Genomic DNA, 144,179 nt, shown 5'->3' on the forward strand with positions numbered 1-144,179 from the left:
GCCTGAGCACTCTCCGGCTTCTTCCCGCTAAAGGCTAGCACACTGCCACCTGAGCTATAGCGCCCCTTCTGGCCGTTTTCCATATATGTGGTGCTGCGGAATCGAACTGAGAGCTTCATGTGTAGGAGGCAAGCACTCTTGGCACTAGGCCATATTCCCAGCCCCACCAAGCTGTTTTTATACTACAGCTTGAAGTTGGGTATTGTAATTCCTCCAGCACTGTTCTTTCTGCTTAGGATTGCTTTTGCTATTCTAGGTCTTTTATTGTTCCATATGAATTTCTGGATTGCTTCCTCTATTTCATTAAAAAACGGTGTTGGGATATTAATGGGTATTGCATTGAATTTGTAGATAGCCTTTGGCAATATTGCCATTTTGATTATATTAATCCTCCCAATCCAGGATTATGGGAGGTTTTTCCATTTCCTTAGTTCTGACTAAATTTCCTTTTTTCACGCTTTTAAAGTTCTCATCAAAGAGGTCTTTCACTTCTTTGGTTAAGGTTATTCCTAGGTATTTTATGATTTGGGGGGCTATTTCAAAAGGAGTTGCTTTTCTGATTTCAGCCTCGGTCTTCGGGTCGTTAGAATTTGAGAAAGGCCGTTGTTTTTTGAGGATTTATTTTATATCCTGCAACTTTGCCAAAGTTTTGGATCAGCTCTAGTAGCTTGGGGGTACAGTCTATGGGTTTCTTTAGGTATAGGATCATGTCATCTGCGAAGAGAGAAAGTTTAACTTCATCTTTTCCTATTTGGATCCAGTTTATATTTTCTTCTTGCCTAATTTCTCTGGCTAGGAATTCTAATACTATGTTGAAGAGCAAGGGAGAGAGTGGACATCCCTGCCTTGTTCCTGATTTTAAAGGGAATGGCTTTAGTTTTTCACCATTATGCTTGCTGTTGGTTTGTCATAAACTGCCTTGATTATGTTCAGGAATGTTCCCTGGAATCCCAGTTTTTCCAGGGCTTTTAGCATAAATGGGTGCTGGATTTTATCGAAGGCTTTTTCCGCATCCAGAGATAAAACCATGTTTTTTTTTTTTTACCTTGCTCTGGTTAATGTGGTGGATTACACTAATTGACTTGCGTATATTCAACCAACTTTGCATCCCTGGGATGAATCCAGTTTGAACATGGTGTATGATTTTTTTGATGACCTGTTGAAGTCGATTGGCCAGAATTTTATTGAGGATTTTTGCGTCTATGTTCATCAGGGAAATCGGTCTATAGTCCTCTTTCCGTGATGAGTCTCTGCCTGGTTTTGGGATGAGGGTTATACTGGCTTCATAGAAGGTGTCTGGTAGTGAACGTTCTCTTTCAATTTCATTGAAGAGTTTGAGAAATATTGGTGTGCATTCTGTTTTGAAGGCCTTGTATAATTCTGCAGTGAATCTGTCTGGACCTAGGCTTTTCTTGGATGGGAGATCATTTATTGCCATTTCATTTCAATACTGGATATAGTTCTGTTTAGATGGTTTAAATCTTCATGGTTTAGTTTGGGGATATGAATTTTTTCTAGGAAATCATCCATTTCTTCCAAGTTCTCGAATTTGTTGCCATAAAGGTTTGCAAAATAGTCCCTTATTATTTTTTGAATTTCGGTTATTTCTGTGGTGATGTTACCTGTTTCATCTCTTATCTTGTTTATTTGAGTGTGCTGCCTTCTTTTTTGGTCAGGTTTGACAGGGGTCTATCTTGTTGATTTTTTCAAAGAACCAACTCCTTGTTTTGTTGATTCTTTCTATGGTTTTTTTCGTCTCTAACTGATTTAATTCTGATTTGATTTTAAATATTTGCTTCCATCTATTGACTTGGGGTTTGGCTTGTTGTTCTCTTTCAAGGAAATCAAGGTGCTTCCTTTAATTATTGAGTTGCTGTTTCTCCAGTTTGTTGGTGTATGCACTCAAAGATATGAATTTTCCTCTGAGTACTGCCTTTGCTGTGTCCCAAAGGAGCTGGTACTTTGTGTCGTCATCTTGGTTGAATTCCATAAACATTTGAATTTCCGTTTTAATTTCTTCAATGACCCAGTGTGTTGTTTCGTCTCCTTGAATTGTAGGATCTGTGGTGGCTGTTTGAGTTGAGCTCTAATTTTATTCCATTGTGGTCTGAGAGAATGCATGGAATGGTTTTGATACTTCTGAATTTGTACAGATTTTCTTTGCGCCCTAAGATGTGATCTATTTTGGAGAATGTTCCATGTGCTGCGGAGAAGAATGTGTGTTCTGTCCTTGCTGGGTGGTATATTCTGTAGATGCCGGTTAAGTGTAGTTGGTCTATGCAATTATTTATTTCTGTGATTTCTTTGTTCAATTTTTGGTGTGTTGATCTGTCCAGAGGTGATAGTGGAGTGTTAAAGTCCCCAACTATCAATGTGTTTGCGTCTATGAGTGTTTTTAGGGTAAGTAGTGTTTGTTTGATGAAGTTTTGTGCTCATACATTTGTTGTGTAGATATTTAGAATGGTTATATCTTCCTGTAGGAGAGCTCCCTTTACTAGTATGTAGTAACCTTCTTTGTCTCTTCTTAGCTTTTTTAATTTGAAGTCAATTTTGTCTGATACTAGGATTGCAACTCCAGCCTGCTTATGGGGGCCATTTGCTTGATAGATTTGATTCCAGCCTTTCACTTTTAGAGGATGTTTACTTTTGCTGGATAGATGTGTCTCTTGGAGACAGCAGAAAGATGGATCTTGATTTTTGATCCAACTTATGAGCCTATGTCATTTGATTGGAGAATTAAGTCCATTAATGTTGAGAGTTAGGATTGAGAGATGATCGTTTGCTCCTTTCATTATCACTATCTTGTTTAAAGCTGTGTCTTCCCATTTCTTGATCTGATGTTTACTATTTAGGGTTCATTTCTCTGTCTGTATTGGGATCTTGATTATTTTCCCTGTATAGTACATCTTTGAGGATTTTCTGTAAAGCTGGTTTGGTGTATATATATTGATTCAGTTTTTCCTTAATGTGGAAGACTTTTATTTGACCTTCGGCTATGAATGAGGGTTTGGCTGGGTACAGTATTCTTAGCTGGTAGTTATTTTTATTTAGTGTTTGGTATACCTCATTCCAAGCTCTCCTTGCTTTGATGGTTTCTCCTGAGGAGTCGGGTAATTCTGATTGCTTTTCCTTTATATGTGATTGTTTTCTCATCCCTAACAGCTTTAAGGATTCTTTCCTTGGACTCTACTGATCCTGTTTTGATCACAATGTGTCGGTGGTATGTCCTATTCTGGTCTGGTCGGTTTGGGGTTCTAAATGGTTCTTGTAACTTGTTTTGTTTTGTTTTTTGCCAGTCCTGGGCCTTGGACTCAGGTCCTGAGCACTGTGCCTGGCTTCTTTTTGCTCAAGGCTACCACTCTGCCATTTGAGCCACAGTGCCACTTCTGGCCGTTTTCTATGTATGTGCTGCTGGGGAATCGAACCCAGGGCTTCATGTATACGAGGCAAGCACTCTTGCCACTAGGCCATATTCCCAGCTGCTTCTTCTATCTGTATAGGCCTATCCTTCTCGATATTTGGGAAGTCTTGACTAATATTCTGTTAAATATGTTGCTTATCCCATGAACTTCTTTCTCCAAGTTTTCCTCAATACCTATTATCCTTAAATTGGGCTTCCTGATTGTGTTTTGAATCTCCTGTAGCGATCTGTTCTGTTGATTGGACTGGATTTGTATTGATTTTTGATCTTTCTCCATAGATTCTAGGGAATCTTCAGCTTGTAAGATTTGATCCTCTGCTTCAGTTAGTCTGACTGGTCTTCCCTGATGATTTCCATGTCATCTCTTATGTCTTGCATGAACTTCTTTACTTCATTAATTTTGTTTTGAGTGCTGTCTCTCAAATCTTTTACCTGGTAGCTAGCTTTTCATTTGACTCTTGATTTTCACTTATCTTTCTATTTGTTGAGGCCATGAAATCATCTGTTACTTTATGGAAGGATTGCTGTATTGATTCAAACTTTTCATTTAACATGTTTATCAGTAGATTTTGTAGAGCATTTTGAGGGTTCTCTTCTATGTCTTTGATTGACTGCTCTGTTTCCTGCTTGTTTTGAGTGGGAGAAAAAACTCCATTGTTTTCCATCTTTCTTGTGTTTCTTCTGCCCATTTGGATTGGGAATGCCAATCTACAAGCACCTGTGAGCACCATTTAAGACCCAAAGTAGCCCTTACCAAGCACTGTTGTGTAAATCTTATAAGTTCACAATTATATACAGATACCTTGTAAACCTGTCTATAAAATTAGATTTGGTTTTCCTATAGAATACAATTTCAATATAACAACCAATCCGTGGCCCTGTATTCAGTAGTTACTTATTTGCTGTTACAACCCTATGAGCAATTCTTGTTCTTATATTAAGTTCTTTTTGGACTGGCTTTCTCTATGAACCCCTTTGATTCACTCGGATTAAGCAGGGATAAGCTCTATCCAGTAACCAGGAGTCAATGGAATCCAGAGGTCCTGGCAGTAAGTCAGGAGGGAAAGTTAGAGGTAGTAAAGAGAATAGAGTAAAATATATTTGGGGGGTGATGATTTTGGTTTAGTTTCAGTGATGTGGAAATGTGGAGAAGAGTAGAATCAGTAGAAAGAACAAGGTTAAAATGATAGACGGTGGAGAGTTAGCAGAATTGAATGGAGTTGTTATTCATAGGAAAGTAATTTTTAAAGAAAGATAGAAATAAAGAAAAAATACTGGAAGACAGATGCACAAAACAGAGAAAAATTATTTTAAAAAATAAAATAAAAAATAAAAAGGAAAAAAAAACCAGAAAAACGAACAACCAAAAAAAAAAATAACTTGATAAAACAAACAGTTAAAAATGGAACCAACGACATTTCAGAATTGGAAAAATTTTTAAAAAAAATTTTTTTTAATTTAAAAAATGTTTGAAAAGAAAAAAAATGGAGTCCTCCTTGTTTGGGTGGTCTTTTCCCAGTCTCTGGTTTCCTTGTGATGGTCTGCAGTCTATTTTCCTGATTGGCTGATTTGACTTGCTTTCAGTTTGCACAGGGTGGATCTGTTCTGACCCTTCTCCCCTGTTGATTCAATCCTGTGTCTCTGTGGTTCGCACAGCTTGCAGGTAGGCCTTGGGCATCCTCTGTAGATAGGGAAGTGAACAGTCTCAGGAACCGTGGCTCCTCTGTCTGCTGTGGGGCCGCAGCCTTTAACGCCTTTCTTTGAATAGGCTGTGGACTCAGCAGGGTGGTGCGCTTCTGGCCTGGTTTACCTGGCTGAGAGTTGCTTGCCTGGAGGAAGTTCCTCCCTCCTGGGTGGGGTGGCCGCCTGGCAGAGCTGGCTTTGGAATTCCGCTCTGTTTCATGCTGGGAATTGGGCTTCCTCTGTGATGGGACCATTTATCTGTCTCAGGAACTGTTTGTTCCCCCGTCTGGTGTTTCTGTGCCACCAGTAGCTGCTCGCCGCTTGCACTTTAAATTTAGAAATTCTGGCGGGCAGGGCAGGGTACCTTTGGCTAATCCACAGCCCAGGACGAGCCTCCCGCCAGGCAGGTGGCGGTCTCCTGGGAGGAGCTGGCTTTCACTGGTCGGTCCCTCTTGCCCTTTTCAAAGATGGCTCCTTTGTCCTTGCTTTTCCCGGGCCCGCTTTAGTTCCAGTCGGTCTGACCCTATGCCAGTGTCAAAGATGGCACTTTGCTCTGGCGGTGGGTGAAGAACTACCTTCCAGTAGCTGCTCTGTGGGCACAAGTGAGAATATCTTTCGTAGGGTACTCACGCTTTCTCTGCGACTTCATCCTGTCCGTGCTCAGCCGCCATCGGAAGAATTTCTCCCTGGTCTATGCTGTGTGTTTTAGCCACATGGAATGTGGGTCGCTGTGCCGGGAGCTCTTCTGGTGCAGGCACTGGCGCAGCGGCGGGATGCCGCCCGGAGCTCAAATCTGTGTTTTCAGACGATCAAAGTCGCTTTTTCCTTCCTGGCCAAAATCCCTGTACTGTTAGAACTTACTCTGGCTGTCTTTCTAGGAGTAAAAGTTTCTATAGGGTGTGAAAACTGCAATGTCAGAGGGAGCTCAGCTAGGGCTCTGCTGCTCCTCTGCCGTCTTCCTGGAAGTCCTCACAAGAAGGTTTTTTATTATACTGTTTTTAGTTCTTTCTTTTTTCCTTCTTTTTTTCCCCTTTTGCCACTGTTTTTTATTTCTGCACCCTTTGTCCTGTATATAAGTCTATCTGATTTGGAGAAGGGAAGGGGAAACACAGAAATGGTGGGACAAAGTATGAATCAATTCAACAATGATACTCACTAGACACTATGTTGGAAATGAACTTTACAACTTGGGGGGAGGTGGGGGTAAAGATGGATAAAATACTTTTCAAAAAGAAATGTACTCATTGCCTTATTTTGGTAACTGTAACCCCTCTGTACATCACCTATACAATAAAATTTAAATTAAAAAATGAAATCATAGTTGCTAGCTATTATTACAGTCAATCCAGAAGTATGTTTATTTATTATAAATGTTCTTAGAGGATGTCACTTAGCAATCAGGTACCTGTACCAGGCACCAGTAGCTCACACCTGCAATCCTAGCTACTGAGGATCATGTTTTGAAGCCAGCCTAGGCAGAAACATTTATGAGATTCTTATTTCCAGTTAACTACCAAAAGGCAGAATTGAAGCTGTGTTCAAATAGTAGGGGGCCTTCCTTGATCAAAGAAGCTAAGGGACAGTGCTCAGGCCCTGAATTCAAACCCCATCCCCGGCATACAAAAAGTTACATCTAAATTAAAACAGGAACAATTTCTAAGAACTGCTCAATTAGCTAAAGCAGTGGAAAAAATTGATTACTTCTAAGTCTATGAGATATTGTGCTTTGGCACTTTATATAAAAGCATTTTGCTTATGGATAAAGTAGTATATAAAACTAAGAATTAACTTAACAATTGGAAGTTAGGAATTAGTAAGTGAGTAATAGCATATCAAAAAGAGACACGTGACTAAATATGAAAAAGAAAAGGCCTAGGGTCAGGAAGGGAATGACTTCAATATGTCTAAAGAGTAGATATGCTGTGGGATCCCCGTGGCTCACACCTGTAACTCTTGCTACTGTGGAGGCAGAGATCTGAGGATTGAGGTTCGAAGCCAGCCTGGGCAAGAATGTCTATGAGACTTTTATCTCCAATTAATTACCAAAAAGGCAGAAGTGGACCTGTTATTCAAGTAGTAGAGAGCTAGCCTACAGCCAAAGAGCTCAGGGACAGTGCCCAGGCCCCCAGTTCAAGACCCAGGATCAACACACACACACACATACACACACACACACAGAGTAGTTACGTACTATTTTATCTTTTCACTTATTTTTAATTTACAGACTGCAAATTATATGCACGTAGGGTGTCCATAATATTGTTTTCTTTTTGAAATATTTTATTTTATTGTATGGTTCCTCAAAGTGGTCACAATTCCTTAAGTCAGGTTTTGAGTATAATTCATCTTGATCAATGTCACTCCTCCCATCATTTTTCCCCACTATTCTCCCTCCCATCCTTACCCCCAAGTTATATAGCCATGATGTTTTGATGCACATATACATTACAGAATGATTAAATCAAATTAAGATATCAATGTCTTACTTTATTATGTATTCAGAATATTTAAAATCTATTCCTTTAGCAATTTTGAAACATACTGCACATGGTTAGTAATTACAATCACCATGCTGTGCAATAAATCTCCAGAATGTATTCCTCCTGCGTGACTGAGACTTTGGATCTTTTAGCCAACATCTCCCTTAGCATTTAAGGTGTTTATTGGACTGAGTAGTGGGTAAGACTGCCTATGAAATGGGCAGCATATGACAGCAACCAAGTGAGCTACCAGAGATCAAAAGTGTGGAGAAAGGGGTCAAGAAAATAGGAAGTGCCATTTAATTATCTTCATCATATCCTTGTAAATTATTTCTTGTTTTATGTGCATGCACATACACAATCATTCCCTAAATTAAGTAGCAATTCCTTACATTTGGAATTTCTTGTACTTTTTCATCTAGAGCCTCACAACTAATCTATGAAGTTTGAGGAAGGCTGACTATACATTATCATTCCCATTTTGCAGCTGAGAAAACTGAGGCATAGTGGAGGTGAAGTCTTTTTTTTTTCAAAAGACAAATTATTATTTGTGTTTCTGTAACAGAATTGTCTGTGGTGGTAACTTATGTTTTTGCCTTCACATGAAACTCAAAGACCCCCAAATCTTTACTTCAAACGTGATGAATGGAGTATGATATTCTTGATTATTTTTTCTATTTATTGTCAAAGTGATGTACAGAGAGGTTACAGTTTCATACGTTAGACCTTGGGTACATTTCTTGTACTGTTTGTTACCTCTTCCCTCATTCCCCCCTCCCCCCTCCCCTTTTCCCTTTCCCCCCATGTGTTGTTCAGTTGGTTTACACCAAATGGTTTTGCAAGTATTGCTTTTGGAGTTGTCTTTTTATCCTTTGTCTCTCAATTTTGATATTCCCTTTCACTTCCCTAGTTCTAATACCAGTATATACAGTTTCCAATGTACTCAGATAAGATACAGTGATAGTGCGGGGACCACCACAGGAAGGGGATACAAGAGGATCATCAAGGAAAGAAGCTATGGTTTCACATGGCATGGTGAAAGTGATTACAACAGTGATGTAACAGTCATTTCCACAACATGGAGTTTATTTCACTTAGCATCATCTTATGCCTTCATAATGGCATAGCTATTAGGCTCTTGTGATCCTCTGCTGTGACTAGCCTAAACCTGTGCTGATTATTCCCTATGAGGGAGACCATAGAGATGTTAAAATTACTCACAAGCATAAAACAGTTGGACTGGTTTTTTTTTTTGCTTCTTTTCCATGTTGTTTTAATTTTATTTCAGTGCTCAATGTTCTTTTACTACCTCTTTTTATATCAGAGGGGATTTGAATTCCAAGATCATGCTCCAAGATTTTGTACAAGCCGGCCAACTGAAAGTTAAGAGGATCATAAACAAACCAGCATTGTACTACAAGGACCAGAGCCGACTTGAGCAGAGCCCACTTGCTTTGCTATTCTCTATAATGGATGAATACATTTTTTGGTTATAGGCTCAGAGATGAAAAGGAGCCTGTCATGGAGTAGACTGCAAAATTGCTAGCATTTGGTATTTCTTAGCGAAGTATAATATTCATAGTAATAACCTTTTCATGATAGTCCAAGATACTGCAGAAGTTAGTTTATTACTATGTTTTTTTCTAATTCCAAAGTTCAAGTGAAGTAGAACTCTCTTATCAAACAACATCAACAAATCCAACTGTGGAAATGTGCTAACTCTAACTCTGCCTCCTGCCATGTTGGGTGTTTCCTAATGACCTCAAACTAAATCATTCTCCATGCTGTCAACTTTGTTAAGTCTTCCATGCTTTTTTCACTGCAGAATCATGTTACTCTGAAGAACTTTTCACTTTAACTGTCATTTTCTTTAAAATTATTATTTTTATCTAAGCTAGAAAAAGACTGATATTATACTTCTTTGGGGGCTGAAATTTCCTTCTCAACTGTTCATATTTCTGAAAGATAATAAAGAAGGTGAAAGGTTAGCAAGATTGGTGAGTACAAATAAAGAGAAGAGAACAGAAATCCTCTGGGGCCCTAGGAGTACTCCTGACTCTGCTTTTTCTCAGCTATGCTCCCGAAAGAAGGCTGCCACAGCATAGTCTCACAAGAGTAAGGATAATTGAAAACACTAAAAAAGCAAAATTTTTTAAAAAAATCATCACATGATAACATATAATTGAGTTATCTGGCATCTCACAAGAAAAACTAAGAGGAGGGAAAACAGAATTTAATATACATTTTCTTAATGAGAATCAAAGTGGTGAGCTCATTTCATCAATATTTTCCAACTCATTCTACTCTAGTTAGTCCTTAATTTTTTTTCTTTTAGTACTTCAGTCAATTAATTTAAACATGTAGGAAACCTTAATTTATTCTTTGCTATTCAAATAAAATCTAGACATTAAAAATAACATTAATTATCCTACCTACTCAGGAGGCTGAGATCTGAGGCTCATGGTTCAAAGCAGCCCAAGCAGGAAAGCCCATGAGACACTTATCTTCACTAAACTATTCAGAAGTGGCACTGTAGCTCAACTAGTAGAGCTCTACCTTTGAGCAAAAGAAGCTCAGTCCCAGAGTTTAAGCTCCAGGACTGGCAAAAAAAAATATTTTGATGTTACTATTATTAATGGCATTCAAAACGTTTTGTAAGGACAACTTTCCTCTGATTCTCCTTAAAATATTTGCAGAATAACAGCAAAAAAGTGTGTGTGTGTGTGTGTGTGTGTGTGTGTGTGTGTGTGTGTGTGTGCTGCGGCTTAAACTTGGGGCCTGGGCACTGTCCCTTAGCTTTTACACTTAGGGCTGGTGTTCTAGCCCTCGAGCCACAGCTCTCATTTCCAGCATTTTTGCTGGTTACGTGGAGATAAGAATCTTACTCTTTTGCCAGGACTGCCATCGAATGTTGATCGTCAGATCAGAACCTCTTGAGTAGCTAGGATTACAGACATAAGCCACTAGCACCCTGTTAAAACATACTTTTTAAACATGAATATTATGTTCAGATACTCATCACGTATGTGCTGAGATTGTACCTTGAAGGCAATCTTTTACCTAAATGCCTTATATATCAAAGACAGCCTATTTAGAAACCTTTGTTTCATCACCTGATAAGTTTCAAAAAACTTCCCAGGGTTTCATAAAGATATTTAAAGGGGTATTTTTAATTTTTTTCTACTTAGAGTATTTATTGATCACCTTACATGGAAAGACACAAAAATACAACTCCTTAAATCCCTTCAGAAGAAAAAAGTGGGCTGGGAATATGGCCTAGTGGCAAGTGTGCTTGCCTCCTACACATGAAGCTCTCGGTTTGATTCCCCAGCACCACATATATGGAAAACGGCCAGAAGGGGCGCTGTGGCTCAGGTGGCAGAGTGCTGGCTTTGAGCCCGAAGCCATGGACGGTGCTCAGGCCCTGAATCCAAGGCCCAGGACTGGCAAAAAAAAAAAAAAAGAAGAAAAGAAAAGAAAAAAGTATATAAATCTGTAAGCAGCAGCAGCTTTCAAGGTACAGATTTGTCAGGAGTGGGTAGCTCCCAGAAGAAAGCATGAATTGGTGGCTGGACCTGAAGGAGGAAAGAGCCTCCACAGGAAGAGCTAGGTTTGGAGACACAGCACCAGCACTTCACGGTCAATCATTAACATGGCCTGGGCTAGGAGGGTACCTGCCTCAATTCACGTGGAGGATACAGGAGTGGAAGGACAGAGGCCTAGAGAGTACGGTGGGCCCTAGAGGTCTGGGCACCAGCAGAGAAGGTAACCCCAGGCGCCACACTTGCCCTTATGTCTTCTTTTCCATTTTCCAGGGGTGGATATCTCCGAAGAAAGGCTGGAGAGATAAACTCTGGGATGAGGTCAATAGTGGGGCTGGGGTTCACACAGCCCACAGAACAAATAGTGCCTGTCTACAGCAGAAGGAGCAGCAGTGTTCTCATAGCCCCATCCCAAGCAGCCAGATCAGCTAAAGGAGGGGAGACACAGCACATGCCTACAATATAGGGAATAAAACATCATGGAGTCTAGGTCTTACCTTCGGTGAAGGCCCTAGGATACAGAAGTTCCCAGTTCCTGTGCACCTGTGTGCGTACCCTTGTGTGTATGTGTGTGTTGGGGGGGGGGGGCGTTCTAGACATCTAAACTTAGTGCGAGGGTTGGGAATGTGGCTTAGTGGTAGAGTGCTTGCCTAGTATGCATGAAGTCCTGGGTTTGTTTCCTCAGTACCACAAAACAGAAAAAAAAAAAAAAAACTGGAAGTGGCGCTATGGCTCAAGTGGTAGAGTGTTAGCCTTGAGCAAATGAAGCTCAGGGAGAGTGCCTAGGCCCCAAGTGCAAGCCCAAGGACTTGAAAAAAACAAAACAAGCAACTCAGTGTGACCCATATCAACCTGGAAATCTGGGCTCAGTATGGGGTAGGGGAACCCCTGCCTCTTCATCCCAGTTCTGCAAGGCTGTCTATAAGGCAGAGAACAGAATCCTGGCCAATATGAGAAGCGCAGTCAGGGTTAGATGGACAGAAAGATAAGTAGAGCCATATAGGTGCAGCAGATCCAATGAATAGGTGTGTGTGTGTCTGTCTGTCTGTCTGTGTCTGTGTTTCTGTGTCTGAGTGTGTGTCTGTGTGTCTGTATGTGATGGTGTCCTTTGTAGATCAGGAGATCTTAGGAGGCAGGAGCTGATGGACTCAGGAGTAGAATGAATCTGCCTAGTCCAGCCCTGGGGGTCACCAGCCCAGAGACCAGCACTGTTCCTGGGAGGTCTTCAAGCCCGGCAGAACTGGGTGAAGGACTGGCTTGAGGGATGTACACATTTCTGCATTTTCTACCTAAGTGACATATTGATCCCAATGGTTGTCCCTTCAGGACCCAATAGGGGCCTATGTGTGGTCCTATATGGACTCCTGCATTCCTTCTCCCACCTCCCTTGTTGATGAGGCAGAGTGGGGTGAAACATTCCTTCACTCAGGCCTAGGCTAACTGTGCTTCTCTGGTCCTGGTTGATGGGATGGGAAGTGCCACCATGGGCTCAAACCTGGGCTTTCTGTAGAAGCCCCAGCAGGGACTCAGCAATACCTAGAAAGTAGGCTACCTGAGGGGGTGCAATACATTGAGGTGATGATGAGAGCACAGTAACAGGCACCCTTCAGGAAGGCCAAGGGGTCATCATGCCACCAGATCTTTCTAGCACAGTCCAGAAACCCTGAAAACATGTCCTTGTTGATGTCTTGCTGCAGTGACCAGTGACCACAGCCATCTTTATCACATCACAAGGGTAGATAGCCACAGTGGCCACAGTCACACACAGCTAGCCAGGAAGGACACATCGAAGGGTGACTTCTCAGATGTTCAGGTTGGCAAAGAGAGGGAAGTAGACAGTGGAGAAGGGGGTATCCCTGAGCAGCATAGGCCCCAGTCCCTTGTAGAGGCCAGCGATACCATGCTATGGCTCCAAAGCAGGTCTCACGTCAGCTTGGGTATCTGTGGGCCAAGGAACAGCTGAAGCCTCCAAGGAAGGCTGGGGTCACCCTTGGGATGACCGCTGGACCAGAATCTTCCTCTGGGTAGCAATGTGACAGGCATGATACAGTTAGATTTTCAGCAGGTCCATGGGTGTAGTCACTAACACTTAGAAGGTGGTCCTAGTCCCACAGCCTGGCACCATTAAACTTAAATTTTAATTAGCATACGCTAGTACTATGAAGGTTTCATTACTTTAATTATATACAACTTCTCTTCTATATTCTCATACTCTCTATTTCCTCCTTTCCTAAGTGTTTGATGGATCTCATTATTTTCTCCTATGTAAAGTACTTTGTTCCTCTTTGCAGCTCAATATCTTTTCCTTTGCCCCTTCTTCCTGATTCCTCCCAGATGATTCCACTTTTACAACCCATGTTTTGTTATTTTTATTATTAATTTTATCATAACCATCAGTGTCATTATCATTATTTTACTTTATGTGTAGATTCCAAAAATGAGCAAAATTTTTATTTGAAAATATATTGTACAAATATGCTCACTGGAACATTGTTTGGTATCTTCAAACTGGAAAAAATCAAGCTGCTTTTCTACTAAAAAAGGAAGTGTTGCTCATTGAGGAATGCCTTCAAAGTACTTTAAACTTCCTTTATTTCACTTCTGTGTGCAGCTTGTGGGAGATGCAAAAGGCTTGTGGATTTAAAAATGGAGCACCAAAATAATTTGGCTCACTCTGGCCCATGCCTATAATCCAAGCTACGCAGAAGGCTGAGATCTGAGGATAGTGCTTTGAATTCAGACAGTGAAGGAAAGTCCTTGAGACTATTATCTCCAATTAACCTCCCCAAAGCCAGAAGTGAAATTGTGGCTCCAGCAGGAGAGTGACAAACTTGAGTGAGAAAGCATAGGGTGCAGAGGCCCTAAATTCCAATCTCAGCACCAGCGTGCGGGCGCGCGCACACACACACGAAAATAGAACAAGGTAATAGGGATCGTTCCACAAATTTAAAGTCTTCCTGCTATAGATGAAAGTTATACAAATGACTTTGTCAAATATAAATATTCACTTAGATGAAACCAAGCTGTATTTACTTAGCAGCATCAGAAAAGGGGAATCATATATTCTGTAGTCATTAGAATTTAAGTGTATAATCAGGCCCATACATTTATATCTAGGAATGTCTTTAAATGTGATACTAATTCAAAATATTTTAGTAAAGCAGACAATGTATAAACATTTTAAACTTTTAGAGATAAAATTTATATATATATATAATGGGCTGGGGATATGGCCTAGTGGGAAGAGTGCTTGCCTCGTATACATGAGGCCCTGGGTTCAATTCCCCAGCACCACATATACAGAAAATGGCCAGAAGTGGTGCTGTGACTCAAGTGGCAGAGTGCTAGCCTTGAGCAAAAAGAAGCCAGGACAGTGCTCAGGCCCTGAGTCCAAGCCCCAGGACTGGCCAAAAAAAAGATAAAATTTATATGGTCTTGGCTTAGTAAACTAACCACTTAACTAAATGTTCCATAAGTTAGCATAAAAAAAGAAAAACTAGGCATTTAGAGACTGCCTAATGATATCTGGAAGGGAATAAAACCTCAAATTTTAACGTGTATGCTTTCATGAAATGGTATTTATTAAACTTTCATTTCCTAAACTAAGCAACACTGCCACCTGGTGACAACGATTTATTATTGCCGCTTTTGTTTCTCTCGCTTGTGCTCTCTCTCTCTCTCTCTCTCTCTCTCTCTCTCTCTCTCTCTCTCTGTTGTTTTCCTTTCATAGCTTATCAGTACAGTAGATTTTTTAATTTTTCTTTTGTTATTATGGAGGTGATTTACAGGCGGTTTGCAATAACATGAGTCAGGTAATGAGTACATTTCTTTTCGCACAGGGTCTTCTGTTCCCTCACTCTCTCCCAGTCCCTCCCTCCCATCTCCACCCACGAGTTGTATAGTTCACTTCCATCAGTGTCCAGTGATCTCCACTCTGACACTGTTTTCCCTTTTTACCTCAAGTTCTGTGCCTTCCCTCCTACCCTTCTAAAGATATACAACTAAGTATATCTTTGGTAAAGAAGGTAAAGAAGACAGGAACATCAAAAACTAAAAACTGGGGCTGGGGATATGGCCCAATGGCAAGAGTGCTTGCCTCGTATATATGAGGCTCTGGGTTCAATTCCCCAGCACCGCATATACAGAAAACGGCCAGAAGTGGCGCTGTGGCTCAAGTGGCAGAGGGCTAGCCTTGAGCAAAAAGAAGCCAGGGTCAGTGCTCAGGCCCTAAGTCCCGTCCCCAGGACTGGTAAAAAAAAAAACCAAAAAACTAAAAACTAAGAAAGAAAGTAAGAAGGAAGAAAGAAAGGAAGGGAGGAAGGGAGGAAGGGAGGAAGGGAGGAAGGGAGGAAGGAAGTCCCTTCTTTCCATACTTGGAGTTAGTTTCAATATGTATATTATTTTATATAAGTATGAAGAGGCACATATATAAAAATGCGTAGGCACTGTGCCTTTGTGATTCTCTCCTGAGTATCCTTTTTTGGTTTTACTGTACCTATCTAGATAGAATCCTGTATAATTGGTTATCTTCTAATACATTTTAGATCTAACTTTGACATATCATGAATAGCTGATGAATAGTCTCATTCTGGATTTCCAATTTGGGGCAAGTACTGCAGCTTCATTCAACAAGAGTATATTTAGAGTGTATTCCTTTAAGCTATGTTCAGTTGTACAATGTTCAAATCCAAAATATTTTAAAATATTTAAATCCAATGCTATATCCAGAAGCAAAACAAAACATGAACAATGAAATGGTCTTTAACTGATGTAAAGGTGTATGAGCCAAGACGAATTTATTAGCTACTTCTTGATCATTAAACTATTGTTTAATTGTATTTTCTTAGTCTTTCCACTGAAAACCTAGCATGTCTTATTAATAAAGCTAAAACAATGCATCACCCTTACAATAAATGTACACTTTGCTTGATTTTGAAAAGCCAACACAAGATTATTTAGCTTCATTCCTACCACTTCAGAAAGAAAATAACTGAGGTTTCTTCATTTTACCTCCCCATTTAGCTGTGTGATTGATGACAAGTTACTTAATTTCTATGGCTCTTAATTTCTTTGCCAAATAGAGATATTAGTATTATCTACCTGTGGGATTGTTATGATAATGAATACAAGTGTTCCGTAGAACAGTATTTAAGAACACAGGCAATACTTATTCAATTTGAGTTTTCATTTTTATAACGAAAAATGTGAATCGGGATCAGCAATGTACCTAAACTTAATTTGTTTTAGACTTGGCACAGGTTTGTAATGTGAGTCATTTCCTGTCATTTGCAGAAGAGGTCTCTGTAGGTAGCATGCTTAACACATTCAAACTTGGTGGTAATTGGATTCTAGTTTTATTGGAACTCTCTCACATATAAGGATGGATCATGGATGTCAGCCCCACTGGTGTATTTAATAGAATTGGAGAAATCAGTTAATATTTCTAAGTTTTAGTGTATTGATAAGACTAGGTACAACAGTACACCTTTTCCAAGTTGCTTTCATCATAAAGTGAGATGAAGCATGTGTAAAGCTCAGCACAGTAGGAGACGTATGATAGCTTCAACCAAACTTCTCTAGTATAGTTGAGAAAGTGTCACCTAAAACCGTATCAACATCAGCTACATAATATACATTGTGGAGGACACAATCCAGTAGGCTAAATGATAAGGGAACAAATATTGAGGGGATTTGAGGGTAAAAGGGCCACATCTGAGGCAGGAGAAAGAGTTTGAGTATAAGAGGAGGGGTATTTACAAAGGTGACAGTCTGGAGAAGAAAGGAAGATAGACTCAGGGACGAATCTTGCTTCTCTACTATCATGAAGCCTCAGGCAGGCAACCAGGAGTTGGTTTCCTCAGAATTAGATAAGAAGGATTGTAGGATAGAATGCGAAAATACAAAGTGGTTCCCAGGTAATAATTTAAAAAATCTAACTAAATGGTAGCCATTGTTTCTTTAAAGAAATGTTTTGTGCATTCAAGATTTGTAGCTTCTATTATTGACGATGTTCTTGTATCACCTTCCTGTGGTTGTACCTACACTATCTCTGTAATCTTATCTGAGTATATTGGAAACCGTGTATACTGGTATTAGAAGTAGGAAACTGAAAGGGAATACCAAAATTGAGAGACACAGGGTAAAAAAAGAAAAACAACTACAAAACCAATACTTGCAAAACTGTTTGCTGTAAGTGAACTGAACACCACATGGGGGGGGGAAGGGAAAGGGGGAGGAGAGAGGGGGGGTATGAGGGACAAGGTAACAAATAGTACAAGTAATGTATCCAATGCCTAACGTATGAAACTGTAACCTCTCTGTATATCAGTTTGATAATAAAAATTTGGGAAAAAAAAGAAAAACAAACAAACAAAAAAAAGTTTGGAGTATCTCACCAGAACAACCCTTTTCAAGCATTATACTGTCTACTAAAGACAAAAACAGGCTAGAATGAGGAAGTGACATATTTGCATGGACTGGGGAATGGAAAAAGTCATTAGGTTTGGACTAGTTTCTAAAATGGTTGTTTAAAATTACATGCACTCTTAGTGGACTGCCAAGCATAAGCTTGGTTCTTGCTTTATCTGCTTAGAAGGGAGGGAATAAAGGTTTTTTTTGTTTGTTTGTTTTGGCCAGTCCTGGGGCTTGGACTTAGGGCCTGAGCACTCTCCTTGGCTTCTTTTTGCTCAAGGCTAGCACTCTGCCATTGGAGCCATAGAGCCACTTCTGGCAGTTTTCTATATATGTGGTGCTGAGGAATCGAACCCAGGGCATCATGTATATGAGGCCTAGTAGGCCATATTCCCAGCCCCGGGAATAAAGTTTTAATGAAAGCCTCTCTGATTGGCTCCTGTCCCACCCTATCTTTCCCCTCCCCCACCCAATGGGGGAGCAACACTGTCTGCATTGTGACTTCATCCTTACTGATGGGGTCACACTGTAGGAAGTAGGGTGGCAAGTCTTGCCAAGGCTCATTTCCTTCTTCCCCTCTGTGCCTGTTGGCAGCAAAAGTCCATATGGCAACCTGAAATCCAATGAAACTTGTGGCTGTCACTGCTGGTAAAGTCAACTCCATCTGATTCAAGGTATCAAGTAGAGATGCTTTTCTTTTCTTTCCAATTCCTAACTTCATGTAGACCAATCTCAATTTTTGAATTACAGGGAGAACAGGAAAGAGCCAGCAGCCTCTCACCACATCGTCGCCATTAAGATTCTGTTTCATTGAGATTCTCATCAGCCAACCTATTCGCTGCCAAGGAATCATCTGCCATCCCATCGTAGATCAACCAGCTTTGGGCCAAGTCATCTTCCCCCATCAAGATATGAATCAACAGGGCAAGAACAAATCAGGAGTGACCAAACCAACCTTAACAGATATGGACCAAACAGATGCAAATCAACCAGGTACAAATCTTCCTGACTCCTGCTTCTTTGGTAAGAACCAATCAGACAGGCATCTACTAAGCGTAAGTCTTCATGATATGAAGAAAGTAGACACGAAGTATCTCGATATGTCGCAATCAGAAATAAGCCCCAAAAGCTTAAGTCACCCCAGTTTATGGCAAGCAGGTATGAATAATCCAGTAACCGGCCAGCCAGGTACAAGTCACGTAGACCGAAGCCAAGCAAACAAGTGGTGTCCAGTGATGAGAACACCATGCAAAAATTACCAAGATATGAGTGAACTAAGTAAGAGTCAAGAAGCTTTGAGGAGCCCAGTTGTCATCCGTTCAATTATGACTAAGCTCGATATGAGCCAGTTAACCATAGACGGATTGAGCATCAGCAGTCAATCAGATGCAAGTCAATACGGGCTAAGCCAGTCAAGTAAGAACAATCTAACTTTGAGTCCACCAAGCACTAGCCAATCAACTGCAAGTGCTCAAGGAAGGCCAAGCCAATCAAGTAACAACTACCTAAACTTGAATCTACCAAGCACTAGCCAATCAAGTGCCAGTGAACAAGGAAAGCCCAAACAACCAACCAAGAACTATCTAAACTTGAATCCTCCCAGCACTAGTCAATCAAATGCAAGTGAACAAGGAAGGAACCGATCACCTAAGAAACAACCAAGCACTACTTCTTTTCAAATAAGACCTGCAGAGGCTGACGACTGCCTGGAAATCCTGCGTCTGATTAAAGTAAGCCTGTGTTTTCTTATTCTTGAGAGTTTTATTCGTGTAGGTCTGAAAGAGAGTAAGGAAGCCAGAGTCTGGGTGCAAATTATGTTCTGATAATTATGACTAATGCATATAACCTTCTAGAAGTCACTAAATCTTCATTCCCATCTCCTGAAATCAAGATTAGTGCAATTCGTATCTCACAAAATTGTAATGGTTCAGAAACAATAGTTACATGCAAATTGCTTGTCATTATAGTGGGAGGGATCCTGAAATAATCATATGGGAATCAAGTCACAGAGACTGAATATTCTGTCTCTCCTGAGAAAAATGTCACATTTTCAAGATCTTACAGAAAAGAAATGCTTAATTAAACAAGATTTACCAGTGACAGAATTTCAGGTGTTTCATGACAGAGTTTGGAGAAGGAAATCTTGCTTCTAAGACCACACTTGCCTGTAGAATCTGATGGCTGGTTTCCTAGAAAACAATAATCGCTCCCCCAAAAAATTTATATACAATTTGAGACAGTTCCTTAATCCCAGAATTCCACTCACAGACCGCCTCCAGAAATTGAGGGACTTGAATTAATTTCTTCTTCTGTAAATGTTTATTTTAATGGATTTCCTGGCAACCATTATAATGTAATAAAAGGGGGGCAAGTTCACTGTGCTGAAATTCTGGAGCACTGAGGGCAATCATTTATGTGATGTACAACCTCAACAAGTGTCATATAAGAGAACCAGAGAAAAGTAACTGCATATTCTTTATGTAGTAGATATGTGTTCCAAACAATCATAAGATTATTGGGAGTAATTTAATACATGTTCACTGGAGAAAATAATAGAAAAAGTAAATTATTTTCTCTGCAGGCATCACAGACCTTTATATTGTGATTAGTTTGGAGCTTGATTTCTTCTTGAATATTTTTCCATTTTTTCTAACACCATAAAGGAGCAGATTAGAGATTGGTTATCACAGTTATTCCTTAGCTGAGAGTATTGCACGTCTTATTATGTATGTATTGTCCTAACACAAAAGTTCTTCCAATGTCCTTTTGTAGGAAGCTCTTTAATCTCTGTCTGTCTATCTCACTGTGTGTGTGTGTGTGTGTGTGTGTGTGTGTGTGTAGGCCGTGAACTTGAACTCAGGGCTCGAGCACTGTCACTGAGCATCTTTCCTCAAGGCTGGCACTCTACCACTTGAACTCCACTTCTGGCTTTTCTGAGTAGCTAGGGTTATAGTTGTGATTGGTACTGTGATCCTTAGTAGCTAAGATTAGAGGACCTGCAGGCTTGAGCTACCTGTGCATGACTAATAGTGAATATTTTAATACAACTTTCAAAGTGTAAGACACAGACCACAAAGCAAAGAATTCATTTAAATGTCTAAAGGTTTTTTTTGTCATTTGTTTGTTCTTTTTATTTTTTCAATTGATTTATTGTGAAAATGATGTTCAGAGGGGTTAGCTTCATATGTAAGGCAGTGTGTACATTTCTTTTTTTTAAAGTTTTTATTATAAAACTGATGTACAGAGAGGTTACAGTTTCATACGTTAGGCATTGGATACATTTCTTGTACTGTTTGTTACCTTGTCCCTCATACCCCCCTCCCCCTTACCCTTTCCCCCCCTGAGGTGTTCAGTTCACTTACACCAAACAGTTTTGCAAGTATTGCTTTTGTAGTTGTTTCTCTTTTTTTACCCTGTGTCTCTCAATTTAGTATTCCCTTTCAATTTCCTAGTTCTAATACCAGTATACACGGTTTCCAATATACTCAGATAAGATTACAGAGATAGTGTAGATACAATCACAAGAAGGTGATACAAGAACATCATCAATAGTAGAAGCTACAGATACACATGGGATGTTGAAAGTAGTTACAACTTTGATATAACAATCATTTCCATAAAATGGAGGTCATTTCACTTAGCATCATCTTATGTGATCATAAGGGTATAGCTATTGGGCTCTTGTGATCCTCTGCTGTGACTTGCCTAAACCTGTGCTAATTATTCCCAATAAGAGAGACCATAGAGTCCATGTTTCTTTGGGTCTGGCTCACTTCACTTAGTATAATTTTTTCCAAGTCCTTCCATTTCAGTATGGAGACTCCTCAGAAGGCTAAATATAGAACTCCCCTATGACCCAGCAACCCCACTTTTGGGTATCTATCCGAAAAACCATAGACAAAATCACAGTAAAGCCACCAGCACAACAATGTTCACTGCAGCGCAATTTGTCATAGCGAGAATCTGGAACCAACCCAGATGCCCCTCCGTAGACGAATGGATCAGGAAAATGTGGTACATATACACAATGGAATTTTATGCCTCTATCAGAAAGAATGACATTGCCCCATGTCTAAAGTTTTATAAAAAGCAATATTTCAACAGTTGAAAGTTCAACTGGCAAAAAAAATGCCTTACAGCAAACAGAAGATTTGTTGAGTTTGTGATGCTCAGATCATATATACATTGTAATATCTAACTTGAATATTTAGTAACTATTTTTGCATTATTTCCCACTCATCAGTTACACTCAAAGCTAGTAATCGAAACAATTGACCTTTGTATTAAGGAGAAAGCAACACTATCTAGCTAACTAGTTATTTTTGTTTATTGACAATGCTGGAATTTGAACTCAGGACCTCACACTTTCTAGGCAGAAGCTAGTTGAGTCCTAAGTGCATTTTTTTTTTGCTTTAGGTATTATCCAGATCAGAACCTAACATTTTGTCAAGGATAACCCTACCTTATTATCTTCCTACTTATTAATAACAAGCATGTGCCACCATCCTCAGCTTATGGTTAAGAGATGGTCTTGCTTTTTCCCCAGGATGACTTTGCACCATGGTTTGATCTCTGCCTCCTAAGTAGCTGAAATTACAGACATGGACCACCACTTAGCTCTCTTTATTGTTTTGTTGCATTGCTGTCTTCCATTTGAAGTTTCTAGATGACAAGGACTAATTCCCACTCACTTTTAATACTTCTTAGGATATTATATGCTCGTACATGCTGAATAAAGACATCACGATGACTATCACCTTAATAATTCTTTACTAAATCATAAACTGAACATTTTCTCTACATTGACAGGAATTGGCTGCCTCCGATGATGTACAACACACTGTGACGGTAACAGCAGCAGGTAAGATACTTTATGCTATTTTCAGAGAAAGAGAAGGAAGGATAAATGTATGGACTAACACGTGGACATGTAGTAGCATTTGTTTTTGGACATAACATTGATCCCACTAGTAGTATCTAGTATCATTACTATTAATAGTATCATGTATGGGGCATCAATTTGATAGTTTTTTCCATGACTGTGAGTAGTTAAGATTACAGGTGTGAGCCATCAGTGCCTGGCTTACTATTTATAAACTTTTAAAGATCTTTGGGACACACACACACACACACACACACACACACACACACACACACCACACCCTTAACAGGTAGTACAATTCAGTGGTATTAAACACATACCATGTTGTGCAACCATTGCCATATGGTAATGTATATCTGTTTAGGTGGTTTATATGTTCTTGGATCAATTTTGATATGTTGAGGTTGTCTAGAATTATATCTATTTCTACTAGATTTTGCAGTTTATATGAGTAAAGATTTTTCTTTTTTTTTTTTTTTTCCGGTCCTGGGGCTTGGACTCAGGGCCTGAGCACTGTCCCTGGCTTCTTTTTGCTCAAGGCTAGCACTCTGCCACTTGAGCCACAGCGCCACTTCTGGCCGTTTTCTGTATATGTGGTGCTGGGGAATTGAACCCAGGGCCTCATGTATACGAGGCAAGCTCTTGCCACTAGGCCATATCCCCAGCCCCGAGTAAAGATTTTTCAAGCTATTTTTCTACCATTTTTTGGATTTCACTTGGATTTATAGTGACATCCCCATTTTCTACCTCTAATTTTATTTATTTGCATGATTCATCTTCTCCTTTCAGTCAGACTGGATAAGACTTTTATCAATTTTGATAATCATTTTGAAGAAGAAACTCTTTGTTTCAGTGATTCTTTTGTACAGTGTTTTTAGTCACTATTTCATTGATTTTGGCCCAAATTTTATTTGTTTGGATGTATTCAAGACCTTTTAAAGTTTGAGTTTTTGGTGCCTGAAGTCTTTCTGTTGGGTTATTCTCTATGCAATAGCTGAGTTGATCAGTTTTATCTTGCTACTGTGTTGAGGGTGTATCTCAGCTCTAATAACTTCTCCCATTCAAAAGTCAATGAGATATTTTCAAACAGCAAGATATCATTCAGCAACTTTAAACAATCAATCATATAATATATATCAGGAGCTAGGGATTTTGTGTTGTATGGGAAAAGGCTAGAAGGATAACAGTATCATGTGTAGACGCTGGATCTCAGCAACAAAGAATAGGGAGAACCCAGATGTCAGTAGCCCACAACTGTAATATTAGCTACTCAGGAAGCTGAGATATGAGGATCACAGTTCAAAACCAGCTTGAGCATGAAAGTCCATGTGTCTCATTTCTAATTAACTACCAAAAATTTAGAAGGGGAGCTGTAGCTCAAGTGGTAGAGCTTGAGATTAAAAAGCTTGTGAGAAAAAGCCCAGGGATAGCACCTAGGCCCTGTGTTCAAGCCCCAGGATGGGCACAAAGAAAAGAATAGGGAGAGTAAGAAATGTAGAGGAAGAAAGATGACAAGAAGGGGAATATAATGTGATAGGTGTAGTTGTCTTATATATTCTTGAATAGATACATAAGTCCATTACTGTGGAAAGGGATGATAATACCAGAGATGTCGAATGGATAGGAAAGATAAGACAGAGTTAGTAGGATAAGGATATTGGGTGATGTGCTACACAACTAGAGAAAGAAAAGGAAAAAGAAAGGAAACAAGAGTTTATCTTCCTTGGTAAGGGTAATACAGATTAGCAACTACCATCAAACATGGATCCTCAGTTTCAGTCTCTGATCCTGCTCTGGGTACTGGTTTAAATGGGAATAGCCTCACTAGTGGGAAAGGGAGAGTGCTCCCTTTTTAAGATTGTTATTGTAGAATTGATATACAGAGGGGTTACAGTTACATGGATCAGGTAATGAGAATGAGTACAATTCTCTATGACCCATGTCTTCCCTCCCATCACTCTCTCCCAGTTTTTCCCTCCTGTCCCCACCCACAAGACGGACAGTTCATTTTCTAGATAGTGCCTAGTGAGTACCACGGTTGTACTTATTCATCCTTGTTCCAAAACTTTTCTGTGCCCCACATACAAATACAAACTAACAAAACAGAAGGAAAGGAAAACAAGAACAGCAACAATGACAACTAAAAACTGTCTCATTCCCTTTTCTTAGAGTTCATTTCATAGAATATTATGTGATCATCTGCACATAGCTATTAAGCCTTTGTCAGTCACTCCTATGCATATCATATCCTCCTTTGGCCTCAGTGTCTGAATGTCTAGAGTACTATATAATTTATCATGTCCCAGTGTGCGTGCATATATAGGCGCATTCTAGTTAGCACAAATGAGAGAAACCATGAGCCTTTATTTCCTTGCCTCTGGCTTGCTGTGCTTAATACAATTTTTTCCAAGTCTTTCTATTTCCTTACAAATGGTACAATATTCTTTATGTTAGATTAGCAGAATTCATATATATATATATATATTACTTTTTAAAATCCATTTGTCCACTGACAAACATCTAGGTTGATTACATATCTTGACTGTGATAAACAATGCTGCAGTGAACATGCTCGTGCTGTTTGCTTTGATGTAGCATGGTTTGTGGTCATTTGGATAAATGCCCAGCAGAGGGATTGCTGGGTCACAGGAAAAGTCTATATTTAGTCTTCTAATGAACCTCCATACTGCTCTCCAGAGTGCTTGAACAAGTTTACATTCTAATTGGGGGTGAAGTGGAATGTCAGTGTTGTTTTGATTTGCATTTCTTTTATGACCAGAGTTGTTAAACATTTCTTCATGTGTCTATTGGCCTTTCTTATTTGTTCTTTGGAAAAGTCTCTTTAGAATACTTATTAATGGGGTGGTTGTTTCTTTGAGGATTTTGGGGGGGATTTAATTTTTTGAGCTCTAAGTATATTTCAGATATGAGGACTTTGTCTAACACATAGCTAGGAAATATAGTCTCCCATTCTGTGAGCTTTCTATTTATCTTGCAAGCTATGTCCTTTGCCATGCAGAAGCTCTGCTGTTTCATACAATCCCATTTATCCAGACTTTCTTTGATTTGTGTTTCTAAATCTTTACTTGGGAAGTTTTGACCTGTGCCAAGGTGTCTTACTGTACCTGTATCCATTCCTGTAATAGTTATAGGGTATCTGGTCTTACATTGAGGTCTTTGATCCATGTGGAATGGATTCTGGTGTAGGGTGATATGTCAGAATCTAGCTTCAGCCTTTTACACGTATATAGCCAATTCTGCCAGCACTATTTGTTGAAAAGGCTGACTTTCTTCCATCCTGTGTTTTTGGCTCCCTTATCAAATATTAAGTGGCTACAGGTCTGTGGGTTCATTTCTGGGATTTCTATTCTAGTCCATTGGTCCTCAGGCCTGTACTTGTACCAGCACCAAGCTGTTTTACTACTATGGCTGTGTAATAGTGTTTGAAGCTTGGAACTGATATTCCTCCAGCACTGCTCTTCCTTTTGAGGATTGTTTTTGCTATTTGGGGTCTTCTATTATGACATGAATTTTTGGATTGCTTCTTCTGGATCATTGAAGAATATTGTTGGGATTTTTATGGGTATTGTACTGAATTTATAGATTGCTTTGGGCAGTATTTCCATTTTCGTGATGTTAAACCTCCCAACCCAGGAATATGGGAGGTTTTACCACTTCCTTAAATCTGCTTTATTTTCCTTTTTCTGGTATTCTGTTTGATCATTTGTTAGGGTTTCTAGCTCTTTTTTTTTTTTTGGCTAGTCCTGGGCCTTGGACTCAGGGCCAGAGCCCTCTCCCTGGCCTCTTCCTGTTCAAGGCTAGCACTCTGCCACCTGAGCCACAGCGCCCCTTCTGGCCGTTTTCCATATATGTGGTGCTGGGGAATTGAACCGAGAGCTTCATGTGTAGGAGGCAAGCGCTCTTGCCACTAGGCCACATTCCCAGCCCTCTAGCTCTTTTTTGAAGTCTTGTTTTAGGATTTCTAAGGACCTCTTTCACATCACGGCTGTTTGTATTTTCCTTGATTTCCTTTAAATATGTGGCTGCTTTTTCGCTGGATTCCTTTGGACTTCATTTAGCTTCTTGTTCATGAGTTCTGTGTATTCTTCCATTATTCTTTGGTTAGTCTTATCATGCTTACAAATTGTCTTGTGTATGTTTCCAAACTTTTCATTAAATTTATCAGCAATGAATTAGTGCATCTGGTGAAGTGTCTTCTAGGTCTACTTTCTTTCACCATTTTCTGTGATCCTTGTATTTCCTTAGATTTGCATATTTCTACTCTTTGTGTGATGTGTTCTGCCCATTTGAAGAACCTTTTAGTTTTATCTTTTATAAATCTATTGTCTTCTAAATAGTTGTTTCTTGTTTTCTTGGTTGACTGGGGAGCTGGTGTTCTGTCCCTTGGTTGAGATTTATGTATCTGGGTTCAGGGCTTGTAGGGATTGTTGAGTGGAGATGTAGAGTTCAGTTGTGCTGTGGAATTGTACTGTTAAAATTTGACTATCAGATGAAAGTATTGAGGTTGTGAGGTAAGGTTAGGATGGGAGAGGTGTTCAGAGATATATATGAGTGAGAGGGGAACATGTTTATAGGGAAGTTAGGGGAGAAAAGAAGGAGGAGAGGACAGGGAACAAAGAGTTGAATACTATTGTGTGTATATTACAAAGAATAGATTATAAATTTTGTAAACACATGTCTCAAATCAGTAGACCCAGAACATTCAACTTGAAAATTCACATTGTCTAAAAACAGAGAGAGAAAGGGAGAGTCACTGTTTGGTGTGTCACAGATTTGGTCTGTTCCATATTGCAGTTAATGTTTTACAGCCATATATCCTGTGTGAGGGCCAGTCCTGGTGTTGTTTTCCCAGATGTCTCCCTGGCTGTGTGCCTCTTCAAGGGGTGTGAGAGTTTTGAGGAGAATTGGGAGTTGTAGTTTGCTGGTGCATGGACGAGGATGTGTTCCAGGAGTCTTTCCCAGGTAACCATGAAAAGTGTGGGAAAAGAGTTTGGGTCTTTCCTCTCTTCAAGTATATTTCCTCCCTCTCAGGTAGGGGATCTGGTCAGGACATTTTGAGTCTTCACAGGGAGCTGGTGCACCAAGGGACGGTTCCCCAATGAGGTACTCACAGATTCTAGAGTCCCTGTGGAGCTTGCCAGCGGAGTCCTGCTGAGACATCTCTGTGCCTGGATGTGTCAGTCTCAAACCTCACTTCCTGGTGTTTTCCCCTGGTGTAGCCATTCAGGTGTGTTACTCTCCTTGTTCCCCAGCCCCTTCCACCTTGTGCTGCATGGCCACAGCAGCAGCTGCTCATCAGGGTTCTGCACTTTTTTTTTTGACAGTTCCACATTTTATTTACATTTTTAAGACTACCTTTAATCTCAAAATCACATATCCATACACCTATTTCCTTTTTGTTGACTTAAACATAAATGCATGGTTTATTAAACAAAGACAGTAAACAAATATTTGTCATGTCTGTTACATGTAACACACAGAAACAGCTTTTAACAGAAATTCATCGACCCCCCCAACATCTTTTTATTATAAATACAGGTATCAAAACAATCCTGAACATATTTGATACTACTAGTAGTCAGCACCCACACCATTTCAAAAATTAACACAATTTGTGACAATATTCACTGTACCTGCTACTTTAACCAATTTCAACTGTAGCTTTTTCACTAAGTAAGATGGATAAAGCATGCCACTTCCATTTTTCCTTCTGGAGATTTTGTTTCAGAAGCACACTCATTTTCCACTGCCATCTGACTCTTCTCGCCATACTTTCACCTTGAAAACCCGAGTTCTAATTCGAGTACTCCAGGTTCATGTTTAAGTGACAGTGCCTTAACAAGAGAAAGAAAAATTCTGCTGCATTTTTCCTCCTGTAACCTGAAAATATAATGGGTGTACATATATTAAATATATTCTTCAAGTGTCCAGGTCGTGTTTACCAGCTGGAATTCTCTTACTTAATGTGTAGGTATTTTATATTGTGATATTTAATCAAGACATTAATATGAGTAGAAGGTTGTTGATGTAAGACAAATCTGAGATTCACTACAATTAATTGTTGTATGTTTGTCCTTCGGGTGGCTGTGGAAGCTTCATATTCTCCTTGGACACCATTAGACGTCTCAGCTCTTGAAGTACAACTTTGATGCTATAGGAATTTTGCCACTTTGCTAACACTGGTATGCTCCGTGCATCCACCATTCCACTGGAATTGTTTATTCCATTCATATTAATTTTTGTTACAAATCTAACTGATGGAGGAGCTTCCGGATATTTAGTTCCACATTCTACTTTTAGGCTATATATTCTGTTTTCATAATTTGTCCTTGGTTGCCCAATAATCATGCCTGTCCACCTTGTAAGTGTCATATCTTCATCATCTTCGAGGCCCCAGCTAACCATGCCATCACCTACTCCTTTTTGTCCTTCTTCAAGTTCTTCCAATAAGCGAAAATTACGAGGAACTTTAACTCCTGTGGAGACCGCCATGTTCTCCTGCAGACCGGCACAGCCGCTCCTGGGTTCTGCACTTTTGATTCTGAGATCTTTGCTGTTTTCTCTTCTTACATCCAGTATTAGAATGAGTCTCTATTTAAAGTTTGATTGGAGAATGGTGCTCTTGATCGCCCTGCACAGCAGGGATGTGGCAGCAATCTCTCAGCTCAGCTGAAATCTTCACTGTTTTCTGTTCTTGCTTTTCCATGGTGTGACTTCTGTACTAGAATAAGTCTCTGTTTAGTTTGATTGATATGGATCTCTTGAGGTAAAATGTGTGCTGGGACCCTAAATCTCTGTTTGGTCAGAGACACCAAGGGAGTTCACCTGTGATGATGCCACCATCTTTCTGGAAGTCATGATTCCTTAATTTTGTCTCTATAGGAAACACCAAAGGATCACATTGATTAGACTTCCCATGGACAGATGGACAGGGTACTATTAATAGATATCCAATAAATGCCAAAAACCTGATAGACATGGTACTTTATAAAGCAAAGCATTAGGTAAAGTCCCCAATAGAATATCTACTCTGCCTCTTGAAATCCACACTTTGCCATGCTCAAATTGTGTTGTGTGTTCTGACAGTGCCTTAAGTATAAGGTAAAGCCTCTACAAGTGTTCATGTCAGGGTCTCTTTTGTTATGATAGAGGAGAGGAAGAACTGCCCAAGGTGATTTCATTTATTCCCTTGTGGGATACTGAACTCCATCAATGGATTTCCCACATGAAGCCAGGCCCCCCCACATCCTAGATACACACTAAGCCAGTTCTCCTCAAACACCATTAAATTACAAAGAAGTTCCAATATTTTCTTCCCAGCTTGCCATATGGTGACATGTGGGTTGATTCACGACAGCCTCTTAAGGATATGTGTGTGACCATCTCTTCCACCACAGATTTTCCTTCTGAACTCGTGTACTTGCACCCACTGGATCAATGAAGGAGATGATAGAAAAGTCTGTCAGCCTTTTAACCTGCTTCCAAGAGAGTGGAGGAATCTGCTGCAAAAATATAAAATTGGGTACAGAGTTCTTTCCTCAAGCCACTTAGTGAGATTCATCCATCTTGATTAGAAGAGATACTGTGCAATTTCAATCTTTTACAATTTGTCAAGACTAGGTATTGGGCCTAACATATGTCCTAATCCTGGAGAAAGTTCCATATGCAGCTGAGGAAAATATGTATTCATTTTTTTATTTTCAGGTAGAGCATTTTGTATATGTTTGTTAGGTCAAATTGGACTATAGCTTTGTTCATGCCATCTGTTGCTTAATTTTGTTCTATGTTATTGAACGTGTGTATTAAAATGCTTATTCATTTGTGCTATTATAATGCTCTATAATTCTCCATTTAGTTCTATCAGTATTTGCTTCATGTATTTTGAAGTTGTGATGTTTACTGTATGTTTATAAATTCTGTATTTTTCTGGTGAATTGACCATTTTATAAGTATATAATATCCTTGTCTCATGATGGTTTTTGATTTGTAGTCTGTTTTTCTTGGTATTATAATAGTCAATCGAGGTGTCTTGTTTTTTATTTGTATGAAATTAACTTCTTTTCATTATTCGACTTTCAACCCATTTCTTTCTTTAATGACTCTACAGTGTGCTTTTTAGAGAAAATACGTGGTATCTAATGGTTGTTTTAAAAATTGCTTTATCTAGGCTGCTAATCATTGTATTTTGAAATGAATGTTTAATCTTTTCACATTTAATTACTCATGAGAACATGCACATCTGCCATTTTTCTATTTGCCTTACAGCGTGTTCTTGTCCTCTGTTTCTTTCATTTATTGCTTTTGTTTGTGTTTTATTGATTTTGTGTTGGAACATTTTGACTCTCAGGATATTTATAATTTTCAATTTTGGTAGAGGCTGATTGTCAGAGATCAGACTGAGTTTACTATGTTTTTAGGTTTTGTCTGAGCCACTGTCTCTGCCTAGACACTTGAAGTAGCTTTCTAAAGCATCCTTTTATGTATGATTTTAACTATGCAAAACCAACATGTTTAGCTGCAATATATATATAGTTATATATGTCACAGATATATATATATATATATGATATATATCATAATTAAAACATAAAACCAAACTGGGCAATGGTGACTTATGCCTGTAATCCAGCTAGTTAGGAGGCTGAGATCTGTGGATCCCAGGCAGGGAAGTCTGTGAGATTCTTACCTACCATCTTATCTAACCATCAAAAAGCTTAAAGTGAAACTGTGGCTTAAGAGGTAGAGGCTAACTTTGAGCAAAAAAACCTCAGAGACCAATGCTTAATCCCTGAGTTTAAGCTCCAGGACCAGGACAACAAACAAAACCCATAAGCTCCAGGACTTTGAGGACATTAACCATATGTCCCATCCTTTCTCCAGAAAATGGCTCCAAAAATACAGACTATCAACCTTACAATAACCTTCTGTTGGACAGGAGGTATGTATGTAGCTGGTGCCACCCTTTGAATTTGACCTAAATTAACTAGAATTTATAAGACAATCACCTGGGAATTGCAAGTGTTCAAATAAACCCCTCTACTGTTTGAAAGTATTTCCTTCAAACAGTGTCTGTATGTTTTCTGTCCAGGTGAAGAAAGGAATTCTTGGTGCTTCCTAATTTGTCATCTTTCCTCTCTTCTGTTATAAACTTTCTGATGCATTATTTGTGAATTGATATTCTAGATTTATTCAGGGATGGCTTTGGGCCCCATCCTCTGTTTTATTGCCTGGTTGCTGAAGTGTTCCAACCACAAAAAACATCAGGTAAATGAAACTTCCTTTTTCCAATATACTCTGGAGTACACTTTCTATATCTTGAAAACAAAGTATTGCATTATAATACTAATAAAAATAGGAGTATGCATGTACAAACTCAGTGCCTTATTTTTAAGAAAATGTGTGGTATATACTTAGGCATATGTGAACAATAAAATGGAATAGCATACACCAAAGAATAAGAGTGCTTATCTTTTAGAAGGCTGTATTGAAAGAGGACGAAACCTTCTACAGTATATATTTATGTACTGGTATCTTTTTCAGTACACATTACTTTAATAGCTAAAGCAAAAACCAAAGATATTGTATTATGAGGGAAAAGGTGACTAACTAGAAAGATGCAGCCAAGAAAGAGGATCAAAGGAAGTGTATATATTTACATATTATGAATATGTTAATATATAATCTGTAATTATATTATAATATAATATATGCTGTGTATTTTATATTAAAATATATTGTATGTTATATACTAATATTGTATATAATATTTAATAAAAGAATTATATAATACATATTATGTTATACTGCTATTTATATATTTACATACATAATATTTATATATTTACCATAAGTAATATAATATATTAACAATATGTTATATTAGTTTATTATATATTGCTACTAATATATTAATATGTATATCTATGAATATTATGAATATGTTCTATATAAATATTAATACACTAATACATGTGAGTATATATTTGTGTATAAATATATACATTCATATTAATATAGCATAATGAACCCCCCAAATACTATACAAGGTGGGGAAAAGGGAGGGGAAGAATGAGAATATAGTGGAGGAGGTGAATATTTTTAACATTTGCTGTATGAAAATATCATAATACGAATTGTTAAGTCAAAAAAGTAATTTTGTTCCTTTTCTCTTTTCCTAGGAAAAGAAATAGTTGGATTTGCCATGTACTACTTCACCTATGACTTGTGGGTAGGCAAGGTACTTCATCTTGAAGATTTTTATGTCATCTATGCTTACCGAGGTAAAACTTCAATTATAATATTAAACAAAGTTGGATTTTGAGGAGGGGAGACATAAGATTTTAGTATAAATATGCTGTTATGTAATTCAAATTTTCAGGCCCTTATCACTATCCTACTGCTGGAAGGACTCAGAGCACAGATGAGAAAACTATTCTTCGTTTTCATCAACATTCGAGAAAATCATGCTTTCATACCTATACTTTTATCTTGGGACTGTAACAGCATTTAAGTGTGTTTATTAGCCATAGACAAGAAATATATAACCTGTCATAGTACAGTAGTGACAGACTCAATTATTCACTAACCTAAACCTAAATTCTTTTGTATTATCATTGGTACTATATTCCAGTTAGGAAAACAATATATGAAAAGTGTTCATGAATGGAATTTCAACATATATAACAACCATATACAGAGTATTTTTACATTTTATTTATTTTAAAGTAAAGCAAGTGAGTTAAGTGGAACTTTTCAACTTAAAAGTTTTCATTTGTTATTATCTTTTTAACAGATTTAGGAATTGGAACTGAAATGCTGAGAAAAATAAGTCAGGTAAGTATTATAATTACTATTGATATTCTATGTGTTAGCCTTTCTTCATCAACTATTATTTAAGAGTATAAGTAGCTAACTATTTAAACATAAATCAGACATATATTTCAATTTTTATTGAAATTAAATTGGATTTTCAAATAAAATACACAAATTATATATAAGCAATATTAAATTATAATTGATTTCTGTCTGCAACCATATCACTGTGTGGTTAGAAGGAAGATTTACATATAAAATAGGTTCATGAGGGAAATCACAGCATTATAAAAAGGTATTTTTTAAATTTTGGAAATACATGAGAAAATGTGTCTTAAAGGTATATATTTTCTGTAGAATAATGATTTTGCGAATCCCTTTGGGAATCTTAAAGAGAGGGGTTTTAAAGCATACAACCCTGGGACTTCTCTCTGTTTACAATTATAGTGAATAGCAAAACAATTACTGTATTACAAGTTTTATGCACTTTTAATTTATTATATAGACTATCACTTCATTAAAATGTTAAGGGAGACTTCCTTTCCAATAAAAATAACGTTTGCTTCTTTGTTTTTACTAGATAGCCATTAAGTCCCAGTGTGGCTACATGCACTTTCTCGTCGTCCTGTCAAACCAAGATTCTATTGATTACTACACTCGCCAAGGAGCTATAGACCTTTCCTTTGTGGAGGGTTGGCATCTGTTCAGATTCACCAGAGAAGATCTACAAGCTATAGCAGGGGAAGAATGAACAAAGCCATACAACATCTTATCTGAACACAGGCTTCCACATTTGAATGCCATCTCACAGCAATCTGATGCTGAATTAGTGTAAAATACAGCAAGTGAGCATCATATTCTTGTGGATCTTCACTTTGAAACACATTTTGTGGATAGTTAACTCTCCAGTATACAAATGAATATTATAATGGCAGTAACAAATGTTGATAAGTCCAGTTGTAGGTAATTCAAAAATCACTTGTACTTGTCTTTGAGTTAATTTTTAAACCTATATTTCATCAAATTTAGGATGTGATATTTTTCACATTTGAATACATCTTAAAATCAGGACACTGTAAAGATCTTTGGGTGTACATAGGGCAGATTCCACATATAGTACTGTTGTTTGTTTGTATGTTTTTCTCCTTCCTGATAGTATTGTAATTATTTTGGCATCTTATGTCCAACTACAAATGTCATCATAGAATATGTGAATTCCTGCTAAGTACCATGCATTTCACAGGCAATACCCATGTGACTGTGAGAAAATACTAATTGTGTGGATAATAATTTCATCTATAAATGCTACATTCAAGGGTGTGCAGAGAACACCTTAATTCCACTTTGGAAAACTGAGAAAGAATTGCCACTAGAACTGGATTTGAAGGATGGGTAGGAAATTATTATGTGGGACGTGAGACAGAACATTCTAAAAGGAAACCTTAGCAGACACAGAGAAATCTTAACAAGGAATGCATGTTCTCTAAGCAAGTGCTATGTCATAAGTATAGCACCTTGGTAGTATGGTGTGTAAGAATGAAGATAAAATTAGATAATAATCTTAGGTCAGACAGTTGAATTTGATTTCACAGTCAATGATGAGCTACTGAAGATTTCAGAGAGACAGCTAATTATTAACAACAGTTGTCAGAAATATAATTGTCATAACATGACAGATAGGCTAGAAGACTTGAGTAGCAGAAACTATGTTAGATCAAACTCAACATCCATGTCTAATCCCTTACTTCTTTCCTTCTTTATCACTGGATTTCCATGGACTTAGCTTGCTTGAGCCAAGTATGTGGCCAAGTGAGTTCTGATTTAGATATACAGAGAATTCTGCGGAGCAAAATTCTAAGGAGCCATTTCTCTTTGTCTCTCTCTTTCTGTCTCTCTCTCTCTCTCATACCTCTACTTGGGCTTGAACTCAAGGCTAACAAACTCTCCCTTAGCCTTTTCTGTTCAAGGCTTACGCTTTACCACTTGAACCACACTTCCATTTCCTGCTTTCCACTGGTTAATTGGAGATGATAGTCTGAATGGACTTTTCTTCTTGTGCTAGTTTTTTTTTATTATTATTATAGTAAAGGTGACATACAGAGAAGTTACAGTTACATAAATTAGGTGATGAATGATTTTTTTTTTTCCAGTCCTGGGGCTTGGACTCAGGGCCTGAGCACTGTCCCTGGCTTCATTTTGCTCAAGGCTAGCACTCTGTCACCTGAGCCACAGAGCCACTTCTGGCCTTTTTCTATATATGTGGTGCTGGGGAACTGAACCCAGGACTTCATGTATACTAGGCAAGCACTCTTGCCACTAGGCCATATCCCCAGCCCATGAATGAATTTCTTTATGGACAATGTCACCCCTTCCCTTCCTCTCTCCCAGTTTTTCCGTCCTATCCCCACCCACAAATTGTACAGTTCACTTTCAACATAGCATCTAGTGAGTACCACTACTGAATTTGCTCATCTCTTGTCTTGGCTAGTTTTAAACTGTGATCCTCAGATCTCAGACTGCTGAGTAGCTAGGACTGCAGGTGTAAAGGTACCCACGCTTGAAGAAAACATTTACTTTTCTGAAAAAAAGAGTAAGAAATACAGTGGTTTGCATCTATAATACTAGCCACTTGCAGGCTGAGATTGTGATGGTTGCACTTCAAGGCCATTCCAGGCCAAAATTTCAAGAGACCCCCTTCTCAGCCAATAACTGGGTGAAGTAGTTTGCATGTCCATGAGATTCCCACTAAACAGAATGAGCAGGGCATGGTGGTGCACAATTGCCATTTCAGGTAGGGCAGCATACTAACTGGCTAAAGGGATGTCTAGCAAGTAGAAGGTCAAAGAAAGGTCAGAAGCATCATTTGTATATTTTGCATATTTGCTTTGTCCTTTCTTACTTTCAATGTGTAGGTGCTCTTGTAAGATACAGCACCAATCTTGTGGCCATATAAGAATGCAGCATCAGGGTGGGACATGAAAAGTCTTGACACTGTTGGCACTAGGATCCACTGCACAAACCCTAATTCCAGGCTTTGAACCCATCTTTGTGTAAGATACTCTTACCTGGTTCACTTGAAAACAGAGTACATTCTGAAGGAAGAGAGAAAATAGTGGTGAGTTAGCCAGGAAGTGAGAAATAAGAAATGAAGCCAGGCGCTGGTGGCTTATGCCTATAATCATAGTTACTCAGGAGGCTGAGATGAGATCTGAGGATTACAGTTTGAGGCCAGCCTTAGTAGGAAAGTCCATGAGACACTTATCTCCAATAAACTACTCATAAAAGGCTGGAAGTAGAGTTGTGGCTGTGGTAGTGCACTAGCCTTGAACACAAAGAGGCTCAGGGACAGTGTGCAGGCTGTGAGTTCAAGCTCCAGGACTGGCAAGAAAAATGAAAGGGACCCAGACAGAGAATGTCACTACTTTCCTTTCCTTTCAAATAAATTTACTATGTTTACATTAAAAAATAAAAGGAAAATAAATGAGAGGGAGGTTGACATCATTTAATTTTAGGCATATTGATACTGGGATAGAGATAGGATGTTAGGTGGATTTAGCTAATAATGAGAAATCTAAATTGGTCTATAATACAGGAGAAATGTCTAAATTATGACTAGTAATGACATTAAAGTTGATTGAATGAAAAGGAGAGTAAATATACATGATGAAAGATGACCAAGGATGGAAGCTGAGGAGCCTCTATGTTGAAGGTTTTCAAGTGCAAGAGAAGAAGCATGGAGAATAACAAGACAAACAGGAACAACAGAAAGCAAAGGAAGGGGTGAGTTTCAAGGAAGGAGTAAAGGGTTCAGTCACTACATAAAAACTCATGAATATTCCAGGATGTTGCAAATTACAGAAAAATTGAAAGAAAAGAAGAAAGGGACATTACTTTGTTTTTGTTAGTTGTGGGGCTTGAATTCAGTGCCTGAGTGCTGTCCCTAGGCCTTTTTGCTCAAGGCTAGTGCTCTACCATTTTGAGCCACAACACAACTTCTGGTATTCTGGTGGTTAATGGGAGATGAGTCTCACAGACTTTCCTACCTGAGATGACTTCAAACCATGATCCTCAGCTCTCAGCCTCCTGAGTAGCTAGGATTGGAGGCCTGAGTCACTGGCACCTTGCTCAGACATTATTTTTTAAAGATGTATAAAAATCATAGGAAGATGCTCAAGAGAAAAGATATCTTGAAGGAAGAGGAATTTTTGTCTTGCTTTTGGATATAGAAAAGCTGAAGCTATTTAGAGGTTGAGGAAAAGAAAAGAGTGAAAAAAGTAAAGACAGTCAATTAAACATAAAATATAGTTGTAAAAAAACATGGGAAGGAATGAGATCAGGAGCCTAAATAGATGCAGTAGTCTCAAGAAAGGGAAATGCAAAACTGATTAAGTCTAGAAGATGAGATGCATTTGGGAAGGCTAATGTCTAGTAATTGTATCTTTCTGCTCTATAAAGTAGGAAGTCCAATGAACTTTGACAGGTACAGAAAGCTTAGGTGGGCTTTGTAGTATGTAGTTCTCTTAAACAGGAATATTTTTAGATATGTAAGAGGAGTCAAAATTAGTAAAAGCCAAACTCATGGGCCATAAAATATGGGTATTTTATTGCAGCTCAGAGAAATGAAAACAAAAAGAAAAACAAAAAAGAGAACACATTCATCTTTCTATACACCATTCTAATCCAACTGATAATTGGAAACCTTAAGCAGATACATATATGTACATATGTATCTATGCACATACATATTTTCAGATTTTAGTCTTATTGATGTTCACATCTTCATTCTCTTTTGCTTTTTAGTTAATTCTCTTTCAAGTCATCAGATACATGATACCTACCTCACCAATCCTTTCATATGGTCTGGATTGCATTCCCAATTTGTGTTTTCATCACTTACTTGGCTGTACATTTGAAGATGTCAGGGAATCACCTCAAGTCACACTCTATGTGTCAGTTACCCAGTACATGATTTTTTAAATCATCATTTACAACTTCACACATCTCGTGGTTCTCTATGCAGTCTCTCCATGCAGTCTATTTCAGCTTCTAGTGCTGTACATATCTACATCTTCTGGATGGGACTGCCCATGATCCATAAGCTTGGGGTCAGATATAAACTGTTTAGTACCTGAAAAATTATTAAAGCAAAAAACAAACTAGTCATTTAGCAAACTTAGTTTGTACTGAGGAATTGGAAGTGAAATAAGTGATACAAATTTCTGCTGACATGGATCTAGTATGGGTGAGACACACAATATCTTAAATAATATACATCAGATAACATATATATGATAAATATATGTATGACCAGTATAATGATATATAGATATAGATAGATATAGACAAATAAAGCAGGCAGGTGCATACAGAATTGTTTGGGTGATGTGTAATTTTTCATAAGATGGTCAGGAAGTCTTCTGCAAAGGTGCTACTTTAGCAAAAAACTGGAGGCATTGGGGATATGTGTCCCATAGGTGTGTGGCTAATGGATTCCAGGATGAACTTACATCAAGTTCAACTTACATCAAGACCCAAGGCATACCTGAAAAATCAATTTGGCTCAATAAAACAGAGAAGTGGTTAATTTCCAATTAAGTACTAAAAAGTCAGAAGTGGAACTGTGGCTCAAGTGGTAGAGTGCTAGTCTTGAGCACAAAAGCTCAGGGAACTGGCACCAAAGGAAAGAAAAGAAGAGAAAAAAGAAAAGAGAAAAAGAAAGGAAGGAAGGAAGGAAGGAAGGAAGGAAGGAAGGAAGGAAGAAAGGAAGGAAGAAAGGAAGGAAGGAAGGAAGGAAGGAAGGAAGGAAGAAAGGAAGGAAGGAAGGAAGAAAGGAAGGAAGGAAAGAAGGATGATCACTCTCCATTATGGAGAGAAGATACCACAGGGAGCAAGGGTAGAAGCAGACATTCCAGTGGGAATTAGTTTCAATACTCCAGGAGGGATTGCTAAGGGCTTTAATTTGGGTGACAGCAGTAGTGGGGTGGCAAAAAAAAGGATGTGAAGGCAGACTGGACATGATTTCCTAAAATGAATTGGGTATGTTGTGAAAAGGAGACTAACCTCAAAATCTGAAAGAACGGGGCTGAGATCTACTGAGACAGGACAAAATGTTGAAGCAGCAGTTTTGTGCAAATGCAGATGTTAGTTAGATTTGTGATGTGTTAAACTTTAATTGCTTGCTAAATGTCTGAATATAAATACTGAGTAGGCAGCTAGTGATGTGAATATATAGAGTTCAGAAGAGGTCTTGACTGGTTTATAAATTTTACATTTTCAGCCTACTATATAGCATTTAAAAATATGGGACTATACGAGACTGACTATAGTCAAGGGATTACTTTAATGAGCAGGGAGTTCAATCTGTATTAAAGATTATTGATGGATTTCATGAGTACTATTTCTTTGAGTGAAATTGATCCAATCATTGTATGTAAGGCAGAATGCTATTTTTATGCATTATCTAACAATGTTACCATGACCTAACTGTTATCTTTATACAATCACATATGCAGTAATGATGTATTGATTAATGACATATAGCCTATATAACATTGGTCCCATAATATTATAATGGAGCTAAAATATTTCTAGCACCTAGTGACATCACATGCAACTGGAACACAATACACATTTGGAGTGGTACTGATTTAAACAAACCTACCCTATGGCAATCAAATACAAGTGTAGCTATACATAATTCTGTACAGTAAATAGTACTTGATAATGAAGATAAGTGGTGTTACTGATTTACATATTTAAAATACTAGGCTTTAACCATTATTTTAAACTGTACTCCAGCTACTTATAAAAAGCTTACTATATCAGTATGCTATCTGATGCCAGCTGCAGCTTTAAACACTTCACTTTCTCCATGTCTCCTGATTGTATCAAGCAGCTATGCCGAATCCTGACCTAACTATTTAAGTTTGTCTAAGTACACTCTGTGATTTGGACATAATGTTAAAATCATTTAATTGCACATTTCTCAAAATGTGTACTTGTGTGACCGTGTTATAGTTATTATCTAAAAAAGAAATCTTAATTCAGAGAGAGTAATTTGACCAATGTCACTCTGCTGCTAAGAGGCAGAGTCAGGACTAAAGCCAGGTTCATATAAACCCAACACAACAACCCTAGCCCTTCTGAAAATGGGTGTTACAGTAACAATCTCATATTCTTTAGTATTAAAGATGATAATGGATACCTAGTGGTGCATGGTGAATAGGCATGAGGCAATTGTTTTTCTGTGCTATACTTGGGTGCCACCCCTGTGCAGGGCCTGGGGGCTGTCTCTTTGCTATTTCTTTTCTCTCTTTTTTTTTTTTTTTGGCCAGTCCTGGGCTTGGACTCAGGGTCTGAGCACTGTCCCTGGCTTCTTTGTGCTCAAGGCTAGCACTCTGCCCCTTGAGCCACAGCGCCACTTCTGGCCATGTTCTATATATGTGGTGCTGGGGAATCGAACCCAGGGCTTCATGTATATGAGGCAAGCACTCTTGCCACTAGGCCATATTCCCAGCCCTCTTTTCTCTTTCTTTCTTTCTTCTTTCTTTCTTTCTTTCTTTCTTTCTTTCTTTCTTTCTTTCTTTCTTTCTTTCTTTCTTTCTTTCTTTCTTTCTTTCTCTTTCTCTCTTTTTCTCTTTCTCTTCTTTCTTTATCTCTCTCTTTCTTTCTCTCTTTCTCTCTTTCTCTCTCTTTCTCTCTCTCTCTTTCTCTCTCTCTTTCTCTCTCTCTCTTTCTCTTTCTTTCTCTCTTTCTTTCTCTCTCTCTTTCTTTCTTTCTCTCTCTTTCTTTCTTTCTTTCTTTCTTTCTTCTCTTTCTTTCTTTCTTTCTCTTCTTTCTTTCTTTCTTTCTTTCTTTCTTTCTTTCTTTCTTTCTTTCTTTCTTTCTTTCTTTCTTTCTTTCTTTCTTTCTTTCTTTCTTTCTTTCTTTCTTTCTTTCTTTCTTTCTTTCTTTCTTTCTTTCTTTCTTTCTTTCTTGCACTCTATCACTTGAGCCACAGCCCCACTTCCAACATGTGGGTAGTTAATTGGAGATAAAAGTCTCACGGACTTTCCTGTGCTGGTTGGCTTCGAACTGCAATCCTCAGTTCTCAGCTTTCTGACTAGCTAAGATTACACGTGTGAACACTGGCATTCAGTGAGATAACTATTTTTTTATATTTGCTTTATAAGATAAAATTAAAAGTATTTCTTCTGAAGTTTAAAATGTTATTCTTTTTTCCCATCTGACTTACATGTCAACTATTTTCTTACATTTCTGAACCATATTTTTCCCCCTAGGGAATGATTTTCAGTTATTTATTTGGTTCTTTCTTAGGACTTTACACTTGCTAGGCAGCCACTCCACCAGTTGAGCCATGCTTCTAGCCCTGTTTTTGTCTTGGTGTGTGCTAATTCTGGGGCATGAATCTTGGGGCGTGGGTGCTGTCCCTTGGGTTTTTTGCTCAAGGGTGGCACTCTTCCACTGTGCCATAGCTCCACTTTCAGCTTTTTGGCGGTTATTTGGAGATAAGAGTCTCATGGACTTTCCTACCTGGTCTGGTTTTGAATTGGAATCCTCAGATTTTAGCCACTGGCACCAGGCTTCTTGGTTATTTTTGAGGTAGGATCTTGCTTTATGTCTGGCCAGCCTAGGCTAAGATTATTCTACTTGTGGATCACATGTGCCACTACCAAATACAGCCAGTAGTTGGCATGGAGTGTCACAAACTTCTTTGTGCTCAGGCTGGCCTCAAAACAGGATTACAGATTACCACACTTGCCTACTTTTCATTTTATAACAAAAACGGGGAAATTTTAGAATAGAATGATTTATCTTAAACCTATGTTTTTATTTTAATTTTATGCCATTTTTTGTGTATGGTGGTACTGGGGCTTGAACTCAAGGCCTCAAGCTTTTCTTGGCTTTTTGGCTCAAGGTGGTACTCTATCACTTAAGCCTATGCATATCTTTCAGAGACATTTTAGACTTCATAAACTGTGATACACTTATATGTAACATCAGTAAATACTAAAAATACAACCAGGACATAAGTGATCATTACTCATAACTGCAGTATAGTTCTTCATAGATTAGAAATTCTTAATCTCAGGTACCTTTGAGGGTTTATTTTGGACTCAGAAAATCTTTTGACTGCGATGGGGAAATTCTTTTGATTGGTAAAAAATGATTTGATCTTATATTCTATAAGTATAAAGGGGTTACAAATCAAAGTGTTAGTTTATGAATACAATACATCTTTAGGGATGGGGGAAATATGTCTTTATTCCTCACAAAGCGGAACATAGGCATTTTATTATTTATTAATAACAAATAGGCAACAAAATCAAGTAGTTCTATAAGTACCTTACATTTTACATCACAAAGAAAGCACACTATTTTTAATCACATGACAGTTACTGATTATCTTACACTATTAATACTGCTACTTGAAATAGATTAGGTATCAAATTCTATTACTATATATTATTGTTTTCTACATTTAAAGACAAGGTAATCATATATATATTACTATGTGTTTGTTTTATTCATTTGAAAACATTCTACAAAAGGATCTCTTACAAAAATTTTGAGTCCACTACTGATAGTTTAGCTTTCATCGTGTTTTTTCAAATGCATCACAAATGGCTCCTGCTGAAAGTGATTGTTCAGTATAAGTGGAAAGTTTGCTTTTATTACCAGACCTTATAATAATTTTATGTATCTTTATATATGAACAGTTATTAGTGTAAATAAATTTGCTAAGTTCCCTAGTACTTCTGTTTACTTCCTCAATTTATATTCTTGTCCAGAATCTGGTCAAAGATTCAGTTCATTCAAATTTCCTGGATTGCAAAGGTCTTTTGCTTCAAACCACAATCCTCAAATCTCAGCTTTCTGCTAGAATTATAGGCATGATCCACCAGCACCCAGATTTTAGCAGGTTTTAAAAATAAAAATCTGGTGTTATCATATAGAGAAAAGGAATAAGGATGTTTCAAATTATAAGATGACAATGATTTATTATTTCAAATAGCCTTTAAGTAATAACTAATCATTGATAATTTAGTTCATACCCTACTCAAGCTAGTTGGATATAAATGATGGAAGGTGACTAAGTAAGAATTGTTGGAAATTCTCTTTTTGCTTCTTGCCTATAAATGAGGATATTTGCAATTTCTTTTACACATTTGTCTTTCAGTTCATAAATGCTGTGCTCTGTACACACTAAGCTGCTTAAACAAATCCAATGAATTCTTTCATTCAGGTACTATATTTATTTCTAGTATATGAACTTGATTTTTATAATAGGTTCCAAGTACCTGTGAAATTCTCCCATCCTTTCATACATCTGCCTATCATTTTTCAAGTTAACACATTCATCATAGCTATTGTAATGTCCATTTCTGCTTTATTCAATATTTAGGTCACCTGGATCTGCTGCTGTTGTTGTAGTAATATTTTTCTTCATTTGATTATGAACCATATCTTCTTCTTCCCTCTTTGCATTAACCATTTGACTACTACATTGTTTGAGTAGGTTATCCTTTCTTCCTTTTTTTTTATTTTTGCCAGTTATGGGGCTTGAATTGAGAGCCCTGTTCTCTCTCTTGGCTTGCTTGCTCATGAGGCTGATGCTCTACCAATTGAGCCATGCCTCCAGTGCAGCTTCCTAAAGTTTTTTATTGTTATTATAAAGTTAATGGACAAAGGGGTTAAAATTATATACGTTAAAGTAAAGAGTACATTTCTTTTTGGACAATGTAACTTTCTCAATCTCTCCCAGTTTTTCCCTCCAGCATAGTATTGTGCTAATTAATTGGAGATGGGATTCATGAGGATTTTTTTTGCCTGGGCTAGCTTTGGACTACAATCCGTATTCTCATTTCCCTGAGCTGTATTAGTGTGAACCACTAGCATCTGGCACCCTTCCTTTCCCTTTTCTCTTTAAAGAAGGGTGAAGCACTTTACCATTTCAATGTAGTCAAGGCACTTATCTGAGTTTGGATGAGTTAGAACTTCAGTGAGTCAGTCATTACTCCTCTGGTTCCTTCATGTTTTTCAGGTATGGTACTCCCAAGTTTCTGACTGACAACTTGATAAGTTTCCTAGCACTAAAATTTGGTTTTATCCTACAGAGTTTTTTTTTACTCTGTGGTGTGTGTGTGTGTGTGTGTGTGTGTGTGTGTGTGTGTGTCCATTACTGGGGCTTGAACTCAAGGCTCGGGCACTGTTCCTTAGCTTTTTGCTCAAGGCTAGCAGTCTACTATTTGAATCACAGCTCCACATGTGGCGTTTTGGTAAATAGATATTAGGTAGGCATGATTTTGGTTCCATATTTAAAGCAGTTTTAGCCTCACCAAGATACTCTAGAGTTGATAAGCATTTAGAAAACTGATTAGATCCTTTCCATCCTTTGGGACTATGGTTAACTATAGGGTTGTCACAGAAAATCTACCACCTCTAATATCTTGTCATGATTAGAAAGGAAAACTAACAGGAAAGCAGTAAACAAATCAGGTTTGCTATTTGGTGACAGATATTTATTTATTTTGTATTTTAGGGACAAAAAAAATTCACCCTCCTCAAATTCAATTTCCCAAATGCTAGAATTACAGGTATGTGCCACCAACATCTGCCCATGTGCTAGGTTTTAATGAGGAGAATGATGAAATAAACTAAATACTTGTTTCGAATTAGGAAAACTATGAATAATGGAAAAATCTGTACTTTAGTATCAGGAAGCCTTAAGGTAAGTTGCATGATTTGGAACAAAGTTATTAATCTCATTGATTATCAATAAAATAAGAATTACTGATATCTTGGAGTTTTTAATTCTGTTTTTCTTTTTGAGTGAGGACTGAATAACAATAGACTTACAGCATTGGGAATCACAGTGCATGCTTGATAAAGGATAGAGTATTCCTATTTCTATTTTTCTATCATCTGATTTGGTCATATTTCCTTTGCTATAAGACAACTCATTGGCTTGAAGCATTCACATTGTTCACACTGGCAGAGCAACTTATAGGTTCATGTGAATATATTGTGAAAATAGTATTCAACATACTGCTACATTCGTTTTGGTCATAGTAAAATCATTGTATTTTCTTAGAAAGTATAACTGTCATTGTTTGGTCCCATAAAGTACTAATTGCAAATATTATAAAGATATAAGTATTAGAATTATTGTCCTTTCTATTTGCTACTGAAATGTCTCTTGGTACCTAAAGTTAATAAAAGTATGGATGGTTGGAAACTTAGACTGACAAGTAAACTGACAGGTAAATAGCAAGAGAAATGGAAGCTGATATGCATTTATGCCGTCGTGACTCATACCTGCAAAAATTAATAAAATCTAGAAAGGTACATTTTCCTCCTCCTTATAAAGTAGCTCCCATTTATAAAGTGCTATCAAATGCTTCACTCAATCAGCCTGTCAGTTCTCTTCTCTGCCCTCATACAGAAAGATCTGCATTATGAATATGTAGTGGCTATAAACATTCCAGATCTAAAGTCCCTCATACCTAAAAAGAAATGAAGTACACATGTAACTAAGAGAACACATTTATGAAGAAAACTAAGTTAAAACTACCAACTATATAATGCTATTGAAATAGTTAATAAAAAATGAAACAGAATAATTCCAAACTTGAGGTGAATAAAAAATGAAATTGAATAATTCCAAACAAACCTGAGGTGAATGTTGACTTGGTCTTGGTTTCAGGGTGGAGTTCTTTTGATAAAGGAACTGGATGTTTCTGGATGTGAGCTGTTTGGCAGATATTGCTGTTTCATTGGGGCTTTCTAGCTGTTTACAAAAAAAAAGATGTTTTAATTTTAAGTTAAACCATTTTATTTATAAGACAACAGAATATCCTAAAATGATATTGTGTCAAGGTATTGTAATTGTTTTCATTTACTTTTATTTTGTTCTTTGATATCTGTGTTATAACACCATTACAGGCCTAACATGAGCCAGGCAAAAACCTTGTCCATTTAAACTCTACCTTAATTTTTTCTTTAGGTTCAGAGAGTGATTCTTTTTTGTCCCTTCTTGTCCACAATGATTTAATGGCTTCATAAATATGCTGGCTTGTCACATATGCTTTCTTCCCAGTAATCTAATTCAAACAAAAAGGTGAGTTAGATTTTTTTAAAAGATAAAAAACAAAGATTTAAAAAATTGATATCAGGTATTTTATATGAACATTTAGATCAGAATCAATAGTAAAAATATCAACATTTAGATAAAGTGTAAGTAGGAAAACTTCAATGTTCATAAATGAGGGAAGAAGGAAATGAGGAAAAACTTGCATGCTCCAAAGCTGTCCTCAATATGAACATGTGCTAAAAAAAAACACAAAAACAAAAAAACAACGAACTGAGGAGGTGGCTGAGTGGTACAAAACTCAACACTCAACTAGTGTGAGGACCAGAGTTTAATCTTTAGCATTGTAAAACAAACAACAAAAAACAAACTCTTCAAATCTTAAGAGCCCTTTTCCACCAGAAAATGACAAAGAACTATGATAGCCATTTCAAGAAGGTGTTTCTTTGTTCTAGGTGGTTTCAAAACTTTGCCCATGTATGCACATTTCCTTAACCTCAAAACGCTCTGTAATCTATCAGTTGGTTGCTTCTTGCATTATGTTAATCTCAGCTGAACTGCTGCCAGCAGTATAATTTTCTATTCATTAAAAGCTGAATTTTACACAGCTCAACAATGAAGTGCTATTTCTCCCCATACATTCGAATTCACTCTCTGAACATAAATCCTCAAACCCGCACTTATATTGTTTAATTGTATTTAAATAAATTCATCTTATTTGTTATGATCATGTAATTAAGAATGGCATTTACTATGCTGAGTTGCTAATGTGATTTGCCAACAGAAAAATTGATACACTGGGGCTGGGCGGGATGGGGGAGAATGATGATCAATCAAGATGCATTGTACTTAGGAATAGTAACTCCTTTGTACAACTACTTAAATAAAATACATTTATAAATGTATTGATATTGGCTATATGTCTCTGAAAATTAAATGTTGAAGATGCTGTGTCATATGTGCATATTGTAACACTGAGTTTAAACAGATGCTAAATTTTCTATCACATCAAAGAACTTACCTTTGCAATTATTATTGACTGAGCTGGGTAGCAAACAGTTGCTCCTAATGTAGCCAGTCCTAGTGGATAGGTAATTTTCTTAAACCTAGAACCTAAGAAATACAAATTACCCAAATCTAAATAGATGCCACCAACCAGAGACTTGATGCTCTTATTCTTTCTTTCCCTTTAAGATAGCACCTTTTGTTAAATTACTATTTAGGTAATAATACCAATTAAAATGGTACCTAAAATACCTCCAAGGCTCTCAATTCAATTAATAGCTCTTAGCTATCAGATGGTCTAATATCAGAAAAATGTTCTCAATTTAATATGGCTAATTAACTACACAAAAGGAATTGATTTTTCTTTCTTTTTTTAAAGCTAGGTATTCTCATGTCCCAAGAAATTTAAAATTATAATCATATTTTTTCAAATATCTAACAAAGCAAAATATTAAAGAATTAATTAACTACGGTGCTTGTGACACCATGTTAAAGGGACATGGACTGTCTTTTATATGTTCTTTGATTAAGTACTTAGGAAGGTGAAGGAACTAAATGACCATTCAACTAAAGACTTTAAAAAAGGCATATAACTCCTTCATGCCACTGATTGGGAACACTAACGTAATAATTCAAGCAATTTGACATAATTAATGCACTGCAAAAGTGCTTTAACTAAGCACGGAACAGTTATCTAACACATTCTTCTTTATACAAAAGTTTTCCTAAAAAATTTGAAAATAGAATCTCACTAGGGATTTTAATATATAAAACCTACAAAGTTCAATTTGCTCAAATTAACCCTAGGTATGGGAAGCTGAATATCACATCTTGCCTACATGGCCTTTCCCTCATCCCCATACCACTCATAAATACTTCCCTGAACCCTAGAATAGCTGCAGATAGCTGGAAATCCAACACTAAAGCTTCGTTATACCAGACTTGTTTCAAAATATGTATCCTAAATGCTGCCTGGTTATCTTGGATAATGAAAATATGACTATGTAATTAGATGATGCGTTTTTTAATTGGGGAAAGTACTATATGCTCTCAGACGGCTTTTGTAAACTCTACTTAAAAAAAATTGCCACTAGGTGCTGATGGCTCATACCTGTCATCTTAGCTACTCAGGAGACTGAGCAGTTCAAAGTCAGCCTGGGCAGGAAATTCTGTGTGACTCTTATCTCCAAATAGCCACCAAAACTGCTGGAAGTGGAGGTGTGGTAGAGTGCTAGTCTTGAGCAAAAAAGCTCAGGGACAGTGCCCAGGCAGGCACTTAGTTCAAACTCCAGGGCTAGCACCTCCCCCCACATACACAAAAAAAGAGAAAATTTGCCTATGTGGTATATTAATAAAGACTAAGGTGACAAATAACTGGCAATATCTTCTGGTAACTGCAGTTTAGGGAAACGCATAAACGAGACATTTTATTATCTGGTTTAACCATTATCAAGGAAGTCTTTTAGTAACATCATGGTGATGAGAGACTGAGTTTGGGAAAAATAGGTAGAAAATCCATTTCAAATTTGACTTCAGTTTTCCTCAAGATCTAGACTGTTTTTATAGTGGTATAGGTAGAGAGGGTGTAGGTTAATTTAAATATATCCCAAGTTGTTTTTTTAGTCGTACTCACTATTATTTCAGTATCTATTGTCTGTCTTGAATTTATAGTTTCAATATCTCATGATTAAGTTGCTCAACCAAATTCCCCTCATTATGCTGTTCCTCAACTTGGAAGGTAACAGATTTTTCTTGTTCTCTGTTAAAAGTTGAAAACAGAATTCCTATCTTTTTACCTGATACAAAAAGTCAGTCTGTAGTCGGGTGCCAGTGGTTCAAGCCTATATTAATAGCTACTCAGGAGGCTGAGATCTGAGGATCATGGTTCAAAGCCGGCCTGAGCAGGAAAGCCTCCCCTGAAACTCATCTCCAATTAACCACTCAAAAAACTGGAAGTGGTGCTGTGGCTCACAGTGGTACAGCACTAAGCTTGAGCACAAAGAAGCTCCAGGGCAGTGCCCAGGCCCCAAGTTCAAACTCTACAACCAACAAAAAAAGTCAGTCTGTAAGATAATACATTAAAGTTCAACAGTCCTACTCTAATAATTTGAGAAGCACTCTAGACACAATCACTAATTAGTGCTATGTATTAAGAAACACCTGATTTCATTTCTTTAGACCTCCACCTGTAACAGAATTAGACAAAATTAACAGCTTTCAAACAATTTGTCATGACGTATTGAAATCAAATTTAATGTGATTATCTATTATCATACAAATGTATACTTCACTGAAACGAAAGTGCCACGATATTTACCCATATTGAAATACAAAGCACTGTGACACTTTCTATTCTCTTCTATTTTATCTTTTTTCTATTTAACTTTTCTGCATTTATTTGTTTGTTTGTTTGTTTTGCCAGTGGTGGGGCTTGAACTCAGGGCCTGCACACTATCCCTGAGCTTTTTCGCTCAAGGCTAGTGTTCTACCACTTTGAGCCACAGTGCCATTTCTGGTTTTCTGGTGGTGAACTGAAGGTAAAAGTCTCAGAGACATTCCCGCCTGGGCTGGTTTTGAACCATGATCCTCAGATTTCACCCTCCTAAATAGCTAGGATTATAGCCCTGAGCCACCAGTGTCTGGCTCTGTTTTTACGTTTACTAAAATATATCCTGAAATATACTATATTTATTTCACTACCTACTAGTAGTTTCAGATCCATAGTCTGAAAAACACTTGGTTACATTATTTTAGCTGACATCCAGAAACATGATGAATGATCTATATTTTCTCTTCCACATTTTCTCATAGAGTTATTAGTTTCTAACTGAGAATTCAGGAAATAAATTTTGGAAAATTTTCTTCAAAATTTGAGTTGGAGACAATAGAAAGTTGGATTCAGGGCAATGAAGCAAAGTTAAATCGATATAATTTCTAGTGCTCTATAGTACAGAGGGGTGGCAATAGTTCACAATAACCTATTGTGAACTTTATGCATAACTAGAATAAGAGTTTAAGGGTCCAAACATAAATAAGGAGATGGTCAAAAACAGAATTCACTTAAGGGGAGGTGAGTGGAAGAATAGCGGGTGATTATAGTCATAATATTGAATGTACATATGTGAAAATGGAACCAGGCTACCTGGGGTTGGGAGATGGCAGAGAATGATGAAAGGGGGTGACATTGGTCAAGATGCTTTGTACTCATACACAGACATGTTGAATCCCTTGTACAACTACTTGAAGATAATAAAAATGAATAAATGGTATGATATAAAGAAAATTCACCATGGTTTATGAAATAGAATTGCTTCATATGTGCAGAAAAAGAGTTATTCAAAGTATGTCTAACACTGTTCTCATTTTAAAGGTCTGCTGGCAAGGCTGGCCCCTGGCTAGCATCTGAGAATTCAACCAGTGAGCAGTTCTGTATAATGCTATAAACAGTTACTAAATAACAACAGTGACTCATGGTACCTAAAGTATTACTACAAATAATGTGGTTTATGCTGAATAATTTGCTTTCCTCTAAAGCTATCCTTTTGTAGTTGTACCTTTTCCTCACTCCTAATCTCTGGCACCCAATAATCTCTTCTTTGCCATTATTGTTTTATGGCTCTGGGAATGTCATCTAAATGGAATAATACATAGGCTGGCTTCTTTACTTCGACTGAAGATTATTGTATGTCAGTAGCTTATTCCTTTATGCTGCAGCATAGTATTCCTTCGTATTGATGTACTACAATTTAGTTTATTAATGTGTTTTTAAAATTGAGCTTCTTTCTTTTTTTTTTTTTTGGCCAGTCCTGGGCCGTGAACTCAGGGCCTGAGCACTGTCCCTGGCTTCTTCCCGCTCAAGGCTAGCACTCTGCCACTTGAGCCACAGCGCCGCTTCTGGCCGTTTTCTGTATATGTGGTGCTGGGGAATCGAACCTAGGGCCTCGTGTATCCGAGGCAGGCACTCTTGCCACTAGGCTATATCCCCAGCCCAAAATTGGGCTTCTTTCTAGCTTCTCATGATTATGAATAGAGCTAGTATTATAAATATTTATGTGTAGGTTTTTCATAGCAGCTTTTCATATTATGTACAGATTTTTGATCACCTAGCAATGGGATTGCTAGGAAACACGATCAAACTATTATCCAAAGCTGTATCATTTTACATTTTTTACTGGAAGTGTACGAGAATTTCAGTTGTTTTCTATTCCAAACTATGATTGGTATTGCCATTTTGGTAAACATTGTATACTAAAGAATCTAAATGGGGGCTGGGAATATGGCCTAGTGGTAAAGTGCTCGCCTCGTATACATGAAGCCCTGGGTTCAATTCCTCAGCACCACATATATAGAAAAGAGCCAGAAGTGGAGCTGTGGCTCAAGAGACAGAGTACTAGCCTTGATCAAAAAGAAGCCAGGGACAGTGCTCAGGCCCCGAGTCCACGCCCCAGGACTGGCAACAAAAACAAAACAAATAAAACAAAAAATAATCTAAATGTTTCACAACAAATCTTGATATTATTTAATACAGACTCTAAGAGCAAAATTTAGAAATTAATACACTGTCATTGAAGGATAGAATATACTTTTAAAACCTACCTTTCCTTGCTGAAACCAAACCCAACAGTCCTGAAGCTGCAATGACACTCATTTTGGGAAGAAAATCTCGAGGAGGATTTTTCAGGTAGACATAGGCATCTCAAAAAGAAAGTTAAAATAAATATATAAATGACTACAGTTGTAGTATAAACGACTACAGTTGACAGAAATGTTGTAGATTTGCTTGTTAATGATAATAAAGACAGTAAGGTAGCAGTGGATGGTTGAAATACTCTTCAAAAGATTTATCAAAAATGATTCAAGCAATGGCCTAAAAAAGCTTACTATAACAGATACTCATTACAAAATAAAATTTCTCTGTTATAATGATTCTTCTTCTTCTTTAAGGAGATATGATGATAGAAGACACAGCTTAATATGAATTACTATATGGTAAATTCCTATAAGATCATATAAGTACCATAGTCCTATAATAAAGTTCTGTCTTTATCATTTACACACTGGTAGGTTCTAGAATAAAGTGAATAGTTTTTGTTAAACTACCCAGTGGGCCTTCTTGTCATTGTTGCTCAATAACCTCAGAGCATCCATTGATTGTGGTTAAAAACCAATGAGCTACATGAAGACTAAACTAAATAAAAAGAGTTAAATATTTAAAAATAAAATCCAGATATTTTCCTTTTTGTGTATCTAGATTGTTTCTGATTCCCCAAATGCATCTTCTATAATTATTATCTAAGAGTACTTATATATTTACTCCTTGTCCTAAATATTGATGAGGGATAGGCAGATGTGGCAGTGTCCACCTGTAATTGCCAGGATTCAAGAGGCTAAAGAAAACCATGGGTTGAGGCCAGCCTGGGTTACATGAGACCTTCCTTGTCTCAAAAAAACCCTCTTGGGGCTGGGAAATTTGCTTAGTGGTAGAGAGCTTGCCTTGCATGCATGAAGCCCTGGGTTCAATTCCTCAACAACACATAAACAGAAAAAAACAGAAGTGGCACTGTGGCTCAAGTGGTAGACTGCTAGCCTTGAGCAAAGAAGAAGCCAGGGACAGTGCTCAGGCCCTGAGTTCAAGCCCCAGGACTGGCAAAAAAAAGCCTCTTTGTACAACTACAGAAAGAAAATAAATTTAAGAAAGACTAATGAGAGATATTGTATTGAATTACTTTTTAATACATTACACAATGATTCATATACAGGCTAACAACTTCATGAAAATATTTAAAAGTTTTCACTGAGCTGGATGTTGGTGGCTTATGCCTACAATTCTAGCTACTTAAGAGGCTGAGATCTGAGGACTGTGGCTCAAAGCCACTCTAGGCAGGAAAGCATGAGAGATTCATCTCCAATTAACTACCAAAAAAACTAGAAGTGGAGCTGCGGCTCAAGGGGTAGAATGATAGATAGCCTAAGCAAAGAAGCTTAGGGACAGTGACCATGCCCTGAGTTCAAGGCCCAGGTCCAGTATACACAAAAGAAATTTTCATTGGTCTTTATGTCTTACCTACATATTTATTTTGACAAGTAGTGTAGATTTAGCATATTAGAAGATATAGCAGATGCCAAACATCTATAACAAACTAGAAAACTGTAAGCATTCTGAGGTGACTGTTTATTATATCATTTCTGAGAAGTCTGGCTATCACTGGTAGCAAACACAATGTTATTTTAATAGAAAATAACTAATCAAAATGCTTAGTAACAGTGAAGATATCTCAGTTTGAACTAGGCACTGGCACTTACTAGTGATAATATTGGTAATCTACTTAACCTTTCCAGTCCTCAGTTTCCACATCTCTAGGATGGAAATGCCGTAATTATGATAGCTATGGTCACAGAATAATGATAAAATTAAGTGATATAAATTACATAAAGTACCCTGCACAATGTCTTAACATACAATAATTGAAAAATAAATAGTAGATAATAATTGCTTTGTTATTACTATCAATAAACTAGAAAGTAGTTGTTGTTTTTAGAAAAAAGCATGGTAATGAATAACAGACCATGCTTATTTTTCTAACACTCAAGAATTGCAACTTTAAAACATAATGGAGCATTTTAAATTATGGATGGTTCATTCACCTACCTTTCCCAAATTGTACTGTATCCATTATTCCATTTTTCATGAAGACATAAACACCCTAAGCAGAAAGAAAAGGGGAAATGTGGAGAAAAATGATATCTGTGTTTTGAAGCTGTGAGCATTTTACTCCGAGATTGTATTAAAAAGTAGACTTAGCATTATACTCCAATCTAAGTAACATTTATTCACTACTAGCTTAACTTGGCTTCCCTTCATTTCTTGCTTTTCATTCCACTTAACATGAGTAATACTTGTTTACTGTTTTCCTCATATAAGTGGGTAATCACTATAAAGTAACCAAAGTGGCTCACAGAAAGGATATTGAAAAAACATAAAGATTTATCATCTCATTTTTAGAATAGCCTAGAAGAAGGATTGGAATTTTAAATAAACTGTGAAGGGAGGTATATATCAGTACAGAAGCATCACGGGATTAATAAACATACAATAGCAATAACATAATGATTTTTCGAGAAAAAACAGAAAAAGTTTACTTTCTCCTAATGTCTTAGTGTGTAATCAGGTTGAGAAAAAAAAACCAGAATAAGACATTTATCTCAGGGTAGAAATCATCCTATACAGACCAGTAGCCTTCTTGCTTTAAAATAGGAACATAAATCAAGATTGTATTAATCTACTAGAGTGATTAAAAATTTAAAGCAAATATTTCCATTTACCTGTTTGTAACCAATTTGCTTTAACCCAAGATACTTATATTTATTGAGCAACAGGTATTATGTCACATCAGAAAAAAAAATGATGTCACAAAATGACTCACTCATCATCATGCTATATTCTGTGGTATGAACAAGGAAATACAAATACAATCCAAACATATGATCTCCTCTGAACTAGCTGCTATTAAACATTTTTTTTTGCTTTTTCTTTTTACTCTTTTGTCGCTATTTTTGCTTTCTATACCTTTTGTCTTGTATGCGAGTTTATCTGTTTTGGACTGGATAAAGGGTAAAGAAACGGTAGCACAAAGGGAGAACTAATTCAGCAGTGATACTCACTAGACACAATATTGAAAATGAACTACACAACTTGTGGGAAAGGAGAGTCGGGGTGGGGGGAACTGGGAGAAAACAAGGGAAGTGGTGACACTATTTGAAAATCAATATACTTATTTACCTGACTTACTTTAACTGTAACCCCTCTGTATATTACCACTACAATAATATTTTTTAAAACAGATTTTTAAAGCATAAAATAGAAATCATTATACTATATGGCAAAGAAATAATATTGCTATTAAGATTTCTTGGTTTAGTAATTTTGTCTCAGTTTAATGAGTGGAGATGCAGAAACTTTTCCTTGGTTTAAAGCTGCACAAACTAGCACAGAACTTAACTACCATTATGTATTTATTTTGAGGGATTATCTTGAAAAATTTCTATTTTGGAATTAAAATACCCATTGTCTCTTGATTGGGAATCATTTAACCATTAGGAAGGAAACTAATTTGGGGGAAAATTCCTTAGCTTCAGTTAGGAATTCATTTTTACCACCAGGGGGCACTGTTATCTAAGTATCAAGAGACTGGAGTCTAGGTTTCAGGTAGAATGTGATTTAAGGCTGACATATTTTTAAGGAATAGATTATGTTTTTAAAGGAAATTAGAGAGGAAATGTTGTTTACACTGAAGCTGAAATGCATCTGAAAGTGCCCCTCAACCTTTTTGTTTCAGGATATTAACAGAAGAAAATGTTCTTTCAGTCTTAAATTAGGTGACAGATACAATAGCAATTTAAAGATCTCTCAGGAACAATGACTTCCCTGAAGACACATCTGAGAACACAACTGAAAATTAGGTCTCCAGAGACTTAAATCTGAATCATCTAGTGGGGAGCATGATTCAGACCATAATTAGTTAGGATATTTCCCTCAGAGATCAAACCATTAAGGGAGTGTGTAGAACAGCCAGTACTATTAGAATTGCATGACAATCATGAATTTAAAAAAATAACACAATGTATTCATCAGATGTTCAAAATATCATCCAGAATGACCAGATTTCATTGGTTTGCTGCTTTTACCTACAGATATTATTTTTCATAAACTCCTTAGAATTTTCTTTTAAATATGATTGGATTAGGGTTCACAAGCCTGTATTTGGTCAAGCCTGTATGGGGGGGGGGTGGACATTGGGTCATTACACTTATAAAAACACTGCTATTGATATTATTAAGATGCATTAGAATATATGCTGACACACATATGCTTAGGTGATGATAAGGAAACATCAGTGTGCTAGCAGCTTACTCCTATGCCTTTGCAGCTACACACTGCTGACTGAAGGTCAATAGCCTGGTTGGTTCTAATTTGCTCAAAAGTTGTTTGTAATTAAAATCGTCTTCTAGTTCTAATACCAGTATACACGGTTTCCAATATACTCAGATAAGATTACAGAGATAGTGTAGGTACAACCACAGAAAGGTGATACAAGAACATCATCAATAATAGAAGCTACAGATACACATGGGACGTTGAAAGTAGTCACAACTGTGATATAACAATCGTTTCCATAACATGGAGTTCATTTCACTTAGCATTATCTTATGTGTTCATTGAAAGGGAATACCAAAATTGAGAGACACAGGGTAAAAAAAGACAAACAACTACAAAAGCAATACTTGCAAAACTGTTTGGTATAAGTGAACTGAACACCTCATGGGGGGAAAGGGAAAGGGGGAGGAGGGAGGGGGAATGAGGGACGAGGTACAAACAGTACAAGAAATGTATCCAATGCCTAACGTATGAAACTGTAACCTCTCTGTACATCAGTTTGATAATAAAAATTTGAAAAAAAATAAAATGGTCTTCTAAGCTAACCCCAAGAAGTGGACAATATTTTCTTCAGCAAAATAAGAAATAATGTCCATGTTATGTCAAAACTTTATGTAGAGGACAAAAAGTGATTTGTACATGCTAAGTGACATAAAAACTCGCTAAACCACATTATGCAGTTAACCACCACTACCGATTCTTTGCTCCTACTGAAAGGTAACATCTAATCCCCCTTTCCTTAAAACCAGGTTGATTTTAGGGACTTGGTTTTCAATAAAAATGCTATACAAGTGACTTAATTTAACATTTCAAGATGGATGAGAAGCTTGGCAAATACTACACCCAGGACTTCTTAAGCACTGATTTTTTTTTAAGAGCCTTGAACGGCATGTGTATTTTATCTACCTTGAGGCCACTATGTGAGATCATGTGTGGATATTTTAGTCAATAGATCCGTCTGGGTCCAGCCTTCCAGTCATCCTTGACAAGGCTCTGGAAAAGCAAATAAAGCTTCACTGGACTTAAATGAACCATCTTCCCAGGGGTATAACATGGAGTATATCTTGTTAATATTACACGAAGCAGAATCACCTGTCTGAACTCTGCTCAGATTTCTAATGCAAGTGTAGAGAGACATAATCTAATCACTGCTCTTTCAAGCTATTAAGTTTATGGGTATATTTAAAAAAATCAATAAATGGATAACTGGAAAAATTAATAAGAAATATCTGATGAATTGCCATCAATCAAGATGCATTGTACTCATAAGTGGACATGTTGAACTGAAACCACTTTGCACTACTATTTAAAGATACTTTAAAAATGAAGCATAAAAGAAAAACAAATAAAAGACTTACCTTGCACCAGCCAATATAAGAAAGTGTTCTAGTGCGGATGGATGCAAAGCCCATTTGTAAATAACCAGGCTGTTCATGAACATATTTAGACTGAAGAGGTGGTGTAGAATATATGGGGAGCTAGAGGCAAGAAAAATTCATGTCAAAATTACCGAACAGACTGTCTTTTCCAGCAGTTTGGCAGTACCGGATTACCATCAGCCTACCTCCTAAGAATGAATAAAAGTGCTGATAAAATCTTAAATTGGAAGAAGATGTAGTGGATGGATTAGAAATACTATTAAGAAACCATAAAACAAATGATGTCACATATAGTGTGATCCAGTAGTTTTAATCTTACCTATCTTACCCATCATACTTGTATATCTAAAGATATATAGAATAAAATTCAGGGAAATTTCAATTTAAAAAATCAAGAAACAACTCAAATGTGTGCCAACAGTACAAAGGATAATTAAACTGGGTTATATTCATGAAGCGGTGTATTATGAATTAGGGGAAATATGAAAATTATAGCCATGGAAAAATATTGGTGAATTTCTTGGGAAAACATGGGTGAATTTCTGGAATATAGGTTAAGCAAAGAAGGTAAAACACAGAAAATTGCGTACATGTATGTTTTCATCAACAAACAATTCAAGTATATAAAGCCAAAACTCCCAGGTTGCTTAGCAACATAAACAGGATAAAATCATAAAGTAAAAAATGAAATAATAACTTAGAATAGTGGTTATCCCGGAATGGATTAGACTGGGAACACAAGAAATTTTGTTCTGTTTTTCTTTACACTTGAAAAGATGACTGTTTGTTTTTCATTGTGTTACTATTGTTATTTGTACTTTTCACATATCGAATAAATATTTTTGACTATAGTCTAAGAAAAACACAAAAGAATTATGAAAAACTAAACAGGTAGCCTCATTTACTTAAGCATTTTTTCCTTTTTGTTATGCTCAGGGTACAGTATCCTCCTATTTTTGATAAAGGCATATTTGAGAAGAATCAAGTTAACAGTTAAGCTTGTATTTTAAGATGGGCACTGGGGACGCACAACTATAATCCTAGCTACTCAGGAGGCTAAGATCTGAGAATTATGGTTCAAAACCAGCCAAGGTAGGAATTTATGTTGTCACCAATTAACCAACAAAAAGCTGGAAATGGAGCTGTGGTTCAAATGGTAGAGTGCAAGCCTTGAGCAAAGAAGGTAAGGGATAGTGCCTGGGCCCTGAGTTCAAGCTCCAATACTGACATAAATATAAAAAATATATACTGTATTCTTGAAAAGTACTAAGACATTAGATGCAAAGTGTTTACAGCATCATGAGGTAATGATTACTTTACCTTGATTTAGTCTACAATGTATATATACACATGAAAACATTGTGTTGTGCAAAGTAAATACATAAAATATATCCCCCTGTTTAAAAAAAATTAAGTTAAAAATAAATATAAGACAGTATCAGTTTGGTAAAACTTTTCCAGTTGCATGCTTCTCATTTTGTTTGGTTATATATTTACTTCCTTAGATAATGATTCTCATTTAGGATTAATACTTGGATATAAATTCACCAATTTGGCACCTCAATGTAATTAGGAATAGCCATACATTCATATTCTATATTGAAAGTGATACACACAGGAAAAAAAAAAACACATCATGTCTGGTAGGTAATGAAGTTTTCTCTCCTAAAAAGACAGCCTACATGAGGACACACTGAGCTAAATTATTTATTTATATGCTTGTCCATTATTTCCTCAGTGTTTCCATTCTTTATCTCCATTTCAAGCTTCATCATTAAATGTTTTTCTTAATTGTAGCACGGGGCCTTGTGTCTGCTAAGCAAGTGCTCTACCACTAAGCCACACTCCCAGCCCTTAGTGATCCTCCTGTCTCAGCTTATGTGCTGGGATTAAAGGTGTGTGCCACAATGTTCAGCTTCTTATATGTTTTTATTCTTTCTTCCCATTCAAATCTGCTGATTTTGAATTTGTGCTCCCACTATACATTACATTACCAGTTTTTTAAAAAGATGTTCTTTATCTGTGGTCTACTATAAACAAAAATTTTCAAATACATTTTTAAGAAGGGTATCTAAAGCTTTATCAGATTCCCAAAGAGGTCAGAAAGGTTAAGAACCGATGCTTTAAACTATTTTCTTTAGAGGGTATGGACATTCAAGCATAGTTATTTATCATGAAACAACATCAATTCTCCTGTAAAAATTTTAAGAACCAACACATGGAATGTTACTATAGTCTCCACTGACAGAAGAACATTCTCAATAGGGATTGGAGGCTTTTAACCTAAATGCCACTTACTATATAAATACAATCTGTCTACTTACAAATTATACGTTCATTAGGTATAAAGGCCCCATTTAGAATTAAATTGAACCAAGGTAACTAGAACTGTTAAATCAATATTTTTTCTCAGGTACTTCTTGATACAAGACAAAAAAAGTCAAATCCATGTCATTGAAAAATTTAAGAAGGCAACTAGGGATATGTACGGATGTTTCATATAAGCAGTCCAAGTACCAGTCATTATATGGACCTGAATACTGTAAATTTCACAGTTTACAAATGGTTACCCATGGCCTTGCAGAATTTCCTCAAAGGAAGATTTAATTATGTTCACTAGCTGGCACTTAATAAGACAGAAGCTTATTGACATTTTCTATAATGATGTTTAATAAGATGAGCTGAACTAAGAAAAGGATTTTGTGGTTAGCTACAGGCTTACTAAAAGATTCAAATAAACCATAACACCTTTTTCATTAAGTGTTCTGGTTTTTTCATTAAGTAAAGGTGGTATTATACAAACAGATTTAAACAAGGATAGCTCACCTTGTACCATAAAGTACTTGAAAATGCTACAAGTAAATCACATTTTCATCTCTTCATAAATTCCTCCATTTGGATCCTGACTTATAAATAGTCCCTAGCATGTAGTTGATTGGCAACCAGCTTGGTATAAGTAATCCAATTAAGTCCTTTAAAAATGTACTGGGGAATGCAATAAATAACAAGGAATATGGTATATTCCATATTACAGAAAATAGATTCTAATTTACTTTACAATTCTGAAATATGTAAATTTAGCTATTAGGCGAAATGCCAGTTATTTCTTTACTTACATTTCAAGCTACCCACTTACAAAAGTGTACAGGTAGGCTTAAAAAACACCTAAGATTAATACGAAGAAAGAGCACAGAGAGTAAACAAGTATGTCAACAAGTCAACCTATTGTAGGTTGCTAATGAAAATGACTAAAAACATTCATCATTTAGAGTGGTGCCTCATACAGATTGGGAAGTGATTATTTTGTTGTTACTGCTGAATGTATGTATATTACCACTTTTCATGTTAATGTGTCAATATGTCAGTTTTTTTGTACCTTCTGACCCATAAATTCATCCTAGGGAAACAACTACAGATGTATAGAAGGATTTATATTTGTATATACATTTAAAATAGCATGAAATGGTTTAATTTTAAATACAAAACAATGAATTATTTGAAATTTTGAAAAATGTATTATTTTTTATTTGATGGTAGTACATTTATACAGCAGAATACTTATGTTGCTCTTAACACCTTTACAACACATTTAAAAATAAATTAAATTAATAGTTTCCTTGTGTTCATAAAAATAAAAATAACAACAGATTTATTTTGCAAAGAAAACATTCTGACTACCTACACAGGAGGTTGAGCTCTGAGGATAGAGGTTGGACCCAGCCTGGGCAGAAAGGTCTCCAGGAGACTCTTATCTCCAATCAACCACTTAAAAACTGAAAGTGGCACTGTGACTCAAAGTGGTGGAGTGCTAGACTTGAGCAAACAAAGAGCTCAGAGACAGTGCCCCGGCCCTGAGTTCAAGCCCCACAGATGACCAAAAAGAATTCTGACCAAAAACTTCAAATGACTTAATGGTTGACTCAGAATTTAGACACAAGCCTATCTTAAAGAAGACTATGGGGCTGGGAATATGGCCTAGTGGTAAAGTGCTCACCTCATATACATTAAGCCCTGGGTTAGATTCCTCAGCACCACATATATATAAAAGAGCCAGAAGTGGAGCTGTGGTTCAAGAGGTAGAGTACTGGCCTTGAGCAAAAAGAAGCCAGGGACAGTGCTCAGGACCTGAGTCCATGCCCCAGGACTGGCAACAAAAAAACAAAACAGATTAAAAAAAATTTTAAAGAAAAATATGTCACTATCAGTATGATTTAAGGATGAAAGAACAATGGTGACAAGAATCAGTAATCACAGTTACAGCTCAATAACCTGGCAAAAAAAGGTGAAATTTAAACAAGTGTAATTATGCCAGTGACTACGGCCAGCGAGTCCAAATGAGTAAGTAGAGACTAGCAAAAGACACAGACTAACGGGTTTACCACATTTTGGAAAACTTCAGGCTCTTTGTCATGGACAAAAGCTGATAATGAGCATAGTTTACACTGAGCACTAAAATAAACATAGTATGACTTTGCATTGACAATAATGAAAAAAAAATTTTAAATAGTATGATCACTAGGCACTGTTCAAAGCCAGCCCAGTCAGTAAAGTCTTGAGACTCTTATCTCCAACTAATCACCAAAAATCCAGGATTAGAGCTCTGGCTTAAGTGGTAGAGTGCCAGCCTTGAGCACAAAAGATGTAGATACCATCCAGGCCTTGATTTCAATCTCCAGGACTGGCACAAAACAAAAACAAAAACAAAACCAGTATGGTCTTAGGCAGCATTAATAAAAATTTACATAGAACAAGAAAAAGATTCTGACTCTAACAAGCAGTATTCTGAACTTGTATGGCACAAAGTGAAAAGAACAGTGAAGAAACCCACTACTTCACATGAGAAATGACTAAAAGAACTAATATGTTTATCCAGGATGCTTGAAGTATAACTGTAATTGCAAGGGCTATATTTTTTGAAGTGAAATGAGAATATTTCTTTATAATATCAATAACAGAAATGTAACATCAATAGGGAGAATATACTATAAGTTACATTTGTATGTGTCACTAAAACATCCTCAAGTTTATTGATAGCTTTCATAAAATGAAGTGGGCTTCTTAGGTTCCTTTATACTACTTTACACACATGGAAAATCAGTCATTGGGTGTGCCTGCTATAAGGAGGTTTACAGTTGTATATATAGAAAGGTGAACCAGAAAACATTTAAGGACACTTCTAAAACTACAATCTTAATGGTTTTCTGAGACTGAGGCTTCCTAATGTTTGCTGTGTCTGTATATATCTTTCAAGAAAGAAATCAGACTACTAAAAGTTTGGCAAAATAACACACCAGAAAGCAAGTAATCAAAATGGGTGGAGTGGGGCTGGGAATATGGCCTAGTGGCAAAAGTGCTCGCCTTGTATACATGAAGCCCTGGGTTCGATTCCCCAGCACCACATATATAGAAAATGGCCAGAAGTGGCGCTATGGCTCAAGTGTCAGAGTGCTAGCCTTGAGCATAAAGAAGCCAGAGACGGTGCTCAGGCCCTGAGTCCAAACCCAGGACTGGCAAAAAAAATAATAATAAAAATAACTAAAAATAAATGGGTGGTGTGGAGTGATAGGGAAAGAGGTGGACAAATGAAGAGGTGAAGAGTGGTAGTATACAGTCGAGAAAGCCATTGTATATTCTACAAAATGAATAAGAATGAGGAAAAGGGTAGGCAGGGGAGGGATGGGTTAGAATGTTGAAAGGTGTGACATTGATATTCATAAACTGCTTTCTTAAATTGCAACTCATTTGTGCAACTACTTAAAGATAATAAAAATAAATTAATTTTAAGAAATCTTAAAAAGGAAACAGACTGCTGTGCACAGGTGGCAAACACTTATAATCCTCACTAGTCAGGAGGTTGAGATCTGAGGATTTTGGTTTGAAGCCAGGCTAGACAGAACATTCTGTGAGAATCTACTTACAATTAACCAACAAAATTGCTGTGGTTCAAGTAGTAGAGTACCAGGTAAGAACAAAAAGCCAAGCAGGAGATCAAGGATCTGAGTTCAAGGTGTGGTCCAGGCCAAAAAAGAAAAGAGAAGAGAGAGAAGAGAGAAAGAGAGAAAGAGAAAGAGAAAGAAAGAAAGAAAGAAAGAAAGAAAGAAAGAAAGAAAGAAAGAAAAGAAAGAGAGAAAGAGAGAGAGAAAGAGAGAGAAAGAAAGAAAGAAAGAAAGAGAAAGAAAGAGAGAGAGGGGGAGGGAGAGAGGGAAGGAGGGAGGGAGGGAGGGAGGGAAAGAAACCAGACTAGAAGTTCTAAGATTTTGTAGTACTCATTAACTCTTCATGAAGAAAAATAATCAATTATTTTAGTTGAAATTAGAAATGGACTAAATGTTTGTGTCAGATATACAACTTATTTTGAGATAACATAAGTATTTCTTTCCACTTATAAAACATACATAAGATTTAAAATATATTTTGGATAGAGGTAACTTGAAAAGAAACCCACTGCATAGCTTTTACATTATCTTTACAGTATGCAAAACAAGATTGACAAAATTTGTAGGCAAATTACCTGTTCTGGTCTTATTAGCTGCTTTTTGGATTCCTCTTCTTTAGATGCATATACACTTATAGATGCATATAGCAGACCTACAGGCATGTTTGAGAGCTTTCCCATCTGAGAAAAATACATGAAAAAGACTGTGAAAAACCTTTTCATTTCCTGGTAAATTCTGGATGTATCTTAGGAAAATACTTTCCTTTAAATAATTAAAAACGTGTGCAATATGAAATACTTCACACACTTTAAACTATAGGTCTGAAAATTCTCTTCTACTGGATGACAAGACTACAATTTTTTTCTGATTGCTAATAGTCTATTTTGGAGGGTCAAGATGACAGACAGTACTTTCCTAGTGTGTCATGAACCAATGGCATAATTAGAGGTTTCTGGTTACAATAAGAGATAGGTAGTACAGAATACAGAAATTGGAATAATATTGAAACAGGGAGGCAAAATTGAGCCTTGAATTTGCTCTTACCTATCCAGATCTGGGCACCACTGGCTCATACCTATAATCCTAGCTTCTCAGAAAGCTTAGATTTGAGGATTGTGATTTGAAAACTAGCCTGTAACCAAAAATTCAGGAAGTGTAACTGTGACTCCAGTGGTAGAGTTCTAGCCTTGACCAAAAACAACAACAACAAAAATACTAGGGACGATGCCCTAGCTCTGAGTTCAAGCCACAGAACTGGTATAAAAAGAAGTAATTAAATATGTTTGTTTATTCATTCATTGCTTCTGGCAAGAGTCACTGAATAAAAATACCAGCATAGAGGACTGGGTGCCGGTAGGCAAACTTTGCCTGGGCCACCAGTCAGCTTCTGACTCACTCTTGTTTCCACTGCCCTGTGGGGAGGGAATGTTGACAGGGGAGCAGGTCTGTGAGTCCATATGGTTTCAACCCTGACAGTTGTTGCATAGGCCTACCCAGTAGGAAGAGGTAAACGTTCTGTCTTCCTAAGAAATCTTGCAGCTATTTAGGCAAAGACCCCTCTTGCCCAGATCCATACTAACAAGTGACTGAACTTGCCTACAGGCAGTGCTACTCCCTGAGGACCACTGTTCAACCTATCCCAGGGAAGCACACAGATACATCTGATTCCTGAGAAAACTTCACAGAATCTTCATCGAAGGTTTCACAAATAGCCTGTGAATAGGTGAAGCAACACCAAGACATCTGCGTCCATCACTCAAGACAAAAAGGAAAGCAGGCAGAAAGCTGCTAGACACAACTCTTTTGGGGGTCTAGCTCTTTATCCCAAGACAAATGAAATATATAGGAAGGTCTCAACTGAGCTCAGAGTTTGAACCCTATTTGCTCCATATGCTCTAAAAGAAACATTAAACTATCAGTCTAGATGGAAAAGGAAAAAAAAAAAAAAAAACTTGCCATGGGAAAACCATAGCAGGCATTCCTGGGACATGGATCACCTTCCAGGACCCAGGAAGAAGTATTCATCATGATTTGGTCATTTTTTTTTTGGTCAGTCATGGGGCTTGAACTCTGTGCCTGGGCACTGTCCCTGAGCTCTTCAGCTCGAGACTAGTGCTCTACCACTTGAGCCACATTGCACTTCCATTTTTTTCTGGTAGTTAATTGGAGATAAGAGGCTCAAAGGTTTTCCTGTGCAAATTGGCTTTGCACTACAATCCTCAGATCTCAGCCTTCTGAATAGCTAGGATTACAGGCCTGAGCCACCGGCACCCAGTGATTTGGTCATGGGAACAAATGCTCTAGCTATGCTACTTGAGTAACTCCTGTTCTATCTAGAAACGCTTCAGTGACTGCTTAGAGTTAATATTCTCTCTCTCTCTCTCTCTCTCTCTCTCTCTCTCTCTCTCTCCTCACCCCCCAGAGAGCCTCAGAATAAAATACTTAGGAATAAATTTAACCAAGAGGGAAAATCTCTACAAGGAAAATTATAAAACCTTTAAGAAGGAAATCAAAGAAGACATTAGAAGATGGAAATACCTCCCATGTTAATGGATTAGTAGAATTAATAATTTGAAAAACATACCACAAGTGTCCTTCTTCACAAAAAAAATCAATGACAAAATTAATATGAAAGCACAAAAGATTCCAAATAGCCAAAGCAATGGAGCAAAAAAAGCAATGCTGAAATTATTACAATACCAGACTTCAAATTATACTATAGACACATAGTAACAAAAACATTATACTAGTGCTAAAACACACCTAAACAACAATGCAACAGATTAGAACACTGAGAAACAATTCCACACAGCAATAGCTGTATGAATTTTTTTTAGCTGTATGAATTTTTATAAAGGAACACAAAACAAATTGGAGAAAAGAGCCTCTTCATCAAATGGTGCTAGATAAACTAGACATCCACATACACAAGACAAACTAGACCCCTATCTTTTACTCTATGCTAGTATTAATTCAGAGTAGATCAAGGATCTAAATGTAAGACCTGAAACATTAAATTTACTATAAGAACTAATAGACAAAAACAACAGAAATCATTTGCATTAGCAAGAACTTCCTGAATGGAACTTCAGTGGCTTAGCAAATAAGAGGAAGGATTAACAAATAAGATTATATCAAGCTAAAAAGCACAGCAAAGAGCCTACAAATCTTTGTCAGTTATACATCTGACAAGAGTTTAATAACTGGAATATACAAACAACTTAAAAAATGAAACTTCCAATGAAACAATAATTCAATTAATAGACAACTTAAGTGAACAAAAACTTCTTGGAAGAAGAAGTATAAATGGGCAACTAACACATGAAGAAATGCTGTACTTCCTAGGCCATAAAGATGAAATTGTGTCATTTGCAGCAGAATGGATGGACCTGAATAAAACCATATTATGCAAAGCCAGTTCATAGGCCACATGCTATACCTAAAATATAAACATATATGTAAGGATATACTGAAGTATAGTATATGCACATGTGAAAGATCATGGTAAAAGCCTTTAATGAAAATGAATAACAGGAAGTTGGAGCATGGTCTTGCCTGGGTGTACATACTAGTGGGAGGTTATGTAGACAGAAGAGTAAGAAGGGGCTACATACAAAGTCAAAATACTTAGTGTGTATAAATGGAATAAGGAAACTTTTTTTTTGCATTATTTGGGGTTTAAAGTCCAGATTTCACATTTGCTAGGCTGGTATACTGCTGATCCTCACGTCCAGCCCTAGAAAAACACTATTGAAATATGCTAATGTCTAAACAATTTTTCTATAATCTCACATTCTCCTCATACATTCAGTAGGGTTAGTCTCTCCCCATTCTTTTTATTTTCCCAGACACTTTGACTTTTACTGATAGGGCAATGTGGTATGATGGGGAAAAAATATGAGCTTAGGAACTGGCCAATCATGGGCTTGGACTCAGGACCTGAGCACTGTCCCTGGCTTCTTTGTGCTCAAGGCTAGCACTCTGCCACTTGAGCCACAGCGCCACTTCTGGCCATTTTCTATATATGTGGTGCTGGGGAATCAAACCCAGGGCTTCATGTATGGGAGGCAAGTACTCTTGCCACTAGGCCATATTCCCAGCCCCACATACCTGGTTTTCAAACACAGTTATAAAATTATTAACTAAACGTAGGTACGTTGCTTAAGCTGTCAGAGTTAGGCTGTTTGGTATGGTGGTCACTAGTCACATGTACTTGTTTAAACTGAAACTAAATTTAATTAGAGTTAAATAAAAATTTAGTTACATTACCCCTGCTCCACTTTCTCAACAGCAATAACAGAATAGTTAGCTACAAAATAATTCCATAATTACAGAAAATTCTACTAAGCAGTACTGTTTTAATTAGGTCTTAGGCTTATGTATCTGAAAAAATGTTCATGCTTTTCTGTTTATGATTATCATGAGGAATAGATAAGGAGCTATATAAACTGGTCTATGCTTAGTAAATAGGCAATTAATTAAAACTTTCTATTCCTTCTGATTTCTGAGAACAGAAGTTAAGTGCCTGGGCTTATTCCCTGTTTTTCTTCTCACATATATTTGGTGGTAATCAGGCTCTAGTGAGAACTATAATAAACACAGAAACTCATCATTCTTATTTTCTGTAAACAACAAAAAAAAGTTAAGATTTCTAACAAAAGAAGCCATTACCTTTAGTTTCCATTAAAAATTTTTACATGTATGATATAACACTGTATCTCATAAAAGCTATAATTAAAATTCCAATAAAAATGAAAATCAGAGACAAAGGCAAGGCCTTTTCAATTCCAGGTTTCAACAGCCAAGTAGGCATTACTACGTAAAGAGCAATAGCTAATGCACCAACTCCAACACAGAACCCAGGTTGGCAGATTATAGCACTGAGTTAACTCCGGACTGGATCCTGAACTAAAATTGTTTTAAAAACACATTTATCCAGGCGCCAGTGGGCTCACACCTATAGTCCTAGCTACTCAGAAAGCTGAGATGTGAGGATAGCAGTTCAAAGCCAGCCTGGGAAGAAAAGTCCCCATGAGACTCTCATCTCCAATTAATTACTCAAAAAAAAAACCCAACAAAATAAACAAAACAAAACAAAAAAAAGCAGTGGCACCTTGACTTGAAGTGGTAGAGCGCTAGCCTTGTGCAAAAGAGCTCAGAGAGAGCGCCTAGGCCGAGTTCAAGGCACAAGACCAACAAAAAAACAAAAGAAACAGAATATACAACAAGAAACCTTAGGCATCTTGCAAAGATTCTCTGCCCTTTATAGAAATAATGTAAACTCTGACTTTAGAAATTCAGATACGGTTTTTGTAGATACCAGAGTCTGGGGACATTAAAAAACCTTAGCTTCATAAGGCTTTCACTAATGGAACAGCATTTAAATTGAAATGATCTAGCTTTCACACAAAGGAAACCCTTAGCTTAAAATAATTTATAACTGTAAAATTATAAATGACTTGTTTAAAACCAATGAGGGAAAACTGACTTCATCCAAAAGATGACAGACTCTAGAAGAAATTGACATATAGAGATTCACAATTAGCAAGACTTAAAAGATATACATCATGTAACGCTCCCATTCTCACAAGACTATAATTGTGTTTCTATGATAAAAATATAGTTGGCTCTCGTTATCTGGGATAGTTATGTTCTAGAATGTGACTGCGCACCAGTGATCCTGGAGAAAATGCAGGGTTAGCTTCCTGTGATTCATGGGTTTCATTTTAATCAACCAGTCAATATATAATCTTGTTTCATGTTCATTTCTGATTCAAGACATCTTATTTAATATATCTTACTGATTCATTAACATTGAACTCATAGCCAATTGCATTCTAACGTGCTTAAATGAAATTAATCAAAGTACATTTCTTTATAAGGCACATCAAAGCTATCTCACACTTAAGAACACTAGGTATCACTCCAGCATATGTGAGAGGCATTTTAAACTGCACAAACACCAGAAAAAAGTGAAAGCAAACATCAAGTACACATTGTACAATTTCATGGCACTGGGGCATCACAGATGATTAAGATATGACTCATCTTCTTTTAGTCATAGTCCAGTAGGAAACAGGTAAACTGTCATACCAGAACAGTAGCCTAAAAGTTCTGGGAAGACAGCTGAGGAGCAGCAGAGCCCTAGCTGAGCTCCCTCTGACATCGTGGTTTTCCCAATCCAGGGAAAATTTTACTCCTAGAAAGGCAGCCCAAGTAAGATATAACAGTACAGGGATTCTGGCCAGGAAGGAAAAATCGATTTTGCTGGCCTGAAAACACAGATTTGAGCTCCGGGTAGCAACTGCCGCCACACCAGTGCCGGCACCAGCACAAGTGCCCCGCACTCTGCGCACCTAAAGCACTCAACGGAGACCAGGGAGAAATCCTCCAGACAGCGGCAGACACACGTGGATCGCAGGCTGAGCACGAATGGGGTGAAATCACAGAGAAAGCGTGAGTACCCCACGAGAGACATTCTCACTCTCGCCCACAGAGCAGCTCCTTGAAGGTAGCCCTTCCTCCACTGCCAGAGCAAAGCGCCATCTTTGAAACTGGCATAGGGTCAGACCAGAATGGAACTAAAGCAGGCCTGGGGAAAGTGAGGACAAAGGGGCCATCTTTGAAAAGGGCAAGAGGGACTGACCAGTGAGAGCCAGCTCTGCCCAGGAGAACGATCCCTACCCAGGCGGGAGGCTCGTCCAGGGCTGAGGCTCACACACTCAGGTGAACTCAGACAGAGGTGCCCCCCCCTGCCCACCGGAATTTCTAAATTAAAACCAAAAGCGGTGAGCAGCTACCGACTGAGTGGAACAACCAGATGGGTGAACAAACAGTTCCTGAGGCAGATAAACGGTCCCACCACAGAGGAAGCCCAATTCCCAGCCCGAAACAGAGCTGAATTCCATAGCCAGCTCTGCCCAGGAGGCCGCCCCGCCCAGGAGGAAGGAACCCCCCCCCCCCCAGGCAAGCAACTCTCAACAAGGTAAACCAGGCCAGAGGCGCCCTACCCTGCTGAGTCCACAGCCTATTCAAAGCCAGGCATTAAATGCAGCGGCCCCACAGCAGACGGAAGGAGCCATGGTTCCCAAGACTGTTCATGCGTCCATCTACAGTGGACACTGAAGGCCTACCTGCAAGCTGTGTGAACCACAGAGCCCCAGGAATTCACTAACGGGGAGGGAGGTCAGAACAGATCCACCCCCTGCTAACTGAAGCAAGTGAAACCAGCCAAGCAGCAAAAGAGACTGCAGACAATCGCAAGGAAACCAGAGACTGTAGAAAGTCCACCCAAACAAGGAAGACTACATTTTTTTTCAAAACATTTTTAAAGCGTTTTTTTTTTTTTTCATTTCTGAATCGTCATTTGTTTTTTGTTTTACATTTTTACCTGTTTGTTTTATCAAGCTTTTTCTTTTTGGTTATACATTTTTCAGGTTTTTTTCTTTTCTTTTTTTAAAATAACTTTTCTCTTTTTTATGCATTTGTCTTCCACTATTTTTTCTTTATCTCTCTATTCACATTCTCTTTCTTTAAAAATTTACTTTCCTATGAATAACACCTCCACTCTTTTCTGCTAACACTCCATTTAAACCTTGTTTCTACTGATTCTACTCTTCTGCACATTTCCACGTCACTGAAACTAAACCAAATCATCACCCCCCCAGACATACATTTTACTCTATTCTCCTTACTACCTCTAACTTACCCTCCTGACTTACTTCCAGGACCTCCAGATTCCATTGACCCCTGGTTATTGGATAGAGGGTATCACTGCTCAATCAGAGTGAATCAAAGGGGTTCATAGAGAAAGACAGCCAGTCAAAAAAGAACTTAATATAAGAACAAGAATTGCTCATAGGGTTGTAACAGTAAATAAGTAACTACTGAATACAGGGCTCAGGATTGGTTGTTATGTCAAAATTGTATTCTTTGGTAACACCAAATCTAATTTTATACACAGGTAAACAAGGTATCTGTATATAATAGTGAACCTCTAAGATTTACACAACAGTGCTTGGTAAGGTCTGCTTTGGGTCTTAAACAGTGCTCACAAGTGCTTGTAAATTGGCATTCCCAATCCAAATGGGCAGAAGAAACACAAGAAAGATGGCAAACAATGGATCCTCATCTCCCACTCAAAACAAGCAGGAAGCAGAGCAGTCAATCAAAGACATAGAAGAGAACCCACAAAATGCTCTACAAAGTCTACTGATAAAAATGATAAATGAAAAGGTTGAATCTCTTCAGTCAAATATTCTAGAGCGTGAGGAGGCAAAGCAAAAATTAATGGCGAATTCCATGGCCTCCACAAATAGAAAGATAATTGAACTTCAAGAGTCAAACGAAGGGGCTGGGGATATGGCCTAGTGGCAAGAGTGCTTGCCTCATATGCATGAGGCCCTGGGTTCAATTCCCCGGCACCACATATACAGAAAATGGCCAGAAGTGGCGCTGTGGCTCAAGTGGCAGAGTGCTAGCCTTGAGCAAAAAGAAGCCAGAGACAGTGCTCAGGCCCTGAGTTCACGGCCCAGGACTGGCCAAAAAAAAAAAAAAAATAGTCAAACGAAAAGATTTGACAGACAGCACTCAAAACAAAATTAAGGAAGTTAATGAAGTAAAGAAGTCCATGCAGGACCTAAGAGATAAGTATAGCAAGGACATGGAAATCGTCAGGAAAGTCCAGTCAGAAGGAAAAGAGATTCGAAATCAAGTAGCTAGCCTACAGTCCCGACTAACTGAAGCAGAGGATCGAATTTCAGGAGCTAAAGATTCCTTAGATTCTATGGAGAAAGATAAAAAATCAATACAAAACCAATCCAGTGAACAAAACAGATCACTCCAGGAGCTTCAAGACACAATCAGGAAGCCCAATTTAAGGATAAAGGGTATTGAGGAAAACCTGGAGAAATAAGTTAATGGAATAGGCAACCTATTTTACAGAATATTAGCTGAGAACTTCCCAAATATCCAGAAGGATAGGCCTACACAGATACAAGAAGCATTTAGAATCCCCAACCGACCAGACCAGAATAGGAGACCCCACCGACACATTGTGATCAAAAAAGGATCAATAGAATTCAAGGAAAGAATCCTTAAAGTAGTTAGGGAGCAGAAAACAATCACATATAAAGGAAAAGCAATCAGAATTACCCCAGACTTCTCAGCAGAGACCATGAAAGCAAGGAGAGCCTGGAATGAGGTATATCAAACCCTAAATAAAATTACCAACAAGAATACTGTACCCAGCTAAACTTTCACTCATAGCCGAAGGTCAATTAAAAGTCTTCCACAGTAAGGAAAAACTGAAATAATATATCTCCACCAAACCAGCTTTACAGAAAACCCTCAAAGATGTACTATACAGGGAAAATAATCAAGATCCCAATACAGACAGAGAAATGAACCCTAAATAGAAAACCAGAATATTAGATCAAGAAATGGGAAGACACAGCTTTTATTTATTTTTTTTTCAAATTTTTATTATCAAACTGATGTACAAAGAGGTTGCATTTTCATACGTTAGGCATTGGATACATTTCTTATACTGTTTGTTACCTTGTCCCTCATACCCCCCTCCCTCCTCCCCCTTTCCCTTCCCCCCCCCCCCCGGAGGTGTTCAGTTCACTTATACCAAACAGTTTTGCAAGTATTGCTCTTGTAGTTATTTGTCTTTTTTTACCCTGTGTCTCTCAAATTTGGTATTCCCTTTCAATTTCCTACTTCCAATACCAGTATACAAGGTTTCCAATATACTCAGATAAGATTACAGAGATAGTGTAGGTACAACCACAGGAAGGTGATGAAAGAACATTATCAATAATAGAAGCTACACATACACATAGGACGTTGAAAGTAGTTACAACTGTGATATAACAATTGTTTCCATAACATGGAGTTCATTTCACTTAGCATCATCTTATGTGTTCATAAGGGTATAGCTATTGGGCTCTTGTGATGCTCTGCTATGACTTGCCTAAACCTGTACTATTTATTCCCAATAAGAGAGACCATAGAGTCCATGTTTCTTTGGGTCTGGCTCACTTCACTTAGTATAATTTTTTCCAAGTCCTTCCATTTCCTTACAAATGGGGCAATGTCATTCTTTCTGACAGAGGCATAAAATTCCATTGTGTATATGGACCACATTTTCCTGATCCATTCGTCTACGGAGGGGCATCTGGGTTGGTTCCAGATTCTCGCTATGACAAATTGTGCTGCGATGAACATTGTTGTGCTGGTGGCATTACTGTGATTTTGTTTGTGGGCTTTTGGATAGATACCCAAAAGTGGGGCTGCTGGGTCATAGGGGAGTTCTATATTTAGCCTTCTGAGGAATCTCCATACTGCTTGCCAGAGTGGCTGAACCAGTTTACATTCCCACCAACAATGAAGTAGGGTTCCCTTTTGGCCACATCCCCTCCAACAATTGTTATTGTTAGTTTTCTTGATATAGGACATTCTTACTGGGGTGAGATGGAATCTCAATGTTGTTTTGATTTGCATTCTTTTATGGCCAGTGATGTAGAGCATTTTTTCATATGTCTCTTGGCCATTCTCATTTCCTCATCAGAGAAGTCTCTTTGTAAGTCTTTAGCCCACTTGATGAGGGGGCTATTGGTTCTTTTCGGTTTTGTTTTGGAATAAGTTAATTTTTTTAATTCTGCATATATTTTAGAGATGAGGCCTTTGTCTGTTGAATGTCCGGTAAAGATCTTCTCCCAGTCTGTGGGCTTTCTGTTCATCTTGTGAGCTATGTCCTTTGCCGTGCAGAAGCTCTGCAGTTTGATGCAGTCCCATTTGTCCAACCTTTCTTTGATTTGTAGCCTTTCTGGGTCTTTGTTAAGGAAGTTCCGTCCTGCGCCAAGGAGCCCAAGTATTTCTCCTACTCCTTCCTTCAGTGTTTTCAGGGTGTTATTCATAGGAAAGTAATTTTTATAGAAAGAGAACGCAAAGAGAGAAATAAAGTAAAAATACTGGAAGACAGATGCACAAAACAGAAAAATTATTTAAAAAAGAAAAAAAGAAAAAGAAAAAAAAACAGAAAAAGAACAACCCATACAAACAAACAAACAAAAAACTTGATAAAACAAACTGGTAAAAATGGAAAACAAACAAACAAACAAAAAAACCAACGACATTTCAGAAGTGAAAAAATTAAAAAGAAATTTTTTTAAAAAAAGTTTTAAAAATGTTTGTAAAGAAAAATGGAATCCTTCTTGTTGGGGTGGTCTTTCCCCAGTCTCTGGTTTCCTTGCAATGGTCTGCAGTCTATTTTACTGATTGGCTGGTTTGACTTGATTTCAGTTTGCAAGGGGTGGATCTGTTCTGACCCTTCTCCCCTGTTGGTGCAATCCTGGGTCTCTGTGGTTCGCACAGCTTGCAGGTAGGCCTTGTGTGTCCTCTGTAGATGGGGACTTGAGCAGTCCCAGAAACCATGGCTCCTCTGTCTGCTGTGGGGCCGCTGCCTTTGATGCCTGGCTTTGAATAGGCTGTGGACTCAGCAGGGCGCAGCGACTCTGGCCTGTTTTACCCGGCTGAGAGTTGCTTGCCTGGGGGAGACGGCCTCCTTGGCAGAGGTGGCTATGGAATGCAGCTCCGTTTTAGGCTGGGAATTGAGCTCCCTCTGTGACGGGACATTTAGCTGTCCCAGGAACTGTTTGTTCCCCCGTCTGGTGTTTCCGTGCCGCCGGGAGCTGCTCGCAGCTTTCGCCTTAAATTTAGAAATTCCAGCAGGCAGGACGGGGCACCTCTGGCTAAGCAGAGGCTCAGGACTCGCCTCCCGCCAGGGCAGGGGGTGTTTTCCTGGGTGGAGCTGGCTCTTACTGGTCGGTTCCTCTTGCCCTTTTCAAAGATGGCTACTTTGACCTCGCTTTCCCCAGGCCCACTTTAGTTCCAATCTGGTCTGACACAATGCCAGTGGCAAAGATGGCGCTTTGCTCTGGCGGTGGGGAAAGGGCTGCCTACCAGAAGCTGCTGTGTGGGCGCAAGTGAAAATATCTTTCGTGGGGTACTCACGCTTTCTTTGTGATTGCAAGTTGTCCGTGCTCAGCCGCCGTCTGTAGTATTTCTTGCTGGTCTACGCTGTGTGCTTTTGCCGTGCAGAGTGCGGGTTGCTGTGCCGGCGCCGGCACTGTCGCGCGGCAGGACTCCGCCCGGAGCTCAAATCTGTGTTTTCAGACGAGTAAACTTGATTTTTCCTTCGTGGCCAGAATCCCTGTACTGTTAGAACTTACTCTGGCTGTCTTTCTAGAAGTAAAAGTTTCTATGGGGTGAGAAAACTGCGATGTCGGAGGGAACTCAGCTAGGGCTCAGCTGCTCCTCCGCCGTCTTCCAGGAAGTCCAAGACACAGCTTTTAACAAGATAGATATAGTGAAAGGAAAAATGACCATCTGTCAATCCTAACTCTCAACATTAATGGAATTAATTGTCCAATCAAACGACATAGGCTCATAAGTTGGATTAAATATCAAGATCCAGGGTCTTGGGATATGGCCTAGTGGCAAGAGTGCTTGCCTCGTATCCATGAAGCCCTCGGTTCGATTCCCCAGCACCACATATACAGAAAATGGCCAGAAGTAGCGCTGCGGCTCAAGGGGCAGAGTGCTAGCCTTGAGTAAAGCCAGGGGCAGTACTCAGGCCCTGAGTCCAAGGCCCAGGACTGGCCAAAAAAAGAAAATCAAGATCCATCTTTCTGCTGCCCCCAAGAGATACACTTATCCTGCAAAAGTAAACATCTTCTAAATGTGAAAAGCTGGAATAAAATCTATTAAGCAAATGGCCCCCATAAGCAGGCTGGAGTTGCAATCCTAGCATCAGACAAAATTGATTTCAAATTAAAAAAGTAAGAAAAGACAAAGAAGGTTACTACATTCTAATAAAGGGATCTCTCCTTCAGGAGGATGTAACCACCCTAAATATCTACACACCAAATACAGGAGCACCCAACTTCAGCAAACAAACACTACTGACTCTATAAACACTAATACACCCAAACACATTGATAGTTGGGGACTTTCTAACACTCCACTATCACCTCTGGACAGATGAACACACCAAAAACTGAATAAAGAAATCACAGAAATAAACAACTGCATAGACCAACTAGACTTAACCGTAATCTACAGAATATTCCATCTAGCAACAACTGAATACACATTCTTTTCGGCAGCACAAGGAACATTCTCCAAATTAGATCACATCTTAGGGCACAAAGAAAATCTGTACAAATTCAGAAGTATAAAAATCATTCTCTGAATTCTCTCAGACCACAATGGAATAAAATTAGAGCACAACTCTAAGAGACATCGGAGAAAATCCTACAATACATGTAGACTAAACAACACACTGCTGAACAATCAGTGGGTCATTGAAGAAATTAGAACAGAAATTCAAATGTTTATGGAATTCAACCAAGATGAGTACACAAAGTACCAGCTCCTTTGGAACAAAGCAAAGGCAGTACTCAGAGGAAAATTTATATCGCTGAGTGCATACATCAAGAAACTGGAGAAACAGCAACTCAACAACTTAAGGAAGCACCTTAATCTCCTCAAAGGAGAACAACAAGCCAAACCCCAAGTCAATAGACAGAAGCAAATAATTAAAATCAAATCAGAATTAAATCAATTAGAGACAAAAAAAAAAAACAACCACTGAAAGAATCAACAAAACAAAGAGTTGGTTCTTTGAAAAAATCAACAAGATAGACAGATGCCTAGCAAACCTGACCAAAAAACGAAAGCAGCAAACCCAGATAAATAAGATCAGAGGTGAAACAGGTAACATCACCACAGAAACAACCAAAATTCAGAACACAATAAGGGACTATTTTGCAAACCTTTATGCCAACAAATTTGAGAATCTGGAAGAAATGGATGATTTCCTAAAAAAATTCATGTCTCCAAACTCAACCATGAAGATTTAAACTTTCTACACAGACCCATATCCAGCATAGATATAGAAATGGCAATAAATGATCTCCCATTCAAGAAAAGCCCAGGTCCAGACAGATTCACAGCAGAATTCTACAAGGCCTTCAAAACAGAACTCACACCAATATTTCTCAAACTCTTCAATGAAACTAAAAGAGAACATTCACTACCAGACACATTCTATGAAGCCAGTATAACCCTCATCCCAAAACCAGGCAAGGACTCATCACAGAAAGAGAACTATAGGCCGATTTCCCTGATGAACATAGATGCAAAACTTCTCAACAAAATTCTGGGCAATCGACTTCAACAGGTCATCAAAAAAATCATACACCATGATCAGACTGGATTCATCCCAGGGATGCAAAGTTGGTTCAATATATGCAAGTCAATTAATGTAATCTACCACATCAGCTGGAGCAACATGAAGAACCACATGGTTATTTCTCCGGATGCAGAAAAGGCATTCGATAAAATCCAGCACCCATTTATGCTAAAAGCCCTGGAAAAACTGGGATTCCAGGGAACACACCTGAATATAATAAAGGCAGTCTATGACAAACCAACAGCAAGTATAATTCTAAATGGTGAAAAACTAAAGCCATTCCCTTTAAAATCAGAAGCAAGACAGGGATGTGCGCTCTCTCCCCTCTCTTCAAAATAGTACTACAATTCCTAGCCAGAGCAATTAGGCATGAAGAAAATTAAAGGAGATCCAAATAGGAAAAAATGAAGTTAAACTTTCTCTCTTCACAGTTGACATGATCCTACACCTAAAGAACCCCATAGACTCTACCCCCAAGCTACGAGACCTGATCCAAAACTTTGGCAAAGCTGCAGGATATAAAATAAACCCTCAAAAATCAATGGCATTTCTATATGCTAATGACACGAATGCCAAGGCTGAAAACAGGAAAGCAACTCCTTTTGCAATAGCCTCAAAAAACATAAAATACCTTGGAATAACCTTAACCAAAGACGTGAAAGACCTCTTTGATGAGAACTTTAAATGATTGAAAAACAAAATTAAGTCAGAACTAAGGAAATGGAAAAACCTCCCATGCTCCTGGATTGGGAGGATTAATATAATCAAAATGGCAATATTGTCAAAGGCTATCTACAAATTCAATGCAATACCCATTAATATCCCAACACCATTTTTAATGAAATAGAGGAAGCAATCCAGAAATTTATATGGAACAATAAAAGACCCAGAATAGCAAGAACAATCCTAAATAGAAAGAACAGTGCTGGAGGAATTACAATACCCAATTTCAATCAGTATTATAAAGCTATAGCAATAAAAACAGCTTGTTATTGGCACCGGAACAGGCCTGAAGACCAATGGAACAGAATTGAACACCCTGAAATGAAGCCACAGAAGTATGCCTACCTAGTCTTTGATAAGGAACTAAAAAAACAAGATGGAAGAAAGACAGCCTCTTTAACAAATGGTGCTGGCAAAACTGGCTGAACACATGCAACAAACTAAAACTAGATCCTTATATATCACCCTGCATGATAATCAATTCCAAATGGATCAAAGACCTTGAAATTAAAACAGATACCCTGAAAACACTAAAGGAAGGAGTAGGAAAAACACTTGGGCTCCTTGGCACAGGACGGAACTTCCTTAACAAAAACCCAGAAATGCGACAAATCAAAGAAAGGATGGACAAATAGGACTGCATCAAACTGCAGAGCTTCTGCAGGGCAAAGGACATATCTCGCAAGATAAACAGAATGCCCACAGATTGGGACAAGATCTTTACTGGCCATACAACGGACAAAGGCCTCATATCTAAAATACATGCAAAACTAAAAAAATTATATTCTTCCAAAAGAAAACCGCAAAGAACCAAGAGCCGCCTCAAAAAGTGGGCTAAAGACTTAAAAAGAGACTTCTCTGATGAGGAAATGAGAATGGCCAAGAGAAATATGAAAAAGTGTTCTACATCACTGGCTATAAGAGAAATGCAAATCAAAACAACATTGGGATTCCACCTCACCCCAGTAAGAATGACCTATATCAAGAAAACTAACAATAATAAATGTTGGAGGGGATGTGGCCAAAAGGGAACCTTACTTCATTGTTGGTGGGAATGTAAAGTGGTTCAGGCACTCCAGCAAGCGGTATGGAGATTCCTCAGAAGGCTAAACATAGAGCTTCCCTATGACCCAGCAGCACCACTTTTGGGCATCTACCCAAAAGACCACAAACAAGAACACACTAAAGCCACCAGCACAACAATGTTCACCACAGCACAATTTGTCCATATTTTTATGGAACCAACCCAGATGCCCGTCAGCAGACGAATGGATCAGAAAAAAGTGGTACATATTCACAATGGAATTTTATGCCTCTACCAGAAAGAATGACATTGCCCCGTTTGTAAGGAAATGGAAGTACTTGGAAAAAATTATACTAAGTGAAGTGAGCCAGACCCAAAGAAACATGGACTCTATGGTCTCCTTCATAGGGAATAATTAGCACAGGTTTAGGCTAGTCACAGCAGAGGATCAAAAGAGCCTAATAGCTATGTCCCTATGAACGCATAAAATGATGTTAAGTGAAATGAACTCCATGTTATGGAAACGACTGTTATATCACTGTTGTAATCACATTCAACATGCCATGTGAAACTTAGTTTCTATTGTTTATGATCCCTTGTATCCCTTCCTGTGGTTGTTCTCATGCTATCATTGTATCTCATCTGAATACACTGGATACTGTATATACTGGTATTAGAACTAGGGAAGTGAAAGGGAATATCAAAATCGAGAGACAAAGTATAAAAAGACAAACAGTTCCAAAAGCAATACTTACAAAACTGTTTGGTGTAAACCAACTGAACAACTCATGGGGAGAGAGGGAAAGGGGGAGGAGGGTGGGGGGAATGAGGGAGGAAGTAACAAATAGTACAAGAAATGTACCCAAGGCCTAACGTATGAAACTCTAACCTCTCTGTACATCACTTTGACAATAACTAAGAAAAAAAAGAATGTTTATCCTTTTCAGTCTACACTACAATGTAATAGAACTTTGTTTATCATATTCACCTCTATATTTTGAAATATCAGTTTGCTAGCACAAGCAAATGCTACAGATAAGTTACAACAGTTGTACCACTGCAGGAGCATGAAATAATAAAACAGCCTTTCACTCTTTCATTTACCAGGCTGGGCTGTATTATACCCTGTCCTCACAGAATTTACAAACCACAGTAATTTTCCTTTGATCAATAAAGTTCACAAAAATGATTATGCTTTCTCTTTACTCAAAGAAAGAATAGCTATATTTATGACACATGTGATAACAAGCCTGATGCTGGCTCCTCAGAATACAACTGTGCAACAAGTACCCTGTGAAAACAGCCAAATGGACCTTCAAATTGAGATCTGTAACAAATTCAATTGTCCTTGCAATATTGCAGGTATAAAATGTTTTCAATATTTGGCTAAGAAACTTGGAGAGTCTATTTCTAGTACCTAATGAACTGTAACAAGCTGAGATTAGTCACCAAACTTCAGGACAGCTTAATAGAACTTTGTACTTTGCAGAGACCACAGGCTTGTTCATTTGTGAAGATCTGAAAAAGGTCATTGTGATATCAACTGAAGGAACACAAGGTTGGGAAAAAAATAGAAAAGGTGGGCTCTAGTCACAGCTCTGTTATTCACTATGTGACCTTCTACAAGCAAATTCCCCTTGTCTATGCCTCAGTCTCCATAATTTCATTAGAGGTTGCACAATAAAATGTCCAATTTTCTTCAGGTTTTGATAACATATGATTCTAAATTTCACTAATAGTTTTCAATTGTTTCATTTGGAAGAAAATACAATAATGTCACTTGTTTCCTCTTTTTAAAAAAAGCAAACAGGCAGGGAGCTGTGTGCCTGTGGTTCACACCTTTAACTCCACCTACTCAGGAGGTTAAAACTGAGAATCATGGTATGGAGCCAGCCTGGGCAGACAAATTGGAGAGACTCTTGTCTCTAATTAATTTGTACATAAAACTGGAAATGGGCATCTGGTTCAAGTGGTAGAGTAGCCTAGAGTTTAAGCCCCAGTACTGTCAAAATAATAAAAGAGGTCAGGTACAATATAGCTCATGCCCATGATCCGAGGTACTTGAGAGGAAGATCAGAAGGGCTGTGGCATTTTAAAAAGTAATATTTGTATTGTTAGTAGAGTTGATATACAGAGAGGTTACAGTTATATGAGTAAGGTAATGAGTTTAATTCTTCATGAAATAGGTCTCCCCTTCCCTTGCTCTTTCCCAGTTTTTCCCTCCTGTCTCCATCCGCAAGACACATAGTTCATTTTCCACATAGTGTCGAGTGAGTATCACTGTTATATTTGTTCACCCCCTTCTTGTACATTTTCTGTGCCCCTTTACCTTCCCAAATACAAACAAACAAACAAGACAAAAGGAAAAGAAAATAGAAACCGTAACAACCAAAAATACCTCTTATTCTCTTTTCTTGGAGTTGATTTACCCATCAGAAACAATAATAGGGAAAGACTCGGAAAAAATTATATTAAGCAAAGTAAGCCAGAGCCAAAGAAATAAACACAGGTTGCATGGTTTCTCTCATTAGAATATTCCTATAAATCTACAAGTAAACACACTGAATGATAATACACACACACACACACACACACACACACACACACACACACATACACACACACACCTGGGACATGATAAATTGTATGAGACTCTAAACATTGACACACTGAGGCCAAAGGAGGATACACATAGGAGTAGTTGACCAAAGCTCAATTACTATGTGTATATGATCATATAAAATAATATTTAATGAAATGAACTTCAGGAAAAAGCATGAGTAAATATTCTATTAAGGCTAACAATCCTATAGGGACACATGATCAAGTACAACCTCAATCTGAAATAACTGAGAAAAATACATTATATAAGAAAGATAATTTCCCTCTAATAACACCACTTGACTGTTAAAAATAGATTAGTATATATTAATCAAACAGGTTTCCTTGTCATGTCTCCATACATGTATTAAATGTCACTTGGTCACATTTATTCCCCTTTATTTCCTTATCCTCCCCTTTCACTTCCATTCAGTTTTTTTCCCCACCAGTCCTGGGGCTTAAACTCAGGTCCTAGGCATTAGCCCTAAACTTTTTTGCTCACTCTGCCACATCAAGTCACAGATCCACTTCTGGACTTTTTTAAATTTATTTTTTGGTAGTTAATCAGTGATAAGAACCTTATAGGCAATACTGCTTGGGCTGGTTATGAACTTCAATTCTTAGATCCCAGCATCCTGAGTAGATAAGATTATAGGCATCAGCCACTGGCTACCACTCAGTTGCTTACAATTACTTTTTGATTTTACTAGAGTTTGATTTCAGAACCTCACACTTGCTAAGCAAGTACTTTACCACTTGAACCATGCCTCCAGTTTTTTGTGCTCATTAGGTTCTGAATAAGGTCTTGCTATGCTTGTGTAAGCCTGGACCTAAGACTTATTTATACTTCCTACATAGCTGGCATAGCACACACACATAGCTTTTCACTGAGATGTGAACTTGTGAACTTTTCTGCCTAGTCTGCCCTCAAACCATAATCCTCCCAATCTCCATCTACCAAGTGGCTAGGATGACGAGCCAGAGTATCCAGCCACTTTACAATTTATGCCATCTTCATATATGCATACAATGTGCTTTAATCATATTCCCTCACATATGTAGTGTGATTACAAGGGAAGGAGATTTATTTTCCTACTAGGAGATTTTTGGAAATTTCTCTCCTTCACAAATCATGCTTATTTTAAAGTATATTGTATCTGAACTATTTAGAACTTTTAGGAATCCTAAAGATTTCTCAAGCCAGTGAAGGAACAAAACAAACAAGACCTCATTTCAAAGTATCCTGTGGCCAAAAGATGTCCTTGATAATCTAGCAACTAATCAAAAGGGGAAACCCAAAGTGCTGAAGTATTGTAATTGGCTACTTGTTATATTTTTTTCTAAAAGGCTAGGTTACATGTGAAGCACAGAAATAGTTGATGAAATAATAAGAATAAATGTAGAACAAATGAGAGTCACAGAGGCTCATAAAGGCTGGGAAAATAAGAGAAGCAGCAACAAAGTTACAAATAGATAGGGAGCAGTCCTGGAATTAGGTAGTGGTACAATATAAGGATATTATAAGATAATAAATTCTGTGTCCAATGTTGGGGATTATTATGGCCTGGGAAAGGCTGCCCTCCCACCAGCCTTGGGACAATGGAAGTCCCTCCCACCTTCTGGCCTCCACCCCTTGGGAGGTGAACACGTGCGTGCCACCATGATGGGGTTGTCCCGCCCACAAAGGGAAGTTTCGTGATGTCACTTGATGAACGTGACCCCTAGCCTATGACTGGCCCTTTGGCCAGCCCCCTTTCTTTCCCGCCATTACTTCTATATAAGTGCCCTTCCATATTAAAGTCTTTGAGATGCTTCCCACCACCGCAGCGTGTCCCTGATGCCTTCCTTTTCGCCTCCGCCCTTGGTAACATGTGAGGGGACTGGGGGGAGGGGAGGCTTCAGCAACCCTTCCTCAACTTAGCGCTTGCCCATGTGAGCACGCCTTTGGCCTTCCGCTGGCGGAGGGCCAGGCTGAGTGCTCTTTCATAGAGTTTGTGGTTACCATTCTCCCCGTGGGGGGAGAAAGGGGGTGTCCAAACCCCAACATCCAAGGAGCTTTATCAACGTTGAGTCTTTAAGTCTTCATAATAATCCAGTACAGATGTGTCACTTAGTATGTCTTTGATAAAAGTTTTAGAATCTCCAACTCAAACTGGCTTCAACCATGTAAAATACCTGTTCTCTATATAGCAGGAAGTATAGAAGCAAGCAGAACCTTAATACTGGTTGACTGAGAGGCTTATCAAGAACTCGGGTTCTTCCATCTCTCTGCTCTGTTGCCCACATGCAAAACACCATTTTCAATGGTGCATAAGTGCTGGTATTTTCTTGAAACAAAATATTAAGAAACACTAATAGAGGGGGAGGGGGGAGGGGGAATGAGGGACGAAGTAACAAACAGTACAAGAAATGTATCCAATGCCTAATGTATGAAACTGTAACCTCTCTGCAATTCAGTTTGATAATAAAAACTTAAAAGAAACACTAACAGAAAGCAGTGAGCTGTAGCACATCTTTCAAAAAGTGAAATAATCTCAAGATAAATGTGTTGGTAAAATATTACCTATGATATAATAAAATAGTAAAGGGCCAGGCACCAGTGGCTCACATCTGTAATCCTCGCTAATAAGGCTGAGATTTGAGGATTGTATTTCAATGTGCACTGCCCTAAATATGAAACTGTAACCCCTCTGCACATCACTTTGACAATTAAGAAATGAAAAAAAAAACCAGCCCAGGGAGGAAAGTGTATGAGACTCTTATTTCTAATTATCCGTCAAAAACAGAAGAGTAGTTGTGGCTTAAGTGGCAGGGTGCCAGCCTTGAATGAAAAAACTAAGTGACAGTGCCCAGGCCATGAGTTAAAGCCCCAGTATTGGCACACCAAAAAAATAGTAATAGGAAAGTGAGTAACATTTGTCTGTGAAATCCCTAGGAAACATGTTAGAAAACATGTGCAGAAAATACTATATTTGGAATGGGCTAGATGAGTAAATTGACACAAGCTTTTTAGAGGGCAGAAATCACCTGGAAAAATGCTGCATTTTATTTAGTAAGCATGTCACAGTACTCATGAAGACAAGTTGGATGTACTTCATTTCTCATTTATGGAGGAAAAAAAATGACACAAGAAATTTCTTCAAGACACTATTTTCATTTTCAAAGGTTATTGATGGGTTCAATATCCATCTACTATCTGTATTTATACCTCCATTTAAATAACAGCTATAGCATATTACAATTGGCAAAGACAGTTAGTGATGACAAATAGGTTCAAATTTCTGATTTAAGATGGATAGGAATTACATAGCATATGTGAGTTATAACTTTTTAATCATAATTAAAGTTCCAACATTTAAAAAACCTATTCTAAGCTAGCCAGAACATATAACTATTCCACTTGATATGGCTGTCTTTTTAAATTACAAAACACTGATAAAATATTTCAAATACTGAGTACTTAAGATAGTGTATAAAAGAACTAAGTTATTTTGGAATTTTCAAACATTTGGTCCCTTAAAAATTGTGATGTAATTATTACTGGGCAACATTTGAAAGTGTCAAAGGTTCCTTACATAAAAATCTAAGAACTAGAAAATTAATTTTAAAAAGTAGTAAGTATACAAGTAAACATATTACAATCCTATAGAAATGACACAGGAGATCAGATCAGCACAATTCATCTTTAGTCAGTTTACGGTACTTGTGTTGGTACAATGAGGAATGTCAAAATCAATAATTAGATTTTTAAAAACCATTTAATTATCCCCCTTTTAGGCACACATATACATATATGTTATATTCAGAAGAAAATTACAATCTAATCGTCTATTAACTTGAATAGTGATTCACATGCCAATGAGATACTTTCGAAGCTGTTGTCAGTTTGGAATTTAAATGCTATAAAATTTCCAAACAAGATGAATACAGTATACAGAACTTTTGAATTAATCTTTTGGTTTGGTTTTGCTGCACTGACTATTGAATTCTGGGATTTGTGCTTCATAAGCCACACTCTTACCTCAGTTTTTTTTTCCTTTATTGTCAAAGTAAAGTACAGAGGGTTACAGTTCCTACCTCAGTTTAAGACTATCTGGGATTAAAGGTGTGTAGCACCAGTTCCAGTCCCCTGAAGCAATCTTTCTCTTTTTAAAAAATTGATTTATTTATTGTCAAAGTGATGTACAGAGGGGCTACAGTTTCAAACGTAAAGCAGTCAGTACATTTCTTATCAAACTTGCTACCTCCTCCCTTGTTTTTCTCCAATCTTCCCCCCTCCCCAGTTCCCTCCCCCCTCCACCAAAGTTGTACAGTTGGTTTATAGCATAAAGTCGTGTAATATTGCTGTTGCATTGGTCGTTTTTTACCCTTGTCTCTCCATTTTGATGTTCCTCTTCCCTTCCCTATTTCCGATAAATGCATATACAATACCTAGGGTACCAAAATCAGTTACAATGACATCAAGGGTAAAACCATGGGGAAGTAAGACAAACGAAAATGGCATAATTTCACATGGTACACTGAACATAGCAACAATGATAAATCACTTATTTCCGGTAATAATTAGTAAATGTCTAGGATAGTCCTAGCAGAAGAACACAAGATGATGCTAAGCCAAATTAACACCAAGTTATGAAAATAAGCAAATTTTCTTAATTACTGCTTTATTCTAACTCTACAAACATACCCCTCTGACCATAGTCCATACACCCTCTGTTTAGTAAATTAGTATTCATCAGCTCCAATATATCACACACATTCCTACCCTTCTCAACCCTGTATCTAAAGTATCTGACACTCAAAATTACTGTTGAATGAACAATCTTACCCTTGTTCTTCTCTGAAAGCCTAGCTCACTCAAAGCCATTACTCTGAATCATACAGCTCTTGTTTGAATGAGGCATATAATAATGCTACCCTATTTTATATGTGTAACTGTTTTTCTACTAAAATGGACTTGTTATGAGTGGTCACATCTGTGTGTCTAACAGATATTGTAGAACTAAAGACCTGAAAACTATGTAATAAACCATTTACAGTTGTAAATTCAGTAAGTTCTTTCATATACACTGATTGAGAGCCTATGAGACAAGTGTTGGTGCAAGCAAAAAACTAAAGATCCTAAAGCCCTTTTAAAACTCTAATACTTATTCATTGTTCTTAACTTTTTGAAAGTATGAGGGAAATTATGAACTACCTTCTCTCAAAATGTATTCTGAAAATTTTACATATGTTTACAGCCTCCAAGACTTTGAAGCCCCACCACAAATGCATTTATCACAATTTATTTATAACAAATAAATTTTGTCTAGTGAAATGAACTCCATGTTATGGAAACGACTGTTATATCACTGTTGTAATTACTTTCAACATGCGATGTGAAATTTAGTTTCTATTGTTGATGATCCTCTTGTATCCCCTTTCTGTGGTGTACCTGCACTATCTCTGTTTCTTATCTGAGTACATTAGAAACCATGTATACAGGTATTAGAACTAGGAAACTGAAAGAGAATACCAAAATCGAGAGACACAGGGTTAAAAAAAAAACAAATGATTACAAAAGCAATACTTGCAAAACCATTTAGTGTAAAACTACTGAACAACTCATGGGGGGAAAGGGAAAAGGGGAGGAGGAAGGAAGGAATGAGGGAGGAGGTAACAAACAGTACAAGAAATGTATCCAATGCCTAACATATGAAACTGCAACTACTCTGTATATCAGTTTGACAATAAAAAAAATTTTAAAAATGAAGGAGGAGGTAACAAGTTTGATAAGAAATATACTCACTATCTTATGTATGTAAATTTAACCCCTCTGTACATCACCTTGACAATAAAACTAAATTTAAAAAATAAAAGTTTTAGATAAAAATTTGCTTGAGTGCAGAATGGCAAGTCCTTTCTCTCCCTTCCTCCCTCCTCTCTCTCTCTCTCTCTTTCTCTCTCTCTTACTCTCCCCTTCCTTCACCTTTTCTTTTCCTCTTTCTTTTTGGTACTGTTCCTAGGGCTTGAACATACGGTACAGATGCTGTCCCTTAGCTTAAAAATAAGCTTAAGGCTAGCACTGTACCATTTGAGCCACATCTCTTCTGGCGTTTTGCTGGTTATTGGAGAGAAGAGTGTCATAAAGTTTTTTGCCCAGGCTGGCTTTGTACCATGACCCTAAGATCTCAAACTCATCAGTAGCTAGAATTACAGGTGTGAGTCACCAGAATCTGGCTAAAGATCATTTCTAAGTGACCAAAAGGGTAAAACCTCTTTCTTTCTTACTTTCAATAGAATTCTACTTTGCACATTAAATTTCCTGGTCAAATTAGTGTGATTATTATTATATCAAACTTTAAAACTTATTGCAAGTCCCAAGACTGGTACATAAACACATAAAAAATTATATTGAGCTACGCGCCAGTGGTTTATGCCTGTAATCCTAGCTACTCAAGAAGCTGAGCTTTGAGGATCACTGTTCAAAGCCACCCTATGCAGAAAAGTCCCCCTGAGACTCTTATCTACAATTAATCATTCAAAAACCAGAAGTGGTGCTGTGGCTCAAGTGGTAGAGCACCAGCCTTGAGCACAAAGAGGTTCAGGGACAGCTTCCATGCAAAATGATCAAGCCGGACAATCAACAAAAAAGGTTATATTGTTTTCAGCTGGGTGCCAAAAAATAGTAAAATGTGAAATATTTCTTTTATTAGATCTCACTTTGTGGAGGAGGCCAAAAAGATCCAGCAGAACAAAAGGAAGTTTCAGTGTGGGACTGATTTCGGAAGAGGTGTTCTACAGGAAGATACCATCACCACAGAGCTATTTATAAATTCTTGGATCACGACAATTGAGTGGAGGACCGAAGAAAGTTGTAGTTTCTCACCCTTGGTAGAGGAAAAAGTAGTCTGTCCATCTCTAAGTGCTCCCACTTCTTTCTTCTCAACTCATTCACCCCCACACTTTAATTCTCTATAGCCATTTGCTCCAAATTGTTTTACAATTGCCACTTTACTACTATTTCCTACTTTTTCTTTCTTTCTCTCTTCCAACAGAAGCCTTACCAATAAAGGAAAGTTCTTCTTTCTCAGTAATTTTATAGTCTGTAGAACTAATATATACATACTCCTGAGTAAATCAAACAGGGATATAGTTATAAAACTAATAATGTTTAGCCTCTTCTAAAATATCAAATAGATAAAAGGAACAGAATTTGATCTAAAGGTTTAAGAACTCCTGAGGAATAAACTAATAATTACTGTGTCCAACATGAAATTGTAAAAGGAGAGATTGGTTTTAAACTTAAAGGTTGTATATCAGGCATATCAACCTAGTTGTGATGAGAATTTCTGTCTCAGAATGCTAAGAATTCTTAAAGATTTTGTAGTCCTTGGGTTAGGAACATGGCTCCTACCACACATGAGTTCCCAATTTCAAACTCAAAAGATTTTCTATTCAGGCACTGGTGGCTCAGGCCTGTAATCCTACCTACTCACAAGGTTCAAAGCCAGCCTGGACAGAAAAGTCCCCATGAGACTTTTATCTCCAATTAATCACCAGAAAACCACTAGTGGAGCTGTGGCTCAGTGGTAGAGAACTAACTAGCCTTGAGCAAAAATGTTCAGAGACAGCACTCAGGGCCATCCAGAGTTCAAGATCCATGACCAAAAAAAAAAAAAAAAAAAAAAAAGATTTTCTGGTCCAGCCACTTCTTTCACGGTAAGATTATTTTCAAAACATATTACCAAGTAACATTTTCCCTAGGAAACTTTATCAATAGGTCATTTCCTTCATTTTAATAGCTCTTCTACTAGGTAGCCAATATAGGACAAATCAAACATTTCAGTGTCATTTTTACTGACCCTAGTAACTACTCCAACTTCATACACAACAGGTCTGGCCTCTGTTTCCCAGGGAAACACATCTCAATCTCCCCTTTCTGAACTTTGGATTGTGTTCCTGTGTCTCTTGTACAGTTTTCCAAGGATAACAAAGTTTCTAATAATAAACACACACCTCTAAACCCATCTTCTGATTTCACAGAGATACTACTGTATTTTTCTAGCTGAAATTGAAAAGAGAAAAAGTGTTCATGTTTCATTTTGGAGATACAGCCTAAGAGCTATTTTTCTTATTTTATTGTCAAATTGATGTACAGAGAGGTTAGAGTTTCATACGTTAGGCCTTGGGTACATTTCTTGTACTATTTGTTACCTCCTCCCCGTCCCCCTTGCCATCTCCCCCAATGAGTTGTAGAGTTGGTTTACACCAAATGGTTTTGCAAGTATTGCTTTTGGAGTCGTTCGTCTTTTTATCCTTTGTCTCTCGATCTTGATATTCCCTTTCACTTCCCTAGTTCTAATACCAGTATATACAGTATCCAGTGAATTCAGATGAGATACAGTGATAGCACAAGTACAACCACAGGAAGGACACAAGAGGATCATCAACAAAAGAAGCTACAGTTTCACAGGACGTGTTGAAAGTAATTACAGCAGTGATACAACAGTCATTTCCATAACATGGAGTTCATTTCACTTAGCATCATCTTATGCGTTCATAGGGGCATAACTATTAGGCTCTTGTGATCCTCTGCTGTGACAAGCCTACCAAGCAAATGGCCCCCATAAGCAGGCTGGAGTTGCAATCCTATTATCAGATAAAATTGACTTCAAATTAAAAACGGTAAGAAGAGACAAAGAAGGTTACTACATACTAATAAAGAGATCTCTCCTTCAGGAGGATGTAACCATCCTAAGTATCTACACACCAAATACAGGAGCACACAACTTCATCAAACAAACACTACTGTCTCTAAAAACACTCATAGACCCAAGCTCATTGATAGTTGGAGACTTTAACACTCCACTGTCACCCCTGGACAGATCAACACGCCAAAAACTGAGCAAAGAAACCACAGAACTACACAACTACATAGACCAACTAGACTTAACTGACATCTACAGAATATTCCATCCAGCAACACCAGAATACACATTCTTTTCAGCAGCACATGGAACATTCTCCAAAATAGATCACATCTTAGGGCACAAAGCAAATCTGTACAAATTCAGAAGTATCAAAATCATTCCCTGTTTTCTCTCAGACCACAATGGAATAAAATTAGAGCTCAACTCAAAGACCTACTTCTTGACAACAACATAAAAGTCTTATACAAGGGTGCCCTGTTTTAGAGTAATCACCAATGAGTCACTAACAGCGGCCATATATATATATATATATATGGGTGCTTATTTCCTTGTGAAAATAATGAGTAGGAGAATCATCTGTAAGAGAATAAAGTATTATTAAATATTGACAGCAGCAGAGTCTTTCAGTCACAGTATTATTTATTGTACTGGTACACAAAAAGAAGATACTTTGCTGAAGGAAGAAATTAAAATTTTTTCCTGCATTTTCTTACAAAACTTTTGGAAGAGATAGTGGTACTGAAAAACAAATAATCCAACTGCAATAATCAAACTACAAAGTGTACCTGCTCAATTTGGTTCTTGCCCATCAACATTCTAGTCTTCTCCAAGGGAATTAAATACAGAGATCAAAAAGCTGTGGAAAAGGTACAAGAATAAAATAGAAGCTAAGCCATAAATCCTTAGCATCTCAATGCTCAAAGATTAGGGCTCTGTTGTAGCACAGTTTACACTATTATCAGTTGGGTTTTCCTAGAAGATCAATGGAAATGGTACTCTCATTTCTACTCTACTAGAATTTTGCCTCCTTCAATTTAGATTATTTTGGAAAAAACTTTTCTTAAGCCATGAAAACTATTTTACGCTTCATAGGACAGTTTGGGGGTAAACAATCTCTGCAGTAACCTTTGCATTCAAATTTCTAGCTAGTGCATGACTGATGAAGTAGGATTTTACATGTTATTTACACGTTACCTAAAAATGGGTATAAAGAAACCAGAATAATTCTAAGAAGCAAGTGGGTAAATACTCAATTTAATAAAAACCTAATATACAACAAATTTCTGCTCTACTTGCTTGAGGCTACTGATATTCACTGTCATGAAATAGAGGTTATCATTCTACCAGCATAAAGGATGTGGATCTTAAATTGAGAGTGGAGGATCATAAACTAGTACACAAGGTGCTTGGAATATAAAGATTCTTCTAAACCACAGCAACAACAGCTAGCAAAGGTTTTACATTTGAAATACTGCAAACATAGTCTTGTACACATTACACATAACATATTTAGTATTTTCTAGTTTAAAACTAAAAGCATTATTCCATATTCAGATAAAAATGAAGTTTGCATGCATTAAGTGATCTATCTGTCAGAAGTCATATAGCTATTATATGGTAAAATAGGGAAACTCAAATGTTTACAAAGAGATATGTATATAATTGTTCATGAAGGTATTATTTTTATGGGAAAAGGATAGGAAAGTAACAATCATATCCATTAAGAGAATGGAAAAATAAACACAGTCCATTTCTAAAATGGAATGCAATCAATGAAAATTAATGAGCTAGAGTTAGACACATTAAACATGAATTATCATGAACAATGCCAATTGAAAACAAGCTGCAGAAGAATGTATACAGCATTAAAAAAACGTATAAAATTAAAAACATACAAAAACATAGGGGATGGAGGCATGGTTCAGCAATAGAATATCAGCCTATCATGTATGAGGCTCTGAGTTCTAAGGTTTAGGAGTACATGTATATATAGTAAAAATAGTAATACTATGGCTGGGTTTGGGTAGGAGGAAGAATACAAGGGTATACCTGTGTATTTCAACTGTGTTGAGGTATTCATTGATTGTATTATCATCTTTATCTTTTTGTATGTCTGTACCATTTTATATTAAGCTTAAAGTGTGTGTGTGTGTGTGTGTGTGTGTGTGTGTGTGTGTGTGTGTGTGTTTGCCGACCGGTCCTGGAGCTGGAAATCAGGGCCTGGGAGCTGCTTCTGAGCTTTTTTGCTCAAGGCTAGTGTTATATCACTTTAACCACAGTTTCACTTCCTGCTCTTGGGTGGCTAAATGGAGATCAGAATCTCATGAACCTTCCTTCCCAGGCTTTGAAGCAAGATCCTCAGATCTCAGCCTCCTGAGCAGCTAAGATTATAGGTGTCAGCTATGGGTACCTGGCCTGGATTTATTTTAAAGGTTTCATAGTGCCTTGAAAATAAAATTCTTGCGAGATATGTAGATATGTACATGACTGTAATCCCAGCACTCAGGAGGCTAAAGTATGAGGATGGTAAATTCCAGGCCAGCCAGGACTGCAGAGTGAGACCCTACCACACACACACACACACACACACACACACACACACACACACACACACACAAAATAAGGTGAGAGAAAATAATAAATTTTAGTATTCAGGCACTCCACCACCTATATTTTCTAATTCAATCTCACACAAGCCCAAACTATGTTTAGTAACTTTACGTGCCTAACTGCTCAATGCTCAGTGCAGACATACAGTTGACAAACTAATACCTTCAATAACGATCATGTAAAGATCACCATTCCAGTTCTATGAGGTCTTACAGCACGATAATATATGGATCTTTATTTACTTGAACTGTTAAAGAATATATCTATCCTCTTTACCAATAAAATTTTACTTTCTTAAAAAAAAGTTTTTAAATTTTATATTTTTAAATTTCAGAAAAGAAATTGGATCTAAAATCTCTACAAAAATCAGTCTTAATGTAATAAAAATTCTGACATACAAGTTAACACTGGAGGTAACCATTCCAGGACAAATCAAGTACCTTGTCTTATAACAGTACTAAAAATACAATCCTAAAGTAAATATGTCAATATTTGGAGACATAAAATTACAATGTCAATACCAGAATAGATCACTATGAAGTATTTCCTTTACCAGTAAAGATAAAGATATTGGTATTATGGTTGTTATTAATTTTTTTGCCAGTCCTGGGGCTTGAACTTAGGGCCTGAGCACTGTCTCTGGCTTCTTTTTGCTCAAGGCTAGCACTCTACCTCTTGAGCCACAGTGCCACTTTTGGCTTTTTCTTTTCTTTTTTTTTTCCAACCAGATACTACTTGTTTATTTTTAAACATTTTGAAACTTCTCCTTCAGTGAACTTTTCATTAATAAGTTTTCAAGTGTTCTGGTGATTAAAACATAACAACACAAGTATTAATTGACAAAGGGAATGGACAAACTAAGAATTCAAATCACATGATACCACCTGAAAATCTTCAATATTTACTCCTTCAGGTAAGGACTAGAGCTAGAATGTAGGACTGAAGACATCAACAAAGCACTCCTGCCTTCTGCAGTCCCATCTCCACCTTTCCAGGATCTCACTTTCCATAGAAATCACTGGGAATACAAACTGATAGGTGACTTGAGGTGTGTTCTTCAATATCTATCCTAAAGATAGTAGAAACTAACATCTATTCATTTTTCTGTTCTTCTTTTTTCTTTTTTAAAAGGACCCAAATGATTGTATTTAAAATTGTATACTTCCTGCTTAGGAGAGCATTGGATCTCATCCCTCTCTAATATCCTATAATAAAATTTCCTATTTGATGAATGCACACATATTATATATTTTATTATTTTTCTTTAGGGAAGAAAAGGAGTATTTGTCTCATTAGATTATTTTGGTGATTATACTCAAACCTGCTACTTTCTTTAAACATCAGTGAAATGCCTACCAAGTAGTTTAAAACACTGATGTGCATATATCCTAAAACTTACTAAATATATAGTGGGTCCCTAAGAGATCAATACTTTCCTGTGCATTTAGATTTCTTGTTGCCAGATGAAATGCAGATAAAATATGGGCTAGTAAATATATACACATCAGCCTGAGATTTTCAACTGAACAATAAGTGAGCTAACTAGATTCCCTTAGGTTCTGCCCACAATCTAATTTTGTTCATCTCGTTTTCCTTCCTTCTTTTTTCTCCCCTCTTCAGGCTTTTTCTATATGTGTGGTGCAGAGGAATCAAACCCAGGGCTTCATGTATATGAGGCAATCACTCTACCAGTAGGCCATATTCCCAGCCCCGGTTGTTATTATTTTTAACCAATAAGATACCTCAGTTATTCAAAAGAAAAGCAAGTAAGAAGGTTGAAGATGTGATATACTGGTACAACACTTGCCTACCATGTGCAAGAATGTGGTTTCATTCTCAAACACTGTAAAATAATAAAAGCAAGGAAAAAAGAAAAGCAGGAAGTATAACTTCAGAATTGAGTCACATTACAATTACAAAGAATAGTCCCCTTCAGATACACTAACTGCAGCTTCAGTTTCTATGAAGCACCTTGTAATTCCTATTGTTTCCCCCATTCTTGTAATGTATATCTTTCTGTGGACGTTTTCTAGATTTTTCTCTTTTCATCAGTTTTAACCCTGATGTGCATAAAGGTATAAGACCTGGGGGAAAGGCATGTGTGGTATTTATCCTAGGTAGGGGTTCTCTGTGCTTTTTAGATTGGGGATGTAACCTATTGTATTACTTTTTTAAGGAAATTGTTCCATTATTTTCTTAAATATTTATTCTGCTGTGCAAAATATCAGTAGGAAATACAGGTTCAAGTTGCTAGCAAGAATCATTTTAAAACCAAACTTTTCAAATAATATTTTGAAAGTAAGTGACTCAGTAGAAAGAACAATAAAGATACTGAAAGCAGTGAATGGAAAACCTTATCTATACAGTAAAGCATGTGAATACAGCAAATTTCTCATCAAAGAACACACAGGTCCAAAAGAACTAGTACATTTTTCAAGTTATTAAAGAAATGAACTCACAATACATAATTCTGTAATATATGTATATGTGATAAAATATCATATAAACACATGCATATGTAATGGAATGTGTGTATGTGTGTGTGTGTGATTGAATACCATTTACTCAGAAAAGTGAAATCCTCTGACAACATGGAGTTGAAAGTCACTATGATAAATAAGGTCAAACATAGAAAGAAACACCCCATGATGGTATTCACATGGAATTGAACAAGGTGACCTGACAGAAGTTGACCACAGAATATCAGTTACCAGAGGCTGGGGAGAGGAGAGAGGCCTGGGTCTTAAGTCAGACAGGAATAAGAAGCTCTGTAGGGTGAATAAAAAGGACAATTTGTATTTCAAAATGCAAGAAAGGGGATGTTGAAATTTTTATTATAAAATGACAAATGGGTGAGGAGACAGAGGTACAGTCTTCACCATTACATGATATCTACATGTACAGCATTGAATTAACACATGACTAGCCATAACCTTTATATTTTTATATACCAGTTAAAATAATAAGTTTAAAAGTTTTATAGGGTCTATTCTAGTTTTAGTCATAAGTTGGGTGGGGTGGATTTCAAAATGACCAATTTAAATATTTACTAAAAGTAATCAAAATAAAAAATAAACAAGCCCTCTGAAATACTAAAAGAGGGCAGCACATAATAACACTTGTCAATGCTGCCCAACCCCACCCAGAAGCAATCACAGGGAGTGGCTTTCCTGAGTGGGATATGTTTCAGGTAAAGAAGAAGCCCAAGGCCTCATCTGCCTGCCATTCTGCCTGTGGCAGAGGTCGCTGAAGCCATAGCTTCTTCATCCCCTTGCTTTTGTCAGCACTTGGTGCTGCTGTTGCTACATGTATGAGTGGCTGCAATGGCAAACTTTTGGCATGTCCCAACATGTGAGGGAGGAAAACTACACTAGTGAAAAGTCAGGACAAAGGATTGTGGAGGTATTACTTCAGTTTCTACATAACTGGCTGGTGCTTTCCTACAATCACATTTATTTTCTTCTGTTTTTCTTTTCTTTTCTTCTCTTTTTGCCAGTCCTGGGGCTTCAACTCAGGCACTGTCCCTGAGTTTCTTTTGCTCAAGGATAGCACTCTACCACTTGAGCCACAGTGCCACTCCCAGCTTTTTCGGTTTATGTGGTACTGAGGAATCAAACCCAGGGCTTCATGCATGCTAGGAAAGCACTCTACCACTAAGCCACATTCCCAGCCTCCAATTAATCACATTTCTTGTTCCTGAATCATGAGTGGCCATTAGTAGGATCATACTACCCCTGTTTTGTCAACCTAGAATCACGAGGATCACCATGAAAGGGCATTGCCACACTTCCTGGGTCCTGAATAGGTGTGTATACAATGTATTAATGCTGTTCTCTTTTTTCCATATGGTGGTACAGGGCCTGATGCTTAGTAGAAAGGTGTTCTACTGCTTTAGCCATACCCCAGACTTTCTTGTTTTAAATGTTTTCAGACAGGGCCTAGGCTTCTTGCCCAGCTGGCAATGCTCATAGTTTCCAGGTCTCAATCCATAGCCTCTTGGGAAGCACATTGAGAAAGAAGCCTGTTTACCTCATAGCAGCCAAGAAGTAAAGGGAAAGACTCACTAGTGGCCCAATATCACTTTCAAGGGCATTCCCTTGAAATAGGCACTACCTTATGTATGAAACTGTAACCTTTCTGTGCATTACTCTGACGATATATAAATTTATTAAAAAATAGGCTCTACCTCCTAAAGGTTCTACCATTTTTTCATTAGCACAAAAAAGTGGCAACCAAGCCTTTAGCCCATGGATCTTTGAAGGACATAGCACATATGAGGTGTTTCTCTCTCTGCTTTACTGGTTTCGGTTGAAGGAATGGGGATGTGGATAATGTACACACCTGCCCTTTCAACTTCTTCAGTACTTCTTCAGTAGTTTTTTTCTTAAATCTCTGCTACATCCCGGGGCTGCAAACTTAGATTCCTTACCTCTTAGGAAGGTATTTTTGTGCATGGAGAATTGTTTGATGTTTTGTACCACATCTCCAGGTCATGAATCAGGGCATATATATATATATATATATATATATATATATATAAAATGCTGAGGCCACAATGCCACAACTCTATTTCTAGCTTTTGAGTCTTGAGCTAGGGCTATGACTCACCATCACTGGGAGCATCACTGGAACATGTTGCTGCTGCTCTAGATCTGTTATTCTAGGGCTTAAGTAACCACTGCTATTGTAATACCACTGTTGTGTATAGTTCACTGGGACTTGAGTTGTGGCTACAAATGGCTATCCTTGGAGCTGTAGTACCACTGTTCCCTGCCTCAGTGCCCATGCCTCTGCTGGGCCTTGTCATTGCTGGATTCGGTCCAACTTCATATCTCTTAGGGAGCTAAGGCTCCAGAGATCTGACCCTACAATATGTAGATGCTCTACAAAAACACACCTTTGTCATTGGTGTCACTGCCATAGAAAGTATGCCTGTTCCCTGTTCCCACTTACTGGGGCAGCTGCTCCAAATCCCTCTGTCACAAATCACCTGCCACAGGGCCCAATATCCCTTCACCTGTTTTAGTTCATTTATGATACTGTAACAAAATACCTTAAGGCTGAGTTATATATAAAAACAAATATATTATTTATTTATTAATGCTCAGAGTTCTGGTGCTGGGTAGTCCAAGATCCAAACACCAGCAGATTCCATGTCTGGTGAAAGCTTGTATTTCACTTCAAAGACTGTATCTTCTTCTGGTGTCCTTACAAAGCCATTGGGGCGAAGACAGTTTTTCCAATCTTTTTTTTTACAAGGACACTAATCCCATTAACAGCCCTCATGACTTAATGCCTTCTAGCAAGGTTCTATCCCTTAATACTAACACACTAGATTAAGTTCCAAATGAGTTGTCAGCATTGACACCAATAGTTAAGCCATAGTAGCAACCATATGTACCCTGATCACAGTGTCACAATAACTGTGTGTCAGCCAAGAGGGATTCCTTTGGGTAAAATGTCTTCCCCTAGGGAAAAAGGAGAGCAGGGAGAACCCAGCAGCCATAGACACCAGTGAAGTCCTTTTTTCTATTGAAAAATGGTCTTCGGGACCCAAAATTTCTTCAAATTCATCCTCATTTCTGGTACTAATAAAATGTGACTTTTGTTTAATACTACTAAATTCTTCCCATTTCTTTTATTTATCTCATTTTTATTTTTATGTGCCAGTACTGGGGCTTGAACTCAGGGCCTCACACTCTCACTTGTCTTTTTTGCTCAAGGCTGGCACTCTACCACTTAAGCCAAACCTCCACTTATGGCTTTTTACTGGATTACTGGACACAACTGTCTCAGTAACTTTTCTGGGGGGTTAACAGGCATGAGATATTAGTGCCTGGCTTCCAATGTTTTTCAGTGCAAGCCAGTCTTATACCAATTTCCCTTGCTTCAAAAAGTTACAACAGATCAACACTACTCTTGCTCTTCAAAACAAATTCTACAGCAGTGTTTCACAAGTTCAACAAATGCTGTTCAACAAGTGCTCACCTTTCAAAACACATGAGCTATTTTCACAGTTATCTACCAACTTTCAAGAACTTCCATTTTTTCAATTCAACTTTGGGGCTAAAAATATGAACACAGATTATTCCTTTAATACTTTAAGTCTCATAGATGCTCTTTTCTTCGATATTTTTTCTTTATTGTCAAAGTGTGATACAGAGGGGTTACAGATTCATATGAAAGGCAGTGAGTACATATTTTGTTTTACTTGTTACCTCCTCCCTCATTCCCCCCTCCCCCTCCCCTCTCCCCCCAAGAGTTTTGCAGTTGGTTTACACCAAATGGTTTCTAAGTGTTGCTTTTTGAATGGTTTGTCTTTTTGTTCTTTGTCTCTCGATTCTGGTATTCCCTCTCCCTTCCCCAGTTCTATTACCCATATAGACAATATCCAGGGTACTCGGATGTAGTATTTCTTAATCCCCAAGTCCTCCATGAACCTTAGCCATTTGTAATGTAGGCACCTTCCCTTACAGTCATTATAAACTATTTCATCTCAAACATTAGAGATGGTGGGGAATTTCCTGAAGACTGAATATTTCAGACCTGTAATATTAGCTATTAAAGATGCTAAGACCTGAGGATCTTGGTTCAAAGCCAGCCCAAGGCATGAAACTCTTATCCATGAAACCCTTATTTCCAATTAACCATCCAGAAGCCAGAAGTGGAGTGTGGTAGAGTACTAGCCTTGAGTAAACAATGCTCAGATACAGTGTACAGGCCCTGAATTCAAGCCTAAGAACTAACACATGCATGCACAGGCACATGCATGTGCATACACATACACATACACACACCAAGTAACAATTGGATACTATTTCATCTCTTGAACTTAATTGAAACGCTCTTCTTTGTCACCCTACATTCATCAGTCTCCTAGGTCATCACTTCTACCCTTCTTTTCTTATTATCATCTTATCCAGTCTCTACCACTATTTAGATAAATTCCCTATATTATCTAATAGTTCCACCTTGCTGACATTCAGTATCTCGGCATCTCCAACTGTCTCCTTCACCACACCTCTCTGTGAGCAGTACAAGAAAAAGTTATAGCAGCACAGATAGCACCAACTGAACCCTCACTTATTAGTTATTTTATTCAATGTCTACTGATGCCTTACTGAACACCTTCAATGCCCTTCCTAAGTATTTTCCACTCTGAAACCCCAAAAGGCACTTTCTACATTTTCCTCCTCTCTTTAAGCACAACACAGACATCCAATTTCAGTTTCCACAATTTCCCTTCTCTGTTCTTCAAAATTCCTATATCTTCTCTACTTTCTAGGCATTGGCTGTGTACTTCAAGGGTCTTTTTATTGTTCCAGTCCTGGGCTTGAACGCGGGGCCTAGGCATTATCACTAAGCTTTTTTGCTCAAATCTAGTGCTTTACTATTTGAGCCACAGCTCCATTTACAGATTTTTGGTGGTTAAAATGCATTTTCCTACCTAGGCTTGCTTCAAACTCTGATCATCAGATCTCAGACTCCTGAGTAGCTAAGATTACAGGCATGAGCCACAGGTGCCAGGCAAATGTGTCTTCTTTTTTCAAAGCAAATCTTCTTGATTTTACCACCTCTTTATGAAATATGGTTCACGTTCTGCATTCAGACCATATGATTTCAGATCCATCTCTACCAATTAGAACTATGTGGCTTTGGGCAAGTCACACAACCTTTCTAGGATTTGGTTTCCTTAGCTATAAAAAGGTGAGCTTAGTGACAATAACTATTCACAGATCCACTATGCGACGTAAGTGAGAAAACCTACATAAAATGCTCAGTGATATATCCAGATCCTAGTAACTGCTAGAGAGCAAAATCACTCTGGTTAGTATTACTAATTTTCTTTTCCTCTATACTAGCTCTTGGCATACATGCTCCCTTGCCTCCAAGCTTGCTTAACCCAATTTTTTTTAATATATCTTTTTTGAAATGCACAATTCCCACCTCAAGATTTCTTCCCTTCTTTTCATCACTAGACATTTCCAATACACCTCTGTTCCACAGGAAGAAAGGAGTAGTACTTTAGAAGTAATTATACCTGCTCTGGGAATGTGGCTCCATGGTAGAGTGCTTGCCTAGCATGCATGAAGCCCTGGGTTCAATTCCTCAGTACCACATAAACAGAAAAGGGCAGAAGTGGTGCTGTGGCTCAACTGGTAAGTATGCTAGTGTGCTAGCCTTGAGCAAAAGAAGTTTAGGGATACCATCCAGGCCCTGAGTTCAATCATAAGGGATGGCAAAAAAATAAAAGAAGTAATTATACCTGCATTTTAGCCAAACTATTTCATGGGCAGCTGTTTGACCAAGAACAATCACTTTTTCTTTGCCTCAATTTTTCATCTGTGACTTGAGGCCATCAAGAAAACTAAAGTGAAAATATTATATGTAAAGCAAGTTCTAAATGCATGCCAGTTCTCTGTATCTTATCCTTCCTTAACTTCTTCCAGTCTGGGAGCTCTACAACACTACTTCATCTTATTTCAGACATTATGACTTGGGGCAATTTATTTGATTACTTTAAACCCCAATTTTTGTTTGTGAAACAATAACATCTGCAATATAAAGTTGTTGAGAATACATCAAGAACTTACATATAGGGGCTGGGGATATGGCCTAGTGGCAAGAGTGCTTGCCTCGTATACTTGAGGCCCTGGGTTCGATTCCCCAGCACCACATATACAGAAAATGGCCAGAAGTGGCGCTGTGGCTCAAGTGGCAGAGTGCTAGCCTTGAGCAAGAAGCAGCCAGGGACAGTGCTCAGGCCCTGAGTCCAAGCCCCAGAACTGGCCAAAAAAAAACAAAGAACTTACATATAGCCAGGCACCAGTGGCTCATGGAGCTACTCAGGAGGGTGAGATCTGAAAATCAAAATTCAAATGTAGCCTGGGCAGCAAAGTCCATGAGAAATTTATCTCCAATTTTTCACCAAAGCGTTGGAAGTGGATCTGTGGCTCAAGTGGTAGAGCACTATCCTTAGGCAAAACAAACAAACACCAAAAAACAAACACCTCAGGGACATCAACTAGGCCCTCAGGACCAGCACATACACACACACAAAAGCAATATAAAGTGCTTTAGCATAGTACCTGACTATTGTAAGCACTTCTTAATGGTCAAGTCATATTATATTCCATCACATTGAGTAAGCCAGACTCAAAAAGAAAATTTTCTCATATTTTCTCTCATATATAGAATGTAGATTTTAAAATAAAAATATGAATATGTAAACAGGGGACTACAATGTCAGGGGACAAATTAGTAGAAAGAAAATAAAAAGGGGAACAAGACAGTGAATATGATTGAAGTACAATGTAGGCATATATGAAAAAGTGATATTGAACCCATTGAAAAGTTATACTCATAGCAGGGTGCTTGGTGTCTCACCCATGTAGTCCTGGCTATTCAGGAATCTGAGATCTCAGTATCATAGTTCAAAGCTACCCAAGGCAGGAAAGTCTGTGAAACTCTTATCTCCAATTAACCAACAAGAAGTTGGAAGTGTAGGTGTAGCTTAAGCTATAGAGTGCTATCCTTGAGCAAACAATCTAAGAGACAAGGCTCAGGGCACCCGTTCATGTCCCAGGAAGCAACGCATGCACACACACACACACACACACACACACACACACATACACACACACCAGCTACAAATGAAAAAAGAAAGAGAAAATTCATAAACTGGAGGTGTAAAACACACACCTGCACTCACAAATAGTCCAATTCTAGACTTTACTGATAACACATGATTTGCTCTTAACAACTGACCATTCTGTCAGTCACTGCATTTCCTCTACCAAAACCTTTCTGTATTGCCTTCAAACTGAATGTGACCACTTTGTCCCTTAAGCCCCTGCTGTAAGTTACACTAAGGTAATGCACTTTCTTAATTGGAATAATTGTAGTTTGTATTATGTGTTGTATCTCCACTGCTTAATTTAGTCTCTTTTATTGTCATTGCCTGGCATTTATTTAATCATGTGGAACTTACTGAATATTTAATATTAGTTACACTTGTGCAAGGAATTAAATATACAAACATTATGTTAAAACAAAAAACAATTATTGTTGTAAAGGTTATAATTAAGGATGGTTGAAAAGACAATATTGCATTATTTGCTGTGTAGGAAATATTATGGGATAGGTTCTCTGAGGGCATAGTTATTTAAATTAGATTGGTTGGCTGGTAAAGCTTCCCCCAGAAAGAGCATTTTGTGCTTACCAAATGGGGAGAGTGTATATACGTATGTTAGATGAAGGAACTATAAGTAGATCCTGGGTAAAGGCACTTAAAAACCTGCAGAAAGGACATTAAAAATTCAAGGAGAAAGGAAGCAAGTAGTTTAGTACTGAGGGGAGAATCTGTGTGACATGAGATGAAGCTGGGAAAGCCAGGAAGCAAGAAGTTTAGTACTGAGGGAAGCACTCTGTGTGACATGATATGAAGCTGAGAAAGCCAAGCGTGGTGAAGTTTTCCTAGACACAGGAGTATACCAGAACCCTAGAATACAGATAAAGAAGTACTGATAAACACTTTTCAAATAGAGGATTCACCTCTACTTAAACAGAGGATTTGTGTTTTAATGGACGTATATGGGCAGGGTGGGGGGGTGTTTATAGAAGAGGCAACCGGAAGTGAAATACAATTCGGAGGATTTTCGATAATTTAAATAATGTATGAGTTCCAAGAACTGCAAAAGTTAAATGAGAATGGCGAATGAAGACGGCTACTGAGGTGACTTAAAATCAACTTAGCTGAACTTATTCAAATGTAGATCTCCTTTAAGCCTAGCAAAAGATGTTACACTTAAAAAGGTACTTCGTCAAAGCGTTTTTAAACCAGATAGTGAAACCAACTGTTCGCTGATTTCCCTCCTGCACCCTGATTCATTCCCAAGTAAAAGCACCTTTTTAAAACACACTCACAGAGAGAGAGAGACAGACAGACAGACAGACAGAGACAGAGATAGAGAGACAGAGACAGAGAGACAGAGAGAGAGACAGAGAGAAAGCGAAACAGGTTAGTGGACTAAGCACAGTACAAATGAGCCCGCCATCTAGACAGATTTGGTGACATCTCTCTCCAGGTCAGTTTCATCCCCAATAAAGTTCTGAACAGTCCTCTGACAAGAGTCACGAGGCCACTCCCTGCTCACAGAGAAAAAAGCCAAGGATTCTTTCCTCTTCCTAGAAGCAGTTCCTGATGGGGCTGGTCATTGCCACCCGGCAGTTTGGGTTTGCACCTGGCTCCTGTTTAAACAATCCACCGCAGAAGGCCAAGGAGAGAGCTGTGGCTCCGGCTGAGAAAACTCCAGAGGAGAGGCTTCAGATGTTAAAGATACCTATTCGGCCACGATCGCAACGCCACACTACTTAGTGAGGGCTCCATTCAGAACTTAAGAATCCCTTCTCTTTCATTACTGGAATGTTATCGGCACTGACACTCGCGCGCGCGCACACACAAAAGTTTGTTTCCACTTACCCTAAAGGCCGCCATGTCTATGACTCTCAAGTCCCAAGTTTTTAGACGGAGAGCGAAGAGGGACGAAACAGTTTCTTCAAGCCCCGCCCCATTACGCCTCAGCCCTATTGACTCCGCCCTCTCTCCGCCCTCTGCCTGCTTCTGCTGTAGTTCTCCTGCACCAGATTCTGTGTTCCTGTGGTTGACTCCCCTAGTTGGTGATTAAAAAAAAATGCTTGCAACTTGCAGAATATTCTCGGCGCTCCAATTGATACTTGTTTCTTTGAGTGAAAAACTTTTCATTAGTTTTGCTTGGGTCATATACAACAATTTGTGTAGATTAGAACTCAATACACAGGTTTAGCGGCCTTAATACTCTGTATACAGTACTCACAAGCAAAGCATGTTACTCTGTCATACATGAGCAAGTGTACTCATTTAAAAACTGTTATCACTAAGCACCAACTCTTTGACAGTAAAAATATCTGAGTGAAACTTTGTGATTATTTGATCCAGTGCATGGCATAAATGTTGAAGACATTCACATGTTGCTCACTTTTGTTCTGCCAATGTCAAAGAACCTTATTTTTTCTTTAATCACTTATTTTTTTTAAGTTTTCATGCTTAAAAAGTTGAGATATTAGCAGGGTACTAGTGACTCACCTCTTGTAATCCTACTTACTCAGGAAGCTGGGATCTGAGGACTGTGGTTCAAAGCCAACCTGGGCAAAAGTCTGTAAGATGCTTATCTCTAGTTAACCACCACCCCCCCCCCAAAAAAAAAACGGAATAAAAGCTGTGACTCAAATGGTTGTCAACCTAGAGTGAAAAGGCTCAGAGACAAGGTCGAGGCCCTCAATCCAAGACCCAGGACCAGAACAAATACACAAAAATGACAATATTGACTTCTTTACATAATCACTGCCTAGTAAATGACCTCCACAATTTCTGTCAGTAATCCGATCTTCAATCAAGAATTTAAAGCTTCTTTTTTTTTAATTGCGCATTTTCCCAGTCTATTCCTGGGGGTTTCCAATTTTTTTTCTGATAACCCTCAATGAAAATTTCTCTTTAAGAAACTAATTTTATATTTTAAACTAAAATTAAAGATTTTTCTTATACAAAGTATAGGAATAAAAATAGTTTTTTATTGTTATCTTCTTAGAACAAATTTACTTCATACTTTGCCTTCCTTCTCTCTTTTGTCCCTATTTGGCTTTGCTCCTACACAACACAGATTAAGTGAAGCATAATGGAGCATTTCTCTTCTGGTCTAGATGATGCCTATTTATGTAATAACTTAACTTTTAGAGGTTAATCTAAGATTTCGTCATGCTAACCAAGTTCTCTACCACTAAGATACCCTTTGAAAATGTTCCTTCTTTGTGCACTGCTGGATATCAAACCTAGGGCCTTCTGCATGCTGGGCTTCAAAGGCTGAGCTGCATATCTAGCTGTTTTTCACCTTTATTTTGAAGAAGTTTTCATTATAATTTTTAAATCCCCAATAAAGGGGTCTAACAATCATTAAAAAGGGGTGGTTCCTCTACTTTATGACACATTACATGTTGTTGTGGTGCTAAAAATTACACCCAAGGCCTTGAAATTATATTTCTGAGTCCTACAACCACAAACACAAGGAAGTTAGTTCTCCCAAGAAAACAAATTTGCTCCTGAAGCTAGTTCCTGTATTACAGTGGAGACTCTAGATGAGAAGACAATTCGACTGATTTTATTTATTTATTTATTTATGCATGCATGCATGCATGCATGCATGCATGCCAGTCCTGGGGCTTGAACTCAGGGGCCTGAGCACTATCCCTGGCTTCTTTTTGCTAAAGGCCAGCACTCTACCACTTGAGACATGGTGCCACTTCTGGCTTTTTGAATAGATGTGGTTGTGAGGAATCAAACCCAGGGCTTAATGTATGCGAGACAAGCACTCTACCACTAGGCCATATTCCCATACCCTTGACTTTTTGACTGATGTCTTGTGAGACCTTAAGCTGAAAAGCCAGCTAAGCCTCATGACCCTCAGAAACAGAGATAATAAAGATGGGGTGGTCCTTGTTGGTATTTTGTGGTAATTGTGGTTCAGCATAGAGAATTAATATCACAAAATAACGAAGTTTTTATGTATACAACTGTGTTCACAGCCACCATGCCACTGCTGCTCTCCGACGCCAGTGCAGCCTCTTGTTCGAAGGAGAAGGGTAAGGCATCTCTGTATCATGGCTCATTCCAAGCCTAATGTCACCAAATCCACAGGTGGTGAAGTATCCAGGGAACAACTGGCAACACAGCCGCTCGCTTAAAAGAGTGCGCCCTCTACTGGCGGGACGGAGAAATCTCAACGTTCCATTGAGCCGCTTCCTGAAATTAGACGCTACCAGAAGTCCGCTGAATTTCTGATTCGCAAGCTCCCTTTCCAGGATCTGATGAGAGAAATTGCTCAGTACTTCAAAACATATCTGCGCTTCCAGAGCGCAGCTATTTGTGCTTTGCAGGAGGCAAATGAGGCAGATATGGTTTGCCTTTTTTTTTTTTTTTTTGGCCAGTCCTGGGCCTTGGACTCAGGGCCTGAGCACTGTCCCTGGCTTCTTCCCGCTCAAGGCTAGCACTCTGCCACTTGAGCCACAGCGCCGCTTCTGGCCGTTTTCTGTATATGTGGTGCTGGGGAATCGAACCTAGGGCCTCGTGTGGCAGGCACTCTTGCCACTAGGCCATATCCCCAGCCCATGGTTTGCCTTTTTGAAGATCCCAATCTGTGTGCTATCCATGCCCAAGGTGTAACGATTATCCCAAAAGATATCCAGCTAGCACACCACATACATGGAGAACGTGCATAAGAAGCCACTAAGATGGGAAGCATTTCATTCTCAGAATTGCCCCCCGCCCCGGTTCTTTTTTTTTTTTGTTATCAGTAGTTCTGATTATTAGATTGTTTTTTCCCATGTGGTCAAAAAGTACCCAAGTATATGATTGCCAGTGGAAAAATAGGGGACAGAAATGAGATATTGGCAGTTTTTCCATTTTCATTTGTGTGTGAATTTTTAATATAATTGTGGGGATATGAAGCAGTACTGCAAGTCAAAATGTTTAGTGAACAAGTTTTAGCAGTTCAACTTTATAACAATTGTAAATAAACATGTTAAATTTTTCTGCATAATGCCAGAATTTGGATATTTTAATAAGTAAATTTCTTATTGATGGCAACTGAATGGTGTTTGTGTAGCATTTTTACCGTATGGTAGATTCTATCTATTCACTCTACTTTTCTGAGTTGTCCTACATGCAAGTACATGTTTTTAATGTTGTCTATCTTCTGTAAGTTTGCTATTAAAATACATTAAACTCCAAAAGAAGACTTTATATATGTATATATATGTATATATTAGTAACAATACATCTTTATGATAGGTAATATATCTGATTAAGGCACATGGAAGTTTCACAAATATTGATCAAATCTTAGGTCATAAGCAAAATTACATTGTATAAAATAGAAATACAAAAATCGGTTTTTGTAGATATGTAGACATGGTTATATTCATTGAATATAAGTGAATTTAATGCTTGAACCAATCAAGAGAAGTAACAAAGTAAGCCAAAACACAGAACGTGCAAGGAAAGAAGTAGAATATTTAAAGTTTAAATTTATGTGTAAAGACCAGGGAAAGAGTACTTTATATTTACAAATCAAAATCCCAGTTCTTTGAAAAACTCAACAAAAAAAAAAAAACACTAAGGCTGGGAATGTGGCTTAGCATAGAGTGCCTGCCTAGCATGCATGAAGCCCTAGATTCGATTTCTCAACACTACATAAACAGAAAAATTCAGAAGTGGCACTGTGGCTCAAGAGGAAGAGTGCTAACCTTGAGCAAAAAGAGTTAAGAGACAGTGCTCAGGACCTGAGTCCCAAAACCCAGGACTGGCAAAAAAAACTAATAGAAAGTAAGACTAAAAAATAAGAAATTAATTATTGATACTCAGAGAATGGAAAATCCAGAGATCTTACTCTGACAATATACAATAAAGTAAACAGAAAATTTAGGTGATATTGACAATTCCTAGAAAAACACAATATACTCCAACTGACCCTATAATAAAGTAAACAGAAAATTTAGGTGATATAGACAATTCCTAGAAAAACACAATATACTCCAACTGACCCTATTAAGACATAGAAAGCAAAAGGCAAACCAATTTCTGGGAACTGATGTAAAGAACCAGTGTACAAATAGGAAAAAAAAATACTTAGGAAGCACCAATAAGCTTTTGTTATATGAATGAGACTCTTTGAACCAAAATGAATTTACCACCTTATTTACAAATACAGTTGATGATAAAAGAAATATGCTTCTGGATCCTGACTCAGTTGAATAAAATAATAATGAAATTTGTGAAGGTAAAAAAATTTCAATCATCTATTACATATATTTGCAAAATACTATTCATATGAATAATGGATTCATGACTCTGTTTCCATAACTAAATATACTAATTGTCAATCTTGAACTTTCTAAATGAAGAGTGACTTTTCTGTGATTAATAGGTAATATTTATAAAGACAATTCCTATAACTTAAGTTCATTGCTTAAGTATCGTATCTCGTTGATCTATGTAGTAATTTTCAATAACCTTAATGTGTGCTTCAGATAAAAGTTTGATTCTTTGATTTTGCTGCCATATCTTATCTGATAATTTCCTTACCACCAGAATTTGAGGACTATCCTTAGCGCCTATCTCCACCAGATACTTAACTAGGTTTTTCAATGTTAGGCTATACAGGGTGTATTTATGAAGATATTGACAAAAAGCTGCTTTTATCTGTGTGTTATTTCTGAGTTTTTTGCTGGAATCCTTTATAATACTTGGCCATGTGTGCTTGCAGCTATATTGTGGAGCTTAGGATGTGAGGCTGTAGTCTAAGGTTTATGGACTAGATAGTAACTAAATCATAGGAAGAAAACTGATGCTCCTTAGAAGGAATTGATATCACTATTATTACTGAGGCCAATGACACTATCATAAACCATGAGAATTTTGCTATTTTGATTTTCAAAATTCTATTTTTCTATCTTTTCTGACAAGTGGGTGTGATACAACCAGTATGTCTCTAGGTAAGTAGCATGGGGTTAGAAAATTTCTTTAACAACAGTAGGAATAAAATGGATCACTAGAGAGAGAGAATGAAATTTTCAGCCTAGGAGAAGAAAATCAATTAAATTGGAGCTACAATTCGAATTCTAGCTCTCCAGCAAAGAAAAGCTGAAATATATCTTGCGAATATGCAAACCATGAGCAAAACATACTTAAAACCTAAGGCACAGGGTATTTGTATGAAACCATTTGGAGGAGTTCCAAAAGGTTCTAGGGTTTGGATTCTTGTCCATGTCATTCTTGTCCATGCCACATCTTTACAATTTTATTAGGTTCGTTCATGTTGGTGACAAATGAGGCATATAACAGAGCCACTCTCAGCAAATTTTAATGAAGTTTACTCCTCGATATCGATTAGTACAGCAGCCAAATTTCCTTTTGTTGGTCAGTGAGGTTACATTAAAAAAATTTCGAGCTTCCATTAGAGATCCTTTGTGCTGACCATTCAGTTAGAACATCACATATAACCCTTGGGTAATTTGCAACTGTGTTGTCTATTAATCTAAAAATGTGGGCTGTTATACCACCCCTTTGAACCTCTGCAATGATTTAGCTTCTTGAGGTTTCATGAGGGTGAAAGGATCTCAGAGAGGGCTGTCTGGCAAAATAATAAGCCCATGCATTAGCTTATACTTTTATATGCTCCTAAGCAAATACTTTCATAATTGTTTCCAACTGTGGTTTATGCTGAAGTCAACAACCTTTCTTTTGAAGCACATTCCATAATCATAACCAAAGTTCAAACACTGAGGAGAATCACCGTGGACTGAAAGTCCTGTTGGACTCAGTGACTTTGCTTCAGGAGGCTGTGGGGGCTAATGTTTCCCCTCAGAGAGATAGCCACCATGGTTTTGTGTATAAAGTGAAAATGTCACTTTGGTCATGCTGGCTTTTAAACTATATCACTTTCATTTGATACAATAGCTTATTGTTGGTAAACTTGGTTGGTCAACTTCTCAGTCTTTGATGGCATACAAAACATGAAAATAGGAAGTGGCTAGCCTTGAGGAAAAGAGCTCAGAAACATAGTTCACAGGCTCTGAGTTCAAGCCTCATGACTGACCAAAAGAAAAAGAAAAATATACCAGAAAGCAGAATTCGAAGAAGTTCCTGTAGTTACACACGCCCTTGTGATTGTCTTCCATTGTCTCAGTTTCCACCATTCACAACCATCAATTCTAGAGACTACACTGTTTCCAATACCCTGAGTGTCTGATAAAGCTATAGGCCTTCTTTTTTGTAGTGGAGGATGAAAGATATAACAAGAAGGCTCTTGAATGTTTTCAGGGCTTATCTGAAAAGCTCTAGATATCAGAGGACAGATAAAGCTACGCTAAATATAGAGCTACTCACTGGTAACCAGAGGCAGGAGACTGTGGCCCACTAGAACATCCTTCTGTCTGAAGAGTTCCCCTGATATAGACTATTCCTTTTTAGGATCAGAGATGTAGATCAATGACAGAACATGTACTTACCATGAAAGGGGGACTGGGATCATCCTCAGCACCTAAAAAGTATTTATTTCTTTTGGCAATTATGGATGGAAAAATTAAAAATAAGGTTAATAAATTTCTACTATGAAGTCAAGTATAAAAACAACAAAAATGTAACCTTGAATCAATCCAGAAAGGCCTTCCACATAAGGTTACTTTCGTTTTCATATATAACTGTGAACTCCAACTGAATCTGGAGGCACTTTCCAGCAATACAAGTGATAGGATGGAGTTTTGAGTATCTTTACTGAAAAAGTTATAAAACACCATTTTTTAATCCTTCCTGCAGTGGTCTAGTATAGTCATATTTTTTCTTTAATGTGGCTGAAATAGGGAAGAGGAAAGAGGAATGAGGGAGAGGGGCAGAGAAGGGATCAGGGGCACAAAGAACAAAACGTTCTTTTGGTTATTGTCAATATAGGAATTGAACTTAAAACTTCATGTTTGCCTGTCCTGATTGCTCATCTTGCACTCTACAATGTGAACTATGCCACTAGTCCAAGAAAAAAATGTGTGCATCAGTTATCAAGGCATATATAACTGTCGCTTTTAAGTAGTTGGTAACAGACAAAATTACAGCCAAATTTAGTTGGAGATTCATGAATAAGGACAGCCTCTATTCTTCAAAATAGAAACTTCCCACTAAATAATGGTAGAACAATTTTGTAAGATGAGAACAAAAAAATGAGAGAATAAGCACTGATTGATGAATGTAATTTTAGTTTAGCTTATTTTTTAAGGTTTAAGTAGATGAAACTTTATTACATTGACATAATATTGAAACCTCTTGTTTTTCAGAACGATGGTCTGTTTTTTGGAACAGTATGAATGACTTTATTTTGGTTTGGTCTGGTCTGCTGAAGCCTAACATAATGGGAATCCATATATATTTTTTTAACACATTCCAATTCAATAGGTACATATATTTCAGACAATCTAATTTCTAGTGTTTGGGGTCCATCTAAAGCTTTAGATCAATCAAGGTATTCTTTATCTCTTCCTCTTTCCATTGGAGGAGACTGAACAACAAAGTAAAGGACAGTAGGGAACTCTGTCTGTCCTTACTCACTACCACAACTTAAGCAAGATCATTCAATTCTGGATCCTGAAAAGTCTTATCTTTGAACTCGCTTCATGAAGAAATAGAGTCCTTGTAGTTCCTTTCCTATAGAAGAAAGACCTGCCTCTGTCAGCAGCCCATTGTCACTGCTGCAACTTCCAAGAACTATGTCATTTGATTTTTTTTAATCATACTTACCAATTAATGAGTCACACCTTCATACGCTCCTCTTCAAGAGAAAAGATATATCTCACGGCACACAGGGGAGCATGAGCTTGATAGTGACATCAGTTCCTCTGGCCCCTGGAGTTCCATGAAGATGACAGAGAGGTGAACCCAGGTAGATGGTGTGCATACAAATGATGTATGTCACAGCTGAGGATATTTGTAATCATACACAGATGTTGTAAGCATATGTGCCCAGTCTTTTCCATGAAGGTTGTCATTGTCTTTGTGATCCTAGTCAAAGACCAAACTATACCATTTATCCCTAAATGACCAATATTTTCTAAGGGAGATTACTATAGTCCCTGTCCTAAATGGTAAGATGGCACACAGTCATCACAAGATGTGTAGAAATGCCACAGAGAAGTACACCCAACCAAGGGTAAAATGAAAATTTGGATTTGATTGTCCCTTTTAAAAATACCTTCAGTTTTTCCTTTGTTTCTTAGGTAATACAAAATATTTCCTTTTTGCAATGACCTTTCTGTTTACAGTATTAATATTCATATGCATCTTTATTAAGAGGCTCTCTCCTTTGGAGTTTAATCACTGAAGTGGAACACCTAATTACTATATATATATATATATATCTCAATGTATTTTAAATCTTATTGTTTGTCTTGTGGCTTTTTGAAAGTGTTCAGCAAATTGTTAGAGAGCTACTAATGAGACTATTTACCCATTCTGTGTTTTGCTTGTACAGCATATCACTAATTTATAGCTCTGTATTATCACAGAAAAGATTGGGGACTAACCAATAATCTGCTTTTACAAACTCCTCTGGTTTCCTTTATGATTTAATGTCTTCTAAGTTTACATCATTATCTTCTTATGGTCTGTTTCATTCAATTTGTTTTGAACCAGAGGTTTACCTGTTCTAGGAACTAAATGGTATAAATCTGGAAATCTTGTATTACATATTCCTAATACAATTCTATATTCATCTGTAAATTTCCCTTTATTCATTTTAGCACTCGACACCTTATGTCTCAAGCCCTGAGTCTCTTGCTAAGTCAGGGTCAATTTCCAAGTAAACAGCTTGACTAAGTTTACCCTTTCACAGAAGGTGGAAACATTTAAAAAGTGGATTTCTCCAATACCCGTGTCTCATAGATCAGTTATGACAAGACTGTGTAAAATTCTCATTAAGTTTTTAGTGAATGACCCAAGACAAAATCTCACCAATGATGTCACTTTGAAAAAAACTGGACACTTTATCCTTTGAAAAGAGATCATGAAATAATTACAGGTAAACCTGAAATCATTCATATGTACTTTGTCTTACATATGGGCAACAGAAATGGCAATAACAGAAAAAATATAATCATTTATATTTTCATAAAAATTCAAGATTTTTCTCAATATGGTCAGATAATTAAAAGGACTCTACAAAGGTCACCTGACCCCTATGAGAGAAAATAAAGTCAGAATTTAGAGTGTTTAGCCAAAAGTGATTGAGGTTTCACCTAATATGAGACCTCTGTATCTCAAAGTCACAAAACTCACAGCAAATGTTCAAAGGAATTTGGAGAAGCACAATGCTTTGAGGTGAACATATTTGGGCTATTTTATTAGGGAGAAGGCCTTTGTTTAAACTGGGTTTTTTCTTTATTGTCAAAGTAAAGTACAGAGGGGTTGCAGTTTCATATGTAAGGCAAGTACATTTCTTATCCAACTTGTCTCTGACTCCCTCATTTTCTCCCATCTCCCCCCTCCCCAGTTCCCTCCTCCCCATGAGTTGTAGGGTTGGTTTACACCAATTGGTTTTGTAAGTATCACTATTGCAATGGTTTGTATTTTTTTAATGAGACTTCAAGTTTGTGACAAGATCAACTGCCAAATACTGACAGAGCATGTATTAGCAAGAAAAAGCTGATGTGATAAAAAATTAAGACTTGGGAAAAAATCATTGTCGGGATCTGAACGATCCCCTTCTCCCCGATCCCACGGGGAGAATGGTGAACCCCAAAATCTATGAAAGAGAACTCGGCCTTGCCCTCCGCCGGCGGAAAGCCAAAGGCGTACTCCCATGGACCTGCGCTAAGTTGAGGAAAGGTTGCTGAGGCCTCCCCTTCCCCCAGTCCCCTCACGTGTTACCAAGAGCGGGGGGCGAAAAGGAAGGCATCAGGGACACACTGCGGTGGTGGGATGCGTCTCAAAAACTTTAATAGGGAAAGGCATTTATATAGAGGCAATGGCGGGAAAGAAAGGGGGGCTGGCCAAATGGCCAGTCATAGGCTAAGGACCATGTCCATCAGGTGACATCACGAAACTTCCTTTGTGGGCGGGACAACCCCATCATGGTGGCACGCATGTGTTCACCTCCCAAGGGGCGGAGGCTTTCTCTTCTGGTTGAGGCCGGAAGGTGGGAGGGGCTCCTTCCCATTGTCCCAGGGCTGGGAGAAGGGCAGCCCCCAACAAATCATACTAAGTGAGCCAGATCCATTGGTAATAATTAGTACATATCTAGGATAGTCCTAGCAGAAGATCACAATAGAATAGCTCAATAGCTATGTACATATGAACACATAAGATGATGCTAAGTGAAATGAACTCCAAGTTCTGGAAATAAGTTATTTATCATTGTTGTTGTTATGTTCAACATACCATGTGAAATAATAACATTTTCTTTTGTCTTTCTTCCCCAGGGTTTTAGACCTGATGACACTGTAACTGATTGTTACCCTGGGTATTGTATATACGTTTATTGGTAGTACAGAAAGGAAGGGGAACATCAAGATGGAAAGCCAAATGGTAAAAGGCGAACCAATGCAACAGCAATACTTACAAAATTATATGCTGCAAACCAACTGTACAACTCTCAGGGGGAGGGATTTGGAGAGGGGGGAAGACTAGAGAAAATGAAGGAGGAGGTCACAAGTTTCATAAGAAATGTACTCACTGCTTTACGTATGAAACTGTAACCCCTCTGTACATCACTTTGACAATAAATTAATAAATAAAAGGTTTAAAAATAACAAATTAACATATAATAACATAAAAATGAGAGAATACTACTCAAGTAGAAACAACACTATTAAAGGGAGAAAAGGAAGAGCTATGATATTATATAGGTCCGTCCGTTTTCCATTGCTTTGACACAATATTCCTGGTTGGGTATTTTTTTTTCAAATTTTTATTATCAAACTGATGTACAGAAAGGTTACAGTTTCATACGTTAGGCACTGGATACATTTCTTGTACAGTTTGTTACCTTGTCCCTCATACCCCCACCCTCCTCCCTCTTTCCCTCCCCCCCCCCCCGGAGGTGTTCAGTTCACTTACACCAAACAGTTTTGCAAGTATTGTTTTTGTAGTTTTTTGTCTTTTTTTTACCCTGTCTGTCAAATTTGGTATTCCCTTTCAATTTCCTACTTCCAATACCAGTATACACGGTTTCCAATATACTCAGATAAGATTACAGAGATAGTGTAGGTACAACCACAGGAAGGTGATACAGGAATATCATCAATAATAGAGGCTACAGTTACATATGGCACGTTTTGCAACTCCAAGGACAGCCTCATTTTAGGCCAGAGACCACTATTACTTGAGAAAGCATCCAACTTTATTCCTTTCCATTCCTGTGGGTAATTGTTCCTCTTATAAATGGAATATCTATTCTGTTCCACTACCAAACCTCTACTGGCATTTTCCAGACATGTCCTCCACTCTTCATATGATTCTAGGGTTGTGCTGCAGACTAGTTGTTGACTCAACTGGCATCTGGTCTTTCTCCTATGGGAAAGCTGTCTGAGATCTACAGCAGGCACTGGATTTTATCCTAGAGAAACTGAGTGACACTATCTGATCCTCTGAACTTTTGGTGAATCTCCAACACTCCCTTTTACTTCACCATTTTTATTTCCATTGATTTAAGACAACCTTTGTTGAAGAACCAATTAGAGTGGAGGGAGAAATCACAAAATCATAATGTAGGAGATTCAAGGTCATAGTGGAAAGAACAAAGGGAATCACAGTGCAAAAAGTCAAGTTTTTCCCTCTGCTCATTCCCAGCTGTCTACCATGTCAGTGGGACTCATGTTTGGCAACCTAGGAGGCAGTGATGGTGGGAACGCAGCATGCTTACTTGCTTGTATTTATCTGCACTGTTTGAAGCTGGTGATCCATCAGGACACAAAGGCTGTGTGATCATATCAGGATGCTATTTGTTATTTTTCAGATAAAGATCCTGGTTGTTCTGTTGAGGAATGGGTTTCCCCTGCTCCTCCTCAGGACTGGTACTGCTTAGGATCCATTTGGGTCTCTCTCCTTCTGTGCAAGGGACTTGACTAGAAGGGTGAGTTTGCTGGTGCAGTTGGGGTTGCTGACTACATACACTCTAGCTGATGGGCTTGTTGAGGGTGTGGATCTGTGGAGGGGCCCTGTGGGAAGGCTACTGTCATGAATCACAATGGGCACTATGGGAAGTAATTTGGATTCCACTCCTCTTTGCCTTCTTCCAGTTCTCAGAGACATCCTTATCTTCCAAATTACTGCTGCTTTCCCTCTTCCCACAACTTCCCCCTTATCCTCAGACACATTGCTTTTAATATAACTAATAGTATCTGGATCTTCACACACAATATTGTTCTGTGTTCAATCTCTGCTTGTTACTGACCATTGTCCTCTGTGTGCTTAAATTGAGTTTTTAGAGAGCTATACTACTTTGTAGGATGTGGCTTGTTTTCAAGAATTCAAATAGTTAAAATTACTATTATTTTCCTGATTTTTATCATATCTGATTAGAGATGTTTCTTTGGGATATGTTTTAAAATGAAGTAAAACAGAAAGCACAGTATCTGAATGCAGATGACACCATTTATTGAAATATAAATTTACAAATGAAGTTTACAAAGCAAAAGACAAATTTGAATTTAGTCAGAAAATGTTACTTTCACAATTGAGCCAAATATGTACTTTTTCAGCGGATAATTGTGTTATAAAAGAACATTTTAAACATTTTGCAATGCACCTTACACATCATTGTTATGTATTGGAAAATATATGCTTAGTGAGGACCACACAGTGACATTTACCATCAAATCTTATTACACACAAAATATTAACAAGGCAATTGGCAAAACCAAATGACATCAATACTAGTCAGTGCCATAATTCACTGGGAGAGAAGAAGAAAGACACAGCTAACACTTAGAGGTTATGTAACCTAGAGTACAAGTTTCAACATGATACAAATACAAAACTGAAAATTCCGTAGAAGAAATACCATTATCCAGGAGTTGAAATTTACTTATCAAGATGTAGGGGAGGGGTGAATTACGTTTTTTTATTTCTGTATCATCAAACATTTCTGGCAGTCAGGTTTCTAGGATTTACCAAGCTTGTATTGCAGAGTGTTCAGCGTCTGAATAACAAACAAAATATTTTATGAGGTTTTTGTATATAAATGAAATTTATGAAACATTTAGAAAAAAACTCAAGATGTTCAATGTATAAGGCCGATCATTATTTGTCCTTCCTAATTTTATTCCTTATCTGACACTAAAGTCAATATTTGCAATCTCTACTCCTATCTGCCAACTTAGCAGGGCAAAGGTTTTGAACCACGGGTCTATACTGTGCATGTAGATGAAGTGATATTGGATGTTGACTAATGTTTTTAAATCATTCTCTAGGAAACTCTAAAATAACCCTTCTTCGGTGGTTAAGAAAAAATATACTGTCAAAACTGTTGATGATTAAATATAAATGGTATCACTGCTGTACATATTTATTTCCAATTTCCTTCTTTCTGTTTCTTGTACATGTATGTGCACAGTCCTATACAGACACAGGTAAATATCCCATACTGAACATGCCAAATAAAGTCACTGTGTTTGGGCGAAAGAGTATGGGATAGGAGTCACAGCTGCCTAGCAGGTTCAGCATTAATTTTGATTCTGATTTTTGAAAATAATTCTAATAAATGCTAGGTGGGTTTGGCTACAGAAATAAGATAAATTTAACAATTTAACTTTTAAATGGCCATTACCCCATTTTAGTACTCTTTGAATATTAAATAATATGTTAAAAAATCTGTAGTGAATTTGGCAAGATTAGCATATTCTTATAGATAGAGCACCAGAAGTTCTATAGTCTAGTGCTGCAAGTAGTTCAACCCCTGAATAAAGGAAAGTACCACATCAGTCTACACCACATGTTATTTATAGATATGATACAGTCCAAGGTACACATGTCACATATTTATTAAAAAATCACCTTGAATGGCACACTGTTTTAAATACATCACAGTAATTATTTAGTAAATGAGGCAGAAGTCAACAATGGCCACCAATTAATGGCAATACACATTTTCAAAGCTCCATTATAGCATCAGGTAAAATGGGAAATGTCTTACACAATACTAGTGGACTTTATGTACTGTCCTTTTCTTTGAAAATAAAACCAAGTTGTTCTCTTCAATTTCAGCAGGTGGAAATTTAAATTTATAATAAATACTAAATCCACTTCTTAAAGCATGGCATTAGTTCTCATTGATTATCTGTAATCAGAGAAAGCTTGATCCACCTTAAGACAGAAATTATTCTCTACTCACTGGTGATAAATGTTTATCTGTAATCAGAGAAAGCTTGATCCACCTTAAGACAGAAATTATTCTCTACTCACTGGTGATAAATGTAGCCAAAGAGAAATATGCAGTCACTTACATGAAACATACTGGACATAATCACAATAAACTGAAACACTTGTTTGGAGGAATTGATGAGTTAAAATTGGGAAGATGTAATGTGTAGAGGTGTATTTTACCACAATTTCATAGTAATGGATATTTTCAAATTAATATTACTTCTTAATGAATTTCTCTCATACTGTTTTGAATCCTGCTAAGTACTGCACATGTATTGTTATTAACTCTTATTACACAGGTTTAAGGAATGAACTTTGAACAGTATATTATTCTTTAATATTAAAGTCTCTAATTTATGTGTATTTTTGAATGACTAGATATAATTATGAAGGAATTGTGAAAATTGGTTGACATCTTCATAATTAAATTCAAGATTGTGTTTTTGGGGGCAAATTAATACTATTAACTGTTAATATTTCTAACACAGTTTAATACTAGTGTAATTTTAAATGTCACTGCGTGTTTAAAGTGAATTTTATTTTGAAGATTTTTATTATATTCTAATATATTTATAAGAATAGAGAACTTGGTTTGTAGGTGGATACTTACTGCATAAGAATGAAATCTACTAGAAGTGAGTTAGCTTCAAAAATAAACTCTTAAAATATTACTTTTTAATAGCAAAAATATGTTCTAGATAAATTCACAAAGTGCATATTTTATCTTTTATCATTAACATATTTTACAATTTAGATGAGGAAATTGGTGGTGTATATCTGTTCATTTATTCAAAGAGCCTAAAATGAGTAGTATCTTTAAGTGAGAGGTCATTTATGATACATGAAAAGGAAAAATATGAGCCTTTCAAAGCTCATTTAAAATTTAAAATAACACTAAATCAGTTAAGGGTTTAAAATCATAGGCTGCCTTTGTGGGTATTCAGTCCCCTACATTTGGACATGATCATTTTCACTTGGGGATATTGTAGATATTACTATGTGGGATACCTTAGCATATTATAGAAAAATTACAACTCTGTGGTTTTATGTTCATAAATTATGGAATTATGAACCAAACATCTTTATTCTGTTGCAGGTCCTCATGTTAGTCTTCATTACATCCTGATTACAAAAGGTCAAGATAGAAGATTTGTGACTTAAGTTGGAGTGGAAGAGTTAAAAATTGTGTGAAACTTGGCATGGGAAAAGTCAAAAGTAAGGTAAAAGGTAGAGTGTGTCTCATGAATAGGTGAAAAGAGCAAATGGGATGGGTGAATAAAGCTGATAAAGTGTGAGTGTGGAATTGGGTAGGGAAAGGAAGAAAGGGAGGAAGGAAGATATGGAATAAGTAAGACATTCAGAATGAGACAAGTGTGGGGAAAAGGTTAGGGATGAAGTGGGGATAGGGAGCAGGGAATATGAGAAGAGGTGGGTGGTGGGATCAGGTAAAGTTTGTAGAGGAGAAAAGGTTAGGTTGTGGAGATTAGCATGGGATAAAACTGCTAAAGTTGACTTCTTTAACAGCTTATCTGTTTGTATTAATAAACCAGACAATACCAATATTTTCTTAGTTTTCCCTCTCATGTTCTACAAGATTGTTATACCAGTGAGGCTCTCTGCTTTTAAAATGTTTACTGAACAAGGCACATATGCTTTATATCCTATTATCTATTAAAAGCACTTTGCTAGATTTTGAATTTTAACTTCTAAAATATACTTAAAGAATAATCAATAGATGGAAATGTTACATGCAATTAATGAAGTAGATCTGCTATTAAATGGATTTTTGAGGAAATAATGCATACTGCTTATATCGTCTCATTCTTTAAAACTCCATTGTATATTTAGTCACTGTTAGATTGAAGATCAAAGGGAATTCCCTAGCCTTTTGGGGATATTTTTCTAAAGTGGAATATTTTAATTTTATAATAGTTCAACTAAGGTTTCACTACATGCATAAAGCTTCAAATATTTTCTTTCTAATTATAGGCAGGGCATTTAAATATTTAAAAAGTATCTTTGTGAATGGTTGCAATTTCTTCATTTTAATGTACTAGTTATGGAGATATATGGGTGATTTCTGTACTGGGGATTCTTTGAAAGTATTTTGAATTTAAACAAATATTTTGAGAAATATTTGCTCAACATTGAGTGTAATGTAGGTAGCTTAAATACTATACTCTTTTTGGTTGTGGGAGGGTAGGGAAGGGTAGTAATTCTTGCCCTTAATTCCATCCGTTGACCATTGGAAGTTGAAAACAATTTTAATATAATCAAGGAGTTGTATGCGAAAAGCTTCAAAGTTAGAATTTGCATCTTATTTCTACTGGATAGGACAAGAACTTAAAAGAACCTAGCTAATCATTGTGGTTAAGTAGTGAAATTATAACTGTTCTTTCTTGCACAGTACAATAAGCAGGAAATTTTCAGTTCTCCTACCTTATCCCATTTATTAATTTTTAGTAAATGCATTTCTTTTTATTTTTCAGGGGTACATTAAAATTTATAGATAACACATATATGCAATTTTAGTCTATTTTTTATTTGGTAAGAACAAGAAGGTTGGAAATGGCTTATTATTATCATCTTTGTTCACCACTGTGCCCTCAAATTTACTCTACTTTGCAAATTTACTCTACTTTAATAAAACAATCCTAGAGTCAATTAATAAGAATTTTGTAATTATTTTCCTTCTTGAACATAATGCATACTGTTTACTCTTTCTTTTGTAAAATTATGATGCTATAACTTTATAAGATTACCAATCATCTTCTTACACCATCTATTTGATGTTTTGCCTAGCAGTTTCATTTAATTTCTTAAATTTTTACAAGAATAAGTTGGCTATTTTACAGATTTTTATATTTAAACTTTAAGCCACTAAACAACACAATACCCAAAATTATATGGATTTCAAAGCATGAGAAATGACACACAGCAGGGTGCTGTTGTTGACAATGTTGGTGTTTTAGTGACTGTCTTCAATAATATGTGTGTGTGTGTATCAGTGTTGTGTATAATTGAACCAAATTCTGTGTTCTTTCTTTTCACCTGCTTTTGGTAAGTGTTACTTGTTAGTAAGTTTTCTCTCAGGTTCCACCTTTACTATGTTTTCATTCCCAAGGTGGTTCCCCTTGAAGGTCAGTTATATTTTAACAAAGTCAGTGTGACAATAGAGCATATAGAATAGCCTATCTTTTAAACAATGTAATCTGTCAGTTATATTTTTGTTCTTAGTCAGTCATTGGCAGTAATTGAAGCATGGCAGCTTGTATCCTTCCAGTACTTCTGTGGTTTTGTCACCCTATGCAAGATTCAGGTAACTCAAGTCTGAAATGATATCCCATCTTCTGGGTTGAAAAGAAGTAGGAGAAAGAAATCTCACTACCTTCCCTTTGTTTCTGAGGCCATAGCCCTGGTTCAGTAATCATATGCTGAAACAGGGAGAGTTAAGAGGGAGGTCAGCCAGCCTCATTACCTCCTTCCTCAAAGGCCAAATGGATCCTGTAAGTAGGCAAGAGCTGCCCTTAGACCACAGATTACCACCCCTTGCACTATGTGTGAAGGCACATAATAAGGGGATATGTGGTAACCTATTATTTAATTTGCCCTTGGTTTTGTAAAAAACAACAGCTACCATTAATCAGGAAAGTGGAAAATTTAAATGTACAAATTGAATTGTGGCCCGTATGCCCTAAAACTCAGCACAAGTTTTATGTATAAGTATAAGGCAATGAGATTATTTCCTCATGTAACTGATTAATCTCATTACCTTGCAATCATACTTGATCTATCTTAAAGGGTTTGTGATAATTGTTCCTGAAAACCACATTTTACAGAAAACTACACTTATGTAATTTTAATAATGTGCTGATCCACTGGGCCAATGAAAAGCTATCCTCTTCTCTCTGAAAAAAAGCATCTTACCCAGAAATTTAATAAAATATTTCAATAATTTCTCCTTTCTGTCCTGCATCTTTACATGGAAAAATAATTTAGTATTGGGAAGAATAAATGAAATTAATGTTCAAAAGAAAAATATTTTAGCATGCAATATTTTAGGTGTCCTGTGGTGCTGTTAGTGTTGTCGTCTTACTCATATTATTTACATCACAAACACGTATATTATTTACAGTTCTACAGTTATGTGTCTCCTTGTATTTTAAGGCTTCCAGCAAATATTTACAATTTTGCCAGGTACATGTCACACAAATATGTATAGATAGTCAAATATTCTTGTTAGTGTCTTTTCTTCAGAGGTCCTGTATAGATATTTCAGAGACTCTCTATATTTAATAATCTGTCAAATATCTTTAATCCTTAGATTTTAGTCAATTTTTTGGATATTAAGCTGTAACCATCCAGATAAATGTTAATACCTATGCAATCACTTCCATTTGTCCATCAAAATATCCAAGAAGAGCTAAAGTTACTGAGAAATTCCACATAGAAATTGAAACTCAAAGAAGTTAGCATATTTTTCTGTACAACCCATCCCCACCAGATCAATCCACAGATAACTGATAGTTGCCACACAGAATAAACTATTAAGTAAATTCCAGTCTAGTTCCAAACATTATGATAAGGACTATCACAATAAGTATAACTATACTCATTTCATGTGTTGTAAATTTTGATGTCCTATTTACTACTTTGGGTAGCTTGTCAGATTTAGTTTTGATTTCCATTTGATGTTACATTTCTTTGACTGGACTATTGTAGAGCATCAGTTTTTATAATTGGTGTTCACCTATCTTTGAGAGCTCAGAAAGTGCAGAGGATACATTCTGTGCAGAAGCTCCAACATTATTCCTGGGAGTTTGAACATTATCCATGGGACCTCTGAAAGCACTGCCTCTGTGAACACCATTGCCTCTAGGAACTTGACGATTACCCATGGGGACACTAGCATTGCTGCAGAGAATTTCAGGATTGTGCCTGGGGACTTCAACACTAACCACAGAAACATTACTGGCATTATTGGGAATTCCAACACTGTCCTTGGCAAGTCCTGCAGGAGCATTAGGAAGTCCAGTGGTGTACAGCTTTGCATAATTCTTAAAGCTTGGATTGATAGCAGGATGTCCTCCAAAAGTTGACAAAACGGGCTTTTGCCAACCTTTTTGAATGCTGTCTCTCTTTTTAACGTTTTCTAAATGACAAAATAAAAGGTCATTTTTAAATAATTGAAAACAGACCTCAGTTTTGAAAAGAAATTATGAATAAATATGAACAGAAAATAATATGGCAATATTATCAACCTTTTAGTTAGAAAATTATGTTAGCATTTTAGTTTAAAAATGCAGAAAAATGCTCAAATTTCCCTCACAATGGTCAGAATTGTGGGGCTAGTGAAAAGAAGTGAGTAAAGAACCAGAGTAACTGTGGTTGGAGGAGGATAAAGAAGATATTAGCTAAAGAGAAATTAGAGTCATTGGTGGATTAAGGACTTTTAAGAACAAAGGTATTTTATCTTCAATCTTATTCATTTTGAAATATGAGTAATTAATGCAATCAAGAGTTTGATAGGGAAACAAATCAGAAAAAGGTTTAAGCATAAAATGGAGATTACTAGGATTTTTGCCAATTCGAGAATATTCAATGTGAGACTGAGACTGAGCCAATTTTGAAAGTGTGTTAAAGTATGATAAAATATGAGCTGAATTTGGGTTCTACTTAATTTTCAGTCTGGTAAATGATTTCTTGGAGTTCTAAATATGTGTAGTAAAAGAAATATTATAAAGTTGGTCAAAATCATGATTTCCAGGAAAAGTTTGGGTTAGATTTTGGATTTTTCTCTAAAACTAGTTTCCAGTTCATTGGTAGAGTTATTCTAAGAGAAACATCAATAGACTATGTCCTATTTTAATTTTTGGCAGTGCTGGAATTTCAACGCAGGGCCTTGCACTTAGTAGCCAGGCAGCTGTAATGATGAAAACAATGTTACTCTTCAGGTAATAATAAATTCCAATCTAGGATTTTAAAATACGCCATAAAACACATGACAAATATATAAATATTTAAGTTCTTCCATTAATATTACCTTTAAGCAGGTATAGCATTAGTGGTACATTTGTTAATTTATATTATTTTAGTCACGAGGGTGCTTCCTTATAGGAGGAATTGGAGAAGTTTTGTTTTTTAATCTATTAAGATCATATCTATTATTCCATTACATTTCTAACCTAAACCCTTATTTTTTAGTTACTGGGTGATGGGCATATTAGAGGGCAATTATTTTATGAATAAACTTAACCAACTTAAAGTCAGACGGTGACAACTGCCCTGGAAAAAGCTGATGTTTTATGGGATAGAAAGAATAGATTTCTCAGTTGTTTGATAATAAATTTACTATGTCTATTGGTATGGATATACATAATTTACAAAAGGAGTTATAACAAGTACAAAATTCTTACCTGCTGCAAGCAAATTATCATCACTTTGGAAGACGAAGCGTGTATCTTTAGGATTAAATTTTAACTCAGATGGATTTGCTTTTTGGCTCCTGCCAATTTTGTATGGGGGCAGGCTGTTACTGCGCTGCCTCTGGAGTTTAGGACGCTGGGGCAGCAGTGGGAAAGGTCCTTGCAAAGACTGGAGATGGCTATCTCTGGGTGGGGAGGTTGCTTGATTCGCATATGGTGACAGTTGGAAGTAGCCATTATCTCTTTCTTCTTCAGTAGGACTAGTTTCGAGAACATGGAGCCCTTCACTGTTCAGTGGTGCATCTAAAAGTTCTGCCCAGGAACGCCGAAAGATGGATCTTTCTCTAAGAGGAACCATGCTTCTTGCTACTTCCAAATCATCACTTCCTGGAGACTCTGCATTTTCTGGAGATTCCAGCCACAGATTTCGTGGGCTTCTTGGGCGACTGTATTCTGAGGATGGTGAACATTTATTTATTAAAGCCTCCAGGTGTATAAGCCCAGTGAATTTCAAAGTTGGAATTTCTGTATCATCTATCTCCTTTCCAGGCACACCAGCAACAAGTATTGCGGTGCCTTTCCCCCTTTCCTCTGGACTGGCAATTCCTGTAACGTCTAAGCGTTGAGATTCTGGGACCCCTGATGATATAACTGGCATTTTCTCTAGGCGAAGAAGCCCTGAAGTTTTTGGTCTTATAAGGGCAACACTCTCTACCTCTTTTGTTAGTGGGGGGGTGGTAACCATGACCACCTGACTCTCATTCCCCAGGTCCCTCTGATGGATACCTTCTCCAGTGTATTGATGGGCATGTTGGTGGTAGGAAGTCATTGTTGGTTTCTGTTGTTTTTGTTTTCTGATTTTTTCCCGAATTTCCTCATCAATAGGACGGAAATAGATGAACTCATCGGTAATGTTTTGAGCATGTCTGTATTCGAAATTTGGATTCACAGAAACAATCTGAAAGAATATTTGAGTTCAAAGAAAGAGTTCATTGCATCATATTAACACATTTAATAGCCTTCTTTTTGACACCTTTGAATCTTATATCTAATAAGAATTGCACTAGAGAACAATGTCCATGGGAAGAATTGCACTGTGTAGACATACTCCAAATTAATTAAGAAATATAAGAAATTTCCTAAAGAATTATAGACGTTTTAGATTAGTATTTAGTAGGGTGCAAATTACATAAACTCATCAAAGGATCCACCCCAAAACTATACATGATCCCATGGCAAATAGTTTGGAAAATTACGTATAGTTCTCTCTAGGAGCTTCATAAGCTATAGAAGTTTATTAAAGGCTCTGAGAGACTGCTCATGCCTATAATGCTAGCTACTCAGGAGGCTGAGATCTGAGGATTGTGGCGCAAAGCCAGACGTGGTAAGAAAGACTGTGAGACTTCCATCTCCAATTAACAACCAGAAAACTGGAAGTGGTGCTGTGGCTTGAAAGTGGTAAAACACTAGCCTTGAGCAAAAATCTCAGGTACCGCACCCAAGCCTTGATTTCAAGCCCCAAGACTGACAAAAGAAAAAGAAAAAAAGGCTCTGAGAAATCTCTTATATATACATGCACACACACACACACACACACACACACACACACACACACAATCATACTAACCATGTCATTCGTTTTCTAATGCTTTAATATCTAGGAATTTGTTGACCTTGGATTTATTGCTCCTCCTAGGGGGTAGATAGTTTCTGCAGATAATACCTTGCCTAGGAACACATCTTTCAAATGAAAACCAGCTAACCTAGACTTCATGCATTTAGCTACTTCACACTGTGGCCTCTTTCTGCCTGTTCAAATGACACCATGGCCAGAAACCAGGCAACCATGGGGATCAATTGTGCACCGGTTAGGTTTCATTAAATCACTCTAAGTAGCCTGCTTGCCTCATTTCAGTGAAATATGTAAGCATAATAAATTATTTTAAATAACAGTCACCTACTGATATGCTTACTACATATGACAATATATAAATAATAAAATTTAAAGCATTCATATACAATAATCACTCCTTTTGCTATGTACTCGTGTTGATAGATAGATGGATAGATAGATTCACAGTGTTTTACAACCACCACCATTATCTAATTTTGGAAGAGCTTCCTTATCCATAAAAGTAATCCCATGATATCAGGAAAAATGGCAGAATAAGGACATTTGAAAATTTTCCTCTCTAAAAAAACAATGAGAAAATGAAAGAATGGCACAATCAACTTTTTTTCAAGGCTCTAGAAATGAACCTAATGTTTGTATCAATTTGGGGTCATAGTTATTCAATAAAAATATCTGAAATTTAGTGAAAACCAATAACTTTCAATTTTGGTGAAAGCCAGGGGCCTAGAAGCCATTAATAAAAATGGAAAGGAGTTGGAGTTCCTTCAGATATTAATTCCTAAAAATTTATAATTAATTGACCTCTCTGGTTACTACTTAACTACTATTTGCCTCAATAATTTGCTTCTTATGGGTATTTTAATATAAGTATAATTACACAATATGTGTCCTCTTGTGTCTGAGATAGCATAATATTTTTAAGGCTCATTCATTTTACTTCATGTATTGACAATTACATCTTATAGTCAATAGTATACTAGTATATATCTATGTATATGACTAGTATATGTCTATATACTAGTATACTAGGATATGTCAAATTATGTTTATCCAGTTATTAGTTGATAGATATTTGGTATATTATCATCATTTGAATATTAGAAATAATGATACTTTGAACATTCATTTCAAAATCTTTGCTTGGACATAATATATACATTCTCTGGGGGTATGTACTTCAGAGTAACTCTGATTTGGCCAAACAATTTCTTTTTTTTTCAAATTTTTATTATCAAACTGGTGTACAGAGAGGTTACAGTTTCATATGTTAGGCATTGGATACATTTCTTGTACTGTTTGTTACCTTGTCCCTTATACCCCCCTCCCTCCTCCCACTTTCCCTTTCCCCCCCTGAGGTGTTCAGTTCACTTACACCAAACAATTTCTCAAAGTGGGTGTATCATTTTATATTCCTGAAAGTCTAGAATTTTGTTTCATGTAGTTTTTCCCAAGTGTACTTAATATATAGCAATTTTATGAGAACATTTACATTGTTTTAGGGTCACTTTGTGAAAATATTCTGGGGAAAAGGCTATCCTAATCAAATGGTAAAGATCTTGTATTGCTACCCCCAAAATAATAAAACTGTAAGGCTACTGAAAAGACAATTTTCCCTCCCCAAAACATTTAACAGGAAAAGGCAAAAATAGTTAGAAGATTTTGAGAGACACTAAACTCATCTTAGTTAACAATACAGCATGAAATGTGTAATGTTAGCCTGAAAATAATAGATTTTAGAATTAAATGGCAGCAATACTTGGTGGTTGTTTTAAATTTTACTATGAGTTTTCTGAACTCATCATTTTATACCCTTTAAAATACAAAGGAAATGAAGCTGTAAACTAAACTGAAGCTGTAAATAGATTTCTGAGATGATTTAAAAATTAGAATTAGTGAATGAATAATTTATTTCTTAAAATGGTAATACTTCACGCTATCTTATGTTATTACTATTTTATCAGTATTACAAGAGTAAAATATGAATATCTTAAATGCCCACTTATCATACCTGTATTGATCATACCATCTAGTGCCACAAAATGATGAGGTGACTATTATCTTTTGCTATTTTCCTTTATGCGTCCTTGTATTCTATTTTCTAGAAGGAGTATTTATTTCTACATTAAAGATACTTTATAGAGAAACTTAATTATGACATAAATGTACTTTAGAAATTGCTTAATAGATGTGTGTGTGTGTGTGTTTGTGTGTGTGTGCATGCATGCGCACACTGGAACTGGGGCTTGAACTCAGGGGCTTTCATTCTCACTTTTCTTTTTCATTCAAGGCTATAGTCTCTATCATGTAAGTCACAGCTCCAATTCCTGAATAGATTTTAAAGCAATGTGAAATTTGAGGGTTTTTTTTTTTATGTTTGGCTACTGCTGATCAGTGTGCATTGGCGATAGTACTTACAGTAGTTGTTTCCTGGCAGTTGTTACACCAAAGCACAGGGAAATCTCTCTTCAGAGACAAAACACAGTTTGCATAAATCATAGCACCTACACGCCTGTATTCTGTAAGAAAAGACAGAGCTCTATGTTGAACAGTGAACTCAAAGTTCGGCAAACGTTGACAGTCTTAAATGTATGCTATACTTTGAACAGAGGGAAGATGGCAGATAAAACGAAAGACATTTTTATTCTTTCCTTCAAGTACAAAGTGTACCTACAGTAGCCACTGTAATAAGTAGTCTGGAAATTGTAGTTATATAGAAAATTCTAGTGAGGCATCTAAGACTTTCTTATCAGTCATATACAGATAATGCTTTTTCATTTAAATATTTATTTAAATTTTTTACTTCTTTGTGTAAATCAATTGTAGAGATTTCATGATAATATTTCTACATATACATGTAATATACTTTCATCATGTTCACCCTTTCTCTTCTTTCTTCAGATACTGCTTTCTGATGTATCCAAGCATTGATTTTAATATTAGTGAAATGGAGGCAACTAGAGAAACAGTGGCAAGTGGAGCCTATGCTTTTTTCACTCTTCATCACTGAAATAGCTCCTTTTGTTGTGCTGGTACTAGGATTTGAACTCAGATCCTGGGTGCTGGTCTCTTAGTTTTGTTTTGTTTTTTTCTAGAGAATAGTCTTCTGCCATTTGAACCACAGTTCCACCTCAGGCTTTTGGTTGTAATTAGAGATAAGAGTCTCATGGATTTTGTGCCAGAGCTGGCTTCAAACTGTGATCTCAAATCTCAAATCCTGTACTGCTGAGTAGGCATGAGTTGCTGGCACTCCACTATAGAATCTGTCTCTTTACAGGTTAATTTGAGAAAAGAGTATCATGGACCTCCCTGCCTGGTTTGGCTCTAAACCTTGATCCTCAAAACTGAGCCTCCTGAGTAGTCAGAGTAACAAGCATGAGCCACAAGTAATTTCTTTTAAAGAAGTATTGTTAATTTATTTATTCATTTAATTTTGCTCTATACAGGAAATATTCTAATTCTGAAATGAAGTTGTAGTGTGACATTTTCTCTGTAAATATTAGAATCTATAATATATTTATACTTGTTTTCAGTGAATATGCAAATGAACATGCATATTTAATAGTTCTGAATAAATCTTTTTACCTTTACTGTCTAGATTTCATGATAGAATATTTAAATTATCAGAAAAATTAATGGACATATAATATTATTTTCTTGTTCATGCAATCACTTTATAATAGACATTTCTCTAAGTAGAAGTGATGAAGGCGCATTTATTGATTTAAAGGGTTCTCTGTAATTTGAGAGATTATATGAATTAGGTTAATTTATCCTTATATTTTCCCTCCTAGAATTATTCACATAGAAGTAAAATATTTGTAAGCAAATTTATATAAAGGTGTAGAGGTAAATGATTCATGACGTTTATGACTGTGGAATTGTTGCTAAAAGGGCCAGAAAATTATTTATATTTTTACTTATGTGGTGACAGACTCAAAAAAAAACCAAGCATAAAAAAGGGAATTATACCCATAAAATATTTTTTAAATACTTTCTAATTTAAGAAATCAATGGGGGCTGGGAATATGGCCTAGTGGCAAGAGTGTTTGCCTCCTACACATGAAGCTCTGGGTTCGATTCCCCAGCACCACATATATGGAAAACGGCCAGAAGGGGCGCTGTGGCTCAGGTGGCAGAGTGCTAGACTTGAGCTGGAAGAAGCCAGGGACAGTGCTCAGGCCCTGAGTCCAAGGCCCAGGACTGGCCAAAAAAAAAAGAAATCAATGATCTCTCTAAAGTACCACATGGACTTTAAATCATTTTTGCAGTTTTACTCAGCTATAGAAATGAAATTTTTGAATGCAATTCATTAATTATTAAATGCATATTTGAAAAATAATTCTTTTATTTATTAAATGTACTGTATTTCTTTCTTTTTTTTTTACCAGTCCTGGGCCTTGAACTCAGGGCCTGAGCACTGTCCCTGGCTTCTTTTTGCTCAAAGTTAGCACTCTGCCACTTGAGGCACAGCACCACTTCTGGCCATTTTCTATATATGTGGTGCTGAGGAATCAAACCCAGGGCTTCATATATACGAGGCAAGCACTCTTGCCACTAGGCCATATTCTCAGCTCCTAAATGTGCTGTATTTTATTAAAACTTCTGGTAACCTTTAGATGATGCTGTATGCCAAGAATATGTTAATAGGAAATATTAAATTATATTTTAAAATTAATACCTTTTATTTATTTATTTATTTATTTTTGTTATCTTTAAGTAGTTATAATTTTTTATGGCACGTTGGACTCCTTACCTTCATTAGCAGCTGAATCACCAAAGGAGGAACCATATGCCAATTGTAACATCTGGCCAACCCAACTGCAATGGTACAAAGAAAAAGACAGCCTTTAATAACAATCAATATTGAGTTACTGTGATATGCAAGGTATTTTCTCATTTTATATACACATAAATCATGAGATATGAATCATTAGCATTGGAATTTAACAAATAAAAAACCGAGGTTCAGAGAGAAGCACTAATACATTTGCGCTTAAACACTTATCATCCAGGTGGTTAGCTCCAGAATCCATAACCTTTGCCATTGTGACATAGGATTTTTTGTCTCATTAGAGACATATCAAAATTCAAAAGGATAAAGCCTTGCTATAAAATGCCAAAGATTTTCATAGATAATCACTTGCTTTAGGAGGAATATTTAAAGTAATAATACATTAACTATAATTAAAATAATGAGCATGATAAGACCAGTATATAATTATGTAAGAAACTTTAGTCATGAAATGAAAGTTACGTTACTGATGATTGTATATTTTATTAGCTTTCCATTTAAAAAGTACTACACAGCTAAATACTAATAAGTAACAATTATCTTTGCATATACCCAAACTTTCAAGCTGCACTAGAACTAATTTGACGTTTTCTATATAGGCAAGACTTACCATATATTTACTGGCTGTTTAAATCTTGATTTAAAAACAGTCTACAATCCGTATTTCTGCAATAAAATTATAATCCACCTTTCAAGGTCCTGAATCCAAGCCTCCCGTTCTACACACAGACACACAAAACCAAGCATTTTGAACACAATTTCTTTATAATAAAATGGATGCTTGACTAGGTTTTCAGTGCAGTCCATTTTCCATATTGAGTTGTAGAAAAACTCACATTAAAGACGCTCCCAGTGGGGCTGAGCATGATGGAACAGCTCTACAGTCTCAGTATTGAGGTTAAAGCAAGATCTGTAGTTCAGTCAGCCTGGTCTGTATGGTGAGTTTCAGACTACTATCTCACAAGAAAGAAACAAATAAAAAAACCCAACACATTTTTCCCTAGCCAGGTGCCAGAGGCTCACATTATCTTACACTCTTTCCTGCACCTCTAACCGCTCAATTCCCTCCAAACTCATTCTCTTGTCACCCCTTACTAATTACTGTTAGCATCCACCCCTTAGGTGCTCAGTTCCTCCCATTAGTCCCCAGATCCACCCATACCTAAACTCCCTGCCCTAGAACTATAATGGGCCATTCCCACTCACCATTAAGACCTACCTGCTTCCCCTTTAGCCCCAGAGAAGCTGCCACCTCGATAAGGTGCAGATACCATGTTGCTCCCTCTCCCCTGGGAGATATGGCCCCACTAATAAACCTCCTTATAAACCTTCTTCTCTTGTCTGTAACTATCTCCACATAGTCCCCTGGGATGGCTGGGACATATTCTTTCAGTTACTCTATTTCTTTTTCTCCCCCATAGGCCCCCACCTCTCGGTCCCTCTGCTTCCTTCTCACATTCCCCCATCTCCCATTCCTCATACATTAGTCAACATTAGCCAAAATATGGAAGTTGAAAATATACTTTATTTTTATGACAACTTCTTGAACCAACAACTTTGTTTTTATGAGAACCGACAAACAGAACTGCTAACTATATGGTTCAGGCCATTATGGCATCCAACTTATATTCTGATATCACATGGCATATTTTTGAGTCCACTCTCGAGCTACAGTCTCATAGGTTGTTCTATCCATTAGGTAGGTTTTTGCAATTTCAGGAACCAAAGGATCATCAGGGTTGGGGTCGCACAGCAAGGAGCAGATGGACAGCAATATCTTGGAGACCGTCAGCGCTGGTGACCATTCAGAACCCAGGATGTCGAGGCAGATGCTTCCGGTTCTGCTGATGTTCGGATGGTAAATTTTCGTTATGAATGAGACTTTGGGTGGCTCGAATGGGTAATCGCGCGGAAACTCGATGGAGAGGAAGAAGACTCCTCCTTGGTAAGGGCTATTCTCAGGACCTATGATGGTGGCTTGCCAGTGGAATATATCTTCTTCCACCGGGCCTGCAGAGCAGTGGGCAGGAGGGTCTTGAGACAATTCCAGAAGCTCGCGTTGAAGGCGACTCACAGCCATGTTTCCAAACTCCAGCTAGGAGTCCCCAGGAGCGGACTGAAACACTGGGCTATGAGAGGATTCTGGGTTTGAACAAATTGTCCAGAAGAGGCAGAGGAAAGGGAGTGTCAGGAAGGCCGCTGAATCTGAAGGGCTAGAGGTCACTTGTGTCTCAGAGTTCAGTTCGAGTTCAACAGTACCTTTTGGGACTCAAGTCTCTGATGGAGGTTCGAAGGCTGTGTTTCCCGGAGGCCAGTCTGGCTTTTCCCAGAGTCACCACTGCTCAGCTGCCCGGATTAACTCAAGTTCCTCCTCAGGCCCCCGACACCCACGCTCCGGCCACTCTTAACAGTCACAAGTTTGGCCAAATAGCCACAGTCCACCCGACGTGAGACAACAGACACGCCTCACGAACCACGCGTCCGTACTCCTCGGCTTCCCCACAAGTCTCACAAAATGGCAGTAAGCGTGGGGTCAGCGTGCATAGACGTGGGGTCAGCGTTGCATAAACGTGGGGTCAGCGTGGGGTTAGCGTGGGGTCAGTGCGGGGTCAACATGGGGGTTGCGTAGGAGTTTCGTGGGGTCAGTGAGCAGCCAATGCGGGGCTGGGCGGGGTCTGTGACGTGGGTCCGTGCTGGATTGCTTAGAGTGGGAGTCAGTATTGTGGCAGGAACCAGTGCGGCTTAGTGTGGAGGTTTTTTGAAGGCAGCAGGGGTCCACTGTGGGTCTTGTGCAGTAGTACAAGGTCTAAGTGGGCCGCATTGGCAGGTTTGGGAGCACATAAATGTGATTGGTGCAGGAAAAGATGGCGCAAAGATATGTGAGCTCTTTAGTGGGCCAGTACTGTGTTACTTCACTTTCTCTTCCTGGTTACCACAATTCACTAAACTTCCACTCCACCTCTTATTTAGATGAGCCCCACCCTTATTTCCGGTGTGTATTTCCTAAAGAAGGCATTATCATACGAATAACTGAAGTAAATTTAACACCAAGATAATACTTGTAAAATAATGCTGTTGATATTTTGTTCAATTTCTTTTTATGAAGATTGAAAGCTTTCAGAAATTTGGTTTGGGCTGGGCACCGGAGGCTCATGCTGTAATCCTACCTCCTTGGGAGATTGAGATCAGAGGATCACGGTTCAAAGCCAGTCCAGACAGGAAAGTCAGTGAGACTCTATTCTCCAATAAACTACTCATAAAAAAGCCAGAAGTGGTGCTGTGGCTCAATGTGGTAGAGCAACAGCCTTCGGCAAAAGAGCTCAGGGACAGCGCCCAGGCCCTGAGTTCTAGCCGCATGACCAACCCCCCCCCCAAAAAAAAAAAAAAATTGGCCATACAATTTGTATCTCGCATCTGTAATCCTAACTAGGCAGCAGGCTGAAGTCGAATGCATGAATTGGAGCCAGACTGGGCAGGAACGCCTGTGAAACTTTTATCTCCAATTAATCATCAAAACAACCTGGAAATAAATCTGTGGCCCAACAGGTAGAGTGCTAGCCTTGAGCAAAGAAGCTCAGGTACAGAGCCCAGCCTCTGAGTTCAAGCCCTAGCACAGGGAGAAAAAAAAGTTTAGCTGGGCGCGCCTGTAATCCTATCTACTGAAAAGCTGAAATCTCAGGATTGCAGTTGAAAACCAGGCTGAACTAGAAAGTCCATGAGGCTCAGCCACGATTAACTTACAAAAAGCAGGCAGTGGGGTGGTGGTTCAAGTGGCACAGCACCACACTTGAATGAAAAAGCTCAGGCACACCACCTATGCCCTGAGTTCAAATACCATGACAGACACACAAAAAATCACTTCCTAGTTAAAAACCACTTCAATAATTTAAGAACTCCTGACAGAACCAGACAGGGAAGTGATTAAACGAGCAAATAATCTTGTAGTCTACTTTAATTATTTTTCTTGAAATAACAATTTTAAATGATGGTTCCAATACTAAACATAATTGCAGAGTAGAATATAATTATTTGTTGAGGATTTTCCGTGCAGGCATTAATTTTATGTATGGAAATGTAAAGGCAAACAAGCACCATTATAATGTTGACCTCAAAGTATCAGTTACTTTCCCTGAATTAAACAATAATTTAATAAATAAGAATTCTTAAATTTTGGTAAGAAATTATACATGACAGATCATAGTTTAACTTATACTGGATGTTCCTCAGTTATGAAAAATTTCTACTGCAAAGCTAGTGTTCTAGTCTGTGTATTCAACCACATTAGGAAGGCAAAAACTGAGAATACAAGGAAAAATGACTATTTCAAATATCTCATATAGCATGTATATATCGTTTGCTTCTGAATGAATGAGTTATACATATTACTGTGATTTTTCTCTTGCTTATCCAATGTTTCACATGGTTCTTTTTATTTCTGTTGTATCGACTATAGAATTCTCTTTACTATCATCTATCTCTTTATTTATTTATTTATTTATTTATTTAATGCTATGGTTTCAATACAGGGTCTCACATTTGCTAGGCAATTGTTCTTCCACTTGAGCCACAACTGCAACACTTTTTGCTTTAACTATTTTTCAGATAAGGTTATGAGTTTTTGCTTTGTTTTGCCTGAAGCACAATCCTACCTACTCCTCTTGTATGGCTGGGAAGACAAACCTAGGACCGTCATGTCCTGCTGTTCATTGGGATGAGGGTCTGAGTGTCTGGACGTGTGTGTGTGTGTGCCAGTTTTACTGCTTGAGCTACATCTCCGTTTCAGCTTTATAATGGTTTATTGGAGACAGTAGTCTCATAGACTTTCCTACCCAGCCTAACTTCAAGCCATGATCCTGAGATCTCAGCCTCCTGACTAGTTAGTATTACAGGCTTGAGCCATTGGTGCCCAACTGCCTAGACATAACAGAAGCAAAAAAGCCCAAATAAGCAAGCAACAACAACAAAACCAATAAAATACTAAATTGTAGTCCAATGAAAGTTTTAGGCTTGTTAGTAATTTTAAGGTGTTAAGAGGCCAAACCGCTGAAAAATCTTAGTTTTCTCGTCTGAAAGACAGGAATAATAATACTTCAAAGCTCAGAGAATTTTTTGAGGATATTTAGATGACAAAAAGCACAAGAAAGTCCAGATATAAGGCATTATTACTATATTCAGAGAATGTTTGTGTGTGCATGCATAAAATAAGAAATAACTAATTAAAAGGAAATTCAGAAAATTATTGAATGGTACTTCATATCTTCTTGACTCCTTTCTCCACACTTTTGCTTAAACCTTTCTGATCTCTGGTAGCTTACTTGGTTGCTGTCCTATGCTGCCCATTTCATAGGCGGTCCTACCCACTACCCACTCCACTAAACACAATAAATGCTAAGGGAGATGTTGTTTAAAAGATACATACTCTCAGTCAGAAAAGAGGAATACATTCTGGAGATATGTTGGACAACATGGGAACTGTAATTACTAACAATGTGTAGTATATTTCAAAATTAATAAAGGAGATTTGAAATATTCTCAACTTACAAAAAAGTCAGATATATGGACACTTCAATTTGATTTAATAAATTATTAATGTATGTGTGTACCAGAACATGATGGCCATGTAACATGGGGGTAAAGATGTGACACAGAATAATGGGGGAGAATGATGAGAGGGGTGACATTGATCAAGATGCATTATACTCATAACCTGACTTAAAAAATTGTCCCCTCTTTGTGGAATTATTTAGTAATAAAATTTTTAAAAGGGGTGGGGAAACCATCATATACCTTACATGCATATAATTTGCAATTTATATTAAAAATAAATAAAAAGAGAAAACATTACTACACTTTTGTGTGTACGCCATCCCTGGGAACTGAACTCGGGGCAAGGGTGCTATCTCTGACCTTTTGCTCAATGCTGGTGCTCTACCACTTAAGCTACACCTCCACTTTTGCCTTAGTAGTTCATTGGAGATAAAAGTCTCACCCACATTCCTTCCCTGGCTAGCTTTGAACCATGATCCTCATTGAGTATCATGAACCATGATACTCAGCCTCCTGAGTAGCTCCGATTACAAGTGTGAAGTGATGGACACTTTTATAGTTCCTTGAAATGTACCTTCAGTAGTTAATTTGCATTCTTCCTTCGCTTTCACGTATGTGTATATGTTTATAAACTTCTCTTGTTTTTGTTACATCTCATATGTTTTAATATATTGTGTTTTGTTTTCATTTGTCTCAAGGTATTTTTTTATTTTTATTTTTTAGTGTTTTATTTTTTTTTTCAAATTTTTATTATCAAACTGATGTACAGAGAGGTTACAGTTTCATACGTTAGGCATTGGATACATTTTTTGTACTGTTTGTTACCTTGTCCCTCATGCCCCCCTCCTTCCCCCCCTTTCCCTCCCCCACCCCGAGGTGTTCAGTTCACTTACACCAAACAGTTTTGCAAGTATTGCTTTTGTAGTTGTTTCTCTTTTTTTACACTGTGTCTCTCAAATTTGGTATTCCCTTTCAATTTCCTACTTCCAATACCAGTAAACACGGTTTCCAATATACTCAGATAAGATTACAGAGATAGTGTAGATACAACCACAGGAAGGTGATACAAGAACATCATCAATAGTAGAAGCTACAGATACACATGGGACGTTGAAAGCAGTTACAACTATGATATAACAATCGTTTCCATAACATGGAGTTCATTTCACTTAACATCATCTTATGTGATCATAAGCGTATAGCTATTGGGCTCTTGTGTCCTCTGCTGTGACTTGCCTAAACCTGTGCTAATTATTCTCAATAAGGGAGACCATAGAGTCCATGTTTCTTTGGGTCTGGCTCACTTCACTTAGTATAATTTTTTCCAAGTCCTTCCATTTCCTTACAAATGGGGCAATGTCATTCTTTCTGATAGAGGCATAAAATTCCATTGTGTATATGTACCACATTTTCCTGATCCATTCGTCTACTGAGGGGCATCTGGGTGGGTTCCAGATTCTAGCTATGACAAATTGTGCTGCGATGAACATTGTTGTGCTGGTGGCTTTACTGTGATTATTATTATTATTTTTTTTTGCCAGTCCTGGGCCTTGGACTCAGGGCCTGAACACTGTCCCTGGCTTCTTTTTACTCAAGGCTAGCACTCTGCCACTTGAGTCACAGCGCCACTTCTGGCTATTTTCTGTATATGTGGTGGTGGGGAAGCGAACCCAGGGCTTCAAGTATACGAGGCAAGCGCTCTTGCCACTAGGCCATATCCCCAGCCTTTTACTTTGATTTTGTTTGTGGTTTTTTGGATAGATAGCCAAAAGTGGGGTTGCTGGGTCATAGGGGAGTTCTATATTTAGCCTTCTGAGGAATCTCCATACTGCTTGCCAGACTAGCTGAACCAGTTTACATTCCCACCAACAATGAAGTAGGGTTCCCTTTTGGCCACATCCCCTCCAACAATTGTTATTGTTAGTTTTCTTGATATATGTCATTATTACTGGGGTGAGATGGAATCTGAATGTTGTTTTGATTTGCATTTCTTTTATGGCCAGTGATGTAGAGCACTTTTTCATATGTCTCTTGGCCATTCTCATTTCCTCATCAAAGAAGTCTCTTTGTAAGTCTTTAGCCCACTTGATGAGGGGGCTATTGGTTCTTTGCGGTTTTGTTTTGGAGGAAGGTAATTTTGTAGTTCTGCATATATTTTAAATATGAGGCCTTTGTCCATTGAATGGCTGGTAAAGATCTTCTCCCAGTCTGTGGGCTTTCTGTTTATCTTGTGAACTATGTCCTTTGCCGTGCAGAAGCTCTGCAGTTTGATGCAGTCCCATTTGTCAGACGAACTTTTTATTGTGGTGTTCAATTCACTTAAATTTAAAGAAATCATTAACATGGAAGGATTTACTATTTACTATTGCTATTTTGTTCTTTGCTTTGGTCTTATGGCTCCTTGTTTCTCTTTTGATGTCTTCTTAAACTTTTTCATTTTATTGATATATTATATATCGAGATGATGTGCTTTCATTCCCTTCTCATTTCTTGTGTAAATTTCCTATAGATCATTTCTTTGCAGCTACCACTACAATGTCATACAATTATTGAAGTTATAACATTCTAATTTATATTGATAACAACTTAATATCCATCATGTTAAGTAATTCTTAGAGTCTAATTGTGCTGCCCAAGACTACCTCAAATTTACTGCGTAATCAAGTTGGTCTCACACTCAAGATCCTACTATCTCAACCTCTCAAGAAAATGTACCACTCCAAAATGATTTTTCATTTATTTTCTATATAAGTAATAGAAGTGACTTTTGTTTGCAAGTCCTGGAGCTTGAACTCAGGATTGGAGAACTCTGTCTTGCTTCTTTTTGCTCAAGGCTAGCTAGCATTCTACCACTTAAGCTACAGCACCATGTCTGGCTTTTTCTATGTATGTGGTACTGAGGAATCGTACCCAGGGCTTCATGTATACAAGGCAAGCACTCTACCACTAGGTCATATTCCCAGCCCCTAGAAATAACTTTGTACTGAAAGTATATTCATAGAGATTTCTATATTTGTCTGTGTTAAATATACCAGAGAACATCATATTGGATGTAGCTTAATTTTAAAGTACAATCAAATATACTTTATCAGCTTTTACATATTATGCATTATTATAACTCAACTTAGATCATGTAACTTGTATTCACTTGGATAACAAAATACTCATAATATTTTAAATTGCATTTAAGTTTACACATCAATTATTATTTTCACATTATCTCATCTTCACTTTCAAATAGAAAACACCTAAGATTTTTCAATTTTGCAATTCTCATTTTCCAGATATATTTACTTCACTGAAATAAGTCAATATGAATTATTTGTAATACATATTTTAAGAGAAAAAAAGACTATACTTATCTGTTTTTGACTAACTGTATCTGATAACATTGTGTGTGTGTTTCTGTGTGTGTGTGTGTGTGTGTGTGTGTGTGTGCGCGCTAGTCATGTGGCTTGAACTCAATTGGGTGCTGTCCCTGAGCTGAGCTACCACTCTACTACCACTTGAGCCTCAGTTCCGCTTCTCATGTTTTTGATGGTCAATTGAGCAAGAGAGTCTCACAATCTTTCCTGACGATTATCTTTGAAACTTGAAGGTGAGATCTCAGCCTCCTGATTTGCTAGGATTATTGGAGTTATCCATGAGTGCCTGGCAGTTTTTTAAGTTGCATAAAATTACTGGAAAAGGGTACAAGAAAGTTCTTATTTATGTAACATGACTATTTCGAGGTCACTCTAGAAAAAATTCATTATCGAACAATTTTAGCATTTCTTTTCTTAGCAGAGAAAATAATTTTGATGGAAGAAATAAACATAAATATTGAGATTCACTGAGTAGATCATAGTTTGGTTGTGGGATTATTCGCCATCCAATTCATTCACTTGCTTTGAAACTTAAGGAGAATGAGACAACTCTATTAAGTTGTCTAGGCTATATCACTTTTGCTCTAAAACACTGATAATGTTTTTCTGTTCTTTAGTATAGACACACTGCTCAAGGTCATTTCTCTGATAGACATGTTTAATGTAATGACTCATTTTAACTATGTCTTATTTTAAAAATCTCGAATGTACTTAACTGGTTCAGAGTACCTTGCCTTCTTTGTGAAGGCAAGAGAACAAATATAACCATCCTTAAACCCTACCATATATGCAAACTTGCCAATATTACTGCTGATTCTGGGTTTTTAACTCAGGGTTTGGGCACTGTCCTTGAACAGTTTTTGCTCAAGGCTAGACCTCTTCCACTTGAGCCACAGCTCTACTTCTGGCTTTTTGTTGGTTATTTGGAGGTAAGAGTCTTGTGGACTTTAGTGTACAGGCTGGCTTTGAACCATGATCCTCATGTATCTGCTTCCTGAGTAGCTAAAATTACAGGCATGAGTCATAGGTGCCTAACTCTCTTACTCCTTTTTTTTTAAACTAAACTCCTCTTTTATGTTATGTTCTTGATCCTGTCTCATCATGCCTCAAATGATTTTAAGAATGATTTGCTTAATAATATAGGATCTCATCAGCTTCTTTTAATCTGTAAACATATTCATATCTAATTTTTATGGCAAATAATACTCTAACTTGAATCCCGATTTTTCTTTCAAATGCCAGACAACCTTCACAGTTTCCTTCTTGATAGAAAGAAGCATATTTATTGCTTCTAAATCAGTATATTCCTCAATGTGTTCCAGGGGATTCCTAACTGCAATAATCACTCTGTCTTTTGCTGAGAATATTTATACAGTTTATTTTATAATAGTCAGAGTTTTATTTTACTCTTATAAAACGTTGTTACTTAAGTGCTTGTCAGGAAGGAGTTTTGTTTTTTTTTACCAGATAGTAAGAATGTTGCTGTGCTTGAGTATCAAAGGCATAAATTATACACAGTAGCAATGTAACAGTATTAAATTCAACATAATTAAAATTGAGAATGGGCTATATAAACTCAGTAAGGGAAAAACAACCCTTCCTCTGGCATGTTGAATACAAATGTAAGTAATTTTCCATTTGAACTTATGAGTCTTTTAATTTAAACGTGAACATAAGACCTTGTTACACTCAAAGGTTCAATGATGATATTAGTCAACACATTTAAAAATTTGTAGGATATAGTTTAATGTATCAATAAACTCAGCTCTGAGTAGAATGAATACTAATCAGTGTTAACCCTTCCATGAGTCTTCCCTCATCTATGCCTGCCCCACCCATCTCTTCTCTCAAGTTACCTAATTTCATCTTCATGTACATACCTTGAGTGCCATGTTTTCATTTCCATCCCTCGCTCCTTAAGAAATACTTTAAGAAAACTTAAATTATGGGATATCTGTATGTTTATAGCTGCAGATATTTTCATATATTCTACCATTTGGAGTCAACATTATCTATTCAAATAACTTATTTTTAAAAAGCTTGAATTCAGGAAGTGTACCATGTTTTATTCCTTAGGGACAGAATATTGAATGCTGGTTGTGCCTTTATGTCTCTACTACAGAATCCTGGAGTATATCAAGTAACTTTTCTATATTATCATCGCAATTATGACTTACTTTTCAGGGTTCCCTTCTCATTCTGTTAGTCTTATGTCCCTTTCTAGGCCAATGATTATCCGAATCCTGGGAATATCATCATCTTCATCATCATCATTATCATCACCATCACCATTACCATCATGCAGATACTTATTAAATAGGTCAACACTCATCTCTAATAGTAGAACTAGTGGATCAGAAACCTCAGGCATGGGCCCCAGAAATACCTTATAATAAGCTCCCTTGTTTGTCTGAGTTTGAAAACTACTTCGTAGTTCGCTATGCCTGTGGCTAGAGCAATGCGTGCCATTCACAAATTGTATCTCCAGTTGAATGATTTTCTCTGAGTTTTAGACCCAGAGATGCCTGCTTGTAACTCTATAGCATGTCTTAAAAGTATCCCAGATTCTACATAATCACAGACAGATCTCAGAATTTCATCTCCAAGACATGGTTCTCGCTCATTCTCCCTTGTCTCATCAAAAATCATAATGACATCTATACTGGTATCCAAACCAAAAAGATGCTGGTCATTCTTGAATTGGTCATTTTTCTCTCCCTCAGTTCCTGTAGACAAGTGTGTTGCTTTTATTTCCTAAGAACTCTTGAATACAGTTGCTTGTTTTTTTAATTGTCATTATGCTAATCCAGATAAATATTTTTGTCTATTTTGTACATGTCAATGTCCTTTGCTCTTTTTTGTTCCAATCTCTTGCCTATTTCATACAGTTCTTTCTTTTTCTGAAAAGCCTTTAGA

General features: G+C 37.4%; 4 protein-coding genes and 1 pseudogene across 7 annotated transcripts in view; 1 reads left to right on the plus strand and 4 right to left on the minus strand.

Moving 5' to 3' along the window:
• Positions 1-28,429: 28,429 nt before the first annotated feature.
• LOC125343976 (ubiquitin-conjugating enzyme E2 variant 2-like) lies at positions 28,430-28,932 on the minus strand. Its single transcript, XM_048336572.1, has one exon. It carries the CDS (start codon positions 28,930-28,932, stop codon positions 28,495-28,497), a length of 438 nt encoding a protein of 145 aa, XP_048192529.1. The 3' UTR covers positions 28,430-28,494.
• Positions 28,933-37,828: 8,896 nt separating this feature from the next.
• On the minus strand, positions 37,829-105,069 carry Apool (apolipoprotein O like). 3 transcript variants are annotated; one of them, XM_048336032.1, is made up of 9 exons: positions 104,991-105,069; positions 64,173-64,277; positions 57,641-57,760; positions 53,997-54,051; positions 51,944-52,042; positions 47,364-47,455; positions 46,242-46,355; positions 45,926-46,042; positions 37,829-38,380 (listed from the first exon to the last, which is right to left on the minus strand). In XM_048336032.1, exons 1-9 carry the CDS (start codon positions 105,003-105,005, stop codon positions 38,315-38,317), a joined length of 783 nt encoding a protein of 260 aa, XP_048191989.1. In that variant the 5' UTR covers positions 105,006-105,069; the 3' UTR covers positions 37,829-38,314. The 3 variants fall into 3 exon arrangements, with proteins under 3 accessions (XP_048191989.1, XP_048191990.1, XP_048191988.1); XM_048336033.1 differs by having other exon boundaries at positions 64,173-64,278; positions 104,887-104,995; XM_048336031.1 differs by lacking the exon at positions 104,991-105,069 and adding an exon at positions 91,684-91,737.
• A 2,131-nt stretch (positions 105,070-107,200) lies between these two features.
• Positions 107,201-107,856, plus strand: LOC125343804 (annotated as a pseudogene).
• Positions 107,857-124,234: 16,378 nt separating this feature from the next.
• The window catches only part of LOC125343041, a 33,446-nt gene continuing 13,501 nt past the window's right edge, over positions 124,235-144,179 (minus strand). Inside the window, exons 5-9 of the mRNA XM_048335354.1 lie at positions 132,313-132,377; positions 129,975-130,075; positions 126,713-126,884; positions 125,918-126,379; positions 124,235-124,653 (exon numbers count right to left, since the gene is read on the minus strand). Of these exons, the coding sequence (XP_048191311.1) occupies positions 124,235-124,653; positions 125,918-126,379; positions 126,713-126,884; positions 129,975-130,075; positions 132,313-132,377 (1,219 nt within the window). The remainder of the gene's footprint in view (positions 124,654-125,917; positions 126,380-126,712; positions 126,885-129,974; positions 130,076-132,312; positions 132,378-144,179) is intronic.
• Positions 133,988-140,236, minus strand: LOC125343512 (ubiquitin-conjugating enzyme E2 D4-like). Of its 2 annotated transcripts, XM_048335982.1 has the most exons (2): positions 140,218-140,236; positions 133,988-134,346 (listed from the first exon to the last, which is right to left on the minus strand). In XM_048335982.1, the coding sequence occupies exons 1-2, from the start codon at positions 140,234-140,236 to the stop codon at positions 133,988-133,990; spliced, it is 378 nt and encodes a 125-aa protein (XP_048191939.1). The 2 variants fall into 2 exon arrangements, with proteins under 2 accessions (XP_048191939.1, XP_048191938.1); XM_048335981.1 differs by lacking the exon at positions 140,218-140,236 and having other exon boundaries at positions 133,988-134,431.

The sequence above is a fragment of the Perognathus longimembris genome, chromosome 28, assembly GCF_023159225.1.
Source record: "Perognathus longimembris pacificus isolate PPM17 chromosome 28, ASM2315922v1, whole genome shotgun sequence".
Taxonomy (NCBI): Eukaryota; Metazoa; Chordata; class Mammalia; order Rodentia; family Heteromyidae; genus Perognathus; species Perognathus longimembris.

Excerpts from the sequence above, each read along its gene's own strand:
- LOC125343512 (XM_048335981.1), bottom strand. The coding sequence starts at position 134,431 with ATGGCTGTGAGTCGCCTTCAACGCGAGCTTCTGGAATTGTCTCAAGAC.
- Apool (XM_048336031.1), bottom strand. The coding sequence starts at position 91,713 with ATGTTGATGGGCAAGAACCAAATTGAGCAG. Across the intron at positions 57,761-64,172 it reads AGCTAATAAGACCAGAACAG|CTCCCCATATATTCTACACC; the intron begins GTAATTTGCCTA and ends TCTTGCCTCTAG. Across the intron at positions 54,052-57,640 it reads CTTATATTGGCTGGTGCAAG|GGTGTTTATGTCTTCATGAA; the intron begins GTAAGTCTTTTA and ends CTTTCTGCTTAG.
- LOC125343976 (XM_048336572.1), bottom strand. The coding sequence starts at position 28,932 with ATGGCGGTCTCCACAGGAGTTAAAGTTCCTCGTAATTTTCGCTTATTG.